This window comes from Plectropomus leopardus, chromosome 20 (assembly GCF_026936395.1).
Source record: "Plectropomus leopardus strain MGB_pleo_1.0 chromosome 20, ASM2693639v1, whole genome shotgun sequence".
NCBI lineage: Eukaryota > Metazoa > Chordata > Actinopteri > Perciformes > Serranidae > Plectropomus > Plectropomus leopardus.
Genome location: NC_142195.1, coordinates 11,542,947 through 11,687,125, shown reverse-complemented (window position 1 = coordinate 11,687,125; position 144,179 = coordinate 11,542,947). Strand labels below are relative to the sequence as shown.

The 144,179-nt window shown below is 39.3% G+C and overlaps 3 protein-coding genes and 2 long non-coding RNA genes across 7 annotated transcripts; 2 read left to right on the top strand and 3 right to left on the bottom strand.

The window, feature by feature from the left end:
* Positions 1 to 24,370: 24,370 nt before the first annotated feature.
* LOC148186183 (uncharacterized) lies at positions 24,371 to 37,546 on the bottom strand. Its single transcript, XR_015775239.1, has 4 exons — positions 37,250 to 37,546; positions 35,304 to 35,393; positions 31,488 to 31,618; positions 24,371 to 24,947 (listed from the first exon to the last, which is right to left on the bottom strand). It is a non-coding gene; the product is annotated as an uncharacterized LOC148186183 (long non-coding RNA).
* Positions 37,547 to 40,829: 3,283 nt separating this feature from the next.
* LOC148186182 (uncharacterized) lies at positions 40,830 to 92,200 on the bottom strand. Its single transcript, XR_015775100.1, has 4 exons — positions 90,400 to 92,200; positions 89,700 to 89,855; positions 41,722 to 41,789; positions 40,830 to 41,535 (listed from the first exon to the last, which is right to left on the bottom strand). It is a non-coding gene; the product is annotated as an uncharacterized LOC148186182 (long non-coding RNA).
* znf462 (zinc finger protein 462) lies at positions 50,694 to 113,714 on the top strand. Of its 3 annotated transcripts, none has more exons than XM_088070721.1 (13): positions 50,694 to 50,867; positions 78,712 to 78,971; positions 79,168 to 84,401; positions 84,966 to 85,100; positions 92,622 to 93,049; positions 95,086 to 95,204; positions 97,604 to 97,801; positions 101,522 to 101,777; positions 102,019 to 102,158; positions 103,191 to 103,414; positions 105,888 to 106,191; positions 107,884 to 108,019; positions 109,169 to 113,714. In XM_088070721.1, exons 2-13 carry the CDS (start codon positions 78,752 to 78,754, stop codon positions 109,386 to 109,388), a joined length of 7,614 nt encoding a protein of 2,537 aa, XP_087926847.1. In that variant the 5' UTR covers positions 50,694 to 50,867; positions 78,712 to 78,751; the 3' UTR covers positions 109,389 to 113,714. The 3 variants fall into 3 exon arrangements, with proteins under 3 accessions (XP_087926847.1, XP_042365772.2, XP_087926846.1); XM_042509838.2 differs by having other exon boundaries at positions 92,619 to 93,049; XM_088070720.1 differs by lacking the exon at positions 50,694 to 50,867 and adding an exon at positions 51,301 to 51,770 and having other exon boundaries at positions 92,619 to 93,049.
* Positions 113,715 to 118,112: 4,398 nt separating this feature from the next.
* Positions 118,113 to 126,240, top strand: rad23b (RAD23 homolog B, nucleotide excision repair protein). Its single transcript, XM_042509117.2, has 10 exons — positions 118,113 to 118,311; positions 119,779 to 119,860; positions 120,976 to 121,055; positions 122,017 to 122,198; positions 122,305 to 122,360; positions 122,959 to 123,086; positions 123,827 to 123,962; positions 124,079 to 124,206; positions 125,496 to 125,654; positions 125,885 to 126,240. Exons 1-10 carry the CDS (start codon positions 118,246 to 118,248, stop codon positions 125,996 to 125,998), a joined length of 1,131 nt encoding a protein of 376 aa, XP_042365051.1. The 5' UTR covers positions 118,113 to 118,245; the 3' UTR covers positions 125,999 to 126,240.
* A 2,794-nt stretch (positions 126,241 to 129,034) lies between these two features.
* On the bottom strand, positions 129,035 to 133,969 carry klf4 (Kruppel like factor 4). Its single transcript, XM_042509956.2, has 5 exons — positions 133,695 to 133,969; positions 133,472 to 133,583; positions 131,340 to 132,222; positions 130,564 to 130,734; positions 129,035 to 130,151 (listed from the first exon to the last, which is right to left on the bottom strand). The coding sequence occupies exons 1-5, from the start codon at positions 133,697 to 133,699 to the stop codon at positions 129,976 to 129,978; spliced, it is 1,347 nt and encodes a 448-aa protein (XP_042365890.1). The 5' UTR covers positions 133,700 to 133,969; the 3' UTR covers positions 129,035 to 129,975.
* Positions 133,970 to 144,179: the final 10,210 nt, after the last annotated feature.

Below are 144,179 nucleotides of genomic sequence, written 5' to 3'. Positions count from 1 at the left end.
TTCGCCCACTTCTTTTCAATCATTAATCTTGACTATCTTGGGAACAGTTTTGTATTTGTGTGTCTGGAGGAACTTCTCTTGATCCTCTGCCTGGCATCAATATAGAGGCAGATATGCAGGCAAAACTGAATTAAACCCCAAAAGTCAGCCTGAGTATGATCAAATAAAAGGACAAGTTAATGACATGGTATTAATACTTAACCAGTATTTAGAAGTATCTGGTTTGGTGTAGAGACTTTACAGTAGCATTTACAGTGCATATCGTAAGTGTTTTAAGTAATCTAAAATGAAATGTTAATGGTCACATCTAAAAGAAGATAGTATAGTAACATCATGTCTATAAAAAATACCCAGAAATTAGTCCTAAAACCCAGAAATCTGTTAGCATTTCAGAATCTCTGGTTCCCTCATCTCAAAGTCAATGGCTTTTTTGAATGGGATGTTGGTTAAAGCCTGAAATAAGGTCTGTGGTTAACACAAGCTTAAGAGAATTTCTCGTTTTGTTCTCCGTCAGAAAATCCATCAGAAAATACCCTTTAATGTGTGTTTAAAAAAAAAAAAAAAAGCAGCTGCTATCAAGTGGCTAAATGAGATTACAGAATGTCATCACATTGAGCCGTGTTCAATACAGCTTTATAGCCTTGTAGTGGTGGCGATGCGATCCACAAATTTAAAAAATGCCCAATGAAGAAACAATTAATACAATCACAAAAGCAAGTTCCAAATGAAAACTAAACAAATAAAAAAGCTACTGATCTTTATAGAAAACCATCAAATTAATAAAAACACACAACTCTCATGAATAAATGGTTCAAATTGCTACTGACATAATAATAATAATAATGACAGCTAGTATTACAACAACACAGCTGCGTTCAAGTGCATAACCATTCACACAACTTGTAAAAACTATTGCATTTGTTCTTTAAAAGCAGAAGCACTTGCTGAGTCCCTCACAGTGTTTTTTTTTACCTTTGACAAAAGCCCTAGACATATGCATCAAGAGGTTAGATCTTGTTGTGTGGATAACTTACTGTCAGAGCTGAAAAAAACTACTTAGGAATACCTACAATACCAGCACTCATTTCCACCCTCAAATCACTGATTGATCTAAATTTTGATCACTGTCTGATCGTCTACAAAGGACAAAGAAATAGTTGCAATTATTACAGCAATAGTTTACTTTTAATGATGCCATCTCCTTCTGAGTGATCTAGTTTTTGTGGTCTCCAAGGAAGAGGTCCAATTCCCCATCCATCCGTGACCTCCACAATTAACTCAGCGACCAATCACATCAGAGAGAGATGGAAGTGGATGTGAGCCACTCAGAGCTCCGGAGACTACAGGTCCTCAATACTTCATCATCACTGTCATTATCAGACATATAGACTACAAGAATTGGTGTTACTGGGGAGAACTGAGGATGAAAGTATCAGAGGGGAAAGGTAAAAAGGTTTTTTACAAGTACCTGTGTGCATGTGTGCGGAACATAAAATCTCTATATTTTACCTGCTTTGTGGGTTTATATATTATATAGCACAAAGCTTCAAACTTATAATCATGAAAGATCATCTTAAAACAAAAATTTCTTTTTTGTTTTTATAAAACAATATTTATCTATCAGCCGTTGTACATAAAATAACTACCATTCCATCTTTTTTCTCTCTCTCTCTCTTTTTTTTTTTTTTTTTACAAAATTATGTCCACTTGAAGAAGGACACTTATGACCGCTTGGCTTTTCGTCTCATATCTTTGAAGCATTTCCTACACTCTCAAGGGACCAGAGCAACACTGTGACCGAATGTGTTATCTCCTCCCACCCTCGTTTAACATCATCTGCCAGTGGCTGCTTATTTAGTGGGCTGTGTAGTCGATTGTGGCATATCGCCACCTCCCACAGAAGGTCATCGATTTCTTCTTGGGAGACACTTTTGTGTGTGTGTGTGTGTGTGTGTGTGTGTGTGTGTATGCCGGGGGGGTCTCTGGGCAGTTGTCTTTCATCAGGAAATTGCCAGAGCTCAGCAGGACTCAGCACTGTTTCTTTAAAGACATTTAACATGTCTATTTTGAGTGAATTTTATAAATGTCAGTTCCCACCTGCAAGTACTACTTTCTTTAGATTAGATGGTAGATGGTTTCAGTGTGTACTCGCAGGATCTGGTTTTGGTGGTTTTGTTCTGGGGTTACATAAAATTTTCTTTATCCAGTTTCGCCACTGAAAACTATAATTTTATTTGTTGCATAAGTTGTTTCCTAAAAGTAACAATCTCAAAATTATTATTTAAATTAATGTAGGTTAAAGAATACTTCATCCCCCCATGACAATTTGTAAATCAATTGCTTACCCCATTTTATGTTGAATTCACAAAGAAAACTTTGTTTTTCTCGCATGCCCTCTGTAAATAAAGAATAAAAAACTGTGAAAAAGTCCTAGGCTTTTAACCAATTTAACCGTTTTTACCAATGAATTTTCAAAACTTGTGTTTGTGTATGTGTGTGTGTGAGTGTGTGTGTGTGTGTGTGGGAGAGAGAGAAAGACAGAGAGATAAATAAATTGCTACAAATTTTTTGAAAAAGACATGCCTTCCAAACTCATCGTTTTCCTTAAAAAATACATTTACATGATTTTTTTTAAAATGCTTGTATTAATATTGCCAAAAAGATATAGAAAAATATATCACTCAAAGTTTTAAAAGAAAAAGAATTGCCGACATTTTGTAAAGAACAATCATGCATCTTTCTGTTCTGTATATTTCAAACTTTTATCATTTCATTCAGTGACGCTGTTCCCTCCTTTTTCCACCTTTGCACAAAAACACCAGGAATTCAGAGCAGAGCATTAAAATTGCGTCATCGTTTAAATTGTGATCCTTGAACACAGATCAAGAAAAATGTCTGAGAGAGCAACGTTCTCACAGACATTCGCACATTAATAACACCACCTGCGGTCAGCACATCTTTTGAATCTCAACTTGATCTTCTCTCCTCACCCCATAATCTCATCTTTGTCCCACAATGCACTTCCTGCCTCCTCACCTCATCCTGTTTCCTCTAAGCCGAGAACATCACAGCCTTGCTTTGAAATCAGGAAATGAAAGAAAGTCTCAGTATTTGGCAGAGTGAGGAACCATTCTTCCATAAACACTGTATGATAAAGGTTACCGAGTCACAGTAAGAGATAGAGCACCACTGTTTTCAAGAAAGGGCTTATTCCCATTGGTGGATGGCTTTTTCCCATTGAGTAAAGCTCTCGTTGAATGATATGGCCTGTCTGTGTTGACAGGCTAGAGATAAGGAAGTGCCCTCAGGTATTAGTTGTCATTCCTTTTCACTGAGAAAAGCAGCTGAGAGTAGCTACCTTATTTTTTTTCTCCTTTCTCCTCGGTGGAGCACCTTTCCTCCTCTTTTGGATGAATAGAGAAATTCACAACAACAAAGCCTTCCACTCTCATTAAGTCAGCCGCAAAGCCAAGCACCACCAAGGAGCACAATATCTGAGGCAGATGAGTAATCCCCCCGCTCGATCTAGAAGCTGGTACAGAATTTCAAATGTCCATAATAACTGCCGAAGAAGGAAGTGAAGGACACACACAAACACACAGTCCAAACACACACACACACACACACACACACACACACACACACACAGATACTGCATTCACGTACTGTAGTGTGATGAAAATGAATCTGTTATTGACCATTAGCTCACTGCAGCAGAGCAGAACTAAAATGTCCTTCATCTCAGAATGTCACACTGTGAGCGTTTGTGAATATTTGTGTGCACCAGCTCCTCAAAACCAATATCTTCATAGAGACAGACACTGACTCCGGTCAGATTTTTGACAATTTAGCGACTGAGGCTTTTAAGATGACCATTTAATAAACGGTGGTTGATAAAACATGACAAAGTTCCCCCTAGGGTGCCCTCCCAGTGGAGAAAATGTGATAAAGAAGCCTGGTTTCACAGATATTTGTGACATGACCACAACCTTTTAAAGGTCAATTGTGTAGGAAATAGGGTGAAGAAAGGGTATATCCTATTCATTCCTATGTTTTCATTCATTAATAATCACCAAAAATAAGATATACAGAGTGGATTCTTCTCCACAGCATCTACCATGTTGTTCTACAGTTACTCAGAACGGACATGCCAAATGCTGGCTTTAGATCTGGCCTTGCGGTTTTGCATTGCCCACCGTAGTTCTCCTACACCCTTGTCATAAGATAGAGGTTTCAATTCTGCAACGTCACCATCAGATGCCACTAAATTCTTCACACTGGACCTTTAACTCCCCATTACCCCCTTTGCCCTGGTAGATACACAAATTCTGTGGTTCATCATTTCCTTGCAACTAGCAGTAGTTGATATTTCATCCATCCATCCATTTTCTTCCACTTATCCGGAGTCGGGTCGCAGGGGCAGCAGCCTAAGCAGGGAACCCCAGACTTCCCTCTCCCCGGCCATTTCGTCCAGCTCTTCCCAGGGCATCCCGAGGCATTCCCAGGCCAGCTGAGAGACATAGTCTCTCTTATGACCCCATAAGTGGTAAAAAGAGTGAGAAAGTCCATGTAGAGACATAGGCTGGTGTGATGGATGGGCCAATCAAACCTAGGACTTTCACCCAGGAGACCAGGTTTAAGTCCTGTGTAAAAACACAAAGTCAGCAGTGGGCTGTTGTTTTTTTACTTTGTGTACTTAAGTCCTTTACATACACAAGTAACTAACTAACTAACTTTTACATTAAACCACAATCTTTTCTAAAACTAACCAAATAGTTGTGATGTCTAAATGCAACTATGCTACCACTTTGTTACACTCATGTCGAGTATGTAACATATTTATCTTCTTTTAACAAAAACCATGATCTTTTCCTAAACCTTACCAAGTAGTTTTGACACTTAAACTCAACTGTGCCGCCACAATTTAGTTTAACACATTATGTGCCACCACCATTTAATGCAGTGTTAAGAGATTGTGGCCATTTCATGCATTTCTGTGAGATCAGGTAGGATGAAGTGCCCTCTTAGTTGCCCTTCCAGTTAAGAAAACAAAATACAATCAAGCTGCAGCCTCCCAGGCTGAAAAATGAAACCAATGTGGAAGTGCCAAAAACTGCTATTCAACAAATGGCCCCTTGGGACTGGCTCCAAAACAGAGTAAATCCCTATAGATGCCCATTTTAAAATGGCCACATTTTTGGCAGAAATAAAAAAAACAAATAACAACAATAGCAAAAATCGGATTTGGTCTCTATAGCTAATTTCAACGTTAATGACAACTGTACGGGGGTGAATTATTTTTTAGAACTGGTCCATTTTTCATTTTATGAAGGCCCAAAGTTACACATTTTTAAGGGCGCGCCCATTTGGTTAAGGGTGGTCTACGAAGCGTCGCTACAGTCAACCTTGATCATCCACAACTTCACCTGTCATCCAAATATGGTCACTTCTGGCTCCAAAAAAACAAGACAAAGTGGTCTGTAGATGCAATTGATAATAGATGCCCTTAAATGGAGAAAATGTGATACAATGCCATAAAGGTGGTCCTGCATGCGAGAAAACCTTCAATGCTGGTGTCCCCCAGCATGCGGCAGGTGCCCTCTTTATTTTTTCTGCCCCTGCCCATCAGACCGCCTGAGTCCGCCACTGGATACACTACACTGTAATTAGCTGCAGCCCAGAGAGATAAATAGGCCCTTATGGCTTCTAGTCAAAGTGCAGCACTACATTTCAGCTCAGTATTTCCCTCTTTTGCATTATCAGCAGCAGAACAAGAAGGTAGCTGTAGCTGGTGAGAAGGCAAGGCTATTGGTAAAGCCATTTAGCTCCTGCCCACTTTGGAAATATGGAGCTGAAATGCAGCGATGAGTCAGCTCTTTTGCTGGGAGGATGAATCATTCATCATGACCGCCAGCAGGGTCCAGGACCGGGATGGAGGGATGGAGGGGTGGAGGGGTTGAGGGGAGGTCGATGAGGACCTGATGGCAAGTTCCTCTGCTGACTCCACATACAGCATATAAGGCTGCAGTAGCTGCTGGCTCCTGATGCTGCTCCCATGGATCTTATACAGAGAGGCTGAAGCAAGGAGGCTGAGCAGCAAAAATTCTGATCATGATTAACTGAAAACTTTCCTTACAGGTAGAATGAAATATCTACATTTTTTGACGACCAGAAGGACTATTAATAACCTTGGGATAACAAATTGGGAGAGGCGCTTTGATGTTGAAACATTACAATGCCCTCACAGCAAAAGCAAGGTCCGTAAAGTAATGGTTGTCTCAGTTTGACATTGTTGAAAAGACCCTTTTACTAGACAAGAATGTTGATTTTGGACAGTGCAAAACCGTGAATTGCTTTTAACATTTTTTGTCAAATACCAATATTTTATAATTCTTTCTCTACAAAATACTGAACGTTGGGGGTAGACTGTGGCTTTGGCAAATAAACCCCTGTTCAGTCAAGGTATGGTGAAGAAACTTGTTTACGAGCCAAATTCCAGCCTTCCTCATGAAACTCTGTTGCACCACATGCCTGTCTTTACCATAGACTGTATAAAACAATGGACGCAGCTATTGTTACATCACCTGCTGGTTTGTGGACTGCCATTGAAGCCTCAACCGCAGCATTTTGACCATCGGCATCTTGGTGTTTCGGAGCCAGAAGTGACCATAATTGGAGGAGAGTTTGAAACTTTGGAGGAGTGAGGGGTTGAGCTAATTCAGTGATTTGACACCTGTCACTCAAGCAACCACAACTTTAATTATACAAAATTATAAGCCTTAATAAAAAGTCAATGGTGAGTTATGATAAAAAAAATCACCACCTGCACAGTTGTGTTGAAATTAGCTACAGAAACCAAAACCCTTTTCTGTACCAGGTTGTAAACATATTAATTTCTGCTGTAAAGTTTGACATTTAAAGATGGGGGTCTATTGGGACTGACTTGCTTCAGCAGTCAGCCTCAAGTGGCCGTTAGAGGAACTACAGTTTTTGGCACGTCCACGTTTGCTAAATTTTACAGTCCTGGATGTTGCTGCTTGGTCTCCCACTAGCCCTCGACACCTTTAAGGAGTCAGTATGCTGTATTAGAACAACTTGTTGGCTGGTTAAATAATTTTGTAAACTCTGCACCCTCACACTTTCCCAATGACTTCTGACATTTTCACTTCTTTCAGAAAAGTGGTAAGTGTGAGGCTGAGAGAGTAAGCTGGGTTTGAACTTCTCTCTCGCTCTTTTTAATCATTTGTCAAGCAACTATGATCACTATATGTAATATATCACTATATTTCATTTTCATGCATAGTACAACACTATGAATGCCATCCAGGATAAAGTATTTGAATTTTATGGAGTAATCCCCATAAACAATGATCACTCCTTGTCCCTTCCTATGATGACCAGTTTTTCTCCCTACCCTCAAGTGTGGTCGCTCTGAAAAGATATGAAAAAACTTTTGCCTTTAAACATCTCGTACAAACTTCATTTTTCCTAACAGAAATCCTCTTTCCTTTCCACCTCATAAAGTACAACATATTTCTGCACTGGCATTGAATGTTGGCATTACACATGAATTGATACAAACAAAATCATCGAATTTAAACATAATTCCTAGGGATAGTGAGCTGGGAAGAACTTGGCTGTCCTGCACAGAGCTCTGATCTAAACCCTGTTGCACACCAAAAGCGAGCCAGGCCTTATCGCTCAACATCAGCGTCCAACCTCACTAATGCTCTTGTGGCTGGATGAGAGCTAATCCCTACAGCCAGGTTCCAAAATCTTGTGGAAAGCCTTCACAGAAGATTGACGGCTATTTCAGCTGCAATTTCATGGTTTTGAAATGAGATCGATCACATATGGATGTAATATTTGAGTGTCCACATGCTTATGTCCATGTAATGTAGCTGTGGTTCTGCTCTTTTTGTATTATTTGTATAGCACTGCTTATGTATTTGTAACATCTGCCCTCAACACACAGCACATTCCTGACATTTTTTTATCCGTTCAAGAGTCACATCGTCCTCTGAAGAACCTGCCTGCTGCAATGTGCCTCGGATCAGCTCTTTCTTTTCTCTTGAGAGAGAGAGAGAGAGAGACAGTGAAAGAGAAAGAGAGAGCTTAGTTACATCCTGGTAGGACAACCTCACCCAGAGGGCTGAGGAGAAGACGAAAAGGGGGGGGGGGGGGCAGACAGAAAAGAGGGGAGGAAAGCAGAAGAAAGGAGAGATGGGAAAACAGCATTTTAGGGAATATGAGGAGAGAAAAAGAGAGCAGAGTCGAGCTTAGGAGAGGCATCAAGTGACCTCCTCCCTCTCCATTGTTAAGCACATAAGAGCGAGGCTGGCTAGAGGCCACCAAAGGGGTAGAATACATTAGAGACCAGCCAGAAAGAGAGAGCAGAAAAAAAAAAACAAGATGAGGTAGAGAGAGCTTTTCATGTTGTGGTAACAGCAAACATCAAAACTGGCTGAACTTATAATGCTTTTTGCACAGGCATTCAGGGTTAGCTGCTGTACAGGTCAAGCTGATGTAGGCTGGTGTGTGTCCGTGGTTTTTATAAGTGTTAAGACATGTGGTGTCTTCAAAGGGCAGAGTTTGCAGATGGAGGAAATGGATTGTAATGAGAAGTAAGGACTGGATTTGGAAGGATGAACAGGAAGAGGAAGTATGACACAACACAAAGGAAATGTCTGGAGAGTACATGGAAACAGGTGGTGGCACAATGTGATCGAGACAGATCTACATGTGGAGAGCCGACTCAGAGGAATGCTGCCTCTTGGAAGTACTGCAAGCAACATGGAGATAGCAATCAAATCAATCAGTCTGGTCAGTAAAGCTTGATCATGCTGGCTGCATCCTGAAAAGGATGAATAAGTTAAATTCCTACTGGTTAACCAGACAGTTTGTAAAACTCAGTGGTCTAAAGAAAAAAAGCCAAAACAGGAAGTTAGATGAGGGTGGATACTTCAAGTTCATATCAAAAATCAACCAGAGTTACTGTTCCTAGAGATGGGCCCTTAAACATAGGCGTCCACAGAATTACTTACAGTATTGCTGATAGTGTTCAAGAGATTTCAGACAAACTTTGCAAAGCTTGACAAGACAGAAGTCTGAATACACTCACCCCCAGTATCCCAAAGAATTACGTCCATACTGGACAATTTTACACATCACAATTTCCATCTGATGACAACGTTCAGTGCCAATGCTGGAAGTTGTACATCCTACAATATGTATCGAGGAAAAAAGTGCAGTAAAGTGTGTGTGGGAGTTATGATGGCGGATGGGTGTGCAGTGTGTAGATTTTCTGGAAAGGGACTAGAAAGGCTGTTCTTATGCCCTGTACATATGTATACCTACAAAAAGTAATGCATCACAATTTGTATATGACCCATGATGGGAGTAAAGAAGTACGTAGTATAAGACTAAGGCAGGTTGGGGTGGTGGATGAGTCATACGGAGACCGGTGTTCAGATCCATTTCTTTTCCTAAGCCTAACCTTTATAACTTTACTTGCCTACACCTAAAGACGAACAATCATGTTTGTTTTCCTAAACCTAACCAAAGTAACTTTCTAACTCACGGAATTTTACATGACTAAACCTAAGCTACAGAACTTGACGTTTAATAAATAACGTCATTCTTGGGAGGCTTATTTGTTAGATCAGACAAACTGTTGCATGTGCATTTTCATAAAATATCATACAAAATGTTGCATGAGTCTATCTTAGATACTTTGTTTAATCGTCATAACATTTTTCCAGTATAAACCAGACAAGGCACCTCATGCAAATGTGGCTTAAAGTGGGAATTTAGAAAACATTGCTGTTGGACATAGTGAGAGACCTGCAATTAATCCTTGCATTTCACTTGACTCTCTCCTTTACCTTAACTAAGTATTTTAGTTGCCTATTCCTAACCCCACTTGGTATTGGATATAAAATACTCATTAAAACAGAAATCCAGGATTTTGCAAAATCTTCCAATATCAACATTCTTGTACGGCAATAGGGTTGCTATGCCACAACCAAAATACCTTGCCTAATCAAAAGGATTTAAAAAAATCTTCATGCATCATTTGGTAAAATCCAGCATTCCCTACACCAATCCTGCTCCACTTTTCCAAATCAATGATTGAAAACATCCTCAAATCCTCCACCACAATCTGGTTCTAATCTGCCTCCTCCTACACCAAGGACACGCTTCAACATGGTTTCTGCGCTGATGAGTGGGTGAATGGCTGTCAGCTGCCCTCCACGAAGGAGCTGCGTGATGCCAGGGTGACACACAAAAAAAAAAGGGCAGGAAGGATTGCCACCGAGCCTGCACACCCAGGCAACCATCTGCTCTGAAACCCTTCCTGTGGGATACAGTGGCTCCTCATCACAGCCCCCTATGGAACAGTCTGTAAACCTACCACGGTTACTGTGAACATGCTGCTTACTGTAAACTGAAGCCTGTCTACAGAGTCCCACTGTGACTGTGAAAAGCCTCTGCAGGTTGTTCATGTTCTGCACTGCTGGGTAATCTTGCATTTTGTCCTTTTAAGTTTGATTATTATAATGCAGTTTTATGGATTACTAATAATTCTTCCTCTGCACCTGCAAAATGGTAACCCTGACAAAATACTGAAGGTGAATGTCAGTGGTATTTTTTAATGGGGCCGTTACCATAATTTCAGGATTACAGTGGGTATGAGTCAAAGTCCCTCTGATACCGTCCCTAACCGCCACCAAAAACAAAGTCCCAAAAATATGCAAAGCATCCTCCACAGACATGTTTACACTAGGCTTGGAACAATCAACGTATTCTCATACCAACCCACCAAATATTGGCACTTTGGCAGTGGACCCGCACATGAAAAAATGATGCTTTGTGCGTTCAGGGTCAGTGTGTAATTTCCACTTTTTACATGCATTGTATTTTCAAAACAAACTTCTATTTTCACAAGGAATGCACAGTTTCTGCACGTTACATACATTGTCTTTTTAAAAAAACATACGTCATTTGTAAAACACCATTTTTTGGTTTATTGCACTAAATGTAGAAAATCACTACACAAATGCAGATCCATTCACCAGGTCCCTTATTAACATCATGTGATATACCGGTACATCACTACCATAGCATGCTACACGTACTGACACACTATGTTGTTATTGAAATAACTCCACTGACTTTTGGTTTCACACAGGAAACAAACATCAAACTCCTGGTAAAAGTCCAAAGTCTATTTGAACCATTCAGCTTCCTCACGCAAATCCTATAGAGACTTTCTTGGTTTTTATACTACAGTAGTTGCTGATGGCGTTACAAACTGCTGAGGGACGGTGTGTTTCATACCGTCTTAAAGGGTGCCCCTGTGACTTGGTGTCGGATGAAAACATCCACTGACAAAGCAGTGGCATTGCACAAGCTGGATTGCTGTCTGCTGCCTAAACAACTGGCATTGCCCGGTGCGTGTCATACTGCTGCAAAAGGTGCTTCTCTGCGTCAGTATCTGACACCAAGATCATGGACAAAGCAGTGGTATTTGACGAGTTGGGAGTGGGCAATGAGCTGGAATAATAACTTGTCTGATATGGTTTTTACAAAAAAAGTTCTAAGTGAGTCTGTGAATATGCAAAAAAAAAATAATGTCACAGTTTGCTGTATGCAAAATGTCTCCTGCAAACCTCTGATTAAAAAAACAACAACTAATAATTGTGACAAAACTTTGTCTCTATTTTCCTGGTGTATACTTCTTGCCTTTCTGCTTTTGTGAAATTGCGGACCTGTAAATTGCATGCCTTCATGTCATTTCCAAAAAATAAATGTCTAAATGCTGTTTCAAACCATCTCTGTGCACCAAAAATAAAATCTGGTGAAGAAGTACTGAATCCATGTTTTTTGGTTTTGTTTTTTTCTCTAAGCCTAAAAGTTGTCAAATTTAGATACATTGAGTTTAAATGGCTGGAATCAGCCTAAAAATGTGTAAGGCACAAGTTCACATAATAAAATAATACGGACATGAGATCAGTGTGTTCTCAGTGGTAGCTACAGCACTGACTGTTTTCTGTATATTTTGCATTATTTAGTTGGGCACTATGTAAGATCCTGGTGCCTGGATGTTTACCTGTGTGTGCCACAGAAACAAAGAAATAGACAGATACAGATAGTAAGACAAACAAACAAACACATATATTTCTCTGAGTGCCAACACAACTTCCACAAAGTCTCAAATTACTATCATTTTCTTGCAATCTTCTTTGAAACACTGTTCAATTTCCCCAAACATAATTTGTCACATCTGTGACATACATACTATTTTGCCCATCACAGCATGGAGCTCCCAGTGTTTTTTTCATCACACCAGAGGGAGCCCCTGTCGCTGTTCTGCTATGCTTTGTCCCTCTGCAGTTTCTAATGCCTCATCCCTTATGATAAATTAATGCTGGATGATGATGACGGATATCACTGTGCCAAGGTAACTGCCATTATGGAGCTGTGACTGAAGACCGGTCAACCGAGGCTGCTGTTTATACTGTCTCCCTGGTGTAAAGTGCTGGTGTGGAGCCCGTGTGATAACAAGGGTCATTAGCTGGGGGAAGGTCAGCCGTGTTAAGCTTATGCATTTAAACTTGATGAAGACTGATAACCAGTAAAAAGACGTGACTCGTCTGAGCCTCCTCGTGAAATAGCTTTAGTAGCTATAACCAATAACACGTGAGACATAAAGGTAACATTGTACTTTGACCCCCACTATTTACCTTTTGAATTTTGAGCTCTTTGGCTCATATTCACCTTAGATATGGCAAAAGCAAAGTACCCTTAAGATCTTGGCTGATTTAATGACGCCAGTTTTAGTGGTAACACCAAGTGCTGTTTAATGCTATGCCTGTGTACTGTTTCCTGTGACTACTTCAAAAAATAAAAGCCATTCCATGTTTGACCAGTTGAATCCTTTTAATTAAATTCAGCAGCAGTAAATAATATATTATATTATTAATAAAGAAGACAGAGAACAGAAAGCACAGATGCTTTTATCTTTTTTTTTTTTAAAAATTGATTGCTCTTTTCCTATGAATCACATGTCCGCGTGATCGCAACTTAAATTCAAAGTGGGAGTGCTATGATTGTTCTTAAAACAGTTTTTAATAAATAGTAAATATAGCAACCTCTGATCAACTCAAATCAATTTCAAATTTAAACTTTTGGTTAGGACTGTAAACAAATACATTTAAAAACCTTTAAAGTGAGATATCTGTATCTGTACATCTGCATTTGTTTGTTTTAACATTTTATTGTTTGTATTCTGCCTTTAAAATGAATTGAGAACCTGTTGACCTTGTAACCTTTCCAGGAAACTAACTATGTGTCATATCCTGAGATTAGCTGGAAAGGAAACGCTGCTGATGTGGTGGGTGGCCAATGTGTTAAAATGCAATCAATCACATGATAGTATATGAATTTATCTGTGCCTGCAAAGATGTGTGAGTGTTTTGCAAACAGGAAGTATATGGTAAGTCTGTCACCTGCCTGGGCATCTGAAACAAACCTGGAGGAGGCTTGTCTGTTCAAAGACTTTATGAAACTACAAAGACTTTGTTGTTAACTTCTATAATGGAGATAAGTGATTAAAAAAAAGCAATATTTGAGGTTTCATTCATTCATTAGAGTTTAACCATCAGCCAGCAGCATTTGTGGACTTCTTGAAGTTGAGGTCATTTTTCCACATGCTTTATTTCGAGGTTTGTGTCACTACATGTCATGACAGGCGTGCCAGGTGTTATTTTCAGAACAGGTTATTCTGCTCAGAGGTGCCATCATTTGGCATGTGAGTGGCACTAAATTAACATTCTGTGATCAGTGCTGGATGCATTATTTTGTGTTACAGTCATGTGATTACTTTTTTTCAGCCCTGAATAGTGTAAGGGATTACAATTAGAAATTTAGTACTGAGGGTTACTAATACTGGGAATGCTTTGTTACGTCAACAGTTTGGGGGTTGACTTGTTTACCATCTTAACAGCAGTTTGGTAGAGGGTTGGTATCATTTTGGCCTCTAAGTGAACCAGTCATTCAAGTTTTCCCCATGCAACTTTTATGGGGTAAAGGCAAAATGTTATTCTGCCATTATCCAGGAACAGTTAAAACTTCAGATGAATTGTTTATATTTTTTTATTTATTTATTTTTAAATTTTTTTCTGGGGGGGCTGTACTGGGAAGCTACAGAATGAAATTAAAAAAAAAAAAAGAACTAAAAAAAACTAAACCAATGAATAAATAACAGAGCCGCCCTTTAACCTAAATTAACTAAAACTTCCTCTGACCATAGATAAGGCATGTTAGTAGCTGGAACAGAAAACCCCCTAGAACTAAAAACAATTAACTAAAACATTTAACACCGTGAAAGTTAAGCAATTTTAAAAAGTTATTTTGGTGCAATTTGCCACACTGACAATTAAGGAGAAATGGAATGAAAAACGGCCTGCCTCGCCCCGGATAAGCGGAAGAAAATGGATAGATGGATGGAATGAAAAAAGATTTGGACAGTAAAAAAAAAATGAGGGTAGAAGACCCAGGGTCATGTACTGCAGCAGTAAACAACTGTTGTATTATATACTTTTTCCTTTCTTCCTTTTCAGCCATCAAACTCTGTATTCAGCTCACAGTTCTTGACGCCTCCATCTCTCCGTCTCCTTACAGTATTCACCCTGTCTGTCATTTCCTCTTTTTTGCACCACGTCGCTCAATTATATTTACTCATGCACGTCTTGGCGTACAGTATGAATATTCTTATTAGATGCTGTTGTTGAGATCCATCTCTTTATGGAGCGTCACATTTATATTCATGACCATGGATGCAAATTCTAAGGTGAGTAATGATGGAGGAGTCATGTCCTACCGTACTGTCTTCGGATGGAATTATATTTATGTTTGCATCAGCTGCAATGAGCCGGTGTTGCACGTACAGAATGACACCTTGACTCAGATGCAGAAAAAAAAACCTGGATTTGTGTGACTCATGGTGGTTTTTGATCATCTGGTGACGCAGTTCTAACGTAGGACAGTGCTCACTGATGAATATTAGATGTCGAAGGTGAAGCGGCTGAGGGTAAACAAAACCTGTTGCAGCATTTTAAGGACCTTACAGTAATGAATGTGCACTATTATGCTTTTGTAATGACGTGTATGAATTAAATTAGTGCCACTTGTTAGCTTAGAGGCAGGATTACAATGCAGCTTAATAGAGGAGAGGAGACAAAGGGGGGGGGAGATGAGACAAGAGGAAATAAATGTAAGACTTCAAGATTGTCTTGTTTGTGACAGCCAGTTATTAAATCAGGGAATACAAGTAATTCTCTGCTCAACTGACTCAGACGTTACATCTTGAATATTACATTTTTCATATAATTGCTATTATTGTATGAACAAAACATCAAAAGCTGTACACTTTAGCCGCCACGTGATGTCACGTTTTGTCATTCAGTTTACAAAATGCAAGCCATTACAACGCAACATTAAGTCCTCACACTGAGAGCCTTATTGTGCAGTCACCGATTTGAATGTGTAAAAAACATAAAAGGGGTCATACGTTTTGGAGCAATGAAAAGATACCCACAGAGAGAGTACAAATGAGACAATAACACAGCAGTCTTTCTAAGTTTTGCAGAAATGAGGGACAAATAGCCGATGGTGGTGGAAAAGAAAAAGGCCTTTGTCGACACACATCTGTTCTCTTTGGTGATATTCACCCGCAAGTAATACAGGGTAGAGTAGTAGAGGAAGAAATAAGCGAGTCAACATCTAAACCAGAAACCACAACTTTTAAATGCTGCATCACGATAGCAAGTAATGTTCCTGGTGATGCAGCAGATTGACAAGACTATCTTCATGCTAACTTGGCCCACTTATTTAGATTTTCTTTCCTTTCCCACAGCCAACTCAATCCAACAAGTCCTCCTAATCAGACACCAAAATATATTACAATTCTGTTCTACAGTGTGATGACACACTGGTTAATGTTTGGTTAAGTTTAGGAACAGAAACAATTTGGTTAAGTTTAGGGAAAGATCATAGTTTTGATTAGAATAATTACTTCATGAAGGTTAAGCCTTCATCTTCATGGTTGCTATAATAACAACATGGTCAAGGTTAGGGAACGATCATTGACCCTGTTTATAGCTGGTATTAACAGATGTCTGTGGTGATCCGATCACAAGTGGATTGTGCTAAATACAAGTGTAAACCACCAACAAGACGCATGGTGATTTCATCACTCAAACCAATTGCCAAGGTGCTCTGGGAGGCATTTGATCACATATCTTATGCAGTATAAATGCTTATGTGATGTGATGTGCCCCGACAAGGATTTGGTCGTCAATAAGGACGTGGTGGTTGCTTTAGTGACAGCATGCTAAAACTTATAACTTATTGGACAGAGTGTTGCATGACCGTTGATTGTTGAAAGAATTGTGCTAGATTCTGCTGACGGTGAGAGCTCCAGCTGCATTAATTCACCAAGTCTGTTTTCATTGCACTTTGTGTTTTTTTTCCACCTCAGCATGGTGTATACCTTTATTTTGATATTTGAACATTCTGCATTCCCAGCATTTCTACTCGAGCTTTTAAAGATTTTTTTTTTTTTTACTTTTATTGCCTCTAATTGACAGGAAAGTTTGAGTGTGAAAGGTAGAGAGAGAGAGAGAGGGGGAAACATGCAGCAAAGGGCCGAGGCCGGATTCAAACCCGCGGCAGCTGCGGCGAGGACACAGCCTTTATACATGGGGCGCTTCTCTATCCACTGAGCCACCAGGCACCCCCTACTCAGGCTTTATATGTGCAAACTGAACATGATCAAAACAGGTGGAATGAAATGCACCTACTGTAAGATGGAGAGAGGAAACAAATTGTCTGCCGTGTTTACATCCATCATTTACTTTAAGGGTCTCTTGTATGGTTCAAGTTTAAAAGAAATATTGCATCCTACACTTTCTATACTGTCAATCAGTCAAGAATCTCTTAGTAAACACTTTACTCCCCCAGTTTTAATGCATGCTTTCTTTTAAGAGTACAGTCTCTCTGATCAAGCTGGAATATTCGGGTGATGTCCCTTTTTCAGTATTGACAAAGCTCAAGTGTCACAGAGGACATTATACAACCGTTTTTAAAGGCTAAGTGGTAGTACTGCCAATTACTAATAAATTGACTTTAATATGTAAAATTGGTGTAGTGGCCCTTTAAGAAATGTAAGCCTCTTCCAGAATCATCTGTTGAAGGCTGCATGATGGCCTACTTATCCTGATCTGTTCTGCTGCACTTTACAATAATGCTCTGACAGCAGCAATGTTTGTCTGATGTATGTTTTTTAAAGCAGCAGTGAACACGCTGCATCACTGTGAACGGCCTTGGTTGCAGCACCAGCAGCAGTGTCACTCTTTTCCAGCCATCATGACATCCATCATGGGACAAGCAAGCCAAAGTGGGCCTGCGTACAGTAATGCTAAACATCTGCTTGCATTCCTCAGTTGTCTCTCGGTGCTTTATTCCAAGAAGCAGAGGGAGGTGACGCTGGCCAGAGCTGTCCTGCTGCAACATCTGGAACAATGTCAGGTCCATATCTGCTGCTTCACTGAAATTCTGAGATTCCCCAGTGTTTGTCTCCAAACTTAGTCCTGATTCTTTAACGCCATGATGGTGTTTTCTTCTCTGTGAGAGTGGAAGGTGTTGTACTGCAGAAAACCTTCTCCACTCTGCAGAGGATGGCTTGTGGACATAAAACTTTGGACTTAGGCCAGGGGGATTTCTGCTGCTGGCTGACCAGGGCCAACATTGTCTGTGATGTAGAGACAAACCTCTAGTGTGACCAAACCCAGAGGTGGAATGCTTGGAAACAGTAAATTACTTTTTTTGTTTGTTTGCTTAATTGGCCGACTCACTCTGTATTTACAGTCTAGGGAAATGTGTCATTTCAGGAAGCATGGAAAAATAACCTGTCTGTATTTCCAAACTGAGAATGAATAACTTGCTGTTACCCTTTGTTAACACCTAGTGTTGACATGGCACTGAGCTAAGAAGACAATAATTATTCCCAAGTCAAAATTTATTTTGTTGTTATTATAACTGTTATTTAGTTTTAAATTACTGTGTTCGGATTAGGTTTTATTGATTATGTGAAGTGCAAAGTAAACTTGCTAAGTGTTTTGTATTAATTCAGATTTATGTACTTTGTATAACTGTACTCCAAACTGTTAAGAGGTAATATATTCAATTTCAAGATCAAATTTTCCTGTGCATTAAAAAAAGTAATTCTTTCATGTTGTTGGCCATCATTTTGTGTTTTAATCTGAAAAAAGTAGTGATTCAGAATCAGAAATCAGAACTGCCTTTATTGTCATTGTACGTACATACAACTAAATCAGTGGTGCTACTATAGGTGCAAACATAAAAACAAAGGACATTTTAAAAAACATTTTTTTAAAGTATCACTCTCCCTGACCAAGCTGGGATATTCAGGCCTTTTTCAGTATTGACAAAGCTCAAATGTCACAGAGGACCTTATACAACCTTTTTTAAATGCTAAGTAGTAGTACTGCCAATTACAAATAAATTGACCTTGACATGTAAAATTGGTGTAGTGGCCCTTTACGAAACGTATCATATGTCAGGGTTTCCCACACATTATTTTATTTGTGGCGGCCCACTATGATTGAAAACATCTGCCACTAAAAATAGATTTATATCTATTTTTGGAGCTGAACAGTTCATTTGGAGTGCTACTAAAATAGTAAATCGTTTGGTTATTCACAGAATGAAAATGTTGGAGTGCAGAGCATACTCAAGGCAGAGACACAGTAGCAGAACACAAAGCGCATCGTTCTGCTGAGTCTAAAAGTTTGCTTTCACTCACAAACAGCTGCTCCTCCCATTCATCGATCTGACCTGATCAGCTATGGATGGATGGAAAGATCAGTTATCCGCCACACGAGTCACACACTGCTGCTGAATGGGCTAAAAATGAGCTCATGGAGATCTCTGCCTGTGCTGTGTCCAAGGACTCGCAAAAAAACTCAGAATTTAGAGAAAGTGCACAGAATGACAAAAAAGATATTCTGTGGGAAATACTGTATGTTAAATGTCACACTACAGGCAGATGCTGTCGGCGTCATGTCGGTCACACCTCTTTTGCCTTCATGATGCCTGAAGATATCTAACAATAACGCACTGGAGTGGCTTGTTGCTGCCATTGTTTGGTTCTGTGTATGAATTGGAGTTCACTTCTTTTCTCCCTTAACCTTAATTCAATACAACTTTGAACACGGGTAGACTATTGATGAATTTGGATAGTATTTGGATATAAAGATTAATCTTGATAAAAAGAATCTTGACATACTGTATATATTAACTGAGATATATTTGATGTTTTGTAATATAACCTTCTTTGCTTATGTACTTTTATGTATTTCCTATGTAATTTATTGAATCATTGCCCGTCAATCGTTTTACCATCTTGAATGGTTCAGATTATTAACTACACCTGCCAACATAGAGCTCATCAACCAATTGGTGTGTGTTATGTGAAAGTATAGGTGTGGTTTAATCTTTTCAAACATTTTGACCGAACGAAGCTCAAAGTAGGATTAAAACACTGTCTTCATTAAGATTGTTTTTTGATAGCCTTGCACCTGCGTAATGTGCATATAACTACCCTCTCTCTACCCCTGCAAAGGAGGGAGCTTCCTGGTGGCTCTATGATGTGATCATTCTGTCAAAAGGGCTAATAATGGACATACAGAGGGACAGATGGGCAGTTGCAACAAGTCAGCGTAGGTAGGCAGACAGAAACAGAGAATAGACATACTAAAAAAAAAACGTATTTATCATAAAAAAGAAAATATGAGAGGGAGATACGAGGGAGTAAAAACACAGTGTCCCTCTTTGGTTGAGAAAATTGAGGAGAAAAACAGCTCTTCACTTCCCGAAGAATAGATTGTCATTATGACTACCAGCTGCCGCACAGCGACACCATGGTGACAGGTCTGAGATTGGAAATATGATTGGCTAATCCTGCAGTATGAAATGAAATACTGCGCCTTTCTGAAGACCAAGGTAAACTTTGTTGAGGACGGGGAGTTAATTGAAGTGTCACTCCATTCCCGATTTGAATGACGTCTCGGACAAATGAGAATCACTGTTCCCTTCTCCCTCACTCCCCTGCTCTGCATAAATCTCTGTTTGGAGGTCACTGACTCTGAAAACAGCATCCGGTCAGTTAGTTCACACCAATATCTTAGTCACTCTCAGGCATAAAACGGTTGCTCGGCTTTATCTGCCGCCAGTGGGTTTGACTGACATGCATATTAGCTCCTTTCTCCCAAGGCTCTGAAAACACATCATATTTTCCACAACTTTCATTTTCTCTATTCAGATTGCGGCCACATTGAGGTGTCTTTGTTGCATACTAATTGCAAGGTGCTCACCTCAGAGAACAAGCCAGATGTCTGTGCGAGGAACCAACTATTTTTCACTGTCTCTGTCGCAATAAAAAATGTCACCTAAGACAGGTTGCCGGATAGCTAAGATTCAGCGTCATCCGCTGAGAACCAGCGTAGATCAAAACATGAAAGAAATGCGATTGTTTGGGGACAAAAAGTCTACACAGCAATATAAACACGGGCTGTCTTCATCTGCAAACCCACTTTTTGTTTCTCTCGGCCACCAGTGATACCCCGCACCCCAACCGTTGCCTCTCCCCTTTCCCAGTTCTAATTCCACCTCAATCACCTTTGCTTTTGTTTCTCAATTAAATGACAAAAATAAGCATCTTGTTTTCTCCCCTGAAAGATATCAGATTCCTCTGATGCATCTTTCAGCCTTCACGCTCCCATTGTTATACCTGTAATATATTTTATTTCCTGCCTGAGAGAAAAGATGATCGCAAATAATGAAATGCCAGAGTGACATGTAAAACATTATAGTTCTGAGGGACGAGGCTTGCCCAGGTACCAGATGTCTCACACATGCACATTTTCACCACATAAATAAAAGGTTTGGTTGAGGGACAGACATTTACTGAGACAAAGATCACATCTGAATGCACAGAACAGATTTTGTGTCATTGCTGAGACCTCTGCAGAGATGGAGAGTCCACATCTCATGTCTGTATTATATCTACAGGCCTTTTCATTATATGCATGGAGAGAATTCACCAGGAGGATGGGACGCACACAGAAATGTAAAAAAAGAAATGAAGAGCTTCAGTAACCTTGTTTTGTTGCCCATTTCAAAGATGGCGTGTATGTGATGAAATATGGTCTGAGCAGGCCTTGTATTTAGGATGAAATGAGTAAGATGCTGTGTGTGTGTTTGTGTGTGTGGTTTAGGATGGTATGAGTAACATGATGATGTGTGTTGGAGCCAGAGGATGCATGAGTCGCACTGGAGGACAGGGGAAACGGCAGCTGCTGTGGCACGATCACAGACTTGCATATGAAAAAGCCTCAAAACCTAAAACCTAGGCCACAACTAATGCTTTCTTTTTTATAGTACACTTGCCATTGATCGTTTTCTCATATCAACATGCTTTTATATTTTTCTTTTTTATATTTTTTGGTTGATTGATTTAAGCATCTTGCACCACATGATGTAATGCTTAGATGATCAAACAAGATACTAAACACACTAAACAACATCCACATCCAGGAACATCCATGATGGTAACTATTCATAATGTACCATAATATTCACATATACATTTCAACTGGTGAAAATTCAATTACGGAAAAATGCTTAAGACTTAGCTATCTCAAAAACCAACTCATTAAAAAAAATTTAAAAACTAAAGCAAACCAGAAAATTGTAGCCTTTTGTAAACTCACTGTACAAAAGTGCATGAGATCATTGTACATGAGATGGGTCATTAACAGACAAAATTAAATAAATGCTTGCTGTTGGCCAGTTTAGCCCATAATTTTTTAGTGTTTTAGTTAAAGCCTGTGCTCAAATTAATGACTGTAAGGGGCTGTGATTTGTCACAAAAGTGCTAAAATCCATTAGAAGGTTTGTTGTGTTGATTTGGTCAACACGTATGAAATTAACAGCAGGTCTCTAATCCCTTATATTGTGCAATAATGGTGACCTTATATCAACAGGTTTGAATCACTTTGGTTAATTTATTGTTTCAATGGATATTGCATTTAGTCCACAAAGTGAAGCAAAACAAGTGACACAAAATGACCACAAAGTGATGCAAAATGACCACAAAATGAAGAAAAATCACAGCAGAGTGAAGTAAATCATCCACAAAGTGAAGCCAAGCGACCACCAAGTGATGTAACATAAGCACAAAGTGATGCAAAATGACCACAAAGTGATGCAAAATGGCCACAGAGTGAAGCAAAACAACCACAGCATCACAAAATGACCACAGAGTGAAACACAGCGACAAAGTGATGCAAAGCGACCGCAAAGTGACACAAAGGAACCACAAAGTGTTGCAAAATGACCAGAAAGTAACATAAAACAACCACAAAGAGATAAAAAGACTACAAAGACATTAAAAGTACTATAAAGAGATGCAAAACAGCTACAAAAAAACACTACAAAGAGGCACAAAACAACCACAAACAGATGTAAAACAACTACAAAGAGACACTTAAAGACTTCAAAGACACACAACACAACTTCAAAACAAACAACAAAAAGACTACAAATACATACAAAATTATTACAAAGAAATGCAAAAGGACTACAAAAAAGACTACAGAGCCAAAAGGCTACAAAGTGATGTAAAACAACTACAAATAAACAAAAATAATACAAAGACACCCAAAACAACCACAAATAGATACAAAACAACTACAAAGAGACACAAAAAGATTATAAAGAGAGACAAAATGACTACAGAGACACAAAATGACTACAAAGAGATTCAAAATGACTACCAAAAAATGCAAAATGACTAAAGACCACAAAACAACCACAAATAGATGCAAAGCATCTACAAAGAGAAACAAAAGAGATACAAAGAGATGCACAGTGACTACAAAGAGATGCAAAATTATCACAAAGTGAAGAAAAATTAACAACGAAGACTGTGTCTTTCAGTATGTGTATTTCGCTCTCTTGGGGAGGGTATATACCATTTTTATTATACAGTTATTTATTGCAAAGATTCTCACAAGTGCTACAAATATTTTTCAGGGAGCAATTAAATCAATCACAGTTCTAAATTGTCTAGGCAACAGATGGAGGCAAAGTTACCAGGACAAGAAGAAGGTGGGTGGGTGAAAGATATATTAGCACCAGTGAAATTTATTTACTTATTTTCTCCTGATCTGACCTGAAATAAACATTAAGTTAGCTTCAGGAGAAGCAATTTTGTCCTCATCCGCAGTGGATTTGTGCTACAAGTTGAGCTACAAGAAAGTGTTACTGCCTTGTATGTTCGAATGTGCAAAGTCTGGCTGTTGCTGTGACACAGATGTCTAGCAGGTGCAAGAGGGGCTAAGTTGTCAGAGCGGCAGCAGAGTCTGTAAAAATGAATATTAATGTACAGTAGAGAAGCTGTATTATTATGCTAAAACCACCCGTCCTTCTGGCTGAGGCAGATTTGCAATCACAATGCACTGATGTACGGTTAACTGTCAATTTAGTCCATAAACTTCTTATTTATTTACTATTGAGAGTAAGAGAGGCAAAAGAAAGATCAGACAGGGGAAAACTAAATATTAGATTATGTCATATGGTGCTTTTAAAAAGACATTATCATATCTTAATGTTCTGGCCTGTTGCACAAAGTCTCGATCCCCTGCTAGCAATATCTGACACATGGTATGTGTGTGTGTGTGTGTGTGTGTTGTGAGACAGAGAGAAAGCGAGGGTGAGGGGTCTGACAAAGGAATGTCTGAGTGAAATGAATGGCTAAATCTGCCCATCAATAAGCAGCTTGGGTCTGTGCCATGAGGGCCGCATGCCTCCCTGCAGATGCAGCTCCACTTAAAAAAAAAAAAAAAGAAGATACATCTGGATCTCAAATTGCAAGTGAGAGCGTGTGAATGTGTGTGTGTGCGTGTGTGCATGCCACATGCAACTTGGTGCTCCTTCCAACAAGGATTAAACTCTCAGACATAGACTCATCTAATCACTGGTGGCCCAAATGGAGAGAGAAAATCCAATCCCTTCTCAACAAAGTGTGATCACAAACACACAGAAGCAAATGTGCACCACAGAGCATGGCAGGGTGAAGAGCTTCCCCTCTCACAGCCCTGCATCCTGTGTTATTTAAAGGATTTCTTCATACAAATTGCTAAAAAAAAAAAAAAGTCTAGACAGTGGTGTAAGGAGTATTCCAACCATTTACTTAGACAAATGAGAAAACACTCAATACTTAAAGCTTAGGTGGGCAGAAATATGGATAAAGCGAAAAAAACAACAACAAAACAACGCAGAATCTGAAAACACACCCTCCTCCTGCATGTCACCATTTTCTGTCCTGAGCCCCTTCCACCACACGACCACGAGCATATGCATGCACTCCACACGGTAACCCAGCGTTTCGGATGCAATGACTTACTAATGTTATTTTATTGTAAAGTTGCACCGCATTCGCTCAGCCCCTCCTTTTCTCTGCTCGTTCTATCTCTGTTTAGCAGCACACAAACGACACAAGTAAGTAAAGAAGCAAGACGCCCCACAGTTCCTATACCCTCACTCTGTGCTACTATAGACTACTATGCCAAGAGGAGAGCCAGTAGCAACTCGGGAGACGGACCTTCAGTCGAAGGACCTTTGGTTGACTTTGGGGGAGTTCAAATTTGGCTAACCTGTTAGCTGATCCAGCGGGAAGTTGGAGCTGTCTGGTCTCCAGGAGCTGGGATTTGAGCTGGCTCAATTTCTGCTGACTGGGTGTCCATCTCTGAAGTCCATCTCCACCTCCGGAGCTGCTGCTCCTCTCCCAGTAAGGTGGTCTGTAGTGGTGGGGGGTGAAAAAGAGGACACGCTGTGATTGGAGGCTCTAACGTTAGTTATATAAATGTGAGCTTGAAGCCACAGACATGAACATTTTACTCTAGTGCTCCATGTGCTCTAGCACAAGGCTAAAATATGAGTAACATTTTCTCGTTACAACAATACTGACACATTTTATTTAATTGATTTTCAGACTTCAGATTAGGGGTCGACAGACTTGGCTTTTTGCCAATTATATGTATCAGAATTTTATTTTAATGAGTACAGATAAAATTAATTAATTAAAAAAGTGCAGAAAAAGGGTCAGCGTGGGAGGAACTTTTACGGTGTAAAACCTCAGGGAGGTATTTTTATTTTATTCATGATTTATTTAAATTTTCACTTGGCATGATGCTGAACTTTTCAGTTTTGATTAAACATTTGCTAAAGGCATTTAAACAAAGTTTTGTGTTGGAGTTTTGTATATTCCAAATTCAAAATATTGACAGAAAGATTTTTATTTTTATTGTAAATGCATATTGTTTCCAAATATCGGGTATAGGTCTCATTAACTACTAATAATCGGTATTTGTATCAACCCTGAAAAAACAACATTGATCAACCCCTATTTCAGATAATATTTTTGACAAGTCCATCTTGCTTGTTCAGGCTGTTTTGCAGTGTAGACAAATTCAATTAATTAATTAAATTACCCCAGCTTTAAGTAGAAGTACAGAACTATCATCACAATGTACTTAAAGCAAAAGTAAACACTAGTGGAACAAAATCACATCACATAACCTTGATGGCCAAACCACTAATAAATTCCCTCTCTAAAAACATTTCCTTCCTCATTAGAATTAACCAGGAAAAATGACAAAACACAGACAATTAAACAAAATGACCAACAATAACTGCAAAGAGCTATGGACACCACAGCCACATATATGCCACATATATTTAAAAACCTGCCGCTTTAACAGCAGAGTAAATCATAAGCAAGACAGATATCACAGAGATGTAAAGACAACACAAACAGGCAGCAGCTACAACACACTAACACACATATTAAAGCAGGAAGAGCCTGCATGGCTCCTGCACACAAGGATTATTGTCAAAACCAGCAGAAAAGCCTCATGCACCTCACTATAGGTACAAGCTCCTGGGGAAATGTAGAAAGCTCCACTGGAGGATCCATGAGCACATTAGCATGTAGCTAGACCCAGCATGCACCTGATGGATGTGTTTGATTTGTATCACCTAGCTTGCTGCCCGGGTGGGGCTTACAGTCAGTGATTGGGAAACACTGGTTTATATCTGCAACAATAATTTGCATTTTATAAGCCTATTTTTGATACCATGAAACCCTAATATGTGAAGTAACTAGCAACTGTAGCTGTTCAATACACACTGTGGAGTAAAAAGCTAAATTTCCCTCTGAAATGTAAAAGCGATGTAGAAGTAAAAAAAAAAACAAAGAAGAAAAAGTGGCATAAAATAAAAAAAATACTTAATTATAATAATTAGGTAAATGTATTATGTTACTTTCCCTCATTGCCATAAAGTAATCAGCAATGCAGATTATTGAGATGAGTTTTCAGGCTTCACTTCAACACAATGGAGGTAAATAAAATTTTAGTTTTGGGTGCTCACAGGATCGAAATTATGAGATACATCTAAATGCTCTGAAAAGCTAGTAAGTGGATCTTTAAAGGTGCAGTGTGTAAGATTTAGGGGGATATAATGGCAAAAATAAAATATAATATTTAAAACTGTTCAAAGGTTAATCACCAGAAACAAAGATTTGTTAGACTGAGCCCTTCATATTTACATAGGGAGCAGGTGCTGTTGCTGCATGATCTGTTGCTACTGCAAACCTGATCTACCCATGTGCAAAGACAGTTCGGGTTATTGACCTTAAATGGTTAGGGTCAGGGCAGTCTTATGGTCAGGGGATAGGCCATGAACACATCAGGTTTCTAGTACAGGTCAGGTAGTGACAGGTCTCAGGTCATGTTTCTACAGTAGCCGGAAACAGACAAACCAAAACACTGGCTCTAGATAGTGCATTTTGCATTTTTATGTAACCTGAAGGCCACCATAACCTCAGACACGCTTGGAATGGGAAGGATAAGCATAGGGATATACTACAGTGGCCAACAAGGGCAAACACACTACAATTGCTACAATGGCTGCAGAAAGCCAAAACAAATGTATTAACAATGAACATACTGTCAATACATAAACATTGCAAAGTCAATTCACAGACCCCCAAAATAATGCAACAGTATAACCAGTCTCAAATGTTCTACCTAAAATAATTCACAGACGAAGCTGAGAATATAGGCAATATTTCTTCTATTTCCAAAAAAAAAATCTTAACACAGATGTCTCAAAATGCAAAATTGTTTGACAAAACAAAAGCTATTTGCACGGTAGTGAAAGTGAACTAAATCATGATATCCTGTCCAAAGTTATGTTACCAGACGGGGGACTATAAAAATGGTAAGAGAGACAAGAGATGCAACACAAAGAGTGAAAACACATTATTACAATATACAAAACATTACTATACAGGCCGTCTACGTAAAGAATACATAGATACAAATGGCCAAAAAGGACAATTATTTATTGTTTGATGCTGAGGCAAAACTGCTCATTTATCATTCATGCCAGCATAGCGCTGTGAATTGAAGTGAAATTAAGAGAAATAGTGCGGGATGAGAGGGAGATGGAGCAGATCTGGCTTGGTTTTGATTGAATTCTGCACAGACAGTGGCCAGATACACCTGGGTTCCTCTGTTCATCTGAATCCGGATATTACCCCTGAATATAAAACATCACAAGCCTGACAAGTCTGCCTCCAGTGTTTCTCAGATAAGGTGGAGCTTCTTCAGATGCAGTTTTTTTTACAAAGGTGCTTTTTGAGCTGCCGTGCCCTCCCACATGATTATATGCACAGGAGAGAGGAGCATGAAGAGCAGAACAGTAACAAAATCAGAAATAGTGACAGACACCTGACGGATTCACTAGTTAAAAACACTTTTGTTACAAAAAAATATCACAAGGCTGAAACGTGATTGTTAATGTACACACGCGTAGGAAGAATGTCCATCAACAGCAGAAAAAAATGAATGTTAACTAATGCAAACACATTGTATACTTCCCACTGAGGCGTAGCCACCTACACCGCTGGAGTTTTTGCTAATTTAAAGCAGATATGATTACCTCGCAGCTCAAGAACCACTCAGAGCTGTCATTGCTGATGTACACCAATTAGCTCACAAACCAACTGCATCATTAAGATGTTGTTTTTACTCCTGCTGCACCGTTGTTGACAACATGCTCATCCAAATCTCATGCCATGCAACAAAAAGCTAATTACTGCAGGCTTCAAAAACTTTTGTCCTCTTTCTTTCAACATTGTCTATACAGCTGTGGAAAAAGTGGTGGTGGAACATATACTGTTAGAGACTTTCAGGAATTTAAAATAGTCTAAAGTTTTCCTGCACACATTTTATAAAACAGATCATTAAGGGGAACTAAAATAAAGGCCATTTTCACACAAGCCTTTAAAATCAATAGCAGAGCATCACTGCAACACATATAATCACACTTTATCTTCATAATAGTTTGTAGGGACTGAAAACATACCCACTCACTAACTGTGCCAGTATTCTCCTCCAATATCAACCGAGAACAAGTGCACACAACTACAACGTTCAGAAATCATTATAATTTCAGCAAGTGTTTCATCTATATTTGATTTTAACTCAGTTAATTGCACTTGTGTGTACTTGGACTTGAGTCGGACTCAAGTCACAAATTTGCTACTCGACTCGGACTTTAACACTAGTGACATTTGACTCCACTTGGACTTGAGCCTTCAGACTTGAAAATACTTGATACACTGGCCCAAACCCAAAGATAAAAAAAAAAAAAGTGTTTTAAAAAGTGTGCCACGAATCAATTAATTCTCCTTCATTTTCTGAATCAATAACACAATTAATTCCCAGCAAGACAACACTTAATTACCCAGATGATCCATTAAGTTTGAGCCAATCAGACAGCATCCAATCAAGTTGTAATAGAGAACCATGAAGAACTTAAGTTACATTTCTGATGTCCAGATGGAAACAAATATATCAAAGATTACTACATATCTAAAGACTACACATCGGTCAACAACAACAACAACAAATTGCAGTAAAACATGAATATAAAACGTGCGGGTCGGAAATCCCACATCAACACACAACAAATTCTGTTTGACATTTTAATTTGCTCAAAGAACAGTAAGTTAAGGCTAATACCGAGCTAATGGTTGGCTAACATTAGCTAAGCAGCGACATAACTTTTTTTTAAAACTTGTTTTACAAATAAACACACAGTTTAAAAAGCTTATAGGATTCTCCTGAATTTAATATCGGCAGTACATTTGTTTTACAAGTCTTCAGAAGTTTTCCCATTCTTACGATCAAACCCAATAGGATCTATCAGCTGTAGTAACAAGGACTTGTTTTCAGAGTGATGCAAGTACAGTCTGTCAAATACTGCTCATGGATTGCAGCTCAGTTTTGCCCTTGCTATGACCTCCTCTCACAGGAAGTGTTACTTCCTATATCATATCACTTCCTAACAATTATATAACAATTATATATCATTAACTCACTATTTATTTTTCCACAGCACTACAGTATGTGCAGCTGTGATACCTTCAGATATCAAGAAAATTACCTCTACCTTTGCTGTGACATTCAGCACAGATCAGATCAATAACTTCATAATGACGCCCTGTGAGGATTTTGATAGAACTGGGGAGGATTAGACTTTTGCAGACCTCTGCTTCAGCTTCATCTCACTGATTCAGAAGCCACAGAAAAAGACCGCAGCCATAATCCTGATTCAGGCACTGCAACATTACAGCCATTCCCACAGTTTTCTCAGATAAAATCTCAACCTATATACCTGCTGCAGCCCTGCTGTCATTTCCACCCAGTTACATCAGCAGCTCTATGTGTAAAAACCTGAAAGGCTGAGAGGCTCCTGCCATTTGGTCATGCAAAATTAATGAACGTAAACTTTTTATTTTGTAATGAATTGAGCTGGTTGTTTGTTTCTGTGTGTGTACTGTGTATAGGCTTATGTGAATGTGTGTTTATATGTTGTGAGGGAGGATGTGGATTACAGCTCTGCTACCTCTGTCTAATGAGCAGAAGCCTTAATCCACACCTACCAGCTACTAATACCTAACCTGACTCACCTCACACTCACTTACAAAGTAACACTGCGTGAGTGTGTCGACGGCAGCATGACACCGGTTCATGAGGGGTGTTATCAGCGTGTATTAAGGTCAAACCTAAACATCTCTATGAAAATCATATCATTGGTTTTTACTTGAGTGCTTACTAGACTGTTATTAGCAAAAAGAAGAAATTAAAATATTATGCAGTCATAGCACCCCGACATTATTGTTCTCCAGGAGACGTGAGTCTGTGCTACTGACTGATGGTGGTAGTGGTAATGTAATTGGCGCAATATTCGTTGTTATTATTGCAAAGAGTCCATGATATCATTTAATTTCCAGCTGAGGGGGCGATGTCATTAGCCGTTGTTTATGGTTTCGGCACTCCACTGTAAAATCTGACAATTTGATTTTACAGTGGAGTGCCACTGTAATTTGATTTTACTTTAAAAATAATCTAGGAAACTGACTGCCTTGAAAAATGCAAGTAAATATAACTTAGTCTGAATATATGTTTACTTTGTATCTAACTGTTAAGTCTACTTAAAATTTAGTTATATTTGCTTTATTCTGTGAAGTTGTTGCAACTTAAATATGGCAAGTTTATTTAAATCAATCTTTCTAAGTTTTAGCAACGTCAGTAAACCAAGTTTACTGTTCTAAATATCTGTATTCTGCTGGTTGCAAAGTAGTCAATCATATTTGTATATTCTTAAAAATGTTAACAAAACAGAACTTCTAGATCTCCTAATTTCATTATTGGCAAAAACCAATCAGGATCAAGCTTAGTCAGTCTAACTTGGTTTACTGAAGTTGCTAACACTCAGAAAGAAAAGGAAAATTCCATTTGCCATTTTTAAGTTGCAATAACTTTACAAAATTAAGTAAATATAGCTACATTTTGAGGTAACTTGACAATAAGATATGAAGTAAACCTGAATCAAGGTTAATAGTTATATGTACTTTCAAGGCTATTGGTTAGATTATTTTAAGTAAGATCAACTTGTCAGATTTTACAGTGCACTATAGTTTGACTGATACTGGATTTTTGAGGCTGGCTGTGACATATTGGCTTTTTAAAAATATATAAATGCATACCATAAAAGACAATCTTGATATGGATCTCTAGAATTTGCGAGCAAGATACTGATTGGAAGATTTTAAAGTTTAAAATCTTCCAAAGGGGATTCAAAGGGGACCTAATGTGCCCGTTTTCAGGTTCAGACTTATGTTTTAGGTTTCTACAAGAACAGGTTTAAATGCTTTAATCTTAAAAAAAAACACTTACTGTCTATGCTGGAACACATGTACTCACCCTCTGTCTGAGACGCTCCATTTTACGCCTGTCTCTTTAAGACCCCCTCCCAAAAAAAGCCCAGTCTGTTGTAATTGGTCAGCATTTCCAGGTCTTCCATATCTGCACTCGTCATTGCAGCCGGGAAATAACTGTAACAGAGAATGACGGCACATTCTTACCTGGAAAATCATCAATAAAAGCCTCTAAACCAAAATCTTCAGGACTGGACATGTTCCAACAGGAATATGATCTGAAATCCAGGAGAAATTAACAATATCTGCAACCATCACTTGTTTCCCAGAAATTAGCATGCAGCTACATGTAGCAGCGTACTTGCAGCTGAGGAATGACTGTCACAGAGTATAGTGGCACTTTCTACTGTGACAAATCCTGTGTGTACCTGGAGCATATGACCATGGAAATCCTTCATGAGCTGATGTCAGCCACAATAGAAAAAAATGTTGTAAACAGAGTATTTACAGTGGTGTGAGGCCTAAGGATTTGCTCACAGCTATAACTTTTACATACGTTTACCCCATTATTGAAAACTTTCACCACGTTTAATATAAACATCCATCACACAGTCCCACAATATTTAATTTTGCATTTCCTAAACATCTGTGGATTAAAAAACAGACTTCTTAAGCTTGTTAAATTGACTCCCTTGTTAGAAAGTCCTACTGCCATCCAGCAACATACACCTACAGAGCAGACAGGAACTTCACAAAATGTCACAGTCACGCACGTTTTAGGGCGGATAGCAAACCAATGATCATATAGATATTACTGCCATTAGATGTGTGTTTGGATTCGAATTTTGACAAGTTTATTCATCTCATGTTAAACAAATGTTTGTTTTATAGACATGTCTAAACCTGAGCATTGACCAATCTTTATTGATAATGGTTGATTGCCATTATGTCCATGAGGATCAATGACCTTATATATTATATAAATATTTTAACTAACAGACAAGATAAGGTGTACTCAAAACTTTTTCAAAACATTCTGTTAATTCTGAACCATTTCCAGGCCTGGAAAACAGTTTTTATAATTTCATAACTTTTTCAGGAATTCCATGACAGTGGGAATCCTGATAATGAGTTCCCTTTAATGGAATACTTTTTTTAAACTACATCAAACCTAATGTGGAGTTTCTGCATTGCAATTTCTTGTTACTCCAATAGCCTTCCAGTATACCTGCAATAAGCTAATACTGGTCGATAGCAACCCAGGCAATCTATTGGTGTAACATTACTCTCTGTATCTCAGTGTAACAGTGTGCTGTGGTCACAGGACCTGTTTCTTTTAGTAGACCAATCAAAGAGAGACAGCTAATGCTTGTTTGAACCCCTTCCTCTTTAACACAGCAGCAAGTGTGCACGATGACTCGGCAGGTGTTGAAATGTCTTGAACTAGTGTGATGTGCTCAAGTCAGTAGTGCACAGAGGCTGATCTCCTACAGATGCTGTTTCCACAAATATGTCAGACATGTCCCTTATGATGAATGGAGAAATGTACACGACAGCTGCAGTATCACCTAAAGTTTATATTTCCTCACTCAACTCTACTTGAAGGTACAAAAAGCAGGCAGAGATCACACAAATACACACCTGCACACTACCAGACCGAACCAGCACACAATTACGCACAGGCTAATGTGCACACACAGACATCCACACCCTTTGCTCACAGACTTTGAACGCACACACGCACTTGCAGGGGAGCTACACTATCAGTCATCCCGTGTGAGAACCTTGTACAAGTTATCATATCGTTCAGCCAAAAGGACATCCTCTTTGAAAAGCCCCGCTCAGAGGCACACCATTTTATTTGTCCTTATAATTTGGGCTCACCGCCGCTGACAAGTGTGATGTCCTTTTATACACCGGCTGAGGGGGGAGAAAGTGCTGACATGGACACTTGTCCCATGAATTTCGTGCCAGCGGCAAGAATCTGCTGACGCTGCCAACTGTCTCAGGAAGAAATCTCAACAAAGAAGTTAAATTAAATGCCGACAACTTCTTCTGTGCTTCCTGAAGTCACACCCCGGCTTTAATATTTCATACCTGTTTCTTGCATATTTTTTATTGACATCTATGATTTTACAAGATTCGGGTTCAAGGAATCAAGGAAAAAGACAACATAAGAAAGTGGCGTTTTTTGATTTTACCACTGGTTATGCCTTTTTTTGTGGAAAGCAGCCCTTTAAATATCCTGAACTAATAGAGAGCAAATTGGATTATTCAAATATCCATTCAGTTTTCCATTTTTGAAAGAAAAACTGATATTTCACGCATTCTGAATGCCTTAAATAAACAGTGAGGAGCTACATATGACATCCAGAGCTTTAAAATAGCAGCAGACAATTATTTGCTATGTTAGGACACAGTGGAGCGCTGCTGTCCTGAGCAGAGAATGAAGTCACTGTACCTCTGTGTGAGCTTCTCTGTTCTGTGTTGTGGTAGACGATGTGGCCGTGGACGTGTATGTTAGTGTATGTTAGGCCCATGTGTGTATACCACTGGCTACCTAATCGCCATCTCTCTGCACTGCACTCATACAGTGGTTACCACTAATATTGGGATGGCAGTGGCGCAGAAAAGTAGCACCCACCCTTCAGTACCCCCAGTTAACACTGTTAGCTCTGTCAACACTGTCTGCGTTGTTAGCAGTGTTCAAGCTGTTAACACCGTTAGCCACCTCTATGTTGAGAGCCATGTGCAAACCACTTCTGAATCATGGATACGCTCTGAATATGGAAAAGAGCTCCTTTAATTTTCTGCAATGTTTACAAATAATATGGAAAAAAAAAGTTTCTTCACTTATTGAGGAAATTTTCTAAAAATTGGTTAATTGACAACATCTTAGTAGCTTATGCCAAGGAATCCTTACTTTTCAAGTGTTGATTATAAATTTTATATCTTATGTAGCCTACAAAAGCACTCATGTTATATAACCCCTTTAGTCATTTATTTAAAAAAAATGTTTTGTCTTTGTGAGAAGCAACAGTTGTAAGAAGGCAAGATGATCCTGCTTTCTAAAATTTCATGCTCACTGTACAGGTTTTTTTTTATTTCTGGATCATTTAATATCATTAGAGTGAAGTCAGATAATTTGGTGCACTTTTTGGTAGATTACCAAGAAAACCACCTAAAATCCTAAAGACTACCTACAGTGCTACTGTGAGAACTTGGATCCCTGGTTATATAAGGACACTGTTTGCAAGTAAAATACTTAAGACACTCTGGACCTTAAAACACACCAAAACCTCTACCTCACTACGATGACATGTTCAGGTACAATGGGACATTTGTGTTTGTTTTTTAAATAGTAAAGTAAATGTTTCAGTTCAATCATCAATTCATCAAATCATTAATGTATCACCTATTTATTTAAAAATACTGTTCAACTTTTCTGCAGTGCTTTCCCTGTTGTTTTGCTGCCCGTTTCCTTGTGTCATATAGGATGTACGTGATTGTGTATCTCTACGCTAAGGGATAATTCTGCAACATCTTTCATATTTCATATGGTGACAAAAATATAATGTTACAGAATGGACAGCAACAAAATAGTACCTCATGATTTTAAGGTGACCTAAAAACATGCTGGTTTCAATTCAGAAAATTGTTCCATTTTACCTGAATGCAGTAAGTATTCACTCAACACCCTTTCCCATGAAAAACTACAGTGTATTGTAAAAATATTTTGATTATAAGTCAGACAGTTGATGAAATACAACATCCTACAACCATTTTTGGTGTTATACGCTTATTATTTTAGCTGCAGCACTATTACTACAAAAAGAGAAAATCAACATGTCACTTGGCTTACCTTGCAAGTTCTGAGACCAGTGTTTTTGGGACTCCTTGCTCCGTTATGCAGGACGACCACTGCTCTACCCAGCTTAGTTTTGGCAACCTGCTGGAAACATCAGAGAGTCCAAACTTGAAAAGATAGCCGCACATTTACATCTATACAGTGTTTCAATTTATTGACTCTGCAATACAAAGCAACATCATGTTTGGTGCCCATATTTAAGGTGCCAAATATGGAAAACCGTATTTGTCCCATTTTACCTGATGTCCCTAGCTGACTTCACCTTACTGCAACATCCGAGACAGCATTAGAGATCAGGAAAAAAACAGTATTAACAAGAACTGGGTGAAGTGAAACAACCAAGTCATGTGAGAGAACTGGCCACTCAAAGAAATATGGGTCACTATGTTGCCTAGAGTCCTGAATTTGATTCCTGAGATTTGACCTCAAGGAAAAATTCCCTCTAAAATGAAATCCACAAATATTGGGAGTCATTTTGAATAGATATGGACATTAACATACATGATTGGCAGTTTTCTTGCCAAATGTAGAATTAACAATAATTTAGAATAAAAGAATACTCTATAAAGTATTATGATTTATAAAACCTTTTGCCTATTTATCAAAATTCCCTTTGTATGGTTTCAGAAGCCCACAGAAGCCCAGTGTTTGTTGTGGTTTTCCCCCTCAGGATGCGGCATGCTTTTCATTTATTTCTTGTGATTGCATGACAGCCTTGGTGGAGAGATGAAGTGTGACCTTGGAGAGAGCGTGGCACCTTGTAGCGCTGTGGGTGCAGCGGAGATATCCTGTTTATGCACTGTATCCAGCCTAATATGATGGTAGAATGTTATGAATTTATGAGTTTATAAAGGAAATGTTATTCCCGCAGTACTTTCCCTTGTGTTTACTGAGAGCTTACAAAGCTTGTATCAAATAGAACTGGAGGGAAGAGCTCATCTCAGATCTCACCAAGACAAAGCCCTCGGAGGCTTGATGACTGCCTGGCAGGAATAGTAAACCTGTCATCCTGATCAATACGCTGCATCTACATATATGTTAATCTATACCTGGAGACAGATATCTGCTTCGGATCTACTAACCCCCATGAGATGATGGTTTATGCCTCTGCAGATCTCCCATCAAATACTGGCAACTGAATCTATTTCGGACCATTGCACCTGGTACCTGAGCACTGGATATTTGTATGCTGGTCTGTTGGTCAGTCCATCACATTGGTTCACATTGAACATTTTTCGGCTATTGGATGCAATGCCACGAAGTTAACCTTCATGCTTCAAAGATTAATGAGTTTGGTAAATTTCCCTCAAGCGTCATCATGAGATTGGAATTTGTGGTTTTGAATGAAATATCTCGATCTAGTGGCTGTACTCTGTGCAGTTGACAATATCTACCTACATGATACGAATTCGATTTGATACGACACGATATCATCAGTCCATTTTAGAGATGCAAGATAATATCAACACGTTTTCGGCATCGGCAGATATGGGCAGCATGATGATTTCAACCCATATCAGAAACCTTTTTTTAATTAAAAAAAAGTGAATACGTACAAAACATCAACCCTAAGTTAAAGTATTTTTCATATTTTGCAAAATGAATGAAAATTACATACACTGAAAATCATTGTATTTCATGTCTCCATCTGCTGGTGGTCTAAGTCAACCTTTAAAGTATATTTTCACTTTTATCCAAACCATGATCTTTTTTCTGACTTAAGGCCGATCTAGCTTGAAACTCTGGAGGCATACATCTCCCAACAGCTATAAAACACGGATTAACAAATACATAATTTCACAAACTGTCAGGTTTCACAGACATGACAGCTGTTAGCTTCAGCACCTTTACATTGCATAAATTAGCCTCGCCGCTAACGGACTTTTCCTCTACTCATAGCGAAACAATTTACATGTATAGTTTACACTTCTCTCACTCACCATTGCTCTAAGTCATCTCCCGAAAGAGCAGCACGGTTGAATTTCAGCCTGCATGTAGGTTTGTAGCCTAATATAGTTGAAACAGCGAAGCTAATGTTGCTGCAACAAGTTAGCTGTGTTACACGCCTGTCCAGGCAGGTTTGTTGTTGTTTATCTGGCAACGTCGTTGTTTACATATGACGTGCTCTGCCTGTTGACCTGTGTCTCCTCTAACATCCAAAAACACTTCCATACAGCTGATTTATTACCGAGTAAAGTCTGTCTTTTGGCTGCTGGCCATTACCTGCCAGCTGCTGTTTGACGGTGACTCGGGATTTCAAAATAAAAGCATATCTTGAAGATAATAATATGGATGATGTTTTCATTATGCATCGATCAAATTGCATCGTTGATCATTAAACAGCTATTCAGATGGAATCGTTACACCCCTAGTTTTAACCTGATGTGGTCTTGTAATGTATGGCTGGCTGCCCAGTTAGCAATTTTTAAAAAATGTTCTTAAAACGGTACAATGCAACCAATCCAATGTTTTGGATGTTACTTTAAAAATGGTCTTCCTTTGTTTTCATGAAACATTGTGGGAATGTTTTATAAAAAAGAACATTCAATGATCTGTCACCTTTCAGCATCACCAAAACATCCTCAAAATGTTGCAGTTCAAAGGTTATTCAGCAATTAACTTTAGAGGAACATTATTTGGAATGATAAACATCCTTAAAATGTTCTTTCAACATTAGACCAGAATGTTTTCTTTAGGCATAGGCCTATAATAAATAACACAGAAACCTGTTCTGTCCTGCAGAGCTCTTAGCTGACCTGCAGGGTATCATGTGGACAGGAGAGGTGGCTTTTAGCATTGGTATCTTAAACTGAAAGCAGTATTTAACAACTTTGGAGAAGGGGCTGGAAACTTAAATACGATTGCAGCAGACATCAGAGTCATGTCACAAGACAAACTGACGCATGATACAACCACACTAATATGTGCCCTTGTAGCTGCACCTGTTAAGATGCCATGAGAGATACCACAAAGGACTGAGGGTAACACAGCTTGGATCCTGTGGGACTTCCAGGTCCGGTAAGATAAATGAATAGTGGCCACACAACCGGTCAGTGCAGTAATAAACACTATAAACAGTATAAACACAATACATGAAGTGGTCCCAAGTGGCATTAAGAAGAAGGAATATTAGTAGCTGGAGGAATAACAGAGGCCAAGACAGTTATATAGTAGTTTTCTTTACTAGTTTAAAAACCTATTTTTCTTTGTTTTACTTATATTGTTATTTATGTGATCTGTTGTTAATTTTATTCACTGTATTTTAATGGTTTAATGGCAATTGTGCTTTAGCAGTGCATATCAAATGTGTTGCCAATAAAGCCTGTTTATTGTATTAAAGTGAAAGACTGAAGTGATGTTATTGATGACGGGAACACTTGGGTTCAGGACCTCAATGTTGGTATCATGGTTTCACAGATCTAGGAACAGTAAAATGTAGCTCAGAACCCTTAAGCTACTGGTAGAAAATCAGGCTTTAGATACGCATATAATTTCTAATATAATTATCATCTTTCAGGTTTTTTATTATTTGTATGCAGAGGCAGCTGAGCTCTGCTTCACTAGATGTTCATTAAGTAAACAGCAGGAGGCAGGTCAACATTTTCAAGTATGTTCCCAAAGTCGAGTACATCCATTAGCAACCTGGGCTTTAGTTGCCAAAAGCATTTTTAGTCAGAATTCGAACTTTGTGCAATCAGTCAATGGAGATGTCGGTGCTTAGATGCTTTTGGGAAAGTCAGCCCCTTAAGCATGAATCTCTGATAGATAGCACCAGCCAGAAAGAGCGATTTGAAGAGAATCAGTCAGGAGAAGCAAAGTTAAAAGCATAAATTTGAAAATGTTTCTCGATGTTTCAGGTGTGATTGTTAGCTATGCATGTTGGTGTCTTGTTTGTCTCTCTGCTGCACTCTTAACTCTCCCTGTATTAGTCGAGATGCTTTTAAGGGGGGGCTGACAGCAAAATGGATTAAATGGGGTTTGCTGACAGAATACATATCAAATCTGCGGGCATGCAATTGTGGGCTGCGGCATTTGCAAGGCTTATGACTTCTGCTGAGGCTGTGGATCCATCATGCCTTGCCTGCTCTCCTCTTCTCCTTGCTATTCAGATGTGGTGGAGGAGAGAAGGAGAAAAGCGAGAGGGGTAGAGGAAAGAGCTCTTGATCACCTGCTTTGTCTGAAGTGAGTCACCTTGCAAATATATGAATAGCAAATGCAGGAAAAGTAATCTGGTGGCGCACTGGTACATCCTCCTATTTGCATACCTGCCAGCCCCTGTAGTTAGCTGCTGCATTTCAGGACTTGGCACCTCAAATACGCAATGGTATGCATATATTTTCTTCCTTTTTTTCTACAACTGTGTCTTTCTCTTTTCCTATCTTCCTTTGTCTCCTTCTCAATCCTGTCCATCTTTTCCCCTCCTCTATTTGCTCCCCCCCACCCCACCCCTCCACCCCCGCCACCTCACTCATCCTTTTCCCTCTGTCTCCCTCAGACATCAGGGTGTATTTCCCCCCCGGCAGGATGCATGACAGGGGAGCAGGTGGAACGGAGAGCAAATGACAAATCTCTCTCTCTCCGTCCCTCCCTGAATCTCTCTCTCTCTCTCTCCATCTCGCCCACTGTCCTGCCAGGGGCCCTCCTCAGCCTTCCTTCCTCCCTCCTTCCAGCACCTTCCTATCCTATCTGACCACATTGATATTCAAATCTGTCCAGGCAGCATTCCACCTTCTCTTGCTGTGAAGGTCTCGCCAAACAACCAAGGGAGAAAGACGGTGGGCTAATGTCCCCACCCTGAATCCACAGCTAGACAAACAAAAATGACAGAGCAAATGCTCTAAATCAGGGAGGCTCAACTTGCTCTGTTTGGGGGCCACTTTTACAAAATGACAGGAGACTAGGGGACTGTCGTGGCATACATGTTTTTAGGATGTTAAGACATTTCTCGCATTTTAGAACGTTTCTAGAATTGCAGGACATTTCTAGGATTTTAGGACATTTGTAGGGACTTTCGCATGTTTCTGGGACTTTATAGCGTGTTTCTAAGATTTGTGGATGTTTCTAGGACTTCAGCACATTTCTAGGATTGTAGGAAGTGTCTAGGATTTTAGGATTTTTTTTTTGTAGGATTTTAAGACATTTTGAGTAATTTAGCAAGTTTCTAGGATTTTTGGACATCTCTAAGATTTTAGGACATTGTAGGGTTTTAGGACAGATCTAGGATTTTTGGACATTTCTAAGGTATGAGGATATTTCTAGAACTTATGCATGTTTCAAGGATATTAGGACATTTCTAGGATTTTAGGACATTTCTAGGATTTTAGGACATTTGGGCCTTAGCCAGGACCTCTGTCGGGGGTGTGGGGGATCCTCCACTGGCACTTTTTTTTAAAAAAAAAAGCTCTATCTTGATGCTGTTTTATGAACCCTGACACCTTCTATATACTAAAAGTACAAAACAATTCACAATGTGAATCACTTTATTTTAATTGTGAATTAGAAAATGGTTGGTGGGGCAACCTGGCATGTTATCGGGGGCCAGATTTGTCTTGAGTATCACTGCTGTGGTGCTCTGCAGAACTCATATCTAGCTCACTAGCCTCAGATCTGTGACGAAATAAACTAAAGAGGGTTAATAAAAGAGTGTCACACTGCTTAAGTAAGAAAATGGTTGTGTGTACATTACACGTCTCTTCATATATCGCTGTTTTTGCGAGACATAATCCCCACAGAGAAGAAGGTAAGAAAACACTGTTTGCCTGTTGTTATTGACATGGTCCCACATGACATGCAAGCGGAGCCAACGTCTCACATCTGGCCATGAGCTATCATTATCTTTGCCTTCTCCTCTCTGATGAATCTGCCCCAGCTCCTTGCTGAGGAGCTGGGCTTTATTTAATGGGCTCTTTCAGCCGTGGTTTGCTAGGCGGAAGCCTCTTACAAACCCATTTAAAGAAGGGTCTATGGATTTCATGGCTCCCCGGGCGCTCTCTCCTTCTTTCAATAAGGTGAAGTCCAAGGCTTTATCCATCCGTCAATGGGCCAGGGGAACAGTGGATGCAGCAGTTTTTAATCCCAGAGATGCCACTGTCCACTGTATGCTTGGCTGTTCCCTGATAGGAGGGCCTCCTTGCACAGCTCTCACCTGGGGACTTTTTAGTTCCTGTGGCAGAGCAGATTTATTGTTACATAGATGGGGATAAAGACTGGGCACCTTGGACACCGCCTGCAGACAGGAACGTAGATAGAAAGGATGGAAGGAGAGACAGAGGAGGAGAATCAGATGGTTCAGTAGAAACTATGAGATACACATTCAGATAAATAAGCCTGACGTGCATAATGCCTTTTATTCATAAGATGTAGCTCAAAGTGTTGAAAACTGCATTAAACAAGACAAAGGGTCGTAACACACCAAGACAAGGGTCGATGTTGGGCCGATGGCGAACGTCTGATCCATCACCTTGTTTCTTGTGGTGCGTTCTGCAAGAAAAAAGGAAGTGAGGAAAGCAATTAAACGACTAAAGTTAAGAGAGCGTGAGGTCAAAGCAATCTTGTAATATAAGGTAACATTATCTTTTTTTAAGCAATGAGGTCTTTAGCAGAAATGGGTTATGATTGTTTGTGTTACTGTTTGAAAGCACACTGTGAATATTCTATATGTGCTAACTGGCTAACTAGCATCTGAAATCCATCCTGTCAGTCTTCCAGTTTCCCTTTCTAAATAACCAATGCAGACTACCGCCACCTGCTGGTTTGGAGAGTCATTTCCTTTCACACAGGTGCAGAACAGATGTGTTAGCTGTTAGCTGTAGAGTGTTTAACTGCAACTTGCTAACACACAAGTGAGGTGAGGCGAAGCAACAGTCAGCCTGTGTTGCAAATAGTTTTTGACGACATTTTGGTGAGTCTGGGCCATTAGCATCTACAGCCATGCTGACGTTGTAGTCGCAAGGGTGCTTTGAGTTAACATGCTAATAATGACAACACTAACATGTTGATGATGAGCAGGTATGATGTTTATCATGTTCACCATCTTTGTTTTATGTCTTAGCATGCCACATTTGCTAATTAGTGTATAAGTGTAGCTGAGGAGAGTGGGGTAGCCATTACTTTTTGAAATTTTGACGTGATGGTGGCGCTAGATTAAAAGTCAGAGGATCTCCAAAGTTACTGCAATTCATCCCTAGGGGAACATGAATGTCTCTACCAAATTTCATGACAATCCATTAAATAGTTGTTGAGATTATTCAGTCTGGACCAAAGTTGTGGGCCAAGAGATTGACCAACTGATCGACATTGCCAACATTAGGTGCTAACATGGCTGAAAATATTTAAAACTTTTAAATTTAATTAATGGTTGCACACAAATAAAACACACCTTTTTGTGTACCACTTTTTGTGTGGTAGCATAGCTAAAACTGGGAACAGCTAACTCCTATCTCAGTAGAGAAGAAATATCACAGTAGGTCACATAATAAAATGTAGTTTCAGAAAACTTATCTTGACATCATCCCTTCTTTCTATTCCACCAAACACAAAAGGCCCAGATCATTATCATGCTTGTTCTATAGCTGTTTACTACAATATACATGGAAAAGATTGCTTTAGTTTTTTCAACAAAAGAGTGTAATTTGTTACTGCCCATTCATTTGACCATCATTCCCTATCTCAGCTCCTGGCATACAAATGAAAGGCTTAGTAGGTGAGGGACGATCGATGAATGATTCAGTTAGTCAGAAGCAAATAAAATGTGGTCAATTTTTGCCCTTTGATAAATCAAGGTTGAGAAACATCCGCACCTCTCTCAGAAATAAAAGTATTTTCTATTCTCAGTCTTTTTACTGCGCCCCAGAGAATTGCAGGGCAGTGGTTAATGGCATTATCAGAGGCAATCACTTCACTGAGGTCAGGGAATGAAGACTAGAAAGCAATAAAAATCCCTACAATGAGAAATTATCCACCAGCACACACAGACACACACACACACACACGTGCACACTCAATGGCATTTCTGTTGTGCAAAAACATATGGAAAAGCACTTAACTGTGAATCACATCTACAGAGAACAGTATCTTTACACGTCGCACATATATTCTCAAATGCAGAAAACTGAATACATCAGATAAAAGACATAAACTAAAGACCAGTAAGTGTTCAGCCACAGTAGCAGCTTTTGATAGCAATTTCAGTCAGTTGGTTGGTCTATCAGTGCACCACTTCTTGCCAACAACTACTTAGCAATAAATTTTGGTACAGATATTTATGGTTCCCAGAGGATTCATTCTAATGATTCTGGTGATCCTCTGACTTCTTATCTGGTATCACCCGCAGGTCAAAGTTTTCACTTATCCAGTGAAGTATTTCAACATTTGCAGGATGGATTGGCACACAGTTTTGGACAGATATTCCGAGGATGTATGCTAATGACTTTCTGAAGTCACCTTGAGATTGATCTTTGTGGTTTTGAATAAAATATCTTGACAATTATTGGATAGAATGCCATGAAATTTGGTAGAGACACATTCAGATGCAATGTAGTAGCTTTTGCGATCCTTTAAAGATTCATTTCAGTATTTTTCAGCCTGGACCCTGTTTTCCAATGTTTTGTGTTTAAGTGACTAATGGAAACGACATTTTCATGGAACAAGAGCCCTGCAGCCAACAGCAGGATAACAGGCTGTAATGTAACATTAATGGGCAGTTTTTGCATTGTCCATTGTCATTGTAGACATCTTGCCATGTTGGCATTAGCATTAGCTCAAACGTAGTACAGCCTCACAGAGTCGTGCATGGCTGCAAACTTTTAGCCTTTTTTAAAACGAATGTTTGCGTAGTCTAGCATGATGTAAGATGTAAAATTTAGAGCAAGAATGATATGGCACTAACATTAGACTGATTTACCCCCTTATGCCACTGTTCTATTTAATTTTGACATGATGTTGATTCTTTGGTCAAAAATTGATATTGTTCTGTTGTCTCTGATGTTGGATCTGTTTCTATATCTTTTATCTTACCTTTCGATTCGTATAATTGCTCTGTTGCTATTTTTATGCTTTTATGTATTTCTTTTTCTCTCTTTCTGTGAAGCACTTTGAGCTGCATTCTATGAATGAAAGGTGCCATTTAAATACAATTGTATTATCATTATTAGCTATTTTAGCCTTAATTATTGTCTTTTATTTAATTTTAAATATCAAAAGTTGACTTGTTGATGATCTGAGAAAAAAAGGAATCCAGACGCATTTGTCAGCATACAGTCTAAGTGTGCAGCTCGCTCCTACAAACCATTAGTACCATCAGCACCAGAGACGCAGCCACAGCCAGACAGCCATGATGGAGATGTGAGACATGAGCAGGAGTGGCAGAGCAATCCCTCAGCACTTTGGAAAGGTGATACATCCTATGACAACATCTACAGATTAGAATATGATATCTAAATGAGCTGTGGACTGCTATGCAAATCACCAGGCAGCAGTTTGGTGGAAACATAAAGCCATGCTGGTTCTGTCATGTTTGTGCCTTTCCTTTGACATCAAGGGGTTTCTGTAAATGTAAGACTGCAACAGAGGTTCAAATGTTAGAATAACTTTTACCTCCCCTCATGTGTACATGAATGGATGGCTTTGAATGTGTTAGGTGCTGATTGACATAAGTGAAAATGCATATTTGTCAGCTGATTTTTGTTGAAGGTCAGTGGAAGGGAATTGTAATGTCATAAAATGTTTGTTTTTTCGTGTCTTCTTTTGAAGCAAAATCAACAATTTGCTCTTAATAACTTAAGATGCTGAGTGGGAACATTTTTAGTATTCATATTTAAGGGGAAACAGCAGCGTTTCCCAAATCCTGACAGTAAAATGAAACCCTCTGCCTCTTGTTTTGTGTGCGACCACAAATTGTTGTGTCCCACAAAATATATAAAGTGCTTTCATTCAAAAGGGCATTTTAAGTTTAGATTGCTGAAAATTGCATTCAGATTACACAGCAGGTAGCCTATATGTATTGTTCATTGTGCTATTTTGACACATACTGTAAGTGCACTGTAATGATTGCACTGCCTGTTCTCTTTTGATTTGGAGGAAAATTTCACTTCACACTACATGCGGTGCAAACATCCAACTAAATAAAGGCTCGGAGTTTTTCTTTTACACAGCTCAGATTGGAATACGTCTTCTCACTACTTTTTATGCAACATCTTTACAGATTCTCTTTCTTTTCATTGTCCATATTTGCATATTCCTGCTCAGACTCGTGGGGAGCAGGGCACAGCATGCATTGTGAAGACATCAGGGAAACATGCTAAACAGGTCACTGGTCTGCAGGGTAAAACATACAAACCTCTGGGCAACTAAGAGCCTCAAATTCACCTGATTTGCATCTTTAAACTGCTGTAAGACGGTTGAACACACAGAAGAACGCCACGTGAGCACGAGAACATGCAAATTTCACACACAACAGGCCAGATCTGAGTCTGTCTAACAGAAGCTTGAGCATTTTTTGGTAATCCCAAAGACATGAAGACATTTATGAAGCATTTCTGACGAGTTAAAGGGCTTATCTAAATGAAATAGTAATTGAAGCATTAATAATTCATGATCATTTCTCCATTTAGGCACATGCCATGACAATTTGCTGGATGTAACATCTCCGTCTGGAAGTCCTCGCAGGCAGCCGCCAATGGGTTTTATTTCCCATTTTTATGCACATTGTTATACTTTTGTAATTCAAGTGATCTCTCAAACAGTGGCTGCGGTGTAATTTTTTGGAGAAAAGGCAATTCTGTGGAGATGGTGTAGATACTGATGAAAGAAACAATAATATGTGTTGCCATTTCTTTCATCATAATCTCATAGAAAAATCCATTTCAATTAAGAAGACATGTCAAAATCTGTCCAACTACTGGATGAATCCCTTCATGCTGCTGTCTGTCTTATGTGATAGTATGAAAAAAGACATCACAAGTAAACTGGCACACACAATTCATACATATGATTGTGTGTATGTATGAGGCTGACGTGTTTTATGAGGGAGAAAAGTCGAAGAGATGATAAAAACAGACAACACACAGCGCAATCGGACTTGAAGCTGTCCATGAAAACTTGCACTATCAGGGCAACAATCATTTTATCTCCTTGTGTCTCATCTGTCCCCTCTCTGCTGGCACACAGTGGACCATAGTGTTCACTGACCCCTACAGGACTCTGCTGCATCTCAATTCCAGGATTTAGAACTTTTTGAAGAGTCACATTTAAATTCTCACCAGCATATAGGCATGGATGGATTACCGAACGGGCCTACCACGCACAGGTCCAGGGGCCCTAAAGTGTGAGGGCTCCTCCTGGCACCCACCTGCAAATTGTCCCTTTAATTAACACTGACCAACCGCAAAGACACGAAAATTACTGTAAAAAGAGTTTGAAGAACCTGTAAAGAGATACAAAAATACTACATTTGGGGCAAAAAAAACCCCTACAGACACACAAAATGACCAAAAGAAGACATAAAAGCAATATTAAAGAGACACAAAATTACCTCAAAGAGACACAAAACAAGTAAAAAGAGACACAAAATAACCTTAAAGAGACACGAAATGGCTACCAGGAGACATAAAATGACTACAAAGAGACAAAATTACTTCAAAGAAGCACTAAATTGACTAAAAATTACCTCAGAGAGACAAAATTACTTTAAAGAGACAAAAAATGACTACCAAGAAACATAAAATGACAACAAATAAACAAAATTACTTCAAAGGGGCTCTAAATTACTACAGGGAGATTCAAAATTACCTCAAATAGACAAAATTACTTCAAAGAGATGTGAAATACCCACAAAGAGACACAAAACCACAACAAAGTGTATGTGTCTTGCTCTTATATAGGAGAGGTGGTGGGGCCTTTTGCGTATTTGTGCCCAGGGGCCCGTTGCCTCCTAATCTGCCCATGCATATACAAGGATATTAAATATAAGAAGGTCCACATTTTAATTTACCTCACAGGTAGCACTCATTTAATCAATCTGATTTGCAGAAACTTCAAGGAATAAACTAAAGCTTAATTAGGAATAAGATTTTCCCAGTCATGAATATTAATGTATCCAAAAAAGTCAGTGGCCACCTTCTAAATCTGTACAGCGCCCCCCCACTCCTCCCGCTCTCCCACCGCTCAGACCATCTGAATCCCTGACGACTGGTCTGTTTTTAGCCGTGCTGGATGGAGGCCTGGCACGGTGAGCGGGGGAGGCCGGACCAGTGGGGATGTCCTGGTGCAGTCTGTCCTCTGCTGTACGCTGGACTCCTGGCCATCCCATATTAATCAGATTTGCCGCAGCAACCATATGTCCAAGCAGCATGATAAACCCCGGCTGCTACCTGGCACCCACAGGACACGCTGTCAACACAATGTGCGTGTGTGTCTGCATGGGTGTGTATTTCACACATAGTTCCTCTGGAGACATTCCTTCAAATATCTGTTGAGACATTAGAAATGTCATTGGCAGAAATATTACAGGTATTGTGTTTTGTTTTGTTTTTATTTTCTTTTAAGATGCTGTTAATAATTTTTTTTAAGCATAAATGAAGTAAAGGGCATCAGAGGTAACCCTGAAGGAGGAGGAAGTCATTCTGGGGCCAAGTGGTGATTTGCCACACTGTTTTGGAAATACATGGGGCTATTTACGTCACACTGCAACAGGAGAACTGGCACTATGGACCTGCATTTAAAAAAGCCTCATTCCTGTTCCATCTGTCACCTTATGTCTAACAGCACATTATATATTTCATATTCTCACATGATTCAGATCCCAAGGTGTCATATATTTAAGATACTGTTTGTATAACACTGTTTAACAGCATTGTGGAGAATCTAGCTCTTGCATTAGCACTAGTGACACGGATAGGAGGTTGGTGATACGAAGACTGACTGAATATCATTTCTTATCTGAAGCTTTCTATTAAATTCCACACACAAAAAAAAATGTATTCCACAATCCATAATTCATAACCGAATCTCACAAGAGGCAACACCAACACTTGTCAAACATGATTAACTACGTCTGTATCTTACACAAATTTAATTCCTCTCTGTGTCTCTGCCTGTAAATCAGCGAACAATCACTAGCGAGCCCGCTTGCAAGATTTGCGGCTGAGGTTTTTCAGGTGACACAGACAGGATTATCGGATGAAAAAGGGAAAAAAAAAAAAAAAGTTAAAATGATTCAAACAACTTTTTTTTCCGATTGAATACAAACTTGTTTAATTGAAAAAGAAAACTGTGCAGAACAGTTCACAGGCTTTTGTTATAATGAGGGCAGATGTTGTTATTGCCATCTACTGTCTGCAAAAGACAGAAGAAAAACATCTCACTTGCACAGCAGCTTGCTCCATGCAGATCACGGTAATTACTGAGCAAGTATTCTAAACAAAACCTACTGGCATTTAGATGAATGTAATATTATGTAATAGTGTGTGTTTTATTATATTTTTCCATCATTTTGCAAAACAAATAAGCACATCTAGGCCCAGCACAACTTTCAATGAAATGAAGCTTCATTGTTAACTTTAAGTTGTGTACGATTTATTCAGTTGAAAAATTTAAGAGCAACTAAGGTCACTTTTAGCAAAAAAAGTCAGCATTACATCATGCAATGCAGTCAAATTTTAAGTGTTAAGATAGTTTGAAGATAGAAAAAAAACTCTAAATCTCTCATGAAATTGTCATCATATAAAAAATATCTTACAGTGTAGTAATATGACATAAAATACTGTTTGGTAATAAGCACAACCAACACATGCAATTGCCTATTATTCTACAAAACAAATGAGCACATCCTGGCCCAGTGCATCTTTCAATGAAATTTAGTTTCATTGTCAGCCTTAAAACATGCAGGATTAATTCAGCTGCAAGTTTTCAAAGAGAAACGAAAGTCACCCATAGAAAAATGTGAGCTTTGTATCATGCAATGCATTTAACTTTTAATTCTTAATATAGAGTTAATGTACAGATAAACTCTAAATATCTCATGAAATTCTCATCATATCCAAATAATCTCTCAGTGCAGTAATATGACAAGAAATAATACATTTAAGAGCATCATTAATGGTAATAAGCATAAAAAAACACACATTTTCCCATAATTCTGCAAAACAAATAAGTACATTCAAGGCCCAGTGTAACTTTTGCTAAAAATAAAGCTTTTTTGCTAACTTCCAAGTCACACATGATTCACTCGGCTGCAAGATTGAAAGAGCATCTGAGGTCGCTTATAGAAAAGTTAGCCTTACATCATGCAGTGCAGTCAAATTTGAAGTCTTTAGATAGTTTGAATGAAAAAATAAAGTCTAAATCTCTCATGATATTGTCATTATATTTTTAAAAAAATCACACAGTGCAGTTATGTGAGGAGAAAAATATATTTAAGTGCGTCATTCGCGTTAATAAGCGTAGAAAACATGCTAAATTATTTTCATGAAGGCACATAAGCGTTCTCAAATGACATTACAGTCACTCAATCGTGCAAGGTAGACTCTCCACCCTCCCATGCGTGCCCCCTTATTGCCGCTCATCCCCCTCCCACCACTCACCACCCACCCACCCCTCACACTGACATACATCTGAGCAGGACCCTGCACCTTTTGTCTTGGGCTCCCTCTTTGTTAGCAGCTGGTGGACAGAGCAGCAGCCTGCAGCAGCAGCGTCATGTGTATTTAGTAATAGTGTAATAACAACATACAGCAACACTTTGGCCATTTTTATATATATATATATATATATATATATATATATATATATTTATATTTCTGAATGAGGAACAGAATGAATTAACACTCTTATGTATTGTTTGCATTTTATTTAAATAAAGATGATAAAGATTTGGGGGAAGTGTGATAATGATAATTGGATGGAGGCAGTGTTGGGTGATTTTTAAACATATATTTCTATATATTTATTATTAATATGTTTTTTAACACATTTATTTTTAGCCAATTTGGATGTTATTAAATCTATATTTATATTTATCTATCTATGTATCCGTCTATCTGTCTGTGTATCTGTCTGTGTATCTATCTATCTCTTGTTTTCTGTGTGGCTGAAGGGTGAAGCAGCATCATCACCACCAAAGTGAACTGCAGATAACCCCATGACGTGGCAGACACACTATGGAAAGCCTATATAAAATTCACAGAGCCCGCATGTATCTGGTGGTGGTCTGAGCCGCTGATAAGGCTTTGCAGGGCTATCTGCCTTCAGTCTAGATGAAGGATGAGCTTCTCAGACATAGACGTTGTCCATCCTGCTGATGCTCCCTCGTCTCATCGTAAACTCTTGTGCACCCTCTGGTGCTTGCTAGTCTCCCAAACTTCTTTGTGTAGCCTGCTTTGCAGATTGTCTTCCTTGTCTGTGTGGTTGCTCATTATTCAGAGACAGACGGATCTCAGGTCATCTGCAGCTGCAGCAAAGGAGAAGCAGGAAAGATGGCGATCATCCATTAGACCGACCGGGCGCACGCATGAAATACGAGGACAACTTTTGGGAGGATCGCTTGAGGAGAAGATTGTACCAGTGAGTTTTTTCCCCTCTTGCACTATATTTCCAGTTTCGCCAAGATTTCGGCTGGGCTTTCAAGGTCTGCGAGAACGTCGGTATGGTAGATCATGGGATATAATTTGGAGAGCGCCTCGTGAATGACCTGGAAAGAGCTGATCCGCCTCCACCACCTTTTCTCCTTTTAGTCCAGGTCCAGCCGACTTGGGAGAGGAAGCCGAGGCGAGATTTTGTAGTCGGGTGGGCGCTCCGGCTGGCACCCATGCAGCCAAAGTCAAGTGGGTCTTCTCGCTTCCCCAGTTAATATCCAAATAACCCAAACCTAGCGCTTCTTCCTCGCTATGTCGCCTTTCGCTGTGTTGTCAAAGTGACACAAGGAAATGGACGCGGCTTGTTGTAAAGAGAGAGGGTCGCCTGCGTGTTTCAGCAGCACCGGAGCGGAGTGTTTTGTTATTCTGACATGTCTGGTCAGGGGAATTATTGGCCCCGGCTGTGCGTCCCCTCTCTCCGGCCGTGCGTGTTGTTGCGCGTTAGCTTCATGGAGAAGCCATTGCACGGATTGCTCTCCTCTCCCAAGCAGCCTCCATTAGCGACACAGAGGAGCTGGCATAGCCGCTGGTCCAGTCACACACACACACACACACACACACACACACACACACACACACACACACACACACACACACACACTATGAAAGCCATGTCCAGTGTGAGGAAGCTAACCTCTCTCTCTCTCTTAAAAAAAAGAAAAACATCATCTGGTTTTGGATTTTGAGTGTCCACAGGGTTGGAGCTCTCTTCATGCTGGTGGCTTGATATATTTTTTGACTGTTTTTGTTTTTGCTCTCATTGCTAAGCTACGTTGTTGTCCCCTCGTGCACTGTTTGGATGCTTATTTTGCTGTCACTGGTCTCAAGTCAGGTATGTCATACTAGTAGGGCTTCACCATAAAATGGAGGAAAGCAGATGAGTCTCCAAGGAGAGCCCTGGAGTCAGACAGGCAGGATCCCTCACGCCAGAACAAAGGTTGTGTTCATAAATGATCGACCTCTTCTCCTTCTCCTTCTGTTTTTTCTGCTTTTTCACCTCGGAAGTTGAGTGTGCTACAGGAAGCAGAAGAACTCTAAAAAAAAAGTGAGCTTAGATGTTTTAGCAGGGCTTTCAAGGTTAACTCCATGAACTAAGTTGCTGCTTCTTTATTTTTGCATGACTGAACACAATTTGGCTCGTGGATATGTGGGATTTTTTTGCAGGTTGTGGACAGTGCATGTTTGTGATTGTGATGGCTTGAGGGACACGTGGATGAGATAGGAATTTTAATGCAGAATAATGCAGTGTTTTGGCCATGCAGGTAGTTAATGTTCAACAAAGTAGTCTTAACACCCCCACACACACTCCTCTCTCTCCGATGTGTGTGTGAGAGAGAGTGAAGTAATAGCTGTAGTTAAAGGAAGTTCTCAAGATGATTCTCTTTTTTGTTTTGGCTGAGTTTTTAGGCTTGTGATCTACACTGTGATGGCTTTAAATTTACAGTTTTGCTCATAATTTGCAAACTAATTATATACACAGGAGCAAGTGGACCCTGCTGTTTATTGGCTGGCACATGTGTGTGTTATTGTGTTTCAAAAGTTATTTGGACGAATGGATTGTTACAAAGTGCCTGACGTCCACCGCACAGCCTTAGGTGACTTTTCCCACATTATATCCTAAAGGTGTCTGCTGACCAGACTGTCAGGAGAGTGAAGGAGGTGTGTTTTGCAAGCTGTAGTGTGTTCCTGTGGCAGTTACTGTGTGTGTGTGTGTGTGTATATATGTGTGTGTGTGGCTGTGCTACGCTCTGCAGTTCCCCTGGCCACTGTGTGAAATCTTGCTGACAAGGAGACTGTGAGCTTGACACACTGTGCTGCGACAATGCTGGGGCTGAGAAGAGCAATCAAAATGGTGGCGATGCTCCTTCTCCCTGGCGTGGCAGGGCAAACAGGTTCTCAAGGAGGAGCCGACAGAGGACGGCCGGGCAGGAATCTGCTGCGGTCGACACATTTGTCTCGCAGACGGGTGCAATGGATATGTAGTCTGGTGGCGGATGGTGGATGTTCTGCAAATGAGCCCAGTGATTTAACTCTGGATGTGATTGTGATGTTTCTTCCTGGGGCAACTGTCTGCTGCTGTCTCTGTGCACTTAGAGCTCCTGTAGTAACTTTCACAAGCCTTCAACACATTCTTGACTCTTTCTCAATTGTAAAGCTTATTCGTGCTGCACTAGAAACTAATCTGTGTGCTCAGGTTTTCACTTCAACTCACCAGCTAAGGTCACGGGGGTCGGGGCTGTTTGCTTTCGCTGGAGCAGATATGGCATTTCTAGTAGTTTTGTAATGTTGTAGTGTTATAATAAACCAAGGCTGGATTACTAACAGGTCATAGTACGGAGCTGTGCAGGGGGCCCCAGACTGTCAGAGGACCCGGATGTCCACAGGTTTTCCTAATGGCATTACTATGTTGTAATTTGATTATTATTTCCTGATAACATACACCACTAAAGTAAATTAAAAACGGCATTTTGACCTGATCTTAAGGCCTGTCATGTAGATGACCTGTCTAAATTGTACAGCTGAAACCAGCAGTGTCACAATATAGCCTATCAGTATTGACAATAGCAGTGATAACTAAAAAATTGAATGTTGATATCATGTTAGTAATACACATATGATAGCATGTAAATAATCCAGCACCTCTTAAGTCAGTCGTTTTTTTCTGTTTTGTCTTCTTCTTCACGTACCCACAATTATATCTTGTAATTAATTTTAAAAAAAAATAGGCAAATTGCTTAAGTAAACTTAAAGATGACTTTGAGTTGTAGGTTTTTCTTCCTTGTCAATTATTTTGGCAACAATAATCATGTAGTAAAAATCTGACATCATACCAGCCTCAGCTGAAATGATTAGTCAATTAATTGATTGAGGATTACTGCTTTTCTCAATTTTTATTTTAAAAAACTGTTAACTGATAAAATTGTTTAACTGTTGCTTTTCTTATATAACATGTGAGTAATAAATATCTAAGGAATTCTGACTTTTAATCAGACAAAAAAGATATATGAGATATATGAAAATAATCAGAAATTGTATCTCTATTAATTTGGATTTAATCTCTTCAGTAGTTTAGTTAATATTCTGCTGACATACATATGGATATCTTTAAATAAATGGTGTGTAGGGCTGTCCTAAATAACATGCAGGTCACAGTAATGTTAAATAAAAGCTAGGGAAAAAAATCATTTGAAAAATGGCTCAGATGTTACTTTAAGTTTTCCGGTGATTTACCAAACTTGTTGTAGATTTGTGATATGCCAGTTTCCTTAGGGTCGTCTTTGCAATTTTGAAATCATTCCAGATGCTTGACTTTTTCAAAATCTTCTTAGCGATTTACATGTGGTCAGACCGTCTCAGTTTCGGTAGTTCTGAGATGCTGGTGAATAACGTTAGATGAGAGCAAGTCAGAGTCAGAACACTATCAATACGATTAAAATGAATCAAAATTCCCTTGTCTGAGAAGAATAATGTTGATGCATAATGAATAATGCTGGATTATGATTTCATAATTTACGGGCTATTTGGGGTAGTCCTTGCATATAAACAGAGCAGTTGAATACTGATTTGGGTGTTGATTACCATGGCAATAATTAAAGCTTCAAAGCATTACTGTCAACCCTAAATGTGTTTAAACAAATTTACATAAAGTCATCCTGGAGATTGCTTTGTCAGAGTAAAACACAGGTCACAGGTCAACTTTGGGCAAAACACATCGTTTAACTGGGCCTTTTTCTAACAATATCAAATTTTTACAGTAAAATACTGTAATTTGCAAGATTTTACCAAAAAAAAATTTAAAAATTCATACAAAAGTTATCCCTCTCAGTCATCAGTTAGGACCTGTGGTGTAGTGTTAGTAGATGAGGTGCGTGTACTTTTGAATCATTTTGGTTGTGTTAGGTAAATGGGACGTGGTAAATGGGACATTTAACAAGGAGGAAGTGGGTATACTCTTGTACATTTTCCAATGTTTTTCTGTCTTAGTGACTTTAGTGTCTGCACTCTGCCTGTACAAACAATAGCCGACAATTCCTGCATAGTATACCTTTAAACACACTCCCTTTACAATATATTTACACAGTGTAGATTTATCAGATGGATAACAGAGTGTCTTGCAAAATGCTAGAAGATGAAAAAAATACTGACCCTTATACAGAGGCTTCAATCTTCCTGGCTAAATAATTATATCGTATCTGGAGTGCAACTAAGGCTATCCAAACGAAAGAGTTTTACCTCTGCATCAGACATTTCATTCACATTTTTACTGCAGTTCAGCTTTAAGGTGACAGGGCAGAACTGAACTATGTATGGTTGATACTTTTAGAAAAAAAAAAAGAATTACATAACTGGATTTTTGCAAGGTATTTCAGGATTATGCTTAAAAAGCTCGACAGAGAAGACAGAGGATTAAACAAGAGAGACTTCTGTGATGGTTTGAACGCTGGAAGGAAGTGGTTGTGAAGCTCATCACTCACTCTGATACTCTTTCTGTGTCTTACACACACACACAAACACATACGCGCACACACACACACACACACAGAGAAACCCTCCCCTCTCTCTCCCCTCATTCACTCACTCACATTGGGTGATGCATTCCTCCATTCTTCTCTACCTGGGGCAGTGAAGAAGGCCAGGGAGACACACAAAAGCAAATTGAAATGCTCCAGTGAGTGCTTTCTTGACATGATGCATGGCTCATGAGATGCAGCCGGGCCCCGCTGCTACACTTGTAAGTGTGCTGGAACACACAGGCCCCAGATCCAAAACACTATAGTCATTACAGCACGGCAAAAAAACCCTCGCCGCTTGCATTTGACCGACCTCCCTCACCCCATAAACAAATTTCTCTCATGATTTAGATATTTGGTTTAGATATGAAAGCGCGGCATTGTTGGAGTTAAAAGGATCCTTTGAATAATTCAATGCTGTGTAACTAGGTATAGGCCTGTTTGAAAAAGCAACATCACGTCTGGGTTTAAATGGAACAAGGACGTGGCTTGCTTTAGGTGTCATTCCAGTTTCTGTTGTCAGTTGCCACGTTACACGGCTGCAGAACTGGTTCCTCCTCTCTGCTTTCCATCAGAACATCAACAGTTCAACGTCACCTTTCCCCTCCTGGAAAAAAAATGCTTGTAGCTTAGTATAGCTCACAGTTGTGTCTATCTTAGTCCATATAAAGGGGCTAGTTTTGTAGAAAAGAAGACTTCAGGTATAAAGTGGTTGGCTGATGAGGCAGTTTGTCCGTTGAGATAAATTAAGCCGTCTACTCAGGTTTCCAGCCTAAATTCGGGATTTATTCCCTTCTCTTATAACACACAGTGAACCAACTCTGTCAGCCTCGAGCTGCCTGTGGTGGAAAGAAAAAAAAAATCCTGAATTCTTTGGAGACGCCCGTTCCTTGGGCAGTGTGGTGCCACCGGACAAGGCCTTCATTGAGCAGGAACAGGAGTGGTCTTGTAGAAGGGATCCACACTGGCTCGGCCTACGAAGCAACAGAGCTGTCCAAGGACGATTAAATATTTAAGAGCTTGGAAAGGAGGTCTCAGTGGTAAGTTAATATTGATGGGTCTCTCATCTTTCCCTTTTCAAACTTGTTGAGCTGCCTCGAGAGATCGGTTTGACAAACCTGGAGAAGAACCTTCGCTACTTAGATAAACTTCCCAGTGGCTTTAAAGAAAAGGCTGTCCAAAAAGAAAAGCCCTCCAACATTTCTGCGAGCAAACCAGACTTAGTTTGACGTTTCTTCTCATTTTAAAAAATTGCTTCTTGTGTCCTCTTTTGGTCACTCTGAAATACTCCATCCCAACTAGCTTGTAACCTCACCCACTCCCTGTAACTGTAGTAACTGCCATGTCAGGCTTACAAGGAAGTCAGCATTGCAGTGTTTTCTGGCAGTTGTCCACTGAGCACCACTTACAAGAAATCCTCCAGTGCAGTCTCTTCTTGTAATCTTTTTTTTCAGTGAATTGGTGGAATTGGATCCTGCTGAAGGCATTTTAACAGATAAAATGAAAACAGGAATAAAATCAAGAGTTTGGATGTGATTGTGATTAGGTAAAATCCTTGGGTGGTAGATGGCTTTGCTCAAATCGTCATATCATGCAAATACTTGATTGGAGTTTATGTTGTCTGAGATGATACAGACTTTATTTGAGACGGCAGCAGATTGATTTACGTCAGGAAATGGTTTCCTAGGAGAGATGGACTACAAGGCCGCGTGGAATGTAAGGTTTCCTGGAGTAATTGTCTTTGTGGAAAAACACTTCCTGGTTTCTCTCCAAGATCTGTCCTTGGACATCCTTCACTTGCCCAACTCTTCGGCAGGGTTTTATTTAGCCCCTGTTTGTTTCAGCTCGAGGAGATCTGAATGAAGCATGTCTTCAGCCGCATACGTGTCACTGTGAACATGTATGGTTTATGGATTGTGTGCAAATAAATGAGTTTTCTGTAGCCTACTTGTGTACAGCACTGGGTAGAATTCGTTTTCTGAGAATTTGTCTCCTCAAGCTCGAGGGAAGAAACCTCTTGAGAAAACCAAATATATCTACCTATTCCTTCCAATATAAAATTGTAAAAATAAGCACGCCTAAGGCTATTAATTAAATTGTGCACTTAATCATTTTTGGATGGAATATTTAATCATGTTGCAGAGGGTTGCCCCAAGTTTTATCTTCTATGCTTTTCAGTCTAGAAAAAAAAGGATTTGTACTTCTCTCACAGAAGCAACAAAACATGTTTAGAACCTGTCGGGTCACCTGCATTTCATGTCATCTACAGAAGATAACATATTTTCCTAAAGTTTTGAGTGACAGTGTTATTGAAAGCTCCATATTTAGAGGCACAATCCTCAGATCTCTCTAGGATGTTTGCCTTCAGCTTGTGAAGAACTGCGGAGCCGCACTCTAGGTGGCCATCTTTTGCAGCGAGCACAAAAACCCGACACATCTCACTTCTGCTTTTGCTGACTGCCATGACAGTCAGCAGAGGAACAGACAGGAGGGGAAGCTGCTGCTCGCTCAGGTCTGTGCTCTTAAAGTTAAACACTTCCATCTGTGTAACGAGATAGCGGAGCAAGCAGAGGCTGCTCCACTCAGCTGAGGCAGGACAGTCAAAGACCTTGAGGAGCACAAAATGGTGGATGGCCATGCCACTGATACTCCAGCGTGATTGGCAGTGTCTCCTTGGCCACAGTGGGGCTGGCTGCGTGAAATGGAGTCCTCTGTGTGTGGAGCGTTGGCCCAGCCTCAGCTCTGATGCAGAAGATAATTCTGTCAGCCCCGAGAGAGGGAGCGAGAGAGAGAGACGAGAGAGCAAGCCAAGTGAGGTGACTGTACTAAAAGAAGGTTGAGCTTCCAGAGAAGTCAAACCGTGCACGTCTGCCTGCTTCCACCTCTTATCCTCACTCAACTACTTGATTTCCTGGATTCTGCTTCATGCTATTAACTGCCCCCCCCCCTCAGTTTGGTGCTTTTTTTTGCATTGTGCAGACTCATGTAGTTAAAAAAAACAGATCACCGTAGATGAAAAGATTAATTTTGGGTTTTGTTAACTGGAAAGAAGAGCGCAACTATTCAAGGGTATTCATTATCTAACCTTGACACCCAGCAGGCTTCAGCAGAGGGATTAACAAGCCCTCTGTTTTTGTTGCTTTGTGCAAATTTTAGGCTTGAAGGTCACATAAATATCTCTGAAGGCTCCTGATTAAAAAAATCGTAAATGCAGGAGATGTTAAAGACTGTAAGCTGCTTCATTTTGTAAGTAGTAGTTTTTTTCATTACTGTTATTTTAAAGTGAATTTTCACCATGACAACCTGAAGACAGTAGCCACATGGAAGATAGCCATTAATTCTCATCTCCTCCTAATCTGGTCGGTCATTATCTTCTGTGCAAAAAAAGGGCAAATGTTGCTACTGAGTGCTCTGTGTTGCAGCCATCCCCCTTTTCAGAAGGAACAATCTGAGCCCTCTGCTAAACACAAAGGCTACCCTTGGAGCAAGGTTACTTGTTCCATGATGGCTGGCTTCTTTCTTTTTTCTTTTTTTTTTGGTGCAGTTTTAGAGAGAAACATGTAGCAATTTAGCAAGTTGGATGTCTTTGATTGAGAATGGTCTTGGTTTGCAAAGACAGGGTATAAAGAGGAGAGTGAGTGCAGCGATATTAAGTATTAAAGGCCGTCTGACTGGGTGGGTGATGTCAGGTAACCATCTGTCAGAGAGGGACAGGCTGACACATGCACCGTCTGACCTTGCAGTATGGACGACGCAGACATAAAATAGAAAACTATCATCTCTTCCTGGGATTAGCATAGAGTTGCATACCGGGGAACCGAACTTACGGCATTCCTCCCTCTCTCTTTCAGCTTCTCTGTGTCTGTCTTTTTGATGCAAGGTCTTGCTTGAAGGCCTCAGTCAGCAGAATACTTCAAGGTCCACAGATCAAAAACCTTGAAGTCTTTAGACCTTGCTCAATGTCCTTTATTACTGAGGGACATCCTGCATTCATTTTGATGTTGATGTCTGGAGCATGATTTTGAAAAGTAAACCAATTCTAAGGGCAGTAATATTGTGTAAACACCCATTGATGAAATAAATCACTTCTGCATTTCCAGATATATTTTTCTTCCTGCATTCAGTGACTTTAATAGGATGGTTGTAAGCCATTATGATCTTCTACTGAATCGTTAAGGGTCTCCCAGGTCTGCAGCGGTTAGGTGTTTCTTTTTAACGCCCTCTGAAAGTGTCACTAGTGAAGGTCAGGCTGCAGACAGATCGGCAAAGGTCACTGGACTGTAGTGTGTGAAAAGCTCCACACTTGTTTTTACCAGTCCCCCAAGACAATTTGGGATTACTGCGCTTTTCGGAATGATTACCAAAGAAGTCCAGACTTCTTTGTTTTTTTAACTCATTCATTCAGTTAAAGGAGTAGTTCAGATTTTTTAATTCAGAAGTGTGGTTGTATGGGGTACTAATCCATAGTCAGTGTATTACATACAGTAAATGTTAGTCAGCACGCCCCCAATTTGGAGAAGCAGACTTGTGTCTGACATGGTGGCTAAGCAATGTTTTGCTGTGGAGGAGTCAGCAACAAAACATATTTTAGCCACTGAAAAAAAGCCCCACCTAAACAAATGTGTATGTTATATTTAGAATATTTTCATTGCCTTACCTTAACCGTCATGCAACTATTGTTACTTTTTTTTTAACTTTCATTTTTGAATCATTTTGGTTGTGTTAATGCCTTTTAGATTTCTCAGTTCATATAATGTGTCTATAATACATAGTATAGATGAAAAACTCCCTCATAACACTATTGGTACATTTTTTGTACCATTGAAACCCATTAAAACTACTTTTTTTTTAACCCTGCTGTCATTCCAGCATAAAAGCATGCATCCCATTATATCAGGCTTTCATTCTGTGGTCCTGGGTGAGTTTTAAGTAAATTTTACTATTTTTTACCAGATTGGGCAATTTACCTGTATTTTTTAAAAATCCTAAAAACGAATGAATATTTGGTCGTTAATATCAGGACTGATGTTGGTTGACAAATGTAACGGAGTGAAAGTTGAAAAAAGTTTTTAAATATAGCATTTTTATTGCACTTTTTGACACAAAATTGAAACAGTGCATGAGGGTTAAAATCAGACAGTGACTCCCAGCAGGAAAACAAAGCCATCATATCACTCTCTTCGAAGCCAGACTCCAATGAGAAAAACTGTGATTTAATATAGCTGAACACAGGAGCTGCTGGTCTACTGCTTCCGTGATCAGTTAGTTTGTCTGTGTTATTGCGTGACTTTGGTGTTTAAAAGGATTAGTTTGGGTTCACAAAAGTCACACAGTAACACAAACTAACTTCCTGATTGAAGCAGAGGTAGACCAGCAGCTCCTGTGTTCAGTGAACTAAAATGACAGTTTTCTTACAGGCTTTGATGAGAGCATAAATGGGGAAATGAAGGTGTTCACAGCTTCCTTGATGAAACAGACTACGTGACAGAAAGATGCAATGAAAATACTCTTAATATAGCACACTTAAACTGATTGGTTTTTTTAGGTGGCTAATATACATTTTGGACTCCAGCCTCTTTCTCTAAACTGGGGGCATTCTGACTAACATCTACTCTAGGTAATACACTGACTATAGATATGTACTCCATATAACCCAACTTCAGAATATATCAACTATACTTTTAAAGTACCCAGTAAAAGAAGGGTAAACACAATAAGCTACTGTTCATTGTCCCTCTATGCACAGAAAGTATGAACATACCTCATTAACTCAGGGCTGTTATTGTGTTAAGATTCAGTTAGTGGCATTGAAAATCAAGAAGTGAGCTACTTTTGCCAAAGTGATTCTTATTAGAGCAAATAAAACTTGATTTTCAGTGATCGTCACAGTACACAGAGATGAGCATGGACAGCATGATGGAGCCAACATTTCAGAGATGTTACCGCAGAAAGACTTCACCATAAAATCAGATTTAAGAGCCTTTAATTTTGTTCTGGAACATAGTGAAGACAAACTTGGAGGAATTATGGCACCATCAGGACCTTATCTAGTTCAGGTCATGCTGCTATGAGGGATGGTCATGTAAAGAGGAAGCTCTAAAGGAAAAACTACCAAGAGGCCAACAGCAAGCTAAAAATAACCGAAAAGACTGTATAGCAGAGTCTGCCCACAACAAGCAGTTAGAAGGAGTTTCATGTGTTCTCAACACTCTAGAGCGGACTGGTAGGACTACTTCTCACCAAAAAACCACGTGTTAATTTTGCAAGAATGTGGTTCATTCCCATGACAGGAAATGTAACTTGTGATCTGACGAAACCGAGGTAGAACGTGTTGATATTAATTCAAAAATATAAAAAAACATGTCACATAGAGTACAGGTCAAATAATGCCAACTGTAACGCGTAGTAGTACTACACAGGTGTGTAGGCCAGAAGGAGAAGACAATCATTTGGGATCCAAATACCTTTTTTGTGGAAAATCTTTCCCCTATTAAAATACTAAGAATTTTGTCACTGAAAAGAAATAACCTAAATACAAATATGCAGCAGGCAGAACGTGTTTTTCCGCTGTAACGAAGGCCCAATAACTCAAAGTTTCTAATGCTAAATCTGAAAAGGAAAATACGTTAAAAGTCATTTTTCTAATGGAAAATATAACCTATACACAATTTTAAAAAATCTAATAAATGTAAATGTAAAACAAAATATTGGCCTCAAAAGACCTAAGACCTAAAGATGTTAATACCTTTGGTGCTTAGGGGTAAACCACTTCCTGTCTATGTCCAACTATGAAAAATGTAAAAAATGGAACCAGTGCGGTCAGACAGAGCAGTCCAGTTCATGGGTAGACCTTTAGTTCCATTGAAAGCCATCTTATGTAACTTTTGCTGAACAGCAGCTACACATGGCAACAGAGGGCTGCAGGGGTGACGTTTATTTGTAGTGTCACCCTGGTTCTCTCAACAATAAGCCTAAGGGATTTTTCCATTGTATTTTGATTTTTTTCTAGGGAATAAGGTCTGTGGCAAATAAAAGTTTATGATATTTACACATTTTGTTCAGCTAGGTGATCTAACCCTAACCCACAGATGAGCTCCACTATATAAACAAGCTACACTACAGTTGCATGACTTCAATGTCGACACCACATTTTGACGTCGTAGGAATAAACACAATGTCTCTTAAACATGTGATAACTATTGATCTTATTTCTAGCATCTACCTCCCCCCAAACAAAAAAAGATAAAACCCTTTGACTTCAGAACAAGGGAACATGAAAAGCTAAAATGCTAACTAATTTCTGCAGTTGTAGTTTTGAACCACTTTATTACAGGATGAGGGTAACTGCTAAAATGTAGTTTAACACAAGCAGAGAAGAGGTCAGAGCAATATCTAACTGATAACATTAGCTAACATCAGCCACCCTATGCTACTGTTTGTACCAGACTAAGTAAGGCTGTAGCAGCAAAACCCTTGAGTGTGAGGAATTGAGTAAAGGTGCCTTTTATTTCTTATAAATTCACCTTTTAATTCATAAGAGCTTTAATGCAGAGTATTTTTCTTAGCCTGAGATATTTTAGATGGCAGTGCTAGGAGAATGTTTCTGGTCAAGGCCGTGTTAGCTGTTTGATGGCTGACCTACTTTTTTTGATGCCATATGCTTCCTGAAACAGATTTGTGGCCAGATTACCACCAGTGTTTTTAGTCAGGTGGCTGATGATGTTTTATGACAATGTTGATGACTTTAGTCCCATCCATGCATGGTTTATTCATTGTTAACATGGTCTCAGTTTAAGGATTCAGATCTGTAGCTCGTGATTTAGCTTAATGTTGCCGCTCAGTCTGATTTTATTCAGAGTATTGATCTCAGTGAATAAAAGCTGAAACCGAATCTACAAAAACTATCATCAGTTTGAAATATTGTAAAATCAGGATTTAGTTTAAGCTTGAAATAATTAAAATTAAAGCATAAGTGTATGCCGACAGTTTTCAGGGACATGCACGATGGCATTACTGTTGTATTTCTAGCTCTATTCTGCTTTTTCTCTCTTGTATTTCAGCCGTTGCCGTCCCTTTCATTCCATTCCAGCAGATGTCTGATGAATGTTATGACAAAACGTTTATACCGAACATTATTGATTCCTCACATCTCCTCTGAAAAGGCCTGCTCCATTGATCGGCAAGGTGGGATCGATGTCTCATCTCTGTGTATTCAGACTTTCTCAAATAAGCAGCGCCATGTGATCACATCATTTAAGGAAGCTCTCTGCTCTGATCACAAGCAGAGAGGAGGGAGGTCACTGTCCAACTGACTGTTGTTCTTATCACTGAAAGGATGTTGTAATGAAACAGATAGGCTCATCAAGACTACAGTGACAAGATATCTATCTCTCACATTTAGGCGGCTAGATAGATTGTCGTGTTGTAAATTAATTGCAATGTCAAAATCTATTTCATTAAAGTGGATTGTTATTACATGATTAGTTGCTTTTACAATAATCAAGGCATGAGAGGCCAGAGTGAAACACTTCTAGTTAAAGTATTATAGAGGTATGGTGCAGGGTTTCCTTGAATATATTTTTAAAATGTGGAAATCTGATCCAACAGTTGTTGAGATATTGCTATCTGAACCAAAGTAATGGACTGACTATGGCTGAATGTGCCAAACATTTGTTAGTTCCAGCTCCTCAAATGTGAGGATTTGCTGCTTTTCTCTGTTTTGTATTGCTGTAAACTGAATACATTTGGTCGAAACATGCAACTTGAAGACATTACATCAGCTTCTTGAAAATTGAGAGTGGCCTTTTCCTTATTTTGTTGATATTTTAAATAATTAATAAACAGTAATAATGAAACTGTTAGTTGCAGCCCAATCTCTGAACCCACAATTTCTTGGTCTGGTAATGATAAGTCTCTGGGGGCACCCGACTGTAGTCGAGATCAGGTGCAGCAAGCAGATATCTGGGCCAAGACTTTCTCTTTCCTGCACTAGTCATTTTGGCTTATCTCTATAGATCGATATCTGTATATGAATGCAAATAATTTTTTTAAAAAAAAGCTAAATTGCCATCAGATAATAGCTGGTGGACTCTGAGACTGCATTTTGGCCAATGTATTCCACCTCTGTACACACACTGTTTACCTGCAGCTCTAACTTGATTGATTAATACTGCTTGGACTACAAATGGAAACCAGAATACTTACAATACCAAATTCTTGTCCTGTTGCCTGCAGATTCTGCATGCATGTTCAGATATCTGTCTATAGAGATTAATTGCAGCCCTACTCTTGCAAAACTTGCAGCTCATTGGCATTTACTATATTGTTCTTCACTTGTTCGCTCTTCTTCCCCAGTCTTCATTGACAAAGCTTTCCTTTTTTTCCTGAAGACTTTGTTTACTGTAAACTTTGGCGTCTTCTTGTAGCAGGAAGCCAAACAGTTTTGGGTGCAGTAGGACATAACAGCAGTGTGAAAAACAGACTGAAATCGATCTGCTTCTCATGAAAATCTGTAAAACCCAAAAACGATGAGCAAAAGCACAGCTCCTACCTGCAGTGTCTCCACTTTACATGCTTACTAACACAATAATGGAGTCCTGTGCAGTGTTGTGGTTGTATCTGTCAATATGTTATTCTTCTGTGTAGGGATTAGGCAGCGGCGCAGTATTGGAATATGAAGGTCACTCAGGTCGGACCAGCTTTTCTCTTTTGAACCAGTATTGTTATCTGCTACAGTGCCGACAGATAAAAGCCAACTGTGAGCCAACGAGAGTGTGAGCTGCACGCAGGCCAAAGAATCGCTGCAAACCAGACGCTGTTATTTTGGCTGGCTTGCATTTGAGGGCACAGTTCCTAATCTGAACCAAAATAACTTCCAAAAGCATGCATTAAGAAATTCTTTGGAGATCCTTTTCAGGGAATAATACTGTATGACATATTCATGGCTTCAGTGTGCGTTTTGAGGCTTTCGGGTGAAGCAAGGCTATAAGAAATCCAACAAGAGGTGACGCTGGAATTCAGAGCTTTATGTGTTTCTGAGGTGGTGGTGATGCTGGTTAACTGTGTGCATGTGTATGTGTTTTCTCTCTCTTATGAATGTTGTGCATATGTGGGCACATGCACATATGGTTGCATGTTAGCCGACAGTCCAGCAGTCCAAACATTAATTATGCTTCCTGGTTACCCTTTTGGCTATGGTTTTAGTGCCTGCAGCTGTCTCTCATAAATAATACAGTAGGGATGAGCCTAATATTATGTCATAAATGTGTCTGTTAATACTGTTAACAATGTCACTTATTATTATGATTATTTTTTTTTTTTTTACATTATTTTCTGGCTTTTGTTTCAGCCTATCAAATATGATTTGATTCGGTTTTGAATCAACTGTCGCAAAACAAATTTTGAGAAGCCAGCTTAGGCTCTGGGAAATTCTAGTATGCATCATTTTTGGACATTTTAAAGATAAACAAATAACAGTTAGTTTCAAACATAGATGGGAACAACTTAACACCACCTTGGTGTGTCGTTTTATGCTTAGAACTTATATAATAGTTTCATCAAACTTTTTTCATATACTGAGGTTAAGTGAGTTTGCGACAGCTTTAAATGGCGTGCAAAGAGTTCCTACACATGTGGAATGAGTGACTCAGTTGTCCTGACCCTCTAGTAGTCACTGTCTCTATTGGCGTCATGGTGGCAGTCAATGAGTCTGACCTGTTCTGCTGTTCCATCAGAGTGATCCTGTTTTCAGTCAGTTTCCAGGAGTTGATACAATTAGAAGTCTGTTAAGTCTAGTCTAACATACTGTCATTTTTAAACAATTTTAGCTCCCCCTTCAGCATGTGCAAATGTTCTTCCTATTACTCATCACACACAGAGCACACATAAATCAGTCTAACCTTGAGCTGCAGCCAATAATTATCTTTCTCACTAGCAATTATCATCGTAATGAATTGTTAAAATGTCAGAAAATTGTGAAAAATGTCAATCACAATCTTCTAAATCCAAAGCTGATGTCTTCAAATTGCTTGTTTTGCTCAACCAGCAGTCCTACACCCCAAATATTTAGTTTACGATCACCTAGGGCTGCAACTAATGATTATTTTTAGTTGACAATTAATCTGTCAATTATTTTCTTGATTGATCAATAGGTTGTTTGGTCTATACAATAAAAGGAAATGACCTTCATGACCTCAAATGTCTTGTTTTGTCCAAGATCCAAAGATATTCAGTTTGCTGTCAGACCAGACAAGAAAATATTTATGACACCGAAATCAAGACAATTTTGACATTTTTTCATTAAAAAAAAAAAAAATCAAATTGATGAATCTATTATTAAATTAGTTGACAATTAATTTCGTAGTTGACCACTAACAGATTAAGGCAGAGATTTTTGTGAAGCTGAAAGAAGATGATGCAAATTGGATCCACTTCTTCATGTCACAGTATTATTATTATTAATAATACAAGTGTCCAATAACAGGCATCTAATTACGTCTGTCCATTTAAATGTTTCATGATTTTAAAACTGCTGAGCTTCATGTACGAATCCATTTCTGTTTATTTTTGTGCCAAATGCCTGTCGGTAAATGAGTCACTGTAATGTTACAACAGTGTAACTATAACATTGCAAATTAAATGTAAGCCTGCACAGATGTAAATGATCTCACCAACAGGCTCAAATCCTCACTCTGAATCTCACACCTAATGACGCGGTCACCAGGTGTCGGATGAGTTAAAGAAAAACAAACTTTGTCTTTGAAACGGAAGCATTAGCTCAGTCTTTCTGGTTTCACAGCCCTTCAGTTCTATCTGGTAAAGGGAATGATTAAAGGTTTGGTGCCAAAATAAATATTTCTTGCTGCTGCTTGACTTGGCCCGTACTTGCATCAGCAGATGTTGGACTTCATGATGATGATTTGAGCCTTCAGATACAAAGCTACTGAAGGCTGTCATACTATGATAAAGGCAGGTATTGTTTAAAAACAGACAAGAGGTCTTTTAGTGGTTGTATTTGATGAAAATGCACTAGGAGCGATTGAATCATTTTATAAATAACAGAAGGTATAACATTTCTCTGATACTTCTGAAATCTGAATAAAATATCCGTTTTCTTCACTGTTCATTTCTACCTCCCTTCTCAAAGGTTGTTTAGTTTGATTAGAAAATAACCTTCGAGGACCTTTAATTACTAATTGAAAATCCGATCCTAACTGTTAATATAATGATGGAATTATAATGGGAAATAAATTTAAAATGAGTGTGTTGGTGGTAACTTTTTATTAAATTTTGAAAATCTCATAATTTTTACTGAAATTGTTTTGTTTGAAAGAACAATGCATAGATTCTGAGACACAGAGGCTTTTTTAGGGAAAAGCAGGTTATGCAGTTAAATGTTTACTAAACTGTGATAACAAGGGTGTGTGGGCAGTCTGCACTCAGCATGGGGGAACAATATCTCAGCAGGTGATCCAGTGAAAATAAATGTGCATTGACAATTTGATATCAAGGGCTGGACTGACAAATACAAACCTTAAATTCAAAAACTGCCTGTAAGCACAAAAACGTCTTAAAAACATTGTATACACAACACAAGTATACAACTAAAAACTAATTCTGATTAATATAAATAGGTGAAGTGTTATTATTTTATTTTTAGACTATGAGATCGATACAATTACGCATAAAAACTAAAAGATCATTTGATGTAACTTCCTTTCTTGCTTCTGTTTGGTTTGATGATGCCAAGGTGATTTGTAAATATTATTGAACTGTTTATGCATTAGTGTACAGCTGAAGTGATCAGTAGAGTAAGTGATGGACAGAAATTGTAAAGTAATTTCATAATCAGATTAAGTAATTAAAAGGAGAAATACTAAATAGTTGATGGTTCCAACCAAGTGGTTATCTGCGATTCTGACAAATGAGGCCAATATCAAAGTACTTTAAACCTGCATTATATCTAATGGTCAGTAGGGGGCCAGTCCACTGCTTGCAAAAAAAAAGTGTGATCATATAGAAATCTATGAGAAAATGACTTCTCACTTGATTTATAATGTCAGTAAACCCTTTTCCTAACAAGTATATGGTTCTAATCCCTAGATTCAAGTTTTCTTCAATACAGAAAGATGTTCACTTTGTAAGTTATGTTTTAATTTAGAGTAAAATAGACGATAAAGCAGCATATGCTTTAGGGTGAGGGCGTCAACAGTTAACCATTAAGTGGTTAACCTCCAAAAATAGTTTCGATCAGTTACACGTCTGTCTGTAAGTTTTCTGCACTGCACCCCGATTGGGTCTGGTAGGAGCTAGTGAACTAGCGGCTTATGGCCACTTCACTGTTAACTCTTTTAATAGTAACAGTTCAAAAGGGCAAGCTGGGGAGAGACGGAGGGGTGTGCATAAGTTCCCGCAGCATCCCGTTCTGTCACTGAAATGGCGTTTAATAGCTGATCGCTTGAATGAGCAGCAGTGCTAGCAAGCTAATGATAGCTCCCATCCGACCAGGCTGGTGCGCACTGCAGGGCAGGTGAGGACAGTTCAGACTAGAGGCCAGGGAGTGGGCGTGTCCACACGTAAATGTGGCCGGCTGAGTGTCTGACAGCAGAAAGTCAGCAGAAAATAAAATAAATGTCAAGACACTAACAACATACCACATCACAGTTTCAACACATCTAAGTGGATATCTCTTTGAAAAGCAGCGCCAAAGCTCACTGAGGCAATGAAGCACCGTTTTGTATTTCACCTCTTTTTCTTTTCCTAAAACTAACCGGTCAGTTACAGGTTCATGTGTGTCAGCCTTTTGAAAGTAAAATACACCGAAACTGTCTGAAACTTTCCTGCTGCAGGGCGTGGCTACCTTGTGATTGACAAGTCGCTACCTCACTACCCCCCATCCCCCACCCAAATACGGTCACTCTGTTCAAAATGCCGACAAAGTGATCACATCAACTTATTTGTCTATGGTCCTCCCAGGTGTGAGGAACTGATGGCGAACTGAATGACAAAATTACAAATAAGATTGACTGAAAAAGAAAACACACAGTAAAAGCCTTTCATTGCTACCAATTTTTTTCAGTTCCATCAATTTTCGCACGATTGAACTACCTGATACTGTAAGCTCTTTACAAGCCAGTTTCTACTATTATAAAACGTATACATTATACATTTAATGGCTCATTGCCGTGCTCTCTCCTTTTGACCAGATGTATTATGCCCTTTAATAAATTCTTTTATCTCAGCATCCTGTCACAATTTGGCGTATTGGCAGGAAGTGCTTTTAAGTGGAATAATGGGTGCAAATGACAGGTGGTCATTATTACTCTGGAGAATTATGGAAAAAAAGAGAAAAGCACTGATTTTGGCATTGATAAGATTGTCAGAATCTTAATATGGGTTATTTACACAGAGAGCCAGCACACCAGTGTGCAGAAGCTGCTGGTTATTAACCTGTTTGCTTTACCACGGCGATGTATGGCTCACTTTTTGTCTCTTTTTGTCTCGTGCATGCTATAAATGTATGATAAAATAATCACAGCAAAAGCTGAATGCATGTAAACACTCGAAACATGAGGTGTTCTGCTTTCTAGATCTAACGCTTGATTTTGAGGCCAAGTTTTAAGACAGTGAAGTGGGTTTGCTGTTTTATATATTAGTTTTTGTTTACAGTTGTAGCAAGGTTTAATGATATTGAATATTGAACAGGCACAGTTTGGCATGGCTTTCTGAGCCAAATGTAATTATTAGAAGTTTAGTTTCCTGTTTTAGTTTGTGTAGTGTTCTTGGCGAGTATGATTGTCATTTGATCTAAGTGTTTAGAATGAGTTTTTGGCTGCAGTTTGGAAGATCATCTTATATGTGTTCATGTTGATTTTGTCTCATGAAGAATCACATTCATCTATATTATAAAAGATGGACAGATAAAAACTTGCGCAAATACCTATCCAGTATATAAGCCTTGCAAACATCCTGCTACTTTTGTTAAGACTCATGTAAAAAATGTGCTGTTTTATCTCTTTGGTCATTTTGAGGCCCCAGTTTGTGGTTTATCATGTTATTTTATGCAGTGTGTTGTTTGCGTATGAGCAACTGTTAAGCACACTATCAGATCCGGTGTGTTGAGTGCTCCTGGGCTGATGACATCAGAGGATGGGAGTAGCCATCTTGATCTCCAGCTCCCTATCTCCTGTTTGTGCAAGAGGCCAAATTCTCACAGGGACACAATGTGCCGTAGCATTTTCTGCTCTTCTGCTATAGACACTGAAATCATTCTCTGCTGTCTCTTCTAAACCTGCTGCAGAATTTGGCCTGCAGAGATCCGAATTTGAACCTGTGTTGTTCTTTCTCTCTCTTCTGATTTATTTTAAATAACTTTCTGAACCTAAAAATGTATTGATTTCTCTCTGATGTTGTCATCTCATCTCTGCAAGAAATCAATTTCCATGGCTCTGGCTACCTGCTGTTATTACCACTGTATTTCCCTTTAAAAAGCAGTCTGTCCTTTTCAATCAATGGGTCATTAATTATTGAGGTTGCGCAGGTTGACAAGATGCGGTCTTGTTTGCCAGATGAATTATCTGGAGCCAGGAATGCTCGCCATATAATAATACGCGGTGTATTTTCTCTCCCAGACGGCATGAGATGGTAGCGCTAACCAACAGTTAAGGACAAAACCTCTGTACTCCTAATCAGCTTAATGCTGGCTTATTCAAAGGCCCTCTTTCAGACAGAGCAGCTGCTGTCAGCCAGTTTGAGTAGAGGGTGTGACTGCTGGCAGAGCTCGCCGATGCAGAGAGACCGGTTGGTGATTAACAAATGTCAGTAGACTTTGGAATCTGGGGAGCCCAGTCTGATGGCTTTGCCCTCAGCTGCTCACCACCAAAGGTATTCCAGGTGGCACTGTCATGCTCTCTCGCTGCCTCCCTTCCTCCTCCCACCCTTCCCCTTCAGGCCTGCTCTCTCCTTCTGCTCCTCTCTGCCCCCTTCTCCTCAGGGTTTCAGAGCTCTGAGATAAAGAAGTTCAGACATGCCTCACATTTTTAGACCCCCTCGTGGAACGCGGTTGGCAGTTTCTCTCCACAAAGTGTCGGTGCATGCCGCTTGCTCTGACCTATTCTGTCTTTCTTTTGGAGCATTTCTCCGGAAATCCCTTCATGTGAGAGATAATGTCGCCATGAAATGAAAGGACCAGGCAAAGTCAGCCTGGCGAGAGTGTGAGATGTTTTCTGCTGAGTTGTGTGGGCAGAGGGCTTGGGTACAGTAGCGTACATCTGGCAGATAGATTTCTGTCAGCAGCTCTCCAGTGTCGGGCTGCCTGCCTTTGAGGAAGAGGATCAGATCTGTGGGTCCATGTTGTGTGCTGGCTGAACACCTAAGCGCACATAGTCAGCTCCTAAAATGGCTGCCCTTGAAGCTCGGCTCAGAGGAGGATCTGAGCAGCTCAGTCGCTGCCTGCTCGAGCCCCAGCTGACTAGATGAAAGCAGTTACACAATCTCACCCATTAACTTGGTGTGGCGGAGGGACTGACTGGCTGAAAAGACACAGCCAAGTCTAAGGCAGATGGTGGTTGTGTAGGAGGCTTTTTTTTCCCTCCTCCCCGGGCATTCCTCTCCCTTTCTCTCCGAAAGGATTCTCTTGATATCCATGTCAAGGAACCTGGCATTAGGAGGCAACTTTGTTCAAAACAGCAGTGAACTGCCAAGAGAGCAGGGTGGGGCCCCGTGGTGAGGCTGTAACCTGACCCTGAACAACAATGGATCCCCTGGTTGCTCAGGGACATACTGGCAGCTTGGCCGGCTCTCATGGAGCTCTCCAATGGCTGGCCAGTTGGGTGTGGGAAGCAGGGCGGGATTCCCAACTGTCTCTGGCTGGATCTCACTTGAAATTTCTTCTTTGCAGTATCCAGATCAGTGGAGTGAATTTGATCCTGGTACTAAAGCTGTATCTCACTATATCTCTGTTGAAATCAAAGCTCATTTTCACAACTAGTTTGTATTTTTTTTCAGCATTGTATAATTTGTTTCTAGTAAAAGTAAATTACACTTGATCTGTAAAATGTTTCCATGTTCTTGTTCAGTTGTCCAATTGACCACCTCCTACTCACTCCCATGTTACTTTGAATTTGTGAAGTAAATTTTGTTTTTTCTCCCTTGCTTTCATGGCGAACAAAGATCCCCCCCCCAAAAAAATGGAGAAAATTCTTGATGAATTGAAGCCAGTTCTCGTGCAGAATAATAAGTCTCATTTATTCAGTCATATGCTTAGTATTTTTCAAGCAGACAGCCCTTTCCAATGGGAAAATAAATGTGAAATTTATCTGTGCTCTTGACAGTAAGACTCCAATGACAAAAACAGTGTTTTTTACGTCGCTGAACACTGGAGCTGCTGGTACTACTGCTTTGATCATTCAGTTTGTTTGAGTTATTGTGTGACTTTGGTGTTTTAAAGGGTTAGTTTGGATTAATCAAAGTCACACAAAGAAACTACCAATGCAGGCAGTAGTGGACCAGCAGTTCCAGTGTCCAGCAAGGTAAAAGTACAGCTTTTGTCCATGGACTCTGGCACAGATAAGTTTCACTTCTAGTTTAGTTCCTCAGTTTGAAAGGGCTGTCTGTTTTAGAAGTACTGAGCATGTGACCAGATAAATCAATCTTAAATTATACTGCATGGGTTGTGTGAGAGTTTGTAAATGGATATTTTGATAAAGCTGTGCTGTTGTTAAATGTGGACCCCTGTGACTTCAGTTCATCAAGAATTCACTCAACTTTTTGGATTCTGTATTCACCGTGGAGGCATGTGAGAAAAACAAGGTTTTCTTCACATGTAAGTAAGGGAAAGGGTGAGTAACAAATATACAAATGATCATTATATGGCTGAAGTATTCCTTTAACATTTTAAACAAGCATTTGTTTAATCAAAACTAAACTTTTCAAACTAATGGCTGACATTTTAATAGGTTACATTAACACCTTACATCTGGAGCTCCCTTGTAATTATTATTATCTCGTTATCTAAAACTTGGGAACTTTATCACAAATACAGCAGCATTTTTTTTTTTGTTTCAAGCAAACAAAGTACACCTCAGTAATAAACCTGTGCCAGTGCAAATACTGTGCCACAGGATACTCTGACTTGTGAGGGTTACAGCTAAGGCACTACAAGGGCAAATATTTAAATTTCTCCTCTCTTGAGCCATAAAGCAAGCCAGAATTGAAGACATTAAAGGAGTACTGCACTAAATTAGCTTTGTGCTCCTATAACATGCAAAACATTTAAAGATCAGAATCGATGCAGCAGAATCATCAGAGCCATCATCTTTTATATTCCATGCATTATTCTTCCTTGTCAAAACACGACACCTACATCACCCACTTTGTGCAGCTCCCTTAGAGCCACAAAATGCTTCATGCAACTTTTTTTTTTCACATAGTGCTTCCAAAGACCTGTAAACAGACTTTGATGTGTAAAATCATCTCAGTTCCACCTTAAGTTTGGAATGGCCGTGTCAGCATGAGCATCACATTAACTTTAAAGGAATCTCTTTCATGGACAAACTGAAAAAATCCAGATCTATATGCTGTGATATATTTTCTACTAAATGACAACTATTCACCAATGTGCATAATATATCCACCTGCCTATTGACTTAAAATCATATTATCATTTATAATAATTACATCACATTGATCACAAGTTTAAATGTTTTCTGCCATATTGGAGTTGCTTATGTTAAACGCAACATCATATCTCGGAAGCTCAATGCCCTGATGAAAAAATACTGTTTTTATGCCACTGTCACTCTAAACCAGCTCAATAATGCTGTAGTTATATGAATGTAACTTAATTAAGATGACTATTCCCCATTTTTTTAGAGTTTATTATTATGACAGTATTATAGAATGGCACTGATTATGATTTTATCATTACATTTTTAAAGTTTATATTCCTTTGGGTACTATTACACAGCTACTGGTGACACATCATCACCATCTGGCATTTCTGTAAGAATATGAGGAGAACTGATGTTTATAGTAAGATTGGATTCAGTTGGATTATAGACACGAACCACAACGTATTGTGATTTCATTCAGACGGTGCAGTGACAAAGGGTCATGCTTGTGATTTGAACCATTAATCCTCTTTGAATACATGCAAAATATTTCTGTCTTTGCCTAATAGAATATCCAAACAAATACTTTCTTTGGAAAAATAGAAATAGAGGGGAAAATTGGCTCTGAGCTTTTAACTAAATGTGTGTTTCAGTCTGTTTGTTTTGTTTTTTAGGTTTTTTGGGGGTTTTTTTTTACCTTTTTTTTAATAGCAAGTTACATTAAATTTGATTTAATGAAAGTTGTTCTCCTTGGATGTCAGGGTGGTCTATAATGTGTGCAGTGGAGGCAAGGCATGTATTAAAATACCAAACTGTTAATTACTTTCTCAGTGGACAAAGGAGTTTGGCACAAAAGAGAAACACATACAAAAGTTGTTGCAAGCTGAGGCATCTGTCCTGGTCTTTCTTAACAGTTAAGAAATGAAGTGACATGCAGTGTACACAGTGTGTGTATTTAGATTTGTGTACATACGTTAGTGTTCACTTCATTGTTGTTTTTGTCATGTACTTCATATTTGTTCCTCCATCTGACATTTACATGCAGGGCTGGACAAAATAAAGAAAATGCCTGCCAATATGTCAAGAGGAGTAATGAGAAAAATAGCCACGTATGCATTCAGAAGAGCTTCTATCCATCTTAAGGGCGTAGCTGTGTGTATAGGTTAAAATATGTTCAGACCTGGGAGGTGTCCATTGTGCCCATGACACCACTCTTCAACTTACTTAGTGGTTTGGGGATGTAATCATCCTGAAATTTGGAAATGTGTTTTTGTACCACAGGGTGCAACTGGTCCTGTACAATGGCCTCATACTGTTAGGCTATAATGTATCTATAGAGAGTGATCAACAGACCTAATGAATCCCACTACATAGACATACTCATACCATTACAGGTTCTCCATATTGGTTGCATATTTGTGCATGGGCCTTGGATATGAGCAGTCCTAAAATGAATGGGAGCTTTGTGATTAAAATCACATGTACAGTTCTTGTACAGAGTCTCATTCACTTCCCGTTAACCATCCATTTCTTTAAAGGTAAAGTAGATAGATAGATAGATAGATAGATAGATATACTTTATTGATCTCAAAACTGAGAAATTGGGATGTAGCAGCGCCATACAGTAAGAACAGAGAATAAAGAGTATATAGTATTCAGAGCATTACTATAGCAGCAAACTACTATTTGCTATGTAAAGATGGTAAGGGTAAGAGTATGGTAAGGGGTAGGGCTGTGCCCGACTCAGGATTATGCCAGTCAAATGAGATTTGGCTGTTCAATACAAATATTCGACCACTAATTTTGTTTTCCATATAAAGTTTTAAACTTTAATGGGGCTTCGTGGGACTTTTAAGTGTGTCAGCAGCATTCACATAATACAGCAAACAAGCTAACGTCGCTATTGACGGATCGCAAATGTGCAACAACTTTTTTGCCGACACTAGATATCAACCAAAATCAAAGACTACATCATGTTACCTGGCTGTGAGCTGTAACTTCACTACTTCCTCACCTTACAGTGTGGTCTCCCTCTCCCTCTGTGCTGCTGCAGTATGTCCGCAACTGCAACGAGTAGCATGAAAGTCAAGAGCACTCACTCTACCGCAAAATCTGCAGACCAAAACGTCCTTAAAAGTACACTGACCAGAAAAAAACAGCTCACTTGGAGCAATCTCAGTCACTGAGGGTCTCTGACTGATGATTCGAGCCTCCTATTTTCAAGGGGCAGCTCTAGTAATGGCGTCCTGAACAAAACCTTCGGACAAGCACCATACTTTAAAGCCAATTTGCGGACAAACATGGAATTACAACTTCCCTTGTGATGCCAAGGGGCCCAAATATACATTTTACAGAAACTTGAGTACCAGTAGCCATGTGCAGACAATCCCAGTTCAGACTTTGAATCATACGCTTTCAGTGTCAGATACAGCACCCTAACTTTCTTTAAAGTGGATTAATTATTTGATCTCCCACCTTGACACATCGTTACAGTATAATGAGTATCAGTATAATCAGTAGGCATACAACTATAATATAATAATAATAAAATAATAATACCTTTATTTATATAGCACCTTTAAAAACACAGTTTACAAAGTGCTTTGACAAGCAGGGCAAAGCCAAAGCTGTAAACCCCAGAGTTAATAAAACAATTTAGTCAATAATGCCAACAAAGGGCAGACAAGAGTTAAGGCAGAATAAAGTAGGGAATTTGGAGCAGAGACATATTAGAATAATATGGTAACAAAAAGGCAGTAGACGCAGAACACTGACAATAATAACAATAACGATAATAATAATAAGTAAGTAAAAAGATAAATAAGAGGCTAAAATTAAAAGACAATATAAAAATTTAAATAAATAAATAAAATTAAAAGATGAGTTAAAAGACACATTGAAAAACAACTTAAAAGAAGAATTAAAAGACGACATTACACAAAGGCAGATCTATAAAAATGGGTTTTAAGATGTGATTTAAAAGCAGTTACTGAGTCTGCCAGACCCACTCACAATATTATTAGTGCGTTTAAAAGTTAACTGATATGGTGTGGTATGGATATGGTCTTCATCTAAAAAACATGTCCAAGACAACATGTTTGATATTCTTTCCTCCACAAACATCAGTGTGCACCACAGTATGAACCTCAAACATAATATGCTCACGGCAACTAGTAACTTTGTGCTTTTTAAGTGTGAGAAAATCTTTTTGATTAGGTTTTGATTTGGAAGCCAAGGTAGTTAAGTGTGCCATTTAACTATCCATTTCAGAACCAGCGTGAGCTACAAATGCTATGTGTGATATATGGTTTGCGAGACAAAATGACTAATGATTAGAAAGCGATGATGAAAGAGCTGTGAAACGATGGCCACATCATCAACTTCCATTCCTCAGGCCAAGTCCAAACTGCAGAGAAGCCCAAAGACATAAAGCCTTCATCTCTCCGTTGATTCATTCAATCTTATTTCAGAGCAGTTGATACAATCTGATGGAATAGTCTGCTCTAAATACTGAGCTGTGGAGCTGCTCTCCAGCTGTTGCTTATCCCAAGGTAATAAAAATGGGACAAATCAGCCCATAATCCCTCCTCAGTCCCTCCATTGTTCTTAGAATGATGCTATGCTAAAAAATGGGACCTTCTTTGTATTCAGACTAACATCAGCATCTGCTGAATTCTGCTCTTTATCATGTTTTGTCAGGCTTTCTATCGGAGTTCGTGGACAGCTGCGGTCGCTTTTGAGATTGAAAATAATCTCTTTTATATATGAATTTGTGACTCTTTGTGTGGTTTTGTCTTCATGATGTGACACATGGAATTTTCTGCTGTTTGCATGAATGAACACATTTGTCCTCTTTGTTTCATTTGAGAATCAGTGACAAAACTCAGTCATTTTAATTTTACATATTTTTTTGGCTTGGGATGTATCTCAGTAACATATTGATCCCATATTGGTTTAGATTTATGATTTTATTAAATATAAATAAAATATAATATACTTCACCTTTAAATTACAAAGCAATCACAAAAACATAAATGTGTGCTGTGTTATGTTGTTATGTAATTTATTCTATTTCAATTACAGTATACAATCCAAAAAAACATGTTTCCCTCCAGTGCCAAATTTCCAAAACATGCTAATTTTGTAGTAAATTCTTGCCATTTCAACTTGAAGAGACTCTTCAAAGCAAGCAGGCGAGACTCCTCTGGAAGGAGATCTTTTGAACATGTAATCATGATCATTTGAAACATTTTATCTTTTGCTGTCCATTGTCTTTCTTGCTCTGTGGAAAACGTGCGTCATCCATCCTGATTATTCTTTGTTCACAGCAGGAATTGCCGTTGGTAATCATACTAGATCATCACCAAGCTCATTCTTATGGAAGAGCATGTTCACTACACTGAATATTGAAGTATTACAGAATAAAATTATTCCTGCTCTGTGATAGCTCTGTACATTCATGTCTCTATGCTATAGTAAACAGCCCTTAACTTGCACTGTAAATGGCTCCTGTGAATATTTAACCATGATTCTCATATAAATCACTTTTATTTTCAATCACACCCACTTAATTAGACATGTGTTCTGCTCTGTACTCATCATAAAATGCTGCATGTCCTCATGATGTTTTTTCTCTCTTTTTTTTTCTTTGCAGGTTTCCCTGATTTTCCAGGGAGTGCTCCCTCTTTTCAGTGATGGAGGTATTGCAGTGTGACGGCTGTGACTTCCGTGCCGAGTCATATGATGACTTAAAGACCCACATTCAGGAAGTGCACACGGCTTTCCTGCAGCCTGCAGATGCAGATGAGTCTGACTCTCTGAAAGACGAGGATGAGGATGAGGAGGAAGAGGAGGAATTTGACGACAAGGATGACAAGGATGACAAGGATTACACGCCTCCTAAAGCTGGAACGAGTATGTCCACCACATTAAATCAGATTTTACAGTTCATTTGAAGTAACTCTTCACAGTAGAATGATTTTAGATGTTATTGAGGAGAATACCATTTATGAGTTGTTGCCAGTTTTACTGACTGATAAAAACAAAAGTTTGAATAATATGAAATGGTGCTAATTTATATTTTACAGCTGACATACTCTCTTTTTTTTAGGCCCTAACTCTGCTGACAACTCCAACCAAACACCACAGAAGCAGACAGATGAAACACACCTGCCCTTTTACCAGTGCAAGTTCTGTGTCCGTTACTTCAGATCAAAGTCATTCTTAAGAAACCACACCAAAAAAGTGCATAATGTTGTCGAGGAAGATTCAGATGCGAGCATCTCCTTGCAGACAGCCAAGCAGCCCAGCTACACCGTTATAATGCACAATGACCATTCAAAAGTGTACTCCTGTCAATATTGCACGTACAAGTCTCCACGCAAAGCAAGGATAATGAAACACCAACTAATGTATCATAATAAGGGTCCCTCAGAGGGTGCTGGAGATGCCTCAGAATACGCAGAGACTGGAGAGGAATCGGACTCAGCCAGTGGACTCATGAAGGGAACATTTGCCTGTGAGTGGTGTAACTATCAGACTGACCAGAAGGACAGCTGGACTAATCACGTGGTGAAGGAACACAGTGACAAGGTCAAGATAGTTTCCTGCATTGCAGAGCTGGAAGGGGAGGCAAGTGCATGCTCACCCAATATAGATTCTCCCTCCGCTTCCCGAAGCCCGACAAGATCAAAGACGACTTTCACTGATGTTCGAGGGAAGGAAGAGCCGGTAGCAAAAACAGCAGAAAACACGCCAGAGAAGTCAATCCCGGAGATCTCATCCTTTCAATATGCACAGATGAGTGCAGTTACCCCCAACAGCACAGGTTCCTCTATTTTGTCAAAGAGGTTTGCTTCATCTGATGTCTCTAAAAGCATCGTAGAGATGGATGCCAACCTCCTCAATGAGGAGGACTCTCGGAGCAGCTTAGAGGACGACGATGATGAAGAAGAGTTGGGCGATATAGATGATCCAAGCTATACTGGGACCCTGTCAGCAGATGCAAAGCAGCTTTTAACTGATGAGGATAATAAATTGCTGGAGACAAAGGGAATACCGTTCAGAAAGTACATGAACCGATTTCAGTGCCCGTTCTGCTCCTTCCTCACCATGCACAGGCGGAGCATCTCCCGCCACATTGAAAACATTCACCTCTCCGGTAAAACCACAGTGTATAAATGTGATGAATGCCCGTTTATTTGCACCAGCCCTCTTAAACTAGGCACGCATAAACAGAGCCACATATCTTCAGATTTAGACACCCTGGACCTAACAAGTGATAGTCCAGATCCTCACAACGACAGTGCTACAGACCCAGTGAATGGGGGTAATGTAAGTTCCAAAGTCAATGGAAAAAAGACAACCAGCATACCGAACGACCAGCAGAACCCTCATCGCTGCACGCTCTGCAGCTTCTCTACCACCACTCTGAAAGGTCTGAGGGTTCACCAGCAGCATAAGCATTCCTACTGTGATGACCTAGATCCCACTGTCTTTGAAAACCAACTGACAGACCAGCCAGACTCTGAAGCAGACGCTTCTCCAATCTTTCTACAAAAAACCCAAACCTCTATTTTAGGACTTGCCACCAAAAAGCCCTCCGTAACAGGGAAAAGAGCCAGGAAGTCCATAAATGACTTGCCTTTGGATTTATCATCAGTTAAGAAGAGAACTAGAATCGATGAAATTGCAAGTAACCTTCAAAGTAAGATAAGCCAAAGCCAACAGGATATGATCATAAACCTAGATGACATGGATGATGAAGATGCAGCAGAAAATCACACCAATGCTGATACAGAGGTCAGGAACCATGACAATAAAAATCCTGTCTTTACTTATAACACACAACAGCTTCATGCAAGAGATTCAATGATCTCTCATGAGGGAGGCAGAATAGGGAAAAGAAAAAGCAACCCCAAGTCAAAACCTAGAAACCTTCCTATATCGCTTACTCTCTCTGATGATAGTGAAAATATCTCTGCTGACCCCAGTGATGGCGCTGTCCAAGAGAACGCTGATTACTCAGAGGAGCCAGGAACGACACGCTTCTACTGTAAACACTGTGATTACCACAACAAGTCAGCTCGTAGCGTCAGCACCCATTACCAGAGGATGCACCCATACATCAAATTCAGCTTTAAGTACATCCTGGACCCTGAGGACCAGAGTGCGGTTTTCCGCTGCTTAGAGTGCTACATTGAATACACAAATTACAATGATTTGCACCAACACTACATGGATCACCACCCTGAAGCAAGCAATGTTCTCAACTTCAACCAACCAAATCTGGTTTACATGTGTCGCTTTTGTTCATACACGAGCCCCAACGTCCGGAGCCTAATGCCCCACTACCAAAGAATGCACCCTACAGTGAAAATAAACAATGCAATGATCTTCTCCAGCTATGTGGTGGAGCAATCCCACAAAACGGGTGAGTCGCAAACTCTGAGAGAAATATTAAACTCTGGCCCCAAGAATTTGAACTCAGCCACATCAACGCCAAGGTCCTCCTCCAGCCCAGCGCCGAAAACGGTCTCCAAGACCCCTGAAGCCAGTGCTGAGACAGACCCTCTCAAAGAATCCATGGGTGGCAACGTTGTTGTCTATGATTGTGACGTGTGTTCTTTTGCTAGCCCCAACATGCACTCTGTGTTGGTCCACTATCAGAAGAAACACCCAGAGCAAAAAGCATCTTACTTCCGTATACAGAAAACCATGAAAGTCATCTCTGTGGATCAGTCGCAGCCTGTTGCAAACTCCTCATATAATCTCAGCATGGCAACACCTCAAAAACAACCAAGCACAGCACTGTATGGATCAGATGAAGAAATGTACTACTGTAAACACTGCGTCTACAGCAACAGATCTGTTGTTGGCGTGTTAGTCCACTATCAAAAGAGACATCCAGAAGTAAAAGTGACGGCTAAATATATAAAACATGGTGCCCCCACCCCTGGTTTGATGAAATTAATGGATGAATTGCAAATTGCGGCTCCCAAACAGTTCTTGAAGCAGTTTCAAAATAACGGTCACGATGGATCCAACAACAGCAGCCCCAAAACGGGAAGTGGCGAGAAAGGTGAGGACGAGCTGTTCTTTTGTCAGCACTGTGATTACGGCAACCGCACTGTAAAAGGAGTGCTTATTCATTACCAGAAGAAGCATAGGGAAACCAAGGCTAATGCCGACCTTGTGCGTCGACACACTGCAGTTGTCCGGAGTCAGCGTGAGCGTGCGCAGATGGTTCAGTCAGGCAGCGTCTCCTCCGCCTTGATCCCAGCCCCTCCAGACCCTGAAAACACTACACCCCTGCGCTCCCTGAAGTGTAAACACTGCTCTTACACATCCCCTTATGTCTATGCCCTGAAGAAGCATCTGAAGAAAGAGCACCCGACTGTGAAAGCCACAGCCATGACCATTTTACACTGGGCATACCAAGATGGCATTCTGGAGGCTGGCTACCACTGTGAGTGGTGCATTTACTCCCACGCTGAACCCCAAGGCCTGCTGCTCCATTACCAAAGACGCCATCCCGAGCACAATGTTGATTACACATACATGGCCAGCAAGCTGTGGGCTGGTCCGGAGACAACCCAACAAGGGGGCAATATGGAAACGAAACATTACAAATGCAGAGACTGTGCCTTCGAGGCCTGTACAATATGGGACATCACTAGTCACTATCAGGCAGTCCACCCATGGGTCATTAAAGGAGATGAATCTGTGCTTCTGGATATTATCAAAGGAAATGGCTCAGCTGAAAAGATCCAACAGCAGGTTGCCAAAGAACACGTGTCTTTCAATTGCCAGTCTGTTGAGGATGATGGAGCGCTGGTCATTGTCACTCCGCCTCAAGAGAGCAATCCCCATCCTCCCCACCCACGTCTTTCCATCTCTAACAACCCTTATCAGTGCACTGTATGTCTCTCAGAGTACAACAGCCTCCATGGCCTCCTCACTCACTACGGAAAGAAGCACCCGGGCATGAAAGTAAAAGCTGCAGATTTTGCACAAGAGGCAGACATCAACCCGAGCTCTGTGTATAAGTGTCGTCACTGTCCGTATGTAAACTCCCGTATCCATGGCGTCCTTACCCACTATCAGAAGAGACACCCATTAGTAAAAGTCACCGCGGAAGACTTTGCAGATGATATAGAGCAAATCCCTGATTTAAACGAAGCAGACGACAAGTGCAAAACTCAAAGGCAAGGCTATGGAGCATACAGGTGCAAAATGTGCCCGTATACTCATGGGACACTGGAGAAACTCAAAATACATTATGAGAAATATCACAATCAGTCTGCCTCTGATATGTTTGCTCCCTCTTTGACACAGTTCTCTCCCGGTAAAGAAATGGAGCCAGTAGCAGAATGCAGTGCTGGTAATATATCAAGCGCTGCAAAAGTCCAGGAGGTCAGTGAATTGGACCTTGCCCTCTCCCAGTTACCCATCAATAAGACAGAGAAACATGCCATATTCAAGTGTCAGCTCTGCAAGTACTTCTGCTCCACCAGGAAAGGCATCGCTCGTCACTACCGCATCAAGCACAACAACGTGCGTGCTCAGCCAGAGGGTAAAAACAATGTCTTCAAGTGCGCTCTGTGCTCATACACAAACCCTATACGCAAAGGTCTGGCAGCACACTATCAGAAGCGTCACGATATTGATGCCTATTACACCCATTGTCTTGCTGCCTCCAAGACTATGAGCGAGAAGCCTAATAAAGTGATAGCACACCCGCCATCGGAAGGGGAGAATACAGAAATGAGCGAAGACTTGCGCTTGGCAGTGGAGAGACGGAGGTGTTCTCTTTGCGCCTTCCAGGCCTTCAGTAGGAAGAGCATTGTGTCACACTACATCAAACGCCACCCAGGTGTCTTCCCCAAGAAGCAGCACGCTAGCAAGCTTGGTCGGTACTTTACCGTTATCTATGCCAAAGAACCTGAGAAGATTGTTGTAAGTGCAATGGAGGACGACAAGGATGTACTGGAGGTTCATCTTGACCCAGAGCAGGACAGAGACTCAGAATGGCTGCCATTCAAGTGTCTAAAATGCTTCCGGTTGTCCTTCAACACAGGCGAGCTGCTCTCTATGCACTACAACGACCACCACAGCAATGACTTGAAGCGGGACTTTTTGGTATCGCCCGGTCCTGGGGACGAGGAGTCAGAGTTGTACCAGTGTTCTCATTGTGAGCTGAAGTTCCTGGCTCTCCCAGTTCTGGCTAAACATCTCTTGAACCACAATGAAGAGTTTCAGAAGAGAGCCATGAGGCAGGAGAGAAGGAGGCAGCTGCTCAGCAAACAGAAAGCCACAGAACTACCTGAGACCAAACCTGAGAAGGTGAGCAGAGATACGAGTCTCACTTAAAGCTTGTAAATGACAGACTTAAACCCAGATGATTTAATTTCACCATCAGTGTCTGAGAGCATGCAATAAATGATGCTGTTAGTTACTACTGTCATCATATCCTACACCTGTACCTTTGTAGTCAGGCCTCCAGTTGTTTTGGAAAAGAGCTCATAGAGATATAAGTTATCACAGAGATTATAGTTAATTTGTCTTTACATGACTTTATAAACCCACAATCATTGCAGTTGTACCCAGAGTAGTCATATTCTGCCAAAATTAAAGAGATAATTATGTGTTTCAAATTGGCCCTTGACTGTCACTGGGAATATATAACAGTGATAATGAGCTGTGATAATGAGTTTTATAATAAGTTCATTAAGGTACCGTTGATCTCACTTAATGTATATTTGAGAACAGTGGCAGTAACTTCATGGAGAGAAGAAATAGTAGTCCACAAGGAGTTTAAAATAAACGTCCTTATCACAAATCATTTTAAAATAGATTTTGAAACTGTCAATGAAACAGACTAATTTTTGTCACTTTTTCTGTGAACAGGAAAGCCCTGTAAATAAAGCTCCCATAGGGTTCAGATGTAACTTCTGCATAGAAATGCACCCCACCCTCCGAGCCATCTGCAACCACCTTAGGAAGCATGTCCAGTATGGAGAGGTCAAAGAGGGCCATGTCAAGGTAAATGGAATGGGATTTCTTTCAAAATGTATTAAATGACGGTATAGTATTTGTGTTAATAATTGGGAATTTGTTGCATTAAGTCTGAAATATTTTCATATTAACAAGCCAGTGTTAAAATATATTTATTAAAATTATTAATCAAAGTACTAACCATGATAAATATTCATTTCTATTTTGACATTTTGGAAAATATACTTACTTGCTTTGAATATGATTCATATGTGTTTTGTAAAGATCCAGTTACAGCCAGCAGCTGGTTAGCGTAGCTTACTTTGCATGAAAACAGGGGAAAATCAACCCCACAGAGGCAGCGCATGGCTTCGAAGAAAATTTTGCAGAGCGGCCAAACGTGAAATAACAATGTCCGGGTGCATCACATGAAGCCATGGGGCCCAAAAAGACTTTTTGCCTTTTACTTTCTTTGTGAAAGATATGTCTGTAAGCCGGTGGATGAATCTTTTCTAAACATTCCTAAAGTCTGGAAGAGCCACACTGTTCAATCATTTTTATATTTATTCATGTCAGTGGAGCACTTAGCCGGATGTAGCCAGCTCGGCCAGCAGAAGCTGGCAGCTTATGTGCTCTAAGTCTCTAGTGTTCTTGCTCTATGGGCACTATTTAGAAGATCCTGATCATTCCATATTGCGGTAGTAGAGCTTTTTTGGGGCCCTGCCTCCAACACTGTATTCTGTTTTCATTAAACATGCATGGAGAAAACAGTAAGCTTTAGAGGCAGGCCAGCTGTTTCCCCCTGTGCTAAGCTAATCTGCTGCTAGCTGTAGTTTCATCTTTGGCAAACAGATTTGAGAGTGACATCAATCTTAGCAAAAAAAAAAGCAAATAAATATGTTTCTCAAAATGTCAAAAAAAATGTGCAGCTATTACTCCAAATATCAAGCAAATCTATAGTATGCATTATTAAGTGGTATTTTTATGAACAGTATTTAAGAGTACAATATTGACTGTCAGTGTTTCTGTCTTGTAAACTAACTCCTCATCCTCCTGGCTCTGCAGTGATCTGTTTCACTGGACTTGAGTTCTGTTTCTCGTTTTGTTTATTACTGACGGTGGCTTCTGGGTAGACAGTCTGTCAGCTTCCCCCAGAGAAAACAAGCAGCGCTGTCCCATTGCAGCAGAGAGGGGGAAGTGGAGGACAGTGTGGTGAGCCATAACTTTTAGGGCAGCGGCGGGTAACCATTCGAACATTAGTATTCCACTGAGGATGCCAGTGAAGGGAACAGGCCTAAGGATCCAACGCCTCACCCAGACGGAGGCCTGTTCCTCTGTCAGACACTCAGTCAGTCTTTTTTGTATTTAAGATGTACTGTATTCACTTTGGCAACCAAGAACTACTGTTAAAAATGTACTGCTTCTGTTTCACCTTTGACCTTTAGAGATATTCAGTATATAGGATAAAATGTTAGCCTGTGAAGCTAATAACACATGCTAGAGTTATGAGCTACAATAAGCATTCATGTCCTACAGCATCTCTACCAGATGGAATATACTGCATGTTTTACACATCGCAGAAGGTAAAAATAAAAATGAAAGCTTTTTCATAGTATCATGAATACAGTTCCAACTCAATAGAACTGCAATGGTTCCTGATACAGTTGGATGAAGAGCAGGCTGACAGTGCAGTCAGGGCAGACTGGATGGCAAGGTTGAGCCTGTGGATGCCACATCTTATTTATGGCTACATGAAGTGCAGGGTCAGGTCCTTCCACAGAAAGAATGAGCTTCCTCGGGGCAATAAAAAAGTCACGGTGATTGTCTGTCCACTTGTGATGACTGCAGAAACCAGCCTGCACTCCAGCAGATGCAGGAAGAGGAAGGAGATGGAGGAGTTTTGTTTTTTGCTGCTGGTTCATGTTGTTGTTGTTGTTTTGTTTTATGACTAGTTTTTGTGTTCTTTTCTTTTCTTTTCTTTTCTGGGTGATTTAGCATCAGCTACAACTAGTAATAAAGTTAATTAATGGTTTGGTATAAAGATGGGACCATGGATGGAGACCCAAGGACCCAAATTGTCGAGGCCCCCCTAGCCTTCACCTGCAAACTGCCACTCAAATTAATATGTACCAACCAGGAAGACACTCAAAATAACCACAAAGAGACACAAAAAGACCATAAAGAGATGCAAGGAACTGCAAAGAGGCACAAAATAATTACAAAACATGGGGGAAAAAAAACACAAACATAGGTGCAATCTAGTCATCTTTTGGCAAAAATCGCTGTAAAAATCGCTGCAGTTTGTCTGCCCGCATAGTAAGAATCTCTTACAGTAGTTTTATCATAACCTTGTGGCTTATATGACGATGTGTTGAGCGTGGGATTGCTTTTATCTAGCGAACAATAGCCAGTGTTTTCCCTGCATCGCTGCTTGAACTGTGTTACATTTTAATGCATTAAAGCTCTATTCAGTAATAATTGACTACTGGGCGAATACAATTATAACATTCTTATGGTGTTTTTAATGTAATCTTGTAAAAAGCAGTTTTTGATGAGAAAATTGAATAAATAAAGCTTTAACATAGAAATCAGTTAAATAAAATAGATGGAAGAAAAGGATATATATTATATATATAAACATATATAATGAAGAGACTTTCGAAGCAGTTATTTTTTTAATGTTGTTTTTTATGTGAAAGGTTAAGTTTGTTTCATAAAAGCGTACTAGTGAATTTGTGCTAACTCAAAGGTAGTGTAATGAAGAACTGAATTACTTTTAACAGTTATATTTATAAGAAAGATTTCTTTGTTTCGCCGGCACAAAAGAGATTTTAAAAAATAACAACAAAAACAAAATAAAGCATCATATCTAAGCTCTGTCTTTTAATTGACCAAAGAGCAGTTGAACAGAACAGCATTAATTTTTACTAGCTTCAACATATTACAAATAAACCTACAAGGAGACACAAAATAACTACAAAGCCACACAAAACGACCAAAAAAGACACAAATTTACCTCAAGTGGTCACAAACTGACCTCAGTGAGATGCAAACGACTACAGAAAGACACAAAATAACCACAAGGTGACACAAACTGACCTCAAAGAGATGCAAAGTGTAACCAGTATGTGTTCCCTCTAAATACAGAAAGGGGATGTTACAGCTATGTATTAAAGATTGGGCCAGACTCTGAAAACACAGGACTCAAATATAGATATTATTTGCATATATTAAATGGTTAGAAAAAGTGGCAAACAGGTGGAATTACAAAGTTAAGTTCAACACATAAGTTCAAATTAGAAATTATACAGCAAGTAGTTCCAACCAAGCAATGAGAGAGGTCAACAAGACATTTAAAATGAGCTGAAAATCACCATGACAGCAAACTTTCATCATCACTAAAGGAAATATTCTGCCATTTCTTCAACACTACACTTGAAGAAATTCTGCAATCATGATAGCAGTTATCAGGCTGTGGCCAAGAAGTATCAGTGCGTTGAAGTTACTTAATGTCAGAGACCTCATAGTCCACACTGAGGAAATACAGCTGATATTATGAAAAGTAAAAGTCACCTCACTAATGGTGGAAAATATAAAGATGACAACAGCCAGGATAAATCACCATAATCTGAGCAGACACATTATAAATACTTACAAAAAGTGACGTTTGCATGTTAGAATACCAATTAGAAAACTTAACTGCAAACTAAAAGTTACTCAGTCCAGATCTAGGCATGATGGGAAAGTGGGCATCACTACAATACTCGGGCTAAGTGAGGGTGACTACAGTGAAAATGTTTTTGAAAGGCTAAACGCCATCAAATATGGATAGTAGCATAACATTTCGTTACAAAAGCATGTTGTGAATTTTGGGAATGATGATACCTCTATCTTTTTTTTTTTCAATTTTGACTTTTGGATTTTACCATATTCTTGAGCTATTGGAAATGTTTGGCATCCTCCATCAGCTGTGTTGGTGACATGGCAGCTTAAAAATACAGGTAAAGTTTGTGGATGTAGTAGCTAAATCTGTTTATGGAAAAAGAAAATTTCACCAGACGTCTTAGTCGTAATGAGACTGCAAGCTGAGCATTTCTGTGTTTATATCTGGTGTAGTTATTTCGTTTGGGAAACTCCACAATCTCTAGAAAATATGAGCTCAACTTGGCCAGCGGACTCAACAGGGACTAGAAAACATGTCTGTTGCTAGGTCGTTATCATGGTTAGGCCTACTTCCTGGAGAAGCAAACTAGGTTTCATTACATATAGGATTCTACTGACATGACTGATTGTTTTCTGATGTATTTCCATGAAGATAACATTTGCAAAAATAATTTATTTTTAGAGCTTATTGCCCCTCATCATGAATACATTTTAATTATATTTTTATTTTGTCTGTAACTGCTGTATAATTGCAACATAACATAAGAGGGACTATCACATGCAGTCAGGAGAGAGGCGCTTACTCCAAGATCCATAAGCATCACTGAAGTGCCCCAAATGATGTTGAAGCACACCTTCTTGTGTACTACTGCTTCATTTCAGAATCACAGTTCTTTATCCAACTCCAGCGTGTGACTGGTGTGAAGGAAGCCATGTATGTTCTCTTTCCTCTGAGCTGTATGTGTGTGTACTTTGCAATCCTACCGTACTTGATGCAGGTGTTCAGGTCACGTCCTCCTCACTGAAGTAGCAGGTTCTGGGCTCTCATGGACTGGGTTCGCCATCCAGTTCTGGAAAATGGTTCTCTCTGAAATCGCCTTAAAATCTCTGGAATCTCCTCCAATGGCACCGAGATATCCTCTACGAGTTAGAAAGTACAGCTGGTGAAATTGACTCAAAAATCACAATTTCATTCATATCCAAAAGAAATAACTAGTTTAGAGAGCTACACTTGTAGTGAATACTCAACTGCATTGAAGATGCATAGTGAATAAATAAAACACAAACAGCATGCATTTCAACACACCTTTAAAATGTTCATGAATTCCCCATAAACAGTAAATAAAAATGCTAATGGTAAAATTAACTGGCACATCAACTAGCAGCTAGCCTGCAGCAATGAACTCAGAGTGCATAAAAAAATGTGCATAAAAGCAATATTAAATGACAGTATTATTACTATAGGCTACCAACACAACAGAAGTGACTGCTTATAGGCAGTATTTTTTCACACCAAATAAATGCCCAGTCTAATTCCAATCGCAAACAGCTTTAAAATAATCGAGTTGGATTTAACATGGCCCTACTTAGCTAGCGGACGGTAAATGCTAATGTTTTTAGCACGTGTAAATAGAGTTTGACATTGCGAATATTAGCATCACGGCTAGCGGCTGATTCAACTCACCTGTGGGCAGAATAGCAGCGGAAAAGGCATCCGGCCTTGATGCACGCGCTGCTACTTCACTTGTTATCCATACTGTAGTTTATATCGTCAACACGAAATATACATTAACACATAGAAACACATCGTGAATTTTAACGGAGTTTTCTGTTGTTGTCAGCGGCGTTTCTGAACACTTCAATGACCCCGTTTTCTGTCAGATTCAACCGAGCCTGACTCTTTGCCCTTTCACCTCAGCAACGTCATCTAACCTGCTGCTTGGCGGATGCGTGGATGTTTTTTTTTTTCTCCGTTAAACTTTATTTGTAATCAAAAACTGGCTTTTACATTCATGAATAGGTACACCAAGTAAAATTACAGACTAAACGTCATTTCATAAAATAAACAAAAAATAAATAAATAAATAAACACAAGTATCAAAACAAATTTTTTTTTTTTTGAAAAAGAGGAGACAATAAAAACAGAGATCTAATCAAGATTTAAGATATGAATCAAACTATTTATGTGCAAGGCTTGTTTAGCTCTAATATATTTCAGTGCTCTTTTGAAATTCATCAACTCATTCATTAAGACAAGAAATATTGGTCTGATTTTCATAAATCGACATCTGTGAATATATTTTTTGCCCAAAATAAATACAGTGTTATACATATTTTCCCTTTTTTTGTGGACGCATGGATGTATAATAGAGGGGGACCGACTTCCCTATAATACATCCGTAGGCGGTATAAACAGTCTCATTGGACAACGAGAGTGGTACCTGATAACAATTGGTTGCTCATCAAAATCAACAATGCCCTATCATTTTGTAAATAATACTAAAGGCTGTTTAATTCATTATGTTGTTTTTCTATCTGTCACATTTTAAGTAAGCCTATTTAATCACATTTTATCATTACTATGGTTTAATTATAAAGGCTTTATTTATTTGTCTATTAACTTTTTAATGCCCCTTTCTACTGTGGGCTACAAAAGGAAATGCAAAAAGACATAAAATAACTGCAAAATGGGGAAAACAACCTGAAAGAGACATAAAACAACTACAAGAGACAAAAACACAACCACAAGAAAACACAAAATGACCTCAGAGAGATGCAAATGACACAAAATGACCACAAAGCGACACAAAACAACCAAAGAAGATACAAAAGTGCCTCAAAGGGACATAAAAAAGCTTCACAGAGACACAAAATGACCTCACAGAGGCACAAATGTTTAATAAAGAGACACAGAATGACTACAAAGTGACAAAAAACAACCCAAAAAGACACAAACTTACCTTTAAGAGACACAAAATCACCACAGAGGCACACAAAAACACACAAAGATGCATAATGATCACAAAGACAGGCAAAAGTACCAGATATCTGTGCCCATAGGCCTATTGTCTGATATTTCACCCATGGATGGGCTTGGGTGAATATTATGATTGATTTTTACTCTTATTCTTAGAGTTATACGGTTGAGACATGTATTAAAAAAAGATGGAGGACAGTTGGGAATGATATGTGACAAAGCTCCTGGACAGATTGGAGGGGTTGGACTCAAATTTTCATGTTACATTCCATTTGAGTAGTGCAATCAACTTAATATCAACTTAGTATGGTGTGTCAGCAAATATCAGCATACCACAGAGTTTCATGTCAGGGTTGGAGTTGTCCTAAGGTTACTGCTAAGGCTTGCCTGTGCTGGACTCAACCCAGTCATTCGTTTCATTTACAGGCTGCCACTGCAGCTTGAAGTACATTGGACAGGTGTTTTGGCTGTTTCAGGGAAATGTGTTGCAAAGAAAGACTTTCAGGTCAGTGACATACCCACATGGTGATTTTCCAATATTCGGTACTCAAGTTTAAATGGATCAAATCGACAAAACCGAGGGGGGGGTGAGAGAGCTGTAACTAACATTGATGGCGCTGATACAGCACAGACACAACCAGAGGTGTTAGACAGATGCTTAACTGTTGCTTATGTGCTGTTAACATGATTTGCCCAATTTAGGAAAAACGATTAGAGGTGCCAGACTCTAAGTGATACTGGTGAAAAGCTATTTTTGTCATCTGGTGGCTGATTGAGCATCAATGTTGGACCATCCAAATAAATTGTTAACCTTAATCTTTCTCTCTTTATTGCAGTGTTGTGCATCTGCATGATAAAAAGGCTGACAGACAGAATCAGCAGAAAGGTTGCTGAACATCTGAGACTTCTTCTGTTTTGTTTTGCAGCAGGAAGTCAGCGATATCCCCCTGACCCTGCCTACAGAGAGCCTGACTAATGGCGACCTCGAGGGGGATGAAGCAGTTGAAGCTGATGGCCTCGAGAGACCCATGGCTACAATGATGGGTCCCTCCTTAGTTTCCACAGCTTCTGCTGGAGGTGGTGATGCTGTTGCCACAGAGATTTTGGAGCCAGAAACGGATGCCGTTGAAGGACGGGCAGCGGCCCTCGTGGCTGCAGCCAGGGCCGTGGTGTCTGAGGGCGAACTGAAGCAGCGATTAGCGGCAGGAGGACACCCGTGTGCCCAGTGCGACCGAGTCTTCATGTCCATGCAGGGACTGAGGTCCCATGAGAGGAGCCACTCAGCCATGGCGCTGTTCAGCAGAGAAGACAAATACAGCTGCCAGTACTGCCAGTTCGTCTCACCGTTCAGACACAAGTAAGTAGAGAGGAGCAGGGTCTATATTTGACACCTCCAACACTGTTTCTGCAGTACAGTCCCCTGTGTACTGGTTCCTTAAAAGGAAGCAACTTTGTCCAAGGTAAACACATATTCACCAGAATGTTTTTGTTTTTTAACAGTATTAATGTATAGATGGATGGATCCCCTATTTAACATTGCCTTCTTTCATTTGTGCCTTTTAATAAGGTTAGTTCAAGATGTAATCTTTAATATTTCAGTCCTGGTTGATTTGGATAAATCAAACTGATGGCAGCAAGTGCAATTTAATACTACAGTAAACAGTTAAAATGATCTGCTAACATAACATTCGGGAAAATTATGTTTTGTTGATGCACTTTTGATTAACAATCACAGTCAGCTTTTATTTTGGTGAAGAACAAACTGAGGTTCCTGCATCAGCTTAACAATTAAAGTCTATTTGTAGTTTGCCAGTTGAATGCTTTTAAATATGATGTCAGTAGGAAAAGCTGTGCTTGCATCAGCAGTAGTTTAACACAGCTGTGATATGGCTTTGGGCGAGGGATCAGTAAACAGATATTAATGAAGTAAAATTACAAACAGTAACACTGCATTACATACAAGCGCCATTTCCTATAGCCCCTCATGCACGTGAAAGCAATTTTAATCCAGTCTGGAAATGGCAGACTCCACCACAACCATCTATATTTTGAGGAAGTTATATTAGAGTTATATTTATCATATATTAAATTATGATAAATAATCATGATCATTACAGTCACAACTGAGATCACAATTATCTAGCATGATTCTTAATTGACTTCGAAAACACCATGTGTTGGATATTCTGGAAATTTAAAAGTTTTTAAACTGAGAAACAAAATAAATAAAGTTAACTAAAAAAAACTGAAGGGAAAAAAAATAAATAAAAATATGTAACATAGAAATAATATATGACAGATAAATGATATGTTTCTCGATTTTTCCCTGATGACTTGAATAAGTTGCTATATCTATCAGTACTCTTTAAAAAAAAAAAAAGTCACAAACAGGGTATGGAGAGTTAATAAATTGGCAACACTAAGCGCACAGCTGTTAAAGAATTGGATGCACTGGATTTATAACAAAAGACAAAACAAGAGCATGATTCCAAAATGCAATGTGGCACAATAATCATTTTATCTTGACAATTTTGTTTTCATAATTGTCGGAAACCAAAATTGCTACTTAAAAAAAAAACTGTGATTAATCGCCCTGTCCTAGAATTCACTGTATACCTGCAGCTGTACAATCACGGGTGTGAAATATGTAGTTCTGGTAGCAGTTTATTTTAAACTCTCACACTCACATAGCTCACCAGTCTTACACCAGCTGTTCTGCAGATTAACTGGATGTTAAACTCACTTTGTACACATCCCAAATTTACACCTTATTCTGTTTACCCTATCACAGTTCCTTTGAAACCTCAATCTTCTGTAAGATTTCCTGCCTCCTAGGAGAGTAAGACAAACATTACAGCGAGACAGACATTTTGGTAGTGTGATTTGTTTTATCCATCACAGAAACACAGAGTGAGAGAGAGTCCTCATCTCCTCTGAGCTCCCAGGTGTAATCCCTCTGTACTGTATGTGCCCTGACCCAGAAAGAAGCCGCATTCCCATGCCACCTAGGAGGCTGGCATTAAAAACACAGCCACCGTCCCCACAGGCACTCACACGCTCACTCCCACCGAGGGATTGTGGGTAGATGAGTTCACCCCACGGCTCCTTGTTCTGTAGTCATTGGAAATGTGCGGCTCTTGTTTGGGAGGTAAACAGAATCGAGCGCTTTAGATGCTGCTGAAAAACCCCGCTGTTGAAATCATCAAAGTGGATGCTGTTGAGTTGAGCTCTCTTTCTTTCCGGTACTCTATTCTTGTCACTTTCTCTCTTTATCTGCTATCCTTTTGTCCTCATTCCATCTATTTTTTTTTTACTTTTATCCTCTTATCTCATATCCTCCCTTCTGTTTTTCTTTTTTTTCTTTTTTTTGGGGGTATTTCGTCTCATCCCCAGCCTGGACAGACATGTGCAGTCTCACCACGGGCACCACAAGCCCTTCAAGTGCAAACTCTGCCCCTTTAAATCTGCCTACGTGAGTCGCTTGAAGAGCCACCTGCATAAGGCGCACACAGGTAAAAACACATACACGACACATACATTAAATCAAACCTTACAGCTGTATCCATGACTAACAGTGTATAGCGGCCTCCTGTTTATCATCGTCCACCTAAAGATGCTGTGCTTGATTTAGCTCATCCCGCACTGTGTAACCAGTGGATTAGCTGGAGGAGTACAGTAGACACACCTAATTAAGCACATCTAAAAGAATCATGGTTTTAGCACAAATAAATGAATTTATTGTGGATGTTATTTATTCGGAAGTATGCCGATGAACTTGTTTGGTGTGTTACAAAGGTGAAAGCCTACAGGTATCTTCAGTCAGGCTGAGATTTATTGCCTGTAATCATTTCTTTGCTGTTGAGGGAGCCAGACAGCAGACAAAGACAGACATTCAAGCCAATGTAAAAATGCTCCACCTGAGAAATCAATACATGAGCAAAAGAAACAATCTCAAAACTGGCAAACCAGAAAGACCAATTTTCAAACGGCTTTTGAGTGCTCTCAACTGTCTGATTGGGGAGAACAAGAAACAGCGCTAAGAGTTGCTGTGGATAATCGACACGAAGCAATTTTGAGTCGCAATTACATTTGAAAAGTGGAGTTTGCTGATTCTGTCGACTTTGTGAAAACAATCAGCATTAAATTTTCATGATTGTGGCTCAGTTCTTCTCCTTTGTGTCCTTGCTTTTAGAAGATATTTTGGATTTGAAACATCCACATTCGGGAGCTGTCTTTTTCCAAACATGTTCCTACCAGAAATAGTTCAATCAGAAAGTTGTTTTCTTATTAAAACCACTTCTGATAAGAATACGTTACTGTCAGATCAGATTTGGTTGAAAAGGCGCCACTCCTCAGGATGCTGCCTGCATTAGTGCCTTTAAGCAAATATGTTCAACAGCTACAGGAAGCAAGATGCTATAAATCCCCCTCATGGGTGCATTCAAACTCTACCAAGGCTGCCAGAAACACACACAGTAGCCAAAGCAGCCTCAGTACAGTCATATACTGTAGCAGCATAAATCAAAGATATTGGGCAGTAGCCTATATAAGACTCTAATTTGTGAGTCAGAAAGTGGCTGTATGCATTATATGAAATGATGAAATGCTGTCTGTGAATGGCCCAAACCTGCACTAAAACTTTATTCAAAGTAGCAGTTCAACCCAAAATCAGAAATACACATTTTTCCACCTACATGTGGTGCTATTTATCAGTGTAGACTGTTTTGGTGTGAGTGACTGAGAGATATCAGTCGTAGAGATGTCTGCCTTCTCTTGAATATAATGGAACTACATGGCACACAGATTTTGGTGCTCCAAGCGCCAAATAAATACATTTAAAAACACTCAACAAAAATGTCCTCATTTAGAAATCATGACCCAGTTAATCAAGATAATCCACAGACTTTGTTGTGAGCAGTTTCGTGAAGGAACTATTTTCTCTCCCCCGAATACACCTGCCAACCAAACCACTGGGCATGCAAGTGTGCATCTACTCATGGACAAGAGGCTCGTGGTAATGATAGCCCAAGTTGTAAACATTAATGGCGTCCTCTTTGGCTTAGCTGTTACATTAGTTAGCTCAGTGGTGCTAGGTGGGTTAGCTGTAGATGCACACTTCCTTCTGCACGGTAAAGTGTTGTGTGGGTGGTGTTTGATAGGAAAAAAATAGTTACTGCATGAAACTCACCACAATGGACTATCTTGAGTCATCGAATCATGATTTCTGGAAAGAGACATTACTGTTGAGTTTTTCAGATGTGGTTTTTAGGCACTTTGTGCATCACAAGCCGAGTGCCATCTAGTTCCATAATATTGGAGAGAAGGTAGACATCTCTATGGCCGATATCTTCAACACTTTGCAAGTCACACCAACTGTCACTGTGAACTGTCACTTTAAGCTAAAAAGCTTCATGCTAAGCATGGAAAAAAAAGTCCTCAATAATGTGCCTCCCCTTCAGACTCGCCTTCCTCTAGTAATGTGAAACTGCAGGACATCCATGTTTACACTCAGAGCTTTTTATACATACTCAACAGAGGAAGTTTCCTCATGTAGCACTTGTGTTTCTGACACACTGTATTGTTGATCGTTGTAAAATAAATACAAAATCAACTTTGTAACTTCCAAATTACCTTCAAGAGAAGTATATGTTGAGTTTGCAGTTGCATTGCAGCTTTTTTCTGTTTAAATTACACTAATTAGTCCAAAAGGAGCACAACGTAATGTATTTGTTCCAGATTGGCTCAGAGGAGAATAGCTATGTTTGTGATGGAGGATGTATATACTATCCACTATGTTTTTCATAAAGAGTCTTTGGCCATGTGCAAGTCTCTGCAAATCCTCATCCAATGCTCCCTTTGTACTGTAAATTTCAAACAGCGTGTTGACTTTAGTTTCTCAATTGTCCTCCAGGTGAGCAGCACACATACAAGTGCTTGTCGTGCCCCTTCTCCTCTATGACTATCAGCCAGCTGAAGGAGCACTCTCTGAGAGACCATGGTGAGGCGCTGACCCTCCCCAAACTGCGGGCTGCTACCCAGGCTGCTCATGGCACCCTCAGGCCCTCACGGATAGCCAGTAACACAGAGCAGACTCCCTTGGCCCCGGATGGTATGAGATTCTGCATAATTTCATTTATCTCAGTAGATAAAAGATGATATGGTTGGCTTGTCAGGTTAGATTTGGAAAATCTCAATTGAGCATCAAAGCAGAATCCACTGTAGTGCAGAATTCCTTGAAACTGGGTTCCTTAGCTTTGGAGCCAAGGCCTTTAGTGGTATATGATTTTTTATTTTAGTATTTTATTTATATCTTATTTATCTTATTTTCTTTAAAATAGCAATAATAATAATAATAATAATAATAATAATAATAATAATAATAATAAAAATAAGAGGAAGAATATAAAGGTCTTTTGTGATCTACATAATCATTTGATGAATAAATTTAAAAAAAAAATAGTGCTAAAAAACACAACATTATATATATATATTTTAAATTTTCTCCCACAGCTGAGGAGATGTACTCAAATGTTCACCAAACTGTTCAAAACCCAAAGACATTAATTTAATTTTTTTATGACAAAGAAAACATCAGATCCTCACATTTGAGATACTGGAATCATTACATGAAAGTCGATTATCAAAACAGCTGCTGATGCATTTCCTATCAAATGACTAATCATTGCAGATAGAGCACAAATATTTTTTATGCATAGCACATGGCATGCTCTTGAAAATAAAATAAAATTGCATCAGAAATGCAACGCATTCGATTTGCTATAAATCAGGAGAGTCAACGGTAAGCATTTAAAATTGTGTCATATTCATGGTAGTTTGACAGCTGAGGTTTGACCGCCTAAGCCTTCCTTAATGGTGATTATGGCACCTCTTTTTACAGAATATTTCCTATCAAAGAGGCACCTGCAGTGTAGGTTGCTGCAGCAGCTAGCTCGTAGATGTTATGCCAAGTTTAAGGTGTTTTAGTGGCTGTGCAGCCGCTGCTTTAGCTTACAGACTGTTCTTGGCAGCAGCTGTCACCTTGCTGCTGGAGCTGTGGAATCTTTCCTGGAGCTGAAGCAGGGCAGCATTCCTCAATGCACCAACCACCACCGTCAGCTGTGCCCTACCAAGACAAGCGAAGCATTGAGAGAGAGCAGTGCTGACATATTAAATGTCTCTCTGCTGTGTCAAACTAGCTACCTTCAGTCGGATGTCTAAAATTCTGATGTTTGAAGTGGAAAAAAGGGGGTTGTTTTGAAAAGATTAAGATTTGATTGGCTCTAAAACTTTTAATCAGACCGACTTCTTTGAACTCAAACCCCGTCCTCACTTTTTATGCTGCTTTAAGGTCATCTTTAAAATATATTTAAGGCATCCTCCTCCCCCTCCCCTGTCTGCTTCAACTCCTCATACAGTATTCTACCTCTCATTTATGAGAGGTAATAGATGGTTTTGGCCCCTAATCCATTGAAAAAGACACATCACCACCTTACGACAGAATTTGCTCTCCATCTGCTATCTCATCTCCATACATCTCCACAATGCAGAAAGGATATTAAAAGCATGAATCAACTGTGGCATTGTTTGATTCGTGTGAATTCCTCTGCCTCTCCTCCAAAAGTGAGAAATTGGATCTCAAGCATTTTGTAAAGCAAAAGTTTAAAAGAAAAGTTTTTTCTCTTCCATGCTTCCTCATACTCCGAGTGCTGAATGAGGCATTTTTCACACGGATAGATATTCTATTAGTGTCACTGTGGTTTATTTATTGATGTGTTGGAGGCTCAAAGTAGGGCGAGAAGATGAGCTTGCTCCCTGATATTATAGACTCTTGAGAAAGGGAATGAGGAGGAAAAGAGGTAGCGGACAAATGATGACAGTCATAGTTATACTTCTGCATCTGGAGGCATTGGGGGCGAGCACAACCAAATTCCCCATAGCACTGTCTGCTTTAGGGAGTAAAAGGACCAACTCCTGTCTGCTGATAGCCTTAAATAAACAATAGGATATGCATTTTCCTTTTGAAGAAATAATCATTCATCTCTCATAAATGTATTAGAAGAGGCAGATGAAAGAGAAGACACATAAAGTAGGTCATTTTGCTGTGCAAAATTGGAAGAAGATGAGTCTTAGATGTAAAGTGACTTGTGTGGGTTGAAAACTAGTGCCCAAATCATCTTACAATCACCAAAGCATATATTATATTGATTATGTGTTCCTGTCAGAGTGGCTGCTTCCTGTCCATACAGGTTGTTCGCACTGATATCTTTCTATGTTAAAATGAAAGTACCAAATACTCCATAACAAATAAAAGTCCTGCACTCAAAATGATTATCAAGAAAAAATGCAAACTATCAGCTAAATGTAATTATGTATCAAAAGTACTATTAGTAGTAAGTATTCTGCTGGAAATGGCCCCCCGTAACCATATATACTATTTTATATGACATTATCACATTGTTAAAGAAGTATTTCACTGCTGGAAAGATAGTATTCTCATAAAACTCAGCTTTCTATGCAGTAGGGAGATCCAAATACTTGCCCGAGCTTGGCTGTTTTGACACAAAAAGCAATATGGTGGCCACATTGTAAGAATCTCAGTTTTGTTAGCCTCTGTTTTAACAATACAGGAAACAGTATGGCACTCACTCTGTTTACAAACTCAGCTAAACTATGCACTTATATATGTTTCTGAAGACATTTTAGGGAGTTTTTGCGCAGTTTTTCTTTTTTAAATCAGTTTGATCTACGTTTGATAGAGAGAGTAAGAGAGGTGACTTGCTGTCTTGATCCATGTCTAAACTCATTGTACCTTCGCACCATGGACACCATCTGTAGTTAAGCTACAATCGTCAGTTTGAGCAAAAGCCCTAGGCCAGCCAAAATTTAAGTCTAAAATTTAAATTGGTAGATGAGCAGGGAAATCTGTGCGCTGCCAAAATGGAAGGAAGTTTACCAAAGCTGATACTGTAGCGTAGTTTGTCTTAGCCTAACGTTAGCTTTTTACTTCTGACAATTACATTTAGGCTTCACAAATCCTGAAAGTGGTGTTCATTTGGGAAGTTTATCTAGCTGCAGAAAACATGAAAGTATCATAAATGTTAGTTTACCACAGAGTTTATTTTCTGCAATGATTCAAAATCTAATGGAAAAATCCCAGAGGCTTTTTGATGAGGAACCATGGCGGTGCTAGTTTTCGGGTTGGCCTACAGAAAAAATGTCATCCCTGGGGCAGTCGATGCAAAAGTAGTATTTTAGTGTTGTAGCTGGAGCTAGTGGAGCTGGTTTTACTACTTATTGTATAGTTAGGTTGTTTAGTCCAGGACTTTTCAACCTCATGGTTGGGCCCCCTCCAAGGAAGACAAGTTAAATCTGAGGGTCGTGAGGTGATTTATGTGTTACTAAAGAAGAAAGAAAAAAGTTCTGCTGCACAAATCTGCATTAACTTTTTGAACTTTACTCTAATTTTTTAGAACCGGAGAGTTTACCTTTTTTGGCCACGGACTGTTATTTAATTGATACCATGTGAGAGGTTTAGAGGGGAAAATGTCTCTTTTGGGGAACTGCTAACAATTTGTAAACATCTGAAATGGGCAAGGAGGCCCAACTATAAAGAAGGACTAAGTGTGCACATCCAGGCAAAAATAGGATCCCCAACTAGACACTATTTTTTTGTAAAAGGCCACAAGCCAAAAAAGTTAAAAACTACTGGTTAATGTGTTGTATTTTATTTATTTTTAAATTTTTTGTATTTTATAAGCTGTTCCATTTTCACTCGAATCTGCATTACAGTGTAACAGAGTTTCTCTCATTTTCCCTGCCCTTCTCTAAGACCCATCATACCTGGAGCCAGCGGATGTTCGTCAACAACTCAGTCATTACCAGCTGGCCTCCCGCAGTCAAATGTCTTCCGGCTCAACACCTGGCGGCTCAACGGTGGCTGATAATCGGCCAGACAGCATTCTCACTTGTGAGTTCTGTGAGTTCAGCTCTGGATACATGCAGAGCCTGCGTCGACACTACAGGGACCGCCACGGTGGCAAGAAGCTCTTCAAGTGCAAAGACTGCTCCTTTTTCACCTGCTACAAGTAAGGACAGAATTCAGCAGAGACAAAATAGAAAAATGAGAGACATATATATGATGTTTATGTGAGTATATGTGCTGCAAACAGCAAAGTATATAAACTATGTATGTTTAACTGTTTATGTAAAATAATAGTAACGTTCATTCAAGGACTATTCATCTGCACAGATGCTAGGTAGACAAGCAGTGAATAATTTCTTTCAATAATTTACTGATCCTTCTCTCTGTCTGTGTTTCTATCTCAGGAATACCTTCACCATGCACGTGGAGGCCGGTCACAACAACAATATACCTGAAGACGTCCCTAAAGACCTGCGCTGTCCTCTCTGCCTCTACCACACCAAACACAAGAGCAATATGATCGACCACATTGTCCTGCACAGAGGTACACATCATGCTGAATTGAAACTTATTAAACTATACTGTTAAAGGAAGAGTTCAACATTTGGTAAATAATTTGCTTTCTTGCTGAGAATTAGACAAAAAAATTGATCTTAGCTTTAAGAGACAGTTTGCCCCCAAATCCAAAGTATATATTTTCCCTCTTACCTATAATGCTATTTATTGGGTTTGATTGTTTTGGTGCGAGTTGCTGAGTGTTGTCTGCCTTCTCTACAATATAGTATAACTAGATGGCACTGGGCTTGTAGTGCTCAAAGTGCCAAATAAAAAATACAATTGAAAAACTAAACCTAGGAACTCTTTCGAACTTTATATATCTTTGCAGAAGGAAGCATGGAGTTACTCATGGACAAGAGGCTCGTGCTTGTGACAGCGCTAGACGTAAACATAATGGCCTCCTCATCGGCTGAGTTGTAATAATAACTGACTCAGTAGATTCATGCTTTCTTCTGTGCAGTGATATGGTTGGTGAGCGTAGTTTGGTTGAAAGAAAATAGTTCCTACATTAAACTGTTCACACTGCTTTTAACTTTGAGGTTAAAGACTTGAGAAGGAGCGATGGCTGCTATTTTTTTTTTTTGGCTCTTAGCAGTAACTTCCTGGAGTGATGTCTCAAGTCAAGTGACCAGCAGAAACATTGACATGCACCAATATAAGATTATGTAAACATAATTCAAACAATGTAAACAAGTAACATAAACTATAAGTGGACCTATTTGTTTACAGAATAATAAGGCATTGCATAATCTTTAAATATTTAACAGCAAGTACAGAGGGATGAAACTGATGTAATAAGTCAATAAAACTTTTAGGGGTCGTTTTTATTTGAGACTCCTGTTGTTTAGAGGAACTGTTTGTGTTGAAACTGACAACAGTAAGAGCCTCTGGGATTACTTTTTGTGTGTATATATATGACGAATGCAATCTTCCCTTTTCTGTCACTACTTCTCACTGCTCTTCTCTCTCTTTCTCCAACCTAATAATCCACTTCTCCTCTCTCCTCTTCCCTCGCCAGAGGAGCGCGTGGCTCCGCTAGAGGTCAGCCGTTCCAAGCTGTCTCGCCACCTGCAGGGCCTCGTGTTCCGTTGCCACAAATGCACCTTCACATGCTCCAGTGACCAGGCTCTGCAGCTGCACCTGCAGAAGCACGCTGAGATCAAACCCTACCAGTGCCAGCTCTGCTATTACGACAGCAGTCAGCGAAGCCAGCTGGAGGAGCATCTACGCATGGAGCACAAGGTCAGTGGGAGTCCATATATTAACAACATGAAGTTTAGTGTAACTGAATTTAAATTGACGTGCCTTACATAACTGATTTGTACAATGTAATTAGAGACTTTCTGGCTTATATCCGATGCAAAGTCTTATTGAACGCGGTTTAAGATCATGTCAGTCAGACTGCAACATGAGATGTTTACAGCTTATACACTCAACACAACTGCTCAATTAATTCTATATGGTCACTGCTGGTTTTATGGGGGGTTATTATCGTGAGGCCTGTGCCAATCAAGTCTGTATTCCCACAATGTCAAGATATTATGCCAAATCCAATTCACAAATCTGAAATCAAATTTATCTTTAGCAGCCAGGTGGATTGTCATAAACAGTCCCAGATACATACAACTTTTAAAAAAAATAACTGATGCATTTTTTAAAAGAAATTATCTATATAAGTAGGCAAGTGCATAGCAACTCATACACAGGAAAGTGCACCTAAAGCATAGGAAAAATATTTATTTGGTGATTTGGGGGTTTACCCAAACTTTAGTAAATGTTAAAATCGCTTTGCCTATTGTGTAAAACTGAACTGATGACAAAAAAGAGATGAAAAGTCTGCTTAACTACAAGCGTTAGTTTAAATGTAAATAAGCTTCTCCCCACAGCGGTTTCAAACTATAATCCATATCAGCCAACATTACATTTTTAAGCAGGGAGAACCCAGTTAATGATTTCCTCAAAGCTTTCATTTATTGTGTGTGTGGTGTATTTTTTTGAACATGCGTAATAAAACTTTATTAGATGAGAAATTACTAGAAGATTCCAATTACAGTGGGCCATAAAGTCAATCAGGAGTATGAAAGTATGTAAACTGGCCCACAAAACACCTCTGTTCTTCCCCTCTTATTTTTCCATTCAACTGTTTGGAGTACTTAAAAGTGAATATTACCATATGGTGGTGATTTATCAAACAACACAGCATTGTAACAGCAGCTTATGAAGCCAAAATCAAACTCCATGACAAGGAGCTGCCACTGAATAATACAGCGGGATAAAATAATCACATATCAGATTGCTTCAGTGTTTCTAACCTCGTCCAGGAGAGAAAAGGTTTAATTTCTCAGTCTTTGTTAATGCCGATAATTTATAAGATAATGTGAGAAGGCAGGTGGCATTTAAGAAGTTTAGAGCACATTAAACGTAAAAGGGCACCCAGTTATCTTTTTTAAAATTCTTTACATAGATCATCAATTTTATCCAGTGCATGCTGGGATAAGGTCCAGCCCTCCTGTCACCCAAAATTGGAATAAGTAGGTATAGATGATTGATAAATGGAAATTATGATAAATATAGTTTATCCCTATATATAGATAATGTCAAAGGTAAAAAATCCAAGAAAATTATTGTTTTGACTGAAGTTGACATGAGGGACTTTGAAGAGGAGAAACATTTAATGTTTGGTTATTATTACATACACTTCTCATTTAGAGCATAATTTTGCCAAAAAAGAGGTGCTACTTAAAGGGACAGTACACCAAAATCAGAAACATATTTTCATCCCACTGAGCTGGCTAACATTTCAGCTCAGCTGAGGAGGACGCCATTAATGTTTACATCTCGTTCTATCATGAACACGATCCTCTGGTTCATGAGTACATGCACACTTCCTTCTACTTTATTTACAAACCTCAGACCCTTATCAAGTTAAATTTATATGGACAAACAGCACCGCTATCATATGCATATGCATAAACGATGCAGGCACCCTCTTTCCCCAGCTATGTTTACATACATGGTGCCAGTGCAGTTTGTCTGTATGCAGTTTATTTGATTAATGTATGCAGACAAAGATAATAACTGTATGAAACTATAAAAAATATTAACTAGAGGGTCACTCAGAGAACGCAGTTCTCTGCCAGGACAAAATGCCTTACCTCACAGTGTTAATAAAAGTGAAAAGTAATTTGTGTATCTGCTGCTATCCAGGGCTGATAAAGTGGGTATAATTCATTGACATGTGCAGGAGTTTTTGTCCTTTCACATGTAGCTGAAGGTCAAAAGGGGTCCAAAAAGCAATGACGGCAATCCAAAAATCTATTATATTTTTGCCTTTAGAGTTATGTAAATAAATGCCTCAATCTTGTAAACACTTAAATATCTGTTGTTGACATGCATTAAAGGAAAAATGAAGAGATTTCAGTTTTTAATTTCTACAATCTTATTACAGGCCTTCACCTTCAAAAGAAATACAAAACTCAGTCGCACTTCTGGCTAATTTAAATTTAGACCAGCCTAAAAACTTAAGTTTGAAAAAAGGCATCAGCAAAAAGAAAAAGTAACACCTAAACATAAAAGTAATGCTTTGTGCAAATTTAGTACCCACCCTTTCACATGCTGATGTTTTAAGGTGTCAACAAAGTGTGGTAAAAAAAAAAGGAATTTTAATACTGCTCCAAGCACACTAGACCAAACTGATTAGTACATCTTGTTTCAGGTTATCCGCAACTTTGAGCTGATGGGCCGCGTCAACCTGGACCAGCTGGAGATGATAAAGGGACAAGAGAGCAGTGCAGAGGAGGAAGACGAAAGAGAAATCATGGAGATGGTTGTAGACGGAAAAGTGGCTGCAGAGGAGGAGGAGGACGACGACGAAGAAATGGAGATGATGGAGAACATGGTGGAGGAACAGAGAGACATGGATGATGAAGAGATAGAGGACAACATCAAAGAAGAGGTGGAGGAGGAAGACGATGAAGAGGAAGTCAGGCGGGTGGAGGAGGAGAAGCCTGTCCTACAAGGTAGTTACATGTTATCTGCTGATATTTATCTGAAAAGACAGCGTCCATATCCAAAAGATTAGCTTTAGACTATCAAATAACACCACTGATATTTGCTGAAAGAATAAATATAAACCTGAATCCTATTTAACTGCTGCATATGAGCCTATCACACAACAAATTTCTTTACAAAACCTTTCGGGATTACACAGTAAATGAGAATCTGCTGAAAAGCCATTTGCTGTTGCGGTCGCAGTAATTTTATATCAAATTGTGATATGTGTGAAAAACCTCCTGCGTCTCCTTTTAAGCCAAACAAATGGGCCCATAAGTAAGAAAACAATCCCACTGGCAGAATATCAGTCCCATAGCATGCATAAGATTTTTAAATGTGTTTTAGCTATTCTTCATGAGCGGTGTTTTTCTTCCAAAGTAGCTACAGTCATATAATTCTGAATTGATTTTTGCACTTTATTCTTCTAGCATATCATTCACCATGTGTACTTGACTGGTATTGCTGCGCACTTAAGGAAAAAGTAGATTTTATACCACAATATTAAGATTGGGGGGAAAAAATGGATACAGCATGGTATTGTGACATTTTGTGTGGTAGTGGGTCGATACATAGACATAAAGTACTGATTTTTTTATTATTTAAATTAGTGATATTCTAAATACAAATTAAACTTTTGGTGGCCTATACTAGAACAATAAAGTCGAGCGCTTTTTTATTTCACTAGATATCTTTTTCCTTAGAGGAGTCACCAGTTTCTAATACATTAAGAATTTTTACTTTGTGACATGTACAATAAGGGTGTCTGCAGGTCCCTTAAACGTTTTAAAATGTTTTAAATTGAATTTTCTAAATATTAGACCATGATAAATAGTTTTAAATTTAAAATTGTGAGGTCTCAATTGCCACATTTTATCTAACTTCATTTATCTGTCTTTTAATTTAATTTTATCAACATGAGTCAAGCTCTTCTGCATGTAAGTCCACATTTCTGATGTTACACATCTCAAAACCTACCAAAGAGCCTAATACTGTCTTTTTACTTAATACCTGTTGTCAAAGTGTAAAATAACCTATTGCACTCTGGTAACAATATTCTTACATAAAAGCTACCTCTGTGCAGGGCCACATATATGCCTCTAATTTTTAAATTAAACTGAAAAGGCAAAATATATTTTTGTCAAAAAAATTGGTTAAAAATGATCTTGAAAAGGTCTTGAAAAGCATTAAAAATAAGTGTCTAATACTTAAAATACTGAAATTACAGAAAATTTAGAATTTAGATATTCTATGCAGCTGATTTTATAACTGTATATAAAGTAGCCACAAAAAAACAACAACATACAATTTACCCAAAATTATGTAATATAAATTCAAGTTGAATGCATGAATCAAGCCGAAGACAGTCAATAATGAATGGGGTGGGAGTCCTTTAGTTCATATTTTGTATATCAAATTGTGCTTAAAATGTAGTGTAAAATGTGTAAAATGTAATGTGTTTTTTGGGTTTTGTTTTTTTGAGAAAAATGACAAAAGGTTTATCTGGGAGAAAGTCTAACATGACCCACATGTAGATGCCCTGATTGCCTGATAGCAATGAATATTTATTGTTTTTGGATATTGTAGCGAATAGGAAATGAACACTTACTTACAATTACTGTATTCGGAGACTGACTGATCATTTGAACTCTATTTTCCAGAGGTCCTTGCATCTCCCAGCAGCAGCAGCAGCAGCACTGTGCTGAGCGGTGCTGAGAAGCGTCTTCCCTGTGAGTTCTGCGGCCGCTGCTTCACCAACAGCCTCGAGTGGGAACGACACGTTCTTCGACATGGCATGTTAGTATTTTATTTCTATTTCGCTTCCTTACACCTCCTGTTTAGCTGTCTTCCCGCTCTTTGTGCATTCACATCAGCCTCTGCCTCTGTACTTTGTGTTTAGTGCTAATTGGCAAATATCAGCATGCTAAACTAAGTAAACAGGAACACGGTAAAGTAAACGTGAACACGGTAAACAAAACTGCTAAACACCAGCATGTAAACATTGTCATGGTGACAGTGTTAGCATTTAGCTCAAAGCACAGCTGTGCCTGTGTGCAGCCTCACAGCCATATGGCACGCTTTCTGTCCGTTTTTATCATGCTTGGTAACAGTTGTGTCCGGAAGCATTATGTTTTTGGGTTGTAAGTTCGTCCATCAGTCCATCTGGCCCATTTTCATCAAGGCAATACTTCAATAACACGTTGAGGGAATTTTTTCACATTTGGCGCAAACGTCTCCTTGGGCTCAAGCATAAACTGATTAGAATTTGGTAGCTGAAGGTCACGGTGACCTTGAGTCCATCTCATTTTTGTCAAAGTGATATCTCAAGAAGGCAGTGAGGGAATTTTCTGAAATTTGGCACAAACATCCACTTGGACTCAAGAATGAACTGATTTAATCATGGATGATTGATTATGGATTTGGTTGGCAAAAGGTCAAAGTTCACTGTGACCTCTCAAAACATGTTTCTGGCCATAACTCAAGAATTCATAGGATTATTTTGACCAAATTTAACACAAACGTCAAATAAAATAAAATGATGAAGTGATAACAGTTTATATATAAAGGGTCAAAAGTCAACTTCACTGTGACATCATAATCTTCTGCAAAAAAACACTTTTCAGACATTGTTCACATTGTTCATCATCATATCTCAGGAATAGAGGATGTTTGTGAAGCATCCACATTTTAGAATTTGCAGCTTCTTTGCAGCAACATCCATATTCATTCATAAGCATTGTCTACTGTCATGACTACATGTGAGTCTAGACAGACATGGATGTAAACTTTTATTACAACTTGACTTGTTCACAGACGCATACAAACACGAGGCTGTGTTTCTAGCTAGAGCACATCAGCATATTTGAAATTGTGCACCCTTTATCATTTGTGTATATCTTTCCATGGGTTAAAAGGACTACTTTCTGATCCCTCCTTTGGTAATAGGATGGTTAACAACAGTCGAATGGACACCAGCACCACCTCCACAATAGAGGCCTCAGCTTCATCTTCCACTGGCTCCTCCGTCTTAATGGACACAGGATTGGATCTGTCCAGCCACAGCAACGAGGAAGGCAACCCCGCGGATCTATCACTGAGAAGTCCAAGCCAGTTTGTGGAAGACAAAGAAATGCTTGACACCAAAAAGGATCAACAGTTTGGTTGAACTGACTGTGGCCTCTTGGGGATGTTTTGCTAGAAACTGATAGCATTGGGTAGGATCAGCACTGAGTTTGAATAGGACGTCAAAGAAAACAAAAAAGATTGAAACCGAAAAAAAGTGACTTCTTATGAGTTGGCGCATTACTAGGTTTTAGGTGTTACATATTTAAAGTATTAGATTGTGCTGCATAAAACGGCTGAGCTCTTTAAATGGGCAGTCCCCTAGGACAGATCTTAATATATTGGTAACCAATAGTGAACAGAACTCTTTATTGCTGACATTCTGGTCAATTCTACAGTGAAAGATCCCACCTAGATAATACTATATAAAGGAATGTTGTCCAAAATGATTAATTAAATTTAGTATTTTATTATTTGAAGCACCTTTTACACTCCCTCCCAAAACAGGGGTACAGTAAATTTGCCCAAGAGGAACAAATAAGATATGAAAGCATTTAAAACTGTGGCCCACTGTAGAGCTACCTTTTCTTGTTGAAATTTGAGACTTTTTATCATCTTAGCTTTGTGTTAAATGTGTAGAAGTTTTCCTTGAGAAAGAGTCGCACCTTATCTATTTTAGTAAAAAAAAAAAAAAAAAACCCACAGATTGTGTTTTCTTCATTCATAGAAATACTGAAATTTTCCCCCCAATGTTTGTAGCAAATTGCTATATCTGAGGTCCCTTAATATTATACTACGTATAAGCCTTCAGCCTGGGGCACCCTTTGCATTTTGCCTGTACTATTTTATTGTCCAGTAATTTCACTGATGAAATCATGGAAATAGTGTGATTGGTTTAAATCTCCTGTATGATGACGTGTTTGTGGTCCAGGTTAAACAACATCGTAGTGAACCTGTGCACTCATCAGATCAATATGACAACAGAGATATGTATGAAGTGTCATGACTGTATCCATGTGATATAGGTATCCGTTAAGCTGAGATAGCCGTGAACATCACTACAGGTTTTAACAACAGTGGCGACATGTCTGTCTTCATGATCAAGAGACAGAGATTACACTTGTCTTTTCAGTGCAAAAGTAATAATTGGATGTGAGAGATTTCAACACAGCCCAAATACTGGATGTGCATTCATAAATGATAATTTAATGCAAAGTTTGGAGGAGGCTGACCACCACAGCTCACTGCTGAAGCTAGTGCGCAAGTGCCTTAAAATGCAGTTCCTCTGGGGCGCCTCGATTACTCACCGGCTAGTGCGTGTAGTCCTGAGTCCTTAACGCCATGGCCCGGGTTTTAGTCCAGCCTGGGCCCTTTGCAACATGTCATCCAATCTTTCTCTCCTACCTATAAAATAAAGCAGAAATGCCAAATAAATGGAATGGCTACTGAATCAATTTAATTGCTTTAAAATATGTCAGTTAGTTTGAAGTTACCAGAAACCCCCCTGATGCCTCCATTTCTTACTTTTTTTTCCACAAGAATTTTTGGCTTACATCTTGTTTAATTTCTTCTAATGTGTACTGTATTGGCAATTTTGAACATCATTGTTGGCGATGCACCCATTCATTTTGGTCTGAGGTGCGGATGCTGTAGTGCGACATCTAGAGGTTCTTAATGTCACAATGAACCTGTGTGTCAACTCACAACATAATCTCCATTTTACATTTCTTCAAACCACTATTATGTTAAATTTGTGCATTTCATATGTAGCAGATACATTAAAATTTTACACTTCAATAAATTTTCAATTTTATGTTTAAAGCTATTTTATGTTGTGTTTACCCTGTAGTTAATGTGTGGTTAGGATTAGGCACAAAAACCACTTGGTAAGGGTTAGAAAAAGATAATATTTTGGCCTTAAATACCCATTTTGGACACTACAAACACAGCTGGACATGTCCATAAGTGTTGTTAAAAAGACACTTGCTTTTGTTGGTCTCCAACAGTGGTCTGCTGCTGTCTGCCACATGCAATCTGAACTACATCATACATATAAAACATACAAATATAACATATCCATGGTTTGTAGAAATGTACAATACCAACACTTTATTCTGGCAGCTGGCCTGTGGTTCAACCCGATTGCAAAAAAATGTAAAATTAGATGTATATTATGATCAACCTCTGTTGGTATTTAGCCTTATACCTTTGGTTTATCTGCAAAGATTTTGAGATTTCTGCCTCTAAAATTTCTGCTGATCCAGTGCAAGTGGGTGAAATTTAACCTTTTATTCTCACAGCATTAAAACATGAGCAGTTTTCTTTGGAACTATTTTCTACCAAATAACAGTCCTGAAGAAAACTGCTGATAGTGTGTTCTGAGTGTTCTACTATTTGATTTAACGTTAAAGAGGATGCTGTATGTGGAAAGATACGCTGCTAATTTTTTTTTTTTTAATGCTGTGAGAATCACAGATGAAATTCCATGCTAAACCTAGTTTAAGTGGAGTCACATTTGCTTGACTGACAGATGTCTCTGCCTCTCGCAGTCAGCCCTGCTGATTACCTCAGCTTCATCCAGGTTTGTCCACATCGCCCAAATTCGTATTTTTAGTCTCCAAATGAGTGACAGGTTGGCATTAAGCATTAAACTCAAATCTTGGCTCTGAGACATCCCATCAGAAACTTATGGCTTATGCCACAGACATGTTTTCCTACAGTTTGCGGTCCAGTTTTGACATGATGGGATAAACTGAAAAGACAAGTGTAACCAGGTCAGAGAGCCCTAAAACCATTTGTTTCCACGTTTATAGAGTATATTTGCCAGTGGGACTGTAAGATTGACTTTTAAAGGTGTCAAATTCCCCAACGTAAACCCCTCCAAATTCTGTATTGACACAACCATCATAGCCTGCATATGTGTGCTTCTTTTTAGAAAAAAGTTGCCATGTTATTGTTGATGCTGACAAAAGGCAGAGATTGTATTTGTTGGAAGTTGCTGCTTGAATGCCCTAAAGCCTTATAAGATAATGAATAGCAATTAAATTTATGCCCAATTTCCAATAAGACCAATAAGCAACGCTGAACAATCTGAATTAAAATGGCTGATAATTAAAATATCAAATTTGTAGAGGAGCACAATTCATGCAATTGTGTTCTTGGTACCAAAATATTTAACAAGCCCGCTGTGTTTGCTGCTGTGATTGTCTTTTCCTGAGCATTGAACCATTGATGGAAATTTGGGTTTGGAGCCCAAGCGAACCACATGTTTGCAGCCATGTATAGAAAACAAAACTACTCGTTAAGTGTTTGAACTGTGGTGTTTCAGAAAGGATACTTTAACTCTTTTTTCCTTTAGGTGTTCTCATTTTTAAAAAAGAAGAAAAAAAGACGATAGCTAACCCTCAGGGGCTTTTTGAGTCCCCAATCCAACATTATTACGCTGTTGTACAATGTCTGGTTACAATGAAAAATATCTCCTTTTTTGTACTGTAATGGGAATGAGCAGATAGGAAGAGCAGTGTGGTTGTACAATATTTAAACACGTGAAGGAAAATGACGCAGTTCTCTACCAATTAATGGCCAGGGCTTTTATTGTGAAGGAGAAGAATATGGCAAAGTAAGAGACAAGAAAAAAATGTTCCTTTAGGGGCATTTAACTGCTTGGTCCTTTTCTGGGCTCAGCCATCAACCTATTGATCCCTCTGAGATCTAGCTCACTCATGTCCAATCCAACACCTGACACTCCAGTATCTTCTATCCATGACCAGTAAGGGCATCAGTTGCCTATAGTCGACAAGAGGTGGGAATGTAGCAGCCCCACGGCGCTCCTCAGTCCTTGTAATACCTTAAAAAACTGTTTGAGTTGGTGCTGAATCTCAAAGCCCTTTTTATGTTCTTTCAGGACCAGCTTGTAGCTTTTTTTGAAAGTAAAACTGTTTGAAAACTGTTGTTGTAGAAATAAGCTTTGTAAGGCAGCTTGTTGCCCAGCTAGAAAACCCAGTGTAAACCATGATGACAAATTGGGACAAACTGGGTAATGAAGCTGTCAACCCAAAATTGTTTGTTGTTCTGTGATAATTTTAATAGAAAATGACTATGAATCCCTCACTGTGTGCAGTCCCCAGACTGTGATATTCCCAGTTTACCCAAAGTTAAGCCCCTGCTGACAACACACTGGATACTTGTATATATGTTTAGTTTGTTTCCGATGCATTTCTCTTTTCGGACTGTTGTCTCCATAGTTTGACACTAGAATCTCTCCTTCTTGCCTTTCTTCCCATATAAATCTGATTACCTGATGGTGGGTTGTGATGTTGCCTAGAATGATTGTTTACAATTTTATTCCATTTATCTCTGGATATTCTGTAAATATTGTAATTCATTGTCTTTTTTTAACTTGATAATAAAGTTATCAGATAACGGTTAATTGCATTTATGTCACCTTTGTACAAACTCATCATCTAAATTCAATAAGGCCTCTTAAATTCAACCTTTTCTTACTTAACACTAATATGTTGTGAGTTAAGACTGAGCTATGTGACAACATGTTGCTACATGTAAAATTAGTCTTCGTATTTGCTGCACATTTGATATATTTGATATCATGCCTAACAGTTCCTCATGTCTGATATATGACTTCCACTGCCCTCTAAATCAGTGTATTATGCATATCAGCGCGGATGTCAAACTATTTAAATTTCCTGATAAGCAAGCTTCCTGAATAGCAAATTGAGCATTAAGTGTAAGTGAAGTACTTCACTGTCAAGGGCAAAGTGATGCCAAAGGAACCAGTCCGGAAAATCCAATGCAAGTCCCATCAAGAAAGCATTGTTTTCTACTCGAATTACCTTTCGTAGCTTCTTTCTTCAGAATTAATCTCATTTGATCATATAGTGAGTACTTCATGCTTGGATACAATTCTCAAAGTGATTGCTATGAAATCTGACAGAAATTTATGTCTCATCAGGATGAATTCTGTGGTTTGGTTATCAGCTAACTTTTTGTCTAGGATCATCATCAGATCAACTATTTTGGTGTATGACCAAATCCGAGATGACATTGCCATCAGCCTCAAGTGTGCTTTGTGTTTATGCTTATTTGCAATGTTAGACACGCCACACTAAAACACTTAACATGTTTAAAATTATACCTGCTAAACATCAGCATGTTAGCATTCAGCTCAAAGCACTCCTGCTTAAGTACAGCCTCAGGTTCAGGTTACTTTATTTGTATCAGTAGGTAGATTTGGTTTTGATATTTCCAGAACGCCATAAGAGATCTTCTTCAAATTTGGCACAAATGTCCACTTGGACTCCACAATGAACTGATTAAGCCACAGTAACCTCTGTCTCATTCTCGTGACCGTGATATCTCCAGAATGCCTTGAGAGACCTTCCTCAAATTTGGCAAAAACTTCCTCTTGGACTGAAGGATGGATTGATAGATTTTGGTGGTCGAAGGTCAAAGGTTACCGACCTTCCATCTGTCTCATTCTCATGAACATGTTATTTCTAGAAGGCCTTAAGGGAATTCCCTCAAATTTGGCACAAACATCCACTTGGACTCAAGGATGAACTGATAAGAATTTCTCAAAGGTCACTGTGACCTCACAAAACATGTCTTTGGCTATAACTTAACAATGAATGCACTAATTATGACAAAATTTAACACAAATGTTTAATAGGATCAAATGTTAAGTGATCATTTTATAGCCATACGGTCAAAGGTTAACATCTCTGTGACATCATGCAAAAAAAGCTTTTCTGGGCATTACTCAACATAACAACATTTGGTCGGATACCGAATTGGTGACATGAAACTTGGGTTTCCACCTTGAAACTGAGTGGATTGCATAGATCTTCTGTGCTGCCAGGTTGAAAATGTAGCTTCTTGGTAGCAACATCCATATTCAAAGCATTGTCATGGCTTCACAGACAGACATGGATGTAAACAGTTAGGGAGTATTTCTAGTTTTATTTTTGTGTATCTGCATATTGTGCACCCTGTTTCTTATGTTTGTTCATATCGATCATTTTTATGATGATTAACACCAGCTGTATGGACCCCATCAACACTTGAGCCTCCATGTAATATGTAGTAATACTCAGTGGAAACACTTTGGTCTAATACTTGCAGTTGCTCACACATATATTTAATACTCCAGAGTTAATCATATGCTTTGTAAAATGTTTTCATGGTTATCCGGTCTAACTTTTGTGCGACATGTTTCCCCATCTTCAGTGACATGTAGGATTTCCTCTGTAAGATGTCCTCAGAGCCCCTGGAACAACCAATAATAGTCCCAGCAGCTCTTCCACAGGAAATAGCTTTGGGCTGAGAAGGCATCTCAGTGGCCTTCGCTCTGTGTTACACCCTTCCACCCTTCTGTTTCTCTCTCGCTCTCTCTGCTACACTCCACACCCAGCAAGAGCTCTGCTGACCAAAACCACAAACCCTGCAGTTGCCAGTTTTGTGTGTGTGTGTGTGTGTGTGTGTGTGTGTGTGTGTGTGTGTGTGTGTGTGTGTGTGTGTGCGTGCGCCGTGTACATCTCTGTATGTCTGTAACGTACATGAATGAAATGCTGTGGCTCTTGCGCCCTAAATACCACGAGTCACTGAGATCAGAAGGCTGTGTTTCTACTTTACATTTCAGTGTATGCTTTATTATTTCCTCAACATCTCACTATAAAACAGCACTTGGTGGAGTCTCTGAAAGTCTCAATTTCACACGTCCTCTGCATTTCCTCTCCTGCCTGTTTTAGAAGGGGCCAAGTCTTTATTTCACATGTCTAACATCATCTCTTAAAAATATCTCCAAGTCGCCAGGGATTAGACTGTAATCTCTGTGGCTCGCCACTTCAGAGGGGGGCCGGTGGCAGACTGACGACCCCTGGAGACAGGAGCAAGAGGCACAGCCACAGCGGGGAGAGGGGAAAGGAGGACACTGCTACTGCTGCTGCTGCTGCTGCTGCTGCTGCTGCTGAATGGAGCAACATAAGGAATGCCTGATGAGCGTGTGCTCGGGCCAAGGCAGGCAAGGGCACTGTTCCTGTCGTAATGACAAGAGAAAAGGGGAGAGATAGAAGGGAAAGTCAGAATAGAGGAAGAGAAAGAGCCGCAGAAGGACGGGGAAAGACAGTTGAAAGAAGGGGGAGATAAACAGATTCACACGTACAGTGATGGAAAGCGAAGGGGAAGTGATATGAGAATGAGGGAGAAGTGGCCGGGGAAGAGACCCCATTGAGCTCCAGTGTATTATCTCTCGCTCTTAACAGTCCTCTCAAAGTCAGAGCTGTGCAGCATGTGAGACAGGAGTCAATAAAGCCTCTGAATACTGAGTGCTGGGTGGATAATATTGAAATTCCTATATGCCTGAAGAACCTGGGATTGGTGAAACTTGCGGTTACAACATGAAGTGCCTCCTCAAGTTCAGAAAGGGCAACAAGTTTATTCCACCAATGTCAGTCTTGAAAGGAGCATGATGAAGATGCACCATAAAATGTACGTATTCAACAAATGTTTTCATCATATTGCATGTAAATTAACATAAAATGGGAAATCTGTCAAGAATGATTGAAACATAAGTCCATAAGCTGATGAAAACACGTTTTTCTGAGTAAAGCAACATTATTGTTCACGATTACACCCTACGTCTTGTGTGTTTGTGTGAGTATATCAATCAATCAAGGCAGCTAAATGGAAATTGGCCATTACTGATTTCATTATTTACACCTGTGTTGTTCCTACATTTTAAATGTCATCTGTGAAAAATGCCTGTACTTACATCGTGAGTAGCTATTTTTTTTATATAGGAGGTATTGGTTTTCATTCTTATTTTTTTATGAGTGAAACCGCATGTATTTAAAAACTTTTTTTGAAAATATTTATATAACAGTCTCAATGATGTATTTTAGCAGTTATTTCCAGAGCTCTCTCAAATTGACTCATGTCAAGTAATGGGTTTAATCAGTCAAGCAAAATGAAAGTAATGGTGTGGTAAGTGGTACATTCAGTGTATTCAGCTTTGAGTATTTTGTATTTTCTGTTCCTTGACACTTCTGCCACACTCCATTTCAGAGAATGGTAGTTTCACTCTAATACATTCTCTAAACTTAAAGTTACTGCTTACTTTGCAGTTATAGATTTTTTTTAAAATAACATATGATCAGCTGTAAGATATTGTAAGGGACTATTTGTTATTTATGAGAGGGGAGAGAGTGACATAGGGGAGGCAGTTGTTTTTATTTGTTTTTTTTAATGGTTATGTTTTGTATTTATTTTAAATACTCTCAAAGTTAACCCACAAATGGGTTTTAAAGGCATGTTTTCTTTTTTTTTTAAAAAATCCCAAAATAACATAATTTCTCATGACCAGAAACTGTGAAATATGTTTATTTATGGAGAAGGAAGGGTCATGTATTTCCCCCTGTCACTCTGGGAAGCTAAAGGAAAAATATTTGTAGCTCCAGGGAGCATCATGATATTTAAAAAAAAAAAAAGACTCACAACCTAGCCATTCCCTACTCTATATAAAGCACAGTCCCTAATTTGAGAGCGCCCTGTTTAAGTTACAACATTTAAATGCTGCATATATGTACATCAGTAATAGTAATGCAATAACATAACGTGCAATAATAGTGTAACACTCTGTAAGGGGCAGATTCTGCTTATTTCATTTTAACTGGAGTAACGTTATTGCGACTTACTATAAGAAAAGGATATACTGACATCTGTTAAACCACTTTACTACAAAATAAAGCATACTTAGAAAATTGTCCATTTTCCCTGCAATTCCCAGGCTGACCGGCAGCAGCGCTGTCGCTTAAATATATCACAGAAGAAGAAAGACTGAAGTCATGGCGGCTGACAGTTTGTAATGAGCCAACAAAAACAGACAAGATTCCTCCAAGTTGGATCTATAACGTTTTAACTAGGCCCGGGGACAAAAACTCGACAAAATGCAGATAACTCTGAAAACCTTGCAACAGCAGACGTTCAAAATCGACATCGATGAAGAGGAGACGGTGAGAGTTGAAACCATGCATTTGTGTCAGGGGGAGGAGTGGGAGTTGGGTATGTCCTGGAACGGAGGACTTTAGTGTTTGACCATGTCAAATTAGACGATAAACAGGTACATCTATCTAAACACGATGGATATGTTAGAGATTAAACTGCTGTTCGGGTTAACAGCCTTGTGTTTGACGCGGGGTTTGAGACAGAATAGCGTCATTTATTAAATACTGATCAGGAAAGTAGTTTGAATTGTCAGCATTTAGCCGTAGCCCATGTATGGTTCAAGATTGGTGTGGGGGGTCAAAGTAAGCACACCGCTAAAAAGCGTTTAGTGTTTGTGAACAAGTAAGTTATGAGGAATAAGTACAGTTCATTTTTTGTGTAATAAAGCACAATAAACACCACAGTGGGAACCGCAGCAATTAATTAATGAGCGTTAACGTTGGTAATAGCGTTTAACTGTGCTATAACGTCAGTGCAAACTTGTGGTAGTTTGTATCTTAACGTCATGTTGTGGTTGGTGGGAAAAAAATATAACGTTACCTTTAATTATTACGGCCTAAATGCTACGCTACATTTTCATAAAACTTTACGTGTTTCTAACAGAAGGCAGTTTCAACCTTTAACGTTACTTTCGATGAGTTTGCATATATTAGCAACGTAAGCTAACGTAAGCAATAACTGTACAGCCACCGTAGTTGACGTTAACCCTTTGAAACCTGGAGAAGCATCACTTTTCTTGGTCTGTTTTTAGATGCCTTTCACAAGCATTTAAGACTTAAACCGTGGGTAATTTGGTGCGATTTATTATTATTATTATTATTATTAATATTATCATTATTATTTTTTTAAATTGGAAAAAGGCAATGAGCAACTTGGCTAGAAATGTTTTAACAAATTGCAAGACATTTGTACATTTCGAAAATAGTTTTTAAAAGCTTGTTAGAGTATCTAGGGAAAAAAAGAAAAAACAAGGGGAGGAACTGTTTGTAATAATTCTAATTATATATTTAAAATTATGTTATTTTTTTCTTTACCTTAAAAAAATTTTTTTCAGGTAATTTTCTTGTATTTTTTTTAGAAAACTAATTTCTTGGATCATTTTTGGGTCCTTTGTTCTTTCACCGCTCATTGCCTTCCCCTGTTTTTGAAAGAAATCAAGCCAATTTGCTTAGGATTTAAAGTGTTAACTTAATGTTTGAGCACTCATAGAAAGTAAAATTATGATGTTGGGTTTAAATAGAAAACTGTCCATAATTTGGATGTAGTAACATGTTTTCTGTGGTAGTAAGCTCTGGAGCCAGCAGTATCATGCCTGTTCAGCTGTATTTTTCTGAAGTGCACTTTGACCTTTATCTGTTTAACTCGTGCTTCAGTTAGGGCTGGGCCAAATGGTGGCAGCAAAGCTGACTCCTTTCATATCATTATATCATAGTGAATTATATAAAGAAAATATTCTGATTTTTTTTCCCCCACAGGTGAAGACATTAAAGGAGAGGATTGAACAGGAGAAAGGAAAAGACCAATTTTCAGTTGCTGGACTGAAACTGATATATGCTGGTATGTTACAAGGTGTATTTAACCCTCCTTAAATGAATGTTTCACCCATACCCACACAAACGACTATTTATGTATCTATTATTTATGCTGTGTAGCCTTGAATTCATGAATATATTTTTTTAATTTAATCTCCTTATGCCAGTATTGCAAACCCTACAGCAAGAAACCTGCCAAAAAACACATCGGACTGTCAGAAAAATGAAAATGTCAGCCAGATAATTGCAAGGGATGCAGCCTAGTTAACCATTTGTTTAACCCCTTGAAACCTGAGCAAAATGGTATAACCTTAAATCTTTAATATGTAAGGCAATAAACAGCTTCACAAGAAATTATCCAATATTAGCAAACAAAAAAAGAAAAGAAAAATGGTTTGAAAAAAGTGGCTTGAAAAAAGTGCTAAAATGTAAATGTAATTAACTTTAAATATGGAATTATAATTAAATAATTATTTTAGATCATTTCTCTGTCTCTTATTATTCTTATTTGGATTTTTTAAAACTCATTTTTCTGTTATTTTCTTGTCAGCTTTTCCTGATTTCTTGTATTTTCGGGACGTCTCGTGCAGTTGCTCATTGCCTTTTTTAACCACGTTGTCAAATGATATCCAACCAATTTGCTTAGGTTGAAAAGGTTTAACTGCTTGTAAAAGGCATTTGAATGTAACAAAAGAAACTGATGTCAGTCCAGGTTTCAAAGGGTCAAACAATCATTGCAGTCATGTCTTTTAAAAGAAAGATAAATCTAGGGGAACGTGAGGTTTAGGATTTTTTTTTTGCAGACTCAAAAATTCCCAATGACACCACTGTACTTTGTGTTTTTATATAATCGAACATGACAAATGCCAAGGGAGGCAGAATCCATTTTATAAGCATACTGTAGCATTTTAGACAATGGAGTTTTGTGTGACCTACTTAGACGTGTACATATAACACAATGAAAAACACTACAACAAAAAGACCCAGATGTGGTGACAAAAGCAGGCGATTTATCTCCTCAACAGCTTTCTGTTTAGTGATAGAATCTGATACCATCTATTGTTACATCCCTGCGTGTTGTTTTAGAGTTCACGTCAGGTAACGCCAACAGGATTGTGACTCATATTTGTTTCCTCGCAGGTAAAGTCCTCAGCGATGACACAGCTCTCAAAGAATACAAAATCAGTGAGAAGAACTTTGTGGTCGTCATGGTGACAAAGGTTTGTGAATCCAAAATTGTTTTGTTAAATGGCAGATTTTATTTGTCAAACAGATGTGATGTTTGCCTGTGCATAAAAAAAACAAGCTCCTAAATGTTATAACTATGAGCCTACACTGAATTATGATGAAGTTTCGTAACTCTCTCCTTCCATCGCCGACCACTTGTGTCTGTCTGTGGGAGCCGTTCAACGGGCTCTTAGGGTGATCCCTGCTGCCTTGCAGCGGGGTCAGTATTGTCAAAGCCTGTACGTTGCAGTTAATTTGCTCCAAAAGAAGATAAGATTCTCTCTAGAGATTGTCCTGTTAAACTCCTAACATGACATCTTTGCTGTATTTCATAATAGATGGCATAACTGCATTTGATCAGTATTTTTATCATGCTGAAGAACAGAATCAAGCTGTCTTAATCCTGTTGAAACCACACGTCCTATAGAATATAATACAGACGTACTATAGGACATATAGGACAGTATTGAAAAGGCTGTATTTTCATCATGCACAGGGTGTCTGCAGGTGCTTTAAATGTTTTAAATTCCATTCATTTTTTAAAAATCATTTTCATTCATCCATCTTTTAATTTCTTATTGTCAAACTGAGTCAAGCTCTCCTGCATGAAAATCCACATTTCTGATCTTTCTAATGTTCCGCATTTCTTAACCTTTCACTGAACCGAATAATCCCTTTCCACTAAAATAAGTGTGTACGTTTATTCTTTCTTAAACTCAATTTGCCAATTAGAATACATGGAGGAAAGATCAAGCTCACTGTACCATAAGAGTTCATGTCTATGGCGGCCTTTATTGGTATAATTGGTATAAACCAAAAAGACATTATTTAAGAAAAGCTGTCTTAAAGTAAAACGCATTTTGATGTTCACTCATAAGCAAATTGCCTGTTGTGTCTTAAAAAATAATATCGCAGAAAAAAATATGGTTTTGTTTTTAAAAAATTGTCTTGCAGGCTAAAACAGCCTCCACCACCCCGCAGCCCTCACCTGCCACTTCAGCTCCCAGCACCGCTGCTCCTGCAGCGCCTCCTGCTTCATCGTCCAGCCCCGAAAACACATCAGCACGCGCCTCCACAGACGACAAACCAGAGGAGAGACAGTCTTCGACTGCTGAACCAGCTTCCGCACCTGCCGGGTAAAGATGGGTAGATGTTTGTCTTAAACTGTGTTGTTCCAGCATGTCTTCTTGTGAAACCTGACATGCAGGTCACACCTCACCCAGTGTCTGTTTTCTCTTGCAGAAGCTCCGAGGCTTCAACAAACACAAACCTGATTGATGAGGCGGTTTCAAATCTAGGTAAGGCTGCATCCGTAAACATCATTTGTTGGTCATCATCATTTGGCATTTTAGATCTGACAGAATTGTAATTTTGAATCTGATGTAGAACTTTGTCACGAATACCGCACCATTTGTTAGACAAAAATGACTTTTTGCCTCGATGCCTCTGAGCTGCTTTTTGTATGTCAATAAATCTGTCAGCCGACGTGTAAATGTAGGCTAGTAGTTAATTTTGGTCCACCTTATGTCTTGTGGATATCTATATCATGCTGACTTAGACTTAACTTAACCAGTAAGCAGGATGCTGCAGCTTAGCAAAAACATAATTTAAACATTTTAGTTTTTTTTTCTGTGACCCTTAAGCAGCATGTCTTCTATTTGACAATATCCCGATTTTTTCTGTCATTCAATTCTGAGTCTGTTTATGAATGTTTAAACATAGTAATCGCCTTGACACTTTGACACCCATGTCTTAATATGAATGACTAATGCACGTTTTTTTGCTTTAAAATATTTGGTCATTTACAATTAACATTGAATTCTCTCAAATGGCTTTAAACTGTGTTGACTGACTAACGAAGCTTTACATTCTGTCCTGGTGTGTGTGTTCCTTTAGTGACGGGTGCATCATATGACGCCATGGTGAACGAGATGATGCTCATGGGCTACGAGAGGGAGCGGGTGGAGGCAGCCCTGAGAGCGAGCTTCAACAACCCAGACAGAGCCGTGGAGTACCTGCTTACAGTAAGAACAACGTTCAGTCTGCGGCCGACGTAGCAAATGTCCGAGAGCAAATTACTGGATCGGTACATAACCCACGACGAGGTTAGACCTCTGTGTGGTTTTGGGCAGTTAGAGCTAAGTATCCCTGCACAGGTCAGGATCTTGTACATGTATCATTAACGGTGCCTTTGGAATGTGTTAACCCTTTAAAACCTAGATCAACATCAGTTTTCTTGTGCTGCACTCATACGCCTTGTACAGGCTGTTTAAGCCTTTGAAACCCGAGCAAAGTGGTCAGATTTCTTTCAAAATCATAAGGGAAAAGGCAGTGGACAATTTGTTAAGAAATGTCCCGCCAATTGCAAAATAATAATAATAATTTCAGCACTTTTTGGGTCTTTTCAGGTAAATTTTCTGCAACCTTTTTAAAAGGCCAATTTCTTGCTTATTTTTGGTCCATGTCTTGCTAAGTTGCTCATTGCTTCTCCTTATGGTTTTTGCCAACTCAAACCAATTTGCTCAGATTTCAAGGAGTTCATATCTAAATTTTAGTTTACATGCCAGAGACATTTATGGTGTAGTTATACAAGTCCTTTACCCATGACCACTTCTCAAAAACTTCTGACTTGCCTCTTCTGACTAAATATATCTATTCATGACATGATGCAAACCACAAGCTTTAAACTGAATCAGTCTACAAGTATCCTACACTATTTTTTAAGCCTAGTTTAAAAAAAAAATGTAATGGCTTTTTTTCCCAGGGTATTCCAGGCAGAGATGCAGGTCATGCACCAGGACCTGATGCAGTGGTGCCTCCAGCGAGTGGAGTGTCTACTGCACCCATAGGCGGTATTAGCCTTCCTGCCAGCACTGGCTCTTCACCACCTGCTGGGGGAGGTAAGTCCGAGACTATTCTGCATATTCCACCAGCCTCGGTGAGCAAATGTTTGTTTCTCTTTTCATCCATCTGTGTCTGTCTTCTTACTGCTTAAACCAACATCTTATCCTTTCAGGTAATCCCCTGAGTTTCCTAAGGAATCAGCCTCAGTTCCACGTGATGCGTCAGCTGATCCAGCAGAATGCCGCTCTGCTTCCCGCCCTGCTGCAGGAGATCGGCAGGGAAAACCCTGAGCTGCTGCAGGTAGGGAAGCCCTCGACACAGTTATGATTAAATGAGTTTGTGGTTTTAAGCAGTGAATTCACAGTTCACTTTAAGGGACAGTCCGGGGTGCCTGGTGGCTCAGATGGTAGAGCGGGCGCCCCATGTACAGAGGCTATGCCCTCCCTGCAGTGGCCGTGGGATTCCGGCCTCAGCTCTTTGCTGCATGTCATCTCCTCCCTCTCCCCCTTTCAAGCCTGAGCTGTCTGTCTGAATAATAGCAAAAAAGCCCCAAAAATAATCTTTAAAGAAAAGAGAAAAAGGGACAGTCCACTGATTTTACTCATAAAGTGCAGTTTACACTCTGAGTTTACCCATACTACCATACTAGGTAGTGTGCCAGTCAAAGATTGAGTATGTCCCAATGTCAGATGCAGTATGCCAAAATTACCAGGATGTCCTACCACATCCCGTCAGATTTTGGGGTATGCAAACGGACAAGTTATTCTGGTTATTCTGACCCACAATTCTCTGCACAGTGGGAGCTAGGCCGACGTCACATCGGGCCGCAAACAGATTGCAGCTGACTGACAGCTGACAGAAGCCGCAGTGACACATGACACTTCAAAGTCACTGATGACGAGGAGTGGAATAGTAATAGAATTATATTATGTGTTTGAGTGATAATCAAAGAGATTACCAACAAAGACAAAAACTCACAACATGACTGGGCAATGCATATCTAGGCTAATTTTAGTAATATAAAATGTCTGAATCCACAGTGTAAATGTTAAGCTACATACTTTGCCAAGTACCAACAGCCGAGCTCTCCGGGTTGATCTCTATCTCTGACGAGCTCTGCGAATGATGTTTTCTTTGATCTCCATGGTAACAAATGCGTGAACAAGGGAGCCAAAGTTCAGGATCTGGTGTTATGAAGTAGTATGTCCCAAGTGTGTGCATTCTGCATTCAACAGTACATACTTTAAAGGGGCAGCTGTAGTACCTACTAAAAATAAAAGAATTAGCATGTGGACTTTAACTAAAAGTTGTAGCACACCTGAGTTACAGACTGGTGGTCTAAGTTCAAAAAACAGTGATACAGGAGGCAAGGCACCTAATAAAAGACACTATGGAGTTGTATTGTGGGATAATGGGAATTAAAGGAACAAGCATTTGACTTTTGACTTTGACTCAAATTAGAGACTTAAAAAATTTTGATTTTTACCGTTTTCTTTTAAATCTGTCTCTTAGAAATCCTGCAAATTCATTTAAAAGCAACAAAAAAAAAAACCACAGTCCATACCTAAACTGTTCATTTACCTCTGTAGGAGATTAGCAGCCACCAAGAGCAGTTCATCCAGATGCTGAATGAACCCAATCCAGAGGCGGGGCCTGCAGGGCCGGCGGGGCCAGCAGGTGATGCACCGGGCGGGAGTCAGATGAGCTACATCCAGGTCACGCCACTGGAAAAAGAGGCCATTGAGAGGGTGAGGAGGAGCACAACACTGTCACTAACTTTTCATCTCACTTCAAAGTTCAGCCCTGTTTTACCAGAAGTGCTGGAATATACTGTAAAACCCTGATGTTGTTGCCTGAATGTCACTTTAATTTTTTTATCTTTACATTGTTGAGTTGGCTAAACACAAAGAAGAAATGATCTTCTGCTTATTTAAAGTATTGTTTGGCTAATTTTTTACCCTCGTCTCTCTAATTCCAGCTAAAAGCTTTAGGATTTCCAGAGGGACTCGTTATACAAGCCTACTTTGCTTGTGAGAAGAACGAGAACTTGGCTGCCAACTTCCTTTTACAACAGAACTTTGACGATGATTGAATAATTTGTCATTATGATTTTGTTTTTCTTATTTCTTCCTCTACTTTTTGATTGCTAAATATGTGTACAACAAGCCTTTCACATTTCCAAAAAAAAAAAAGAAAGTTTTATTCACCACTTCACCACATTCACTTTTCTTAATAACACTGGATTGTTTTCAGCTTGTGTTCAAGGACAGGCTGTTGTTTGTGATCAGTTTGAAATGGAGGAACAATTAAAGTACAATAACATTGCATCAGAAATCACCTGTGTGCTATTGATTTGTTTTAAAAAATTGCTTTAGTTAATCTTATGGTTTGCAGTTTGTGTCACATTCCAAGATTTATTCGGGGTTAGTACTCATGCTCTCTTTTTTTTTTTTTTTTTTTACTTGACAAGTAATGGAGATTTGAAGAATTAAATTTGTGCACAACAAACAACATGTATGGCACTAGTTCTTTTTCCATTTAACATCCCTCATCTGCATGTAAACCGACAGGGACTGTTGGCAGGAGCTGCAATGCATCATATGAAGGCATTTTAACATGTATATAGTTTACATACATGTGGCAAGATTTAGCTGCAGTGACTGCCATTTTTACAGAAAAATAAAAGTTTTCAAAATAAATGAAAGCTGTTCCTTTTCTGCTGTGTTTACATGGAGCGTGACTGCAGAAATCTGAAGTATTAATGAGTACCTTAATGCTAAATACACATTTTGTGAAGTAAATAATGGTTGCAATCATTTTATTACAATGTCAGTTGATCCTGGTTCCAATTTATTGGTCGGTTTTTGCCTTTTTTCCAGAGCAAATCCTGTTGTTGTGTCCCCCGGGGCCAAGGTTATTTTAGTTAGCCAAAATCAAATTATGACTTGAAATCTAGGTGCTAAAAAAATAAATAATTTACTGAAACAACAATAAAAACTAGACTTTATGGGGAAAAAATGTGCTATTGTTTACTGACAAAACTAACTAGAATACAAAAAAATGTATTACGATAAATATCTTTCATTTCAGTGTTTGTCAATTTGGTCAAATTTATCAACACAGCAACATGATGAAGCTTTGGTGCATCTATGCGTTGTGTCTGTATTGTATTAACTATTCTAAAGTTTCTTTTATATTACAATAAAATTTTAAAAAATGCTGACACTGATAAATATTAAGTTTGACATTTGTGAACAAAAACTAAACTGAAGTAAGCAAATCCACATTTGCAACCGAATGAAACTAAACTGAATTTAAAACCAATTAAAAACAATTTAGAAAAATAGACACATTGCAGAGCAACAAAAAAGGAAAACAACATAATGTACTAAACAGTGACCTGGATCGATTCATAATGTAACACATACATGTAGTGCTACTAACACAGAAAAGTTTTAGGTAACTCTTAAGACTGTACAGTGAATACGTTATTTTCATGTGAGCGTTATCAGTGTCATTTAATCATAAAACAACACATTTTGCAGGCTGCCTCAGGCATGCTAGTGAACTGCAAAATGTAGTTATTTTAAATGACCTAAAATTCCAACAACCCTCCATTCAGGAATAAAAACTGAAAGACAAGAGTCTTGTGTGCCTAAAACTAAAATGACCTATAGGGGGCAACATAGACCACAACATGCTTCAACAAGTCAACAGTAAACTCTAGTTGCGTTTGCTCAAGTGTGTGACCTGTTTAGCACAAAATTATTAAAAATGAATTAAAATAATTTTTTAACTATGGAGGCATTAAATGTAGCAACGTATAAACAAACATACTGAAATACATATTTTAAGACCTTTTGAATATGAATAGAAAAATTTCACTCAACACAGGCAGATAGGCTGTTATGTTGTTGAAACCGTCTGTCACTGTAAGTAGAATGTAATTCTTTGTTTTAGTCACTTGTTTATACAACTTATTAATTTTAAGATATGTTTTGTCAGGTGTTATGTTGTCATACTGATCTTTTTAATTTTTTAATTTCATATCAAATTAAACATTTTATTTCTTATTAAAAATAATCTTAATTTTACAAAACGATTCAATATAATGTTAGAGCTGGGCTACATATCAGTATAATATTGATATTTTGATATAAGTATGGATAACATCTTAGATTTTTGGTGTTGCAATATTTTGATTATGGTCTCTTCTTGGTTTTAAATTCTGTGTTACAGTAAAGTCATGTCATTTTCTGAACTTACCAGACTGTTCTAGCCACTCTAATTTTTTGTCTTTTGCCACTTTGTAATTAAATGCACATTACTGAAAATATTTAGCAAAAATCTCATTGAGTCAATACTTGAAAATGCACCAACAGTCAACATTACAATATCGTCACAATATCAATATCAAGGTATTTGGTAAAGAAAATATGACAACCGATTTTCTTCACATCAGCCATCCATAGTGTTAATTAAACTGCACTCATGACCTGTATTTACTTGTAAAGATTTTTGTGAGGGAAAACATTACATACATACATTAAAGCATAGACAATTTTTACAGTTTATACAGGGTTTTCCTTCAGTGCTGTGCAAATCAGGTCCTTATTAACACTTAAGATGTGGAGGGATTTATTGTATGTAATGTAAGTTTAAAAATATTGTGTAACTTTTTTTTGACAAAATGCATGTATCTGGATACTATCATGCATGGTGCTTAATTATGTAGCAGAAAACGACACTATTTCACCGATGCATCTATAGGTTTTATTCATATGGTGCACCTGAGAGCCTGAGCTCGGCCAGCGAGCGGCAGTCAGATTTGGTGTCATCCTTGAATGTCAGCCAGTAACTCGGTTGTCCTCCCCATTCTTCCCAGTGACAGGTGGAAAGAGAACCCCATGGAAACAGGACATTGTAGGAGTGTACTTTTTTTGAAAATCTTTTTAACAACAACATTGTGTTAGTCAGCCTGCAGCAATCTGGCTATTATCAGGGGGGGATATTGTGAGAGAGCTGACTGTGAGCTATTGCTGCCATTTAAACGTGCTTCTCCATTACACTACCAGGAAGATTTTCTTTTTTTTCTATGAGATAATGATGTAGATGCATGTAAAGGTCGTTATCTTATTTCAAATACAATTTTATTTTATTATAGTGTACAATACAAAACAATAACAAAGCATTTTTATTTACAAATGTACAAAATTCAAGATTATATTACATATTTTTGGCTATAAACAAAAAAAAATCTTTGTTCAGAGTTACTCATTCAATACAAAAATATGAATGTCTCGTATAAATTATTGCACTTTGCAACTGCAGTGCATTGAAGATTGCCATCACCATTTATAAGTGAAGTGTTCACCTGATTTAAGTCAGATTGTGGAAGAGAGGTTTCCAAGAAACACACAAACAACCGTATGGCACTTTTTCATAGTTTTTGTGTATTTTCCTTATTCTTTGGTACCTTTTCTTTAGTTAAAAAAAAGCCTTCTTCAGAGTCGCTGAGCACCATTCTGTATAAATTAACATTGTACCTGAAATTAATGGCATTGCAGGTGAAATGTGTATATAAATATAGATGTATTTATTAATACAGTATTTTGAACAGTGTGTTGATAACAGAGCCTATATTGGCATGTTGCTGGTTTAAGGCCTCTGGAGATGTTTGTCTGTTGCTCCTGGTTTCCCTGACAAAAATACATTTCCAGTTAAAAAGTTGTTGGCACCTGGTCCTCCAAGTTTTGTCGGTTAAATAAGACAAATTCCAGTTTGGTCCCTTTCATAAAAGTTTACAACCCTGACTGAGAGGTCCTTTCAAGTCACCTGCACGACGTGCGAAGCCAGGATCAGTCTTGGGAGAAATTCTAGGCTCTTGAGGGAGTAATGCTGTGTTTTTTTTTTGTTTTTTTCTTTGCCGTGAACACCACAGCTTGTCTTGTTGCTTGACAACGTCTTGAAGGCAAATTATGGTTTTTCAAAAGTGTAGCTCACAAGTTTGTTCATGGTTCTTGCTAACATGTTTTTCATTTTCCTGTAGCCTTCATCCATTGCCAAGTCTCATAAGTGTCTCTTCATATGGAGAGCGAGGTGGTCTGACCTTGAGAAGGCCCGGTCACATTTCTGACACTGAAACGGCCGGTGGCCTGTGTGTTTCCTGTAGTGGCGTGTTAGCTCGTCCGAACGTGCAAACTTCCAACCGCAGCCCTCCCAGTCGCAGTGGTAAGGCTTCTCCCCTTTGATGGAAACACAATACACACACACGGGGCAGTTAGTGCCAGCCCTGAGGTTAAACTGGCACAGCCTTCTCCACCTCTAGCAGAAAAGAGGTCAGTCCTGTCCTGCAGCTTGTGTATAAAGCCCGACCTAATCAGCCTGGGGTTTGTATTTGAGCAGGGATCAGTATCAACCTGTTTCACCACACCTGCCCAACAGGTCCCCTTCCCCATCCCCCACCCGCCTAACCCCCATTCATCTCTGTGGCGTGCTTGTTTAAGATTATAATTAGCTCAGAACAATAAAACCAACTTTGTTAAACTGTAAATAAAAAAACAGAAATATGCCTCTTAACCCTACAAAATGATTGCAAACCAGATATGAAAGGCACAAAAAACATCGGTAAAGAACATTAAACATACAGTTACATACCTGTGTGTGTGCGGTGATGTGCTTTGAGGTGGGAGCTCTTTGTATAAGTTTTCCCACAGCCGACGTAGTCACATGTGTGTGTGGCGACTCTCTTCCTCGGCCAGGAGCGCCTACCACGTTTAGGCTTCGGTTCCTCCGGCAAGCAGTCCCCACTGGGGATCATGAGGGGTTCTGTGGGGGTCAAAAGATCTCAGTCATCATCATAGTACCATGTGAACAGTGCTAATATTCAATGTGTCAGATATAAAACAGCATAATAAGGTCACAGGCCTCCATGCTTCACTTACAAGGCAGATCATAGTGTAAAGAGAGCATTTAACCACTTCAAATGCATAGGCTGATGCTTTGTAGGAGTTGCTGAATGTTTCAAACTCCCAACTTTAAGATACAACTCAAGAAAACTTGAGCCTTCATCTTAAAAAAACTTTTTTTTAAAAGAAAACAACCAAACAACTGTATATTTTGTTTAATCGCAGTTAATGTCATCTCTTTTTTTTTTGGCTTATTAAAGAAATTTATGATGAAAGGAGGTTTTATTGTTCAAAACCATGGGATGTAGATTACACTCCTATGCTGCCTTTTTTGGGGGGTTTAATTAAAGCCCTTAAGGTTGTGTAAGATTTATTTAAACAGAATCTATCGACTTTATATTCCTGTTGTCTAATCTCTTCTGTTAGTCTGTGTTTTTTTTCTCCGTATTTACGCATTCATTAGCCACGAGAGGTTACAAGAAAGGATCTAAAGTCGGTCTGAATAATGAGAAAGTGTGCTCTAACCTTGGTACTGCATGGAGGACGGCTGAGGGTAGGAGGAGTAGCCCTGTGGGGAGCTATGATGGTATCCCTGGGGAGGTAGAGGGATCTGAGAGTGGGGATGCCCCAGAACCTGGTGCTCCCGGCTCAGAGGATGGTCTGGGGAGAGGGAAGAGGATGAGGATAACCTGCCGCCTGTCATAGGCCTCCCTCCACCGGGGAAGCCGTGCAGCTCTAACTGGCACGGGCGCTGCTGCTGGCTCCCTCGGCCCTGGGAGTTCACCCCCGCCAGGTGTAGGTCCATTGGCTGCGAGATGGTGCAGTTACTGGGGTTCTCCTGCTTTATCCTGTGGCACGTAAAGGACGGCGAGGCGCGGGAAGGAGTCGGGTCCGAAACGGCGGTAACACAAGCTTTGCTTACGTTTACGCCTTGGCTGTATTCTCCCATGTCCATTGTTGTCTTTACCACAAACTTGCCGTGGAGGCTGGTGGGGTGGAGGTACGCCGGGTCCAACTCGGGTCTCATGAGCTCCGCCACAAAGCCTCCAGAGGGCGAGACGTCGCTGATGTCTGGGATGGTATAGAGCAGCTCGCTGGCGGTGCCCTGAGGGGAGGGGAGGGGATAGGATGAGGAGAAAGAGCTGGGGGACGGAGACAGGGTCTGGGCCGAGCTGCACGCCATGGCCTCCTCCTGCTGCTGCTGCTGCTGCTGCTGTTGCTGCTGCTGCTGCTGCAGGATGGAGTTAGACAGAATAAAGTCGTAGTCCAAGTCCAGATCAGGCTCTGTGTCTTTTTTGGACATGCTAGGACTTGTTGTGCTGGTGGCAGTGGGATGGTCTGGGTCAGAGCAGCTGCTTCCGGTTGGCACGCTGGGTTTCTTAAGATGGGACAACTCCTCCTTCCATCTCTAGAGGAAAGTTACAGAGGCATTAATGACTGGACTGGTATGAGCTGTTTGTTTGTGTTGTGTTTATATAACACAGACAGCAACAAAATCACACTGTCCTACTCAGAAAGTAGTGCTCGTTTTGAATAGATAGGACATAAAATACAACCATAAGGCTTATTCAGTGCATTTATTATAGTTTCTATGGAAACATGTATAGAGGTCTGATTGATTTTTTAATATACAGCCAAAAACTGTTGTTTTTACATGACTTTGATACTTCTAATGACATCTAAGTAACATCGAAAGAGTTTTACTGATATAGGAGACCCAAATAGGGAGCACAAATGTACCTAAAAATGCCAGTTTCAAGATCTTGCCTTATAGTTTCTTTACTTAATGCTCTCCCATGGTGCCCTGCTTCATTATATAAGCACCTACATCTGCACAGGTGACTGTCAGTTGTTTTATGGTTTCATCAAGATTTTGGGCAGATGCTTCATTATTTCAAAGGCATATTCACTCTAAAACTGTAATGTTTTTTTTAATGGTAAGGACAAAAATTGCCATTCATTTTGTCTTGTTCCTTCAATTAATCTGATCCAGTAGCATCTATACTGATTTTTACACCTCCCAAGTCCTACAGCTCATCTCCCATTTGTTATGTTTAGTTTAAGACCTTTATTATTCATTTGGGCCTTATGGTTGCAGACATATACTCTATAGTTAAATAAAAGATTTTCGAGCTGAGACCTGGAAAAGATTCAGGAGAAAATAACCCGGATCTGTAATAGAGGGTGATTATTATGACAGCTCAGCTACAGAGCTCAGTCTGGTGCAGCAAGTGTCCTTGGCACAGAGCACTTCCTAGAATACAGATTATTCTCACTCGCAAATAAAACTGCACTGAAAAGCACTACTGGTGGCAAGTAACACACACAGCCATCAGAAGATTGTTGCAATCAGCGTGCAGCCTGCTGAACAGCCCATTCTGAATAAAAACAACAGTCATAGCTGGCTGTTTTCTAGGGAATAGTGCAGTATCCCATGTGCCTCACGGTCTAAAAACCAGCTGGAGTAGCCTGTGTAAACTGGTGCACGCCCCAGTAGAGCGTGGTGTCAAGCCCGGACTGTGCCCATAATAACATGAGAGCGGCACAAAACAACTACGCTGTAAATGAACTGCACACAGAGGCTGCACGTTTCCCCCAACAGATCCGTTGATGCTCGGGGCTATTTGTAAAAAAGAAAGTGACCAGGGGCTACTCACTAGATTGGCACTTCCTATGGATTTGCTCTTGACAGTGGGGCCGCTGGCAAACGTGGATATAGATGGAAGCAGAGTCCCACCTAATGCCATCTCGACGTCATTTGGAGGCTGCCTGAAATTAAAGAGAAAATATGGTAAATCCTTGTGGAGTGATCCTGGACCAGCAGTCTGTGATAGTCCACAAAAGTAGATGTGCACCAGTCAAAATGAAAAGTTTTCACACCTCATCAATGAGAATCTGGATGTGGAGTCCTCTCGGCTGCTCCTCGGTGTGACCGCACTGGCTTCCCCGGCTTTAAACTTTCTGCTCCGCGTCGCGCGTTATACTATATTCCAGTACATGCTGCCGTTCATGGGCGCGCCCGGTACAAGCACAATAACTTTTAACGTTAGAGCAATTTTCCTTTCTTTTTTTTTTTTAGACAGAGAGGCGACGTACGGGGGAACCCCTCGCGCCTGTTGCCATGCAGGGACCGGCAGCCCGAACTGAGACAGCCGCGTTGAGAGAGGTAACCTTAAAACACTGGAGCTGCTGGACCCGCCCACGTTGCTTGGCAACCTTGCGGAAAAAAAACATTATGAGCGCGAGGGAGGGAGCACGTGGGGGGAGGCTGGGGCGAGAGGGGAAGAGAGACAGGGAGAGAGAGACAGAGAGAGGTTTGTTTGTATTCATACGTAGCAACGGTACCAATCCTCACTGCCGTTATTCCTGAGAAAATGTGGGTCTGTGCGCAGTCTGTGCGCACTGGCTGAAACGGGGATAACACTGACTCTTATTTAATCATAGCAGGAGGGTCACCTGCTGGCTAAAGGGATCACCTGGATAGACAAAAAGCATACCTTGACCCTGTGATACTCAACTTAATGTCCAAGGAACAACCCCCTCCCTCCCCAATTTCTAATTCACAATAAGATTAAAGTGAATAGCACTGGAAATTGTTTTTTTTTTTTACTTTTAGTATAGCCTACATAAGGTGCCAGAGGACATAAAACAGCATCAAAATCGAGCTTGTTTATCAAAAAAGGTATTGGTGGAAGATCCCCCGCAGCCCTGACAAAAGTCCTAGCTGAGGTCCTAAAATTCTAGAAACATCTTCAAATCTTAGAAACATCCTAAAATACTACAACATCGTAAAATCCTGGAAAGGTTCTAAAATCTTAGAAACGTCCTAAAATCTTAGAAATGTCCTAAATTCTTAGAAACATTCTAAAATTCTAGAAACGTCCTAAAATCTTAGAAACGTCCTAAATCCTAGCAACATGCTAAAAGCTCAAAAATGTCCTAAAATCCTAGAAATGTGCTAAAATCCTAGAAACATCCTAAAATCCTAGAAATTTCCTAAAATTCCATAAATGTTCTAAAATCGCATCCTATAATCCGAAACAGTCTAAAATCCAAGAAATGTCCTAAAATCCTAGAACATGTACGGGGCTGCTGTGACTGACTCCTGGCCTCCTGTCATTTTGCAAAAGTGGCCTCCAAGCAGAGCAAGTTATCCCTGTAGTATCCCTGCCTTAACCTATTGTATTGGCTACATAAAAATATACTATGATAATAATCAATAAATAAAATCTTAAACTTAAACAATAAAACTTTGTTGTTGTTGTTGTTGTTTGACTTTGCTCCACTTGTAATATAATGATAATAATAATAATAATAACATTATTTATCATTTTACATCTCCAACACAAACAGACCAAGTGATTCAAATTGGTATAAACACTTAATAAAGAAGTTTCATGTTACAAATCATCGTTTCTTCAGTGCTGTCTGGCTCATCATAGATGGACTGCTAACCCAGTAACTGCTGATATGTGCTCATTCTTTTTTCTCTGATTACTTCAGATCCAAATATTCAGGAGGTTTTTACCATAAGGTCAATTATCTCCAGAGGTCTCCTGAATAAAGAAGTTTAATTTTAAAAATCTGTGTTTTCCAGTACTATCTAAAGGAAATTTCTCTAACAAAAATTAAAAAAAAGAATGCAAAAATACAAGAGACCCAATTTAGGGCCAGTGTTTTGTTTGTCCACTCTGGGCTACTGTAGAAAAAAACATGGTGAACTTCGTGGACAAGGACCTGCTCCCTATGAAGACATAAACGGCTCAGTCTAAGGTAATGATTATAAGGTAATGATGCTGGATTAATGTTGGATTATACAGTAAAGAAAACATTCTTAAAATGGTATATTCTATTTCTGCCAATACATCCCCCTAAATCCTACACAAGTGACCTTTAACCTTTTTAAAATGTTTTTATTATAATATTATACACACATTTACAGTTAGAGAAATGCGTAATTTAGCAGGCAGCAAAATAAAAACCTACACTTTGTCATTATAAATGTAGATTTATAGTCACAACTACATAGCAGACATATACATTATGCATAGCTAAAATTCTTATAATATATAATTGTTAAAAACTATTTTCTTAGCACAATAGTCAGAGATTTATAGAAAATATACATAGGTCTAATCTGAATAATAAACAATTCCATGAGCTGCTGTGTGTCTACATGTTAGTGTAATGTTACATTTTAGTGTGACGTTTCTTGAAACGGGTCATCGGGACAACAAAAATCACACTTTTGCCCAAAAAACACCCTTAATTAGACTTCATAACACTGCGGTATAGTTGTGATAACTCTGTATGGGAAAAAAAACATGACCTTACCTGGGAATTTTAAAATGCTGAGAACTGTTCAGTGTTGAGTTTGAATTGGGTTCAGGCAGTGTTTGCTCAGAGCTAGCGAGCTAACACAAACCTCTCTCTCTCTCCAACATAATTAGACACACTGACTCAAGAGTTCAGTGCGAGAGCAAACAAAGCGTTTGCCGCTGATCCTGCTGCATCAGGATCTTGTCCGTTAGGCATGTCAACAAACATGCCGTCATTTAAACAGGACACGGTTACTGTCAGCATGCGGCGGTGTCTTCATTCAAAGGTTTAAATTGCACTAATGCATGTTTCTTTGGTTAGCAAACAAAAAAAAAAATAATGGAAAAAACAGACTACAATTAAACTTTGTAAATATAAACTTTATCCTGTTGGGCAAGTTATTATTAATTGTTTGATAAATTAACAGCACATCACTTAATCTCACGAGTATACAAGCAGTAAAATGCGTATTGTCTTACTTCTTTCATTGCGTGGTTGAAAGTGATGGCTTTTAACCCTCAGTGTTTGAACGACGTGTCTTGTTCTTGAAGACCTGCTTCCTACAGCAGGTACGAACACAATGGCAGCTGTGTCATTATAGCCGTATTCTTTATGGTGGGAGATAATAGTTTTGAAAATGATCCTGAAAACAACTTTGACAACTGAGGTGCTTTGCATCGTAATAATGACAGAGAGATGAGGAAGAGAGAAAAGAGATAAAGGAAGAGAAGATGACACCACTACGTGCTTTTTTTGTGACACAATGAAGTCATGGTAATTTAGTAACTCACACCAAAACCGTTGTGTGGAATATGTAAATGCAACATTTACAGTTTTCACTGGATGCAGTGCTGACGATATAAAAGCGGCACAATGAATCATTTCAAGTGTTGCAGTTCCAAATATTGACATTATTTTAGCACAATTGGTGACATGATTGCAAGAATCAGATGTGGAGAGATTGAGGTGGCGTTGTTTTATAAACAAAGATAACTGATGAGCATTAACTCGACACTTAAAAGGTCACATTTTCCACTCACGCCTCCTGATAATGTTGTTTCTTTGTGTGATTAGCGGCATGGATCAAGTGTGGATATGATGACACGTACTCGAAGAAGCGCCTTCAAAATAATTACTGTTTTAAAGGTGAGCTCAGGTGTCACTCTTGGCTGTGCTGAGAGTTTCGACTGCTTAGGCGTTTAATATTTTCAAAACAGTCGCTGTGCAGCTGACATAATCCGTGCTTATGCTAATATTAAAATTGAGATCAAACAAAGTTGATAATCCAGTCACACAGTTGTGAACATTAATATTAAATATATAGAGTGTAAGTAGTCAAATATCTCAACGGCACAACTCCTGAGTATTTGCCCCCCCCCCGGATGGTGTGCATGTTACTGACATCGTTTCTACTGGTGTCCCTCAGTGAAGTCCCCCCTTCTGGAAAGCACCCAAGTGAATATGAGTACCAGCGGATCATAACTCCAGATATTGAGGTTTGCAGTGCTCTCTTCCAGATGCTGTTCAGTAATTAAAAAATAGCTTTCATTCTTTCCTTAATTCTTGAAAGCTGAGGCAAGCTTTTTTGATTCTCCGTGCTGCACTTCCCTCCACTCCACCTCACATTAGCTCTAATGCAATTATAGTATATGTATGTAGGAACTTTCTGTCCGTGCAAAGCCAGAAAAGCCTTTGAGCAGCTCAGGCAACAAAGCACAGACTAAAAGTCCTATTGTGATCATCTTTTCCCCTGGTACTGCAGTTTTTGTTTTTTTTTTAGTTTGGAGTCATAATTCCTAATCTCAGAAAGAATTTGAATACTTCACTGGAAGAGCTATGTTTAAAAAACAATTTCCACTGAAATGTTTTCACCTAATTTCCACTATTCAAAACCTCATTTTCCTTTCATATTTGAAATCCACATCTCTTCAAAGTAAGATCAACACCATGCTGTTGATCAGGTTTTTAAACCTTTAAATAAATCAACATCTAGGGCTGCAATTTATGACTTTTTGTTTTTCTAATCACTGAGTTGTTTGGGCAACAAAATGTCAAAAATTGTGAAAAAAAGTCCATCTCCATTCACAGAGCTCATTTAGACAGCTTTGATGTGCTTATTTTGTCCAAAACTAATAAGAAATTGCATTGAAAAAGCAGCGGCACCTCCACAGGGAATCCACGCCTCTCCTAACTGGACACCAACATTACTGTGTTTAAGAGGCTCATTTTTTAAGCTACCATGAAGGTGGTGGTATTTTATTAAACTAGACAACATGAGGCATCTATTGGTATCAATCATATTTACGGTACTACAGGAACAGGGCAAAATAATACTCAAAAGCTTGGCTAATCTTTGACGAAGTAACAACAGGCATGGACATGTTTTAAGAGGTCCTTTAAACTCTCACCTCAAGATATCTGAATGAAAATGGGTTTTACGGATACCCACCTGTCTCCTCTAAACTTGAGAAGACTTGTTATGAATAATTGTTTTGTTTCTCACAATCAGTGTATCCCTTTAACATTGAATTGCCTAACATATAGCTACGTAACACATTAAGACAGGATTGTTGTGGAACTCAAAATGTTAAGTATTGACATAATGGACAGCACGTCTATATACTTCATAATATATATAACATCATAATTGGATTCCTTCAATTCAGTTATGGTTTATGGTTTCAGTGTGCCACCCCAAAAATTTCAGTGGAACCATCTGGCAACCCATATAAAACATTTCTGGGGGCACCACCTCAAAAAAAACCCCCCCAAAAAAACCAGTAAATCATCGCATTAAAGAGGCAGTGAATATCTGAAAAATTACTGAAATGATTGATTATCAAAACAGCTGCTGATTCAGAGTTGTTTCAGCTGCATCTTCCGAGGTTCATTTGCAATAAAAAATTAAAAACATTCAGTTGATGTTCAACATTCACATTACAAATTATGATCAGAGATTGTAACATCTAAATACCTGTTATAGTCATTACTGCTTGACTTTTTCATTTATAATAATCTAAAACGCTCTGTGATGTAAAAACACCTGATGGATCCAGGCCTGGTGTTTTTAGGCCCACAGAGTTCACCACACCTGCTCCTGTGGTCCAGACATCCACCAGCAAGCAGAGCCTTGTATATAAATCATCCCAGTAAAGAAATTAGCTCTGGTCATTTTTATGACAAAATAGTTTTGTATTTATTTTTCAAAGCGCTCCTATGCTAACAGATGGGGCTGGTTGACAGTTCTGCTGTGTGATGGTATGCATATGGATGAGGTCTGAGTCAGTGGGGGCTGTTTATTTGGACAGTCCCAGCCAAGCCTCTATAGCTGGACAGAGCTGCGGTCCGGCTGGGATGCAACTGACCAACACCGAGATTTCATCACGTCATATAATTTAGTGGTGGGCTTCCACAGACGTAGGAAAAAGTGGTTGAGGTATAGGGTGGTGGTCGTGGTCATGTTGCAGGGCTTAAAATGGGTTAAGAAGAGGAAGCGGAGAGAACAAGAAGTCAGCGAGAAACAGACTGAGAGGGAGGAGAGAGCTCCTGCCGGGCGGCAGGCTGTCCAGCCTTTGCCTGCCCTGGGATTCCTCGGCAGCCTTAAATATGCCAGTTATTTTTAACCAGCGACGTAACAGAGCCCAGCGCCGGCCCCCTCTGTTACAATATTTCCTTTCTGTCAGGAGGGGAAATGGAGGGGAGCCACACTTCCTGGTCACATGATGCAGCTCGAAGAGACATACAACAGGGGAAGTAGGGAAGAGCGACAGAGGGGAGTAGAGGGATCTTGGTTGGCTGCCTCCTACCCACGCCAGCCCACAGATTCACTCAGCACCGCCTTTCTCCAAAGCTTAACCCCCTCAGCTGGCCAGATGAGGCAGTCTGTTTTAATCAGATGCTCAGACGTCAGAAGCCAAAAGGACCAGAGCACAGATTGGTGTTCGTGAGCTGCGGAGGAAATGAGAGTGTGGGTACAGCACATCGGCAGACAGAGGGGTGGGGGGGAACGGCCCTGTGACGTCAGAGCAGGGACCCGCCAGGATTAGAAGCCTCTAAAAAGAAAAGGCTTGGGACTGGGCTGCCAGAGCTGGAGAAAATGTGTTTCTCTGTCTGTCTAACATGGGAGAATCAGGGACTTCCCATGAGCTCACCTTGTTGACATACAGAGAACTTGGACTGGTTCATGTCTCAATCTGCACTAACCTCACTACCAGCAAAATTAGTACCAGCCTCACGTCATAGACTGTAATGGTTGCCTGATTTCTATTGCTTCATGTCCACAGTGAACAGATGTCCGTTAAACCGAAGAGCATGCAAAATATGTCAGCCTTAATTTAGTTTAAAAACACATATTAGGTGTTTGTCTAATATGCACATACTATAAATACTGGGTCAAATTATGGTATGGATGATCTGCCCTAGCTCATTTTACACTTAAATGTTGTATTTGTTATAGGTAGCCTATAGTACGCAGGAATTGTTGGCCGCTGTTAATAAACCACATCGGCAACGAAAGTTAAAGCCAACTCCAGATTCACTCTCATTTGGGAACAAGCTTTGTCATTCACTTGTTTTCTTTTTGCCACACTATATTTTTTTTTTGGCACTTTGCACACAATTTTCATAGCTTTCTCTTGGATGCACGCTGTTTACAGATGCTATGTCTTTTAGCGCCTCGAAAATGTGAGTTTGAGCATTGTGTGAATATTGTGCTTATCCTGTGAAAACTTTCAAACTTTCAACTTTCACACCTTGCTAAGCAATTGCTAAGCCTTGCTAAGTAATTACAATTACACATTGCTGGGTGAGCATTATCCAGCACTATATCATAGCCTTCTTGCCAGAAGTCCCAGGTTCGGAATGAATTGTCTTCAAGGGCAAAATCCTGCACGGTAAACCTTCGAGTATATAACACTGGGTCAAAATGACCCACTGTCTTGTGTTTACTTAGTTTGGGGTTTTTGGTTAAGCTAACTCAGTAATGTGTTGGTGCTGACCCAAACTGGGAATATTCTGATTTTTATGTGTGCGTTATATTTGATGTTAAAACCCATGAATGGTGGAACATTGCTATGACACTAACAGCAAAAGGGTTTAGAAATAGGGGACTAAAAATCAAAAGATCAGAAACCCAGTTGATTGGTAAACTTGGATTTTAAATAAGTGAACCCCCTAACCTTATTTTTTTATGCTTTATACTTATTGATTTATTTAAAAGTGACTCACAGCCCAAATGGTTGAGCCATCTGCATAAACAGAGCTGTGCTCTTAATAAAAGAGATACCGTGTGTAAAATCAATCCACAGGGTGTAGACAACATAATGTAAACATGGAAAAAGAAGTTAATTTCTGCAATGCTTTAATCACATTTACAAACACTGCTTCAAAAAATGGGTCATCTAAGTTTGAATACCAGTTGGCAGCATCTGTTGGCTATAAAAGAGATCTGGCAATCAGCTCTTTGATACGAGTTTTCAAAGTTTAGACGCAATAGAAGACAAATAACTGAGCTCCAAGGAAGCCAAATCATCTGTGGCTGAAGTGCAGGTGCAGAAAAAAATGTAGTGAGAACAATCTCAGAAATCATGATATAATATGGTAAAGACACACAAACTTTATCTGGAAAAAAACAGCATTTACAACAAGGATACAATATGTTGCACATTTACAGCATATTGTTCATACAGTTCAGCCAATCAGCAACCCACATCTGAAGCAATGTCAGCAATAAAAGAGATGAATCTTCAAATGTTTCCATTATTTTGTCCACCACTCTATCTATGGCTTACAAAGCATATTCCAGAGGAACATGAGCTACAGAACAATCTAATTTAACACCAGCAGTTTCAGTCACGCTTGTACCATAAAAGCTAAGTGTATAGTCCGTCAGTAAACCAAGACCACATCTTTACAATGTTAGAGGGGTTCCTATAGAAACATATGAGCATTCAAGTTTTTTATTTCTCTGTATGAGTTGTATCAGACTCCTGCTGCACAGCAATTACAGCAATCAGCAGCATTCTTAAACCTTCAAGAGCGCTCTGGCATTGATTCAGAGGCAGCTAGCAGGTCGTCTCTGCACTCGGTGTGCTGCTGTTAAACCGTGGCTGTCACATTTTCGCAACACTTGATTAAATCTTTATGTTCGCAAGGCACGCTGGAATTTGAGATGTCGATAGAGGCTTCAGTGACATAAACGTGTAGCACAGAGTTTGTGATTTACAGAGCTTTGAGCCTGCATATCATATCTTTGCACTTGGAATTTTAAGCATCTGTAATGTGAATTTTGAGCTCTCCAGCAAATGTAGTTGAAGCTTATATACTTTAAATGGACAGTTAAAACTACCAAATAGCTTGATAATCTCCAGACTGGCTGAACACCAGTGAGTGGAGGTCTGCAGAAAAACTGTTTGGCATATAATATGCCGAAATTCATGTGGTAATTGCTGTCAGATTTTGGGGTAGTAGGCCTCTGCGTTCCTAAGAAGGTGTGGACTCTCCTGTTTTCCCACTGGGAGCAGTTGGGAATGTGTGACCTTTTCCACGGATCACCGTTTTTAAGGCCCTGGATTGACTCTATGGAAACACGCCTGCATCGGTGCAAACATTGAGAAATGTAAAATGACAATAATAATTCTGGATATCAGCACGTAGGGCGCTGGAGGATGATCCGTGGTTTGTAGAAGAGAGGAGACAGTCTTGTTGGGAAACTCCCGTTGCTAAAACTAGGGAACTCCTTATAAATTTGCAGTGTAATAAGAGAGGAGAAACAGAAATGTAGTATGAGCTTTAATATTCAAGCATAAATCGGGGAGTTAGATGGTTAAACTTTAGAACAGCTGAATAAAAGAGGAATGTTGTAAAGGACAGTAGACACATGGAAAATTATTATCAGTACCGTCCAAAGTTGAAACTAACTAGCTTTTTTTTTTCGTTCTATACCATTCGTTTTCCTTGCTTGGTGCATTTTCTCTGTGTACATATATAACCCCAGTAATAGGCAAACAACTTTTATGGCAATGATTTCCAGCCAAGCACCGAAATCAGAAATGGCACATTGTGGTAACCTTAATCAAACTACAAATCATTTCAGACTGATCGTCCCCGCTGGAATGCTGAGGAAAGAACAATACTTGACAGGCCCAATTTAAGTGATAGCTTCTCCACTCTGACGTTTTATTGACATCATGCTGAGTCTAATTGAGGAGGGGGGTTTCAGTAACTCAAACCAGATGGGCCACCAGCTCATGAACTAACAGCCCCCCCCTCTCTCCACCCTCTCTCACTCACTGTCTCTCTCGCTCTCTGTCTCACAGCTATTTTGGCTCAATGAAATATTTAACTATGAAATGTCATAAAACTGACCTATTTGGTCAAATTTATATTCATTGTAAGAATATGATACCGTGCCATTTATCATAAAGACACTTGAAATTGGAAAGGGCAAGTACGTGGTGAAAGCATTATCTTTGGTTGTCAAACTCAAACTTCTTTTTTGGGGACGACTAATGATCCCCTAGAATGAAAAGTTCAGCATTTGGGGAAATATGTTTAGGATTGATACTACTTGACTTTGTGCTCATGTGTTAGATTAGCTTAGCTGCTTCACACAAGTGTAAAACAGTTTTACTTAGTGTTATGTGGCAGACTATTTGTTGGCCAGGGCTACATACTGAAAATAAAGATTGACGACATGACAGCGCCCCAAAAGTGAAGCCAAGACATTGCGATCGCCCCTTGTTGGCTGACTACAGTATAGGCCATAAACCCTGCCCCCTCCATGTTAGCGAAAAGGACTTGGGCCAAACTAACTGCACAGACACTGGCTCTAAACTACGCCGCCAGCGCAAGATGGCCGCAGTCAAATCAGGAATATTATGGCTCCATTTTTGTATAGTGGGAGGAAGTGGAGATGCGTAGTCCATTTTAATATACAGTCATTGACTGGGACCAGCTGCCAGACAAAGACAGTAGAACTTTTCATTCAGGGTTGTACGTTAACTTTTTGTATGATCACGTAAACAGTATGTGTAGTGAACAAACATG

What these genes read in the sequence shown, in the direction of transcription:
- rad23b (XM_042509117.2), top strand. Translation starts at nt 118,246, where the DNA reads ATGCAGATAACTCTGAAAACCTTGCAACAGCAGACGTTCAAAATCGAC. An exon ending in TGAGGCGGTTTCAAATCTAG is followed by an intron (nt 122,361 to 122,958) that starts GTAAGGCTGCAT and finishes GTGTTCCTTTAG; the next exon opens with TGACGGGTGCATCATATGAC. An exon ending in AAAAAGAGGCCATTGAGAGG is followed by an intron (nt 125,655 to 125,884) that starts GTGAGGAGGAGC and finishes CTCTAATTCCAG; the next exon opens with CTAAAAGCTTTAGGATTTCC.
- klf4 (XM_042509956.2), bottom strand. An exon ending in CCATAGGAAGTGCCAATCTA is followed by an intron (nt 132,223 to 133,471) that starts GTGAGTAGCCCC and finishes ACTTTCCTCTAG; the next exon opens with AGATGGAAGGAGGAGTTGTC. An exon ending in GTCCTCCATGCAGTACCAAG is followed by an intron (nt 130,735 to 131,339) that starts GTTAGAGCACAC and finishes TGACCCCCACAG; the next exon opens with AACCCCTCATGATCCCCAGT.
- znf462 (XM_042509838.2), top strand. Translation starts at nt 78,752, where the DNA reads ATGGAGGTATTGCAGTGTGACGGCTGTGACTTCCGTGCCGAGTCATAT. An exon ending in GACTCCCTTGGCCCCGGATG is followed by an intron (nt 97,802 to 101,521) that starts GTATGAGATTCT and finishes CCCTTCTCTAAG; the next exon opens with ACCCATCATACCTGGAGCCA. An exon ending in CCACATTGTCCTGCACAGAG is followed by an intron (nt 102,159 to 103,190) that starts GTACACATCATG and finishes TTCCCTCGCCAG; the next exon opens with AGGAGCGCGTGGCTCCGCTA.